This window comes from Melopsittacus undulatus, chromosome 1 (genome assembly GCF_012275295.1).
Source record: "Melopsittacus undulatus isolate bMelUnd1 chromosome 1, bMelUnd1.mat.Z, whole genome shotgun sequence".
Lineage (NCBI taxonomy): Eukaryota > Metazoa > Chordata > Aves > Psittaciformes > Psittaculidae > Melopsittacus > Melopsittacus undulatus.
Window position 1 is genome coordinate 2,022,953 of NC_047527.1, and position 124,124 is coordinate 2,147,076.

At 49.3% G+C, this 124,124-nt stretch overlaps 2 protein-coding genes across 9 annotated transcripts; one reads left to right on the forward strand and one right to left on the reverse strand.

The window, feature by feature from the left end:
• Window positions 1–31,728: 31,728 nt before the first annotated feature.
• On the reverse strand, window positions 31,729–65,783 carry RHPN1 (rhophilin Rho GTPase binding protein 1). Of its 4 annotated transcripts, none has more exons than XM_034064424.1 (16): window positions 65,752–65,783; window positions 64,673–64,837; window positions 53,738–53,856; window positions 48,013–48,141; window positions 45,210–45,285; window positions 44,760–44,837; window positions 43,193–43,317; window positions 42,734–42,900; window positions 42,044–42,231; window positions 41,756–41,912; window positions 39,734–39,853; window positions 37,067–37,261; window positions 36,748–36,824; window positions 35,398–35,544; window positions 34,024–34,182; window positions 31,729–33,883 (listed from the first exon to the last, which is right to left on the reverse strand). In XM_034064424.1, the coding sequence occupies exons 2-16, from the start codon at window positions 64,766–64,768 to the stop codon at window positions 33,689–33,691; spliced, it is 2,028 nt and encodes a 675-aa protein (XP_033920315.1). In that variant the 5' UTR covers window positions 64,769–64,837; window positions 65,752–65,783; the 3' UTR covers window positions 31,729–33,688. The 4 variants fall into 4 exon arrangements, with proteins under 4 accessions (XP_033920315.1, XP_033920312.1, XP_033920316.1 ...); XM_034064421.1 differs by having other exon boundaries at window positions 64,673–64,879; window positions 65,752–65,766; XM_034064425.1 differs by lacking the exon at window positions 65,752–65,783 and having other exon boundaries at window positions 53,738–53,853; window positions 64,673–64,991.
• Window positions 65,784–77,034: 11,251 nt separating this feature from the next.
• TOP1MT (DNA topoisomerase I mitochondrial) lies at window positions 77,035–110,037 on the forward strand. 5 transcript variants are annotated; one of them, XR_004549590.1, is made up of 15 exons: window positions 77,035–77,286; window positions 78,453–78,568; window positions 80,322–80,443; window positions 81,797–81,919; window positions 82,439–82,626; window positions 83,430–83,574; window positions 84,365–84,508; window positions 84,706–84,891; window positions 85,529–85,597; window positions 86,823–86,937; window positions 87,438–87,565; window positions 88,267–88,361; window positions 89,390–89,539; window positions 108,910–109,029; window positions 109,895–110,030. XR_004549590.1 is itself a non-coding variant. In XM_034062366.1 (14 exons), the coding sequence occupies exons 1-14, from the start codon at window positions 77,189–77,191 to the stop codon at window positions 108,935–108,937; spliced, it is 1,707 nt and encodes a 568-aa protein (XP_033918257.1). In that variant the 5' UTR covers window positions 77,035–77,188; the 3' UTR covers window positions 108,938–110,037. The 5 variants fall into 5 exon arrangements, 3 of the variants coding, with proteins under 3 accessions (XP_033918257.1, XP_033918251.1, XP_033918267.1); XR_004549591.1 differs by lacking the exon at window positions 89,390–89,539; XM_034062366.1 differs by having other exon boundaries at window positions 108,910–110,037.
• The last annotated feature ends 14,087 nt before the right edge of the window (window positions 110,038–124,124 follow it).

A 124,124-nucleotide genomic window follows, 5' to 3' on the forward strand; every position in this document is an offset into this window, starting at 1 on the left:
GGTCTCAGGGGCATGCGAGGAGCCACTTATTGAAGACCTGAGTCAAATGATAAATGAAAGGAAATACATTTATTAAAGACAGGTAGTGTCCTTCTCTCTTGAGATCTTCCTTGGATAACGGATTTTCCAGGGAAAGCAGAGTGCAGTAGGTCTCATCTGTCTGGATTTAGCAAAGCATGTGATGTGGCACCTCATGGATAATTAGAGATGAAGCTGGGGAAGATAAGATCTGTATGAGAACCGTGGGATGGATAAAGAACTTACAGACAGTGAGAGAACAGTGGCTGAGAGGGGATGTATCAGGCTGGAGGGAAGTGAACCAATAGAGATTGTTACAGATTTCTTTAGAACCACCTTTATTTCATCATTTCATGCATGACCCCATTCCAAAGAGGAAGAGTCCACCAGTGAAATCCGCTGATGGTACGAGTTTAGGAAGCAAAACCCATGTCCAAGAAAGTGCTGGATGACCTTGAGAGATTGGAATAGCAGAAATGGGATGAAATGTAGCTATGCAAAGCACAGGATGATGCATGTATGCGCTTATAACAAGATTCTTATAACAAGAAAGAGAAAAAGGGAAAGCTGGAGTTAGTAATTTGATACTGTGAGATGTCACTACATATGACCATGGAGAAAGGTGAACATGACTGTAATATATACCATGGCAAGGATATTTCTTAGAATTGGTCAATAAAGAATGCTTTTGGCTGAGATCTATGGCAGGGCTGATATAGAACTGGGACAGAAGGATGAGGCAGGGCCAGGGAAATGAGCAACACGACTGTAAGGAGTAAGCAAGAAGATTTTGGCTTGGTTGGTCAGCAAAGGGTGATGTAGCAGAAGTAATGTCTGGTTTCTATAAATGGGCCAAGGAAAAACATGAGGAAGGTTAAAGAATGGTTTGGACTGAACACTGTAAGTAACATAAAGAAATGAATATAAACTGTCCAGAGAGGTTACAAAGAAGTTGGATTCAGGTTCTTCTTGGAGTTGCACAATGACAGGATGAGAGGCAAGAGGTGGGAATTACAGTAGAGGAGATTTTAACTGGATACTGGGATAAAACTGTGCATGAGGATGATCAGACGCTATACTAGGGAGTCAGATGCGGTGTGGGATCTCCATCCTTGGAGCTATCCAAACCTCAACTGGAGAAGCTCCTGAGTATCCTCCTCTAACATTGACTTTGAATCTCCTTTCAACATTAATATAGAATCACAGAATGGTTTGGGTTGGAAAAGACCTTAAGATCATTCACTTCCAACTCCCTGCCATGGGCAGGGATACCTTCCACTAGTCACCATAGACTCCAGCCAACCTGGCTTTGAACATCCTTTAAGCAGAGATTTGGACAGGAGGTTGTCAGATGTTCCTTTCCAGCTTCCATTGTCTTTGGATTCTATGATTGCAAACAAACCCCCTGAAAACTCAAAATGATCTTTTAATTGTCACATTGATGAAGATCTTCATTACTGGCCTTTCATGGGTATACCCCAGGTTAAAACATGTTTCCCAAATGCCTGCCCACCTTGCCGTGTGATTCTGCTCATCACTTTGCACTTCCTCAGCATGCAATCACATCTTATTAATGTTAAATTGCCCCCATAGTCATTACCCCTGTAATTGTCTGCTTAGTAAATACACTGGTCCCCAAGGGCTTCTTGAGGCTTATCTATTCCTGGGTGACCTGCGTTGGGTATTGATTATTTGCTTGTTAGTTTTCATTAAGTACGGGTTTTAATAAGCAATTGGAAGATAATCAAGAAGCAAGCCGGAGCTTTTCTTGGGAAACATCACACACCTACTTCAGATGGGCCATTTGAATAAAGAATCGTGTTCATTTGCAGTTCTGTAAGGGAGAAAAACAGAACTCTATGCCTGATTCCCTGGCTTTTTTATGACCCAGGCTTATTTCTGCTCTATGGTGTCCTACAACAGTGTTCCCCAATACAGAAACATCCTCAGAAATGGTACCTGAATCACAGTTTGCAGCCTCTTAGAAAATATAACTTATTTTCAGTGTGATCCATGACCCTGCTAGGCTGGATGTGACCAGAAGTCACTGATGCCCTATGTCTAACAAGTTCTGCTCCAGGATTAAGAGGCTTTTGGTGCTAAAAAGAACCTTTGTTCCAAAGATGCTGTTATAGGCATAGCGAATATAGAAAAAGCTCTGCCCTTGGAGAACAAGTGAGATCCTCCTCTGTCCCTTGTCTTGGTCACCAGATGGTGGGATAGGACTAGCACACCCTGAGTCTGCAGGACAAAGAGGCAATGATGATGCCTGGTGTTGCTTGGGAGAGGTGAACTCAGCTCTTGGATCTTCCTTTCCTCTCCACAGCACTTCTCTTTCCTTTTCTGCCCTGGATTCTGGTGTTCTGGGCTCAGTTTAGAAACATGGGGCACCATGATCCATGACTGCCCCATCTCTGGCAGTGTTCAAGGCCAGGTCGGACAGGACTTGGATCACCCTGCTCCAGTGGAAGGTGTCCCTGCCCATGGCAGTGGGTTGGATGAGCTTTAGGGTCACTTCAACCCAAACCATTCCATGACTCTGACAGTGTTCTGCTACAAGTGGAGCTGTGCCCCCCCCATCAGAGCATTGTTGAGCAGGGGCAGTGCAGGGTTTCCTACCTAGAAGAGGCAAGGAGGGATATCTCAATCTGCTTGTAAAGACAGAATTATGGAGGGGTGGGGGAGAAAGAAAAGATTTTCCCTTTTTTTTGGGCCAAATTAATGTGAAATCAATCCAGCCTCAAAAATCCATTAATGGTGATAATGCACTGGTTACGTAGCAGGAGCGAGAGCTGCAGCAAAATCCAATAGCATGAGTTCAAGTGGGCCTCTCACACCTTCCTGCAGTCATGGTAATTTGTGGGGGATCATGAAGGGGGCAGTGGATTCAGAAGAGCACATCAGCTGCTTTGCTTCCTTCTGAGCTGTCCTGGCTCCCCAGTGTAGCCTCTGATGCCAGCTCCCTCCTTGCCCCAGAGTATGATGCTGTTGTGCACATGCATTTGATGGAGAAGAGTCCATGTGCACATCTGTGTAACACTGATGTGGGTGATGTCCTTCAGCAGAGGCAGGTCTGGGATTCCCATCCTCAGCTCCAAAAACACCCTCACTCTGCACAGCAATGGTTACTAACTCTGTCCTTGCTCCTTACTCCTCATTATGGCTGTTCCTATGCGAGCAGGGGCATCTTGATGGCTACTTAATGCTCACAAGCAGGCTGTTCTCTGCCCCATCTTCCTCCCTGATGGTGCAGAGAGGAGAGCTTTGCTTGGTTGAGTGAAGATCCCTCAGGGGTGCTTGTTCTGCAAGGCTTTGTTCCCCTAACCCAACAGCCAAGTGGTCCATGGGGCTGGTGGGAGGATGTGATTCACTTTCTAGAGAAGGCATCTTTCTGGGTGTACCAGGATAGAGACAAATTCATCCTGCCCTCACTTTGGGGCACCCTGGAATCTGCCACAGGCTGGATCCAGGCTCTCCCAGAGTCCTATGGTTTTCCAGACATCCTGAAGGGAAACAGGTCTGCTGCTTCTTCTCTGCTTGGCTGACTTCCTGGGGGTAGGATACAACCTTTGGAAGGAATAAACCTTATATGAGGGCTGCCCCTCTGCAAAGCAGTTGAAACCACACTGGGAAAAGTAATGAGTCCTTGAGCCTCAGCCATACAGGGCCTTTAACCATGATGCCCTGGGCTAAACACAATGTAGTGCCATGCACTTTGTACAGCACCTTCCACAGGGTGCAATGTCTGGGGACAACGTGGGTCACACTCACTGCTTGTTCTAGGCACATGGGGTCCCTGAGGGGGTCCCAGTACCTAGTGCATCACAGCACTGCCTTACACATGAATTATACAATCATAAAATGGTTGGGAAATAACCTTAAGATCATCCAGTTCCAACCCTCTGCTATGGGCAGGGACACCTCACACTGAACCATGGCACCCAAGGCTCTGTCCAACCTGGCATTGAACACGGCCAGGGATGGAGCATTCACCATTCATCTGGGCACCCTGTGCCAGCACCTCAGCACCCTCACAGTAAAGGATTTCTTCCTTATCTCCAACCTGAACTTCCCTTATTTTAGTGAAAACATAAGATCAAGGTTTGGGGAGACAAGGTGGGCTCTGGAGCCCACATTTGGATGACCACCATCTCCCACAACACAGCATGCCCACATCCATGTATCCCTACCCTCTATCCTCACTCCATCACTGATGGACCATCCCTATTCCACACGCAATGAAAGCTGCCTGGCAGCTCCATCCAGACCCATGGAGGTTCCCCCTTTCCCCCCTCCTTCCCCCAGCCCAGTCTGCTCCCCCACACCCCACCTCACCAGATCACTGAGATTTATGAGCCAGACTTGCATTATGAGGTGAGTGACTTATCCGTCTGTCAGGGGGAGCGTTTTAAGACAGAATTATATGGGAGAGGGAAAAGATTTTTACCAAATTAATGAAAAATCAATCCAGCCTCAAAAATCCATTAATGGTCATAATGCACTGGTTACAGATAGAGAGATACCGCAGAATCCAATAGTGCCTGTTAAATACCTCTCCTGGAATGGAGTGTCTGGGATATAACTCATTCATTAGGCTGCCTATGTTTACTTTTTAAAGTGACACCAAGCTCAGTCCCTGCAGGACTCCATGCAGCATTTATAAGCCACGTTCCCCCAGCACCCATCCTGGTGCCTGTTGAGGATTGGGCTGATTCCCTGCTTATAGCTGATGGTATCCATCCTTCCCTAAGCTCTGGCTTTCACCCCATATAGCTCTCTTGAGGTCCGACCTGCAGCTGAGTGTGTCTCCTCTTCACTTTCCAGGCCTCAGCTTAGTGCTTGACTTAATCTCTCCCTCCAGCTGTGCCAGCAGTAGCAATACTGCTTATAGAATCATACATCACAGAATGGTTTGGGTTGGAAAGGACCTTAGGGTCATCCAGTTCCAACCCCCTGCCATGGGCAGGGATGCTTCACACTAGCCTTGCTCCCAGCCCATCATCATCCAGCCATGGAGACAGGGAATGTCTCTGGAGAGATGCAGTTATCTCCTGCCTGGGTCCCCCATCTCTCAGTTTTATGGGATACATGCTCTCAGCCAGATGAGCAACTTGACATCTGGTTTGATAGGTTAACATCTCTTGGAGAGCATCCTCTACCCTTTTCCCCCTTGCTTCTGCATATGGGGATTGTTGTGTACTCTTTGCCCTGCTCTGCCCTACACCTCTATCTACCTCTATCAGACCTCTATCTACCCCAGTTAGTCCAGTCATCATGAAGCTGGTGTCTAAGAGACCTTAACAGAGAGCAGTACATGCCTTGACAGAATGGTTCATACCATTCCTCCATTACTGCATCTCCATGAATGGGCCAATGCATAGCACTGTGGTGTGCCATGGTAGCTTCAGGGTGTTGAATAGATGGAAGAGAAGGCATGTTCCTTCTGCAAAGTGCCTGAGTAGACAACTGCCTAAGGAGATCATTGCTTAGCATGAGGGGGGTTGGATGAACATCCCCCACTACACAGCATGTCCTTAAAACAGGCTGGAATGGAGTGGGAATGCTGCTTTTCCTATGAAGCTGAGCTACAGAACAGCCAAGGATCCAAGTGTTAGGCAAAATGAAGTCAGGCAAAAGGGACTCTGAATCTACAGCCTCTAAATGAAGCCATTTCCCTTGAGAGAGGTCTCAGTTGTATTTTACCTTTTGCTCATGTTGTGGGGATCCTCAGAGGTCAGTGGATTAAATGCCTCCAGCTCTAGTTGTGTGCTGACATAGAGCCAGCTCTATGCACTGGGTATGTATTGTGAGTGCATTGCTGTTCTTTATCAGGCCTGGAAAAATCTCTTCCTCCCACTGTCATGGGATGTTAAATCTTGGCTTGTCTATGAGCCAGAGGTGAGTTGTGCATCCAGCGCTGCTCTGATCTCACCTCGCTTTGCTGTAGGGATTCCTACACCTGCTCCACTGCTGCTTTACACTGGGTTGAGCAAGAGCAGGCTCAGGACACAGCATGTTCCAGTGTGATGCCTGCATAGAGTCGTATCGACCCCGTTCCATGTCATAATGCACCAGGGTTTTGTTTCCTTTAAGTCTTTCACAAAGCAATAAAAGGACCCCGAGCACTCCGAGCACCAAACATCCAGCAAAGTGACGGCTGTCAAAGCTGCCTCACCAAGAAACCCTGGGCCCAGCACATTTTAAGCAGGAAAATTTATTCCTGTGTCGCTCATCCCTCGGAGTGAAAAATGGCCAAGGCTCCTCTTTTGCATGAAGACTTGAAACCACCACAGTGCTCAAAGAAGCGGATCGGCCTGAAACAGAACCATTCATCATCTGGAACAGGCAGCCCTGACAAGCGCCACCACCACCAAAAAGGCAAAAACAAATGGATTAAGTTGTGGGTTTTAGCCAAGCTTAAATGATCCTGCTCCCATTTATATGACACAACTGGCTGCAGAGAACGCTTCCTCTTCATCAGGGACTGGAGTGACAGGACAAAGGGTGATGGGTTCAGACTGAAACAGGGGAAGTTCAGGTTAAATATAAGGGAGAAGTTCTTTACTGTGAGGGTGCTGAGGCACTGGGATGGGTTGTCCAAAGAAATGATGAATGCTCCATCCCTGGCAGTGTTCAAGGCCAGGTTGGACAGAGCCTTGGGTGACATGGTCCAGTGTGAGACATCTCTGCCCATGGCAGGGGGATGGCACTGGGTAATGTTAAGGTCCTTTCCAACCCAAACCATTCTATGACTCTGTGATCCTATCTGTTCCCTGTGCCTCCCTTCCAGTGAGCAACAATAACCTCCATAGAGTGGAGTGGTGAAGCCAGTTTGTCCTTGCTGGTGTTACCGGATGTCAGGGATCTTCTCAAGGTGAATACAGAGGTGGCCTGTTCCAGGAGATGACAGTGATGCAGCTGGGTGGTTGCAGCTGCAGCCTCAATGTCCGACCTTCATCCCGAGCTGGGTGTGATGCTCTCTCCTCCTGCCTGGCTGGGATTTTGCCAGGTCCTCACACTTGGATCCATCACATGTATCACAACCGTGCCCACTCGCAGGGCAGGTCCATGGGGTACAAGCGGATGTGGCTCAGGTTCTAATTTAGAAGTGCTGACAGGTAAGGAGCTTAGATCCAGCATCATGGGTGAGTATATGCTGTGGATCTTAATTCCCCCGGCAGCTTCCAAAGGAAAATAAAATAAAGCTAAAAAAAGAAAGACAAAACTGCCATTTCTCACTTTCTTCCCTAATTTCCCTGCTTTTAGAGCTGTATTTAAAAGGTTGGGTTAAAAACTGCTGTTAAAATCAGACTCCCCAAAGGAAGGGAGTGATAGGACAAAGGGTGATGGGTTCAAACTGAAGCAGGGGAAGTTCAGGTTGGAGATAAGGAAGAAGTTCTTTACTGTGAGGGTGCTGAGGCACTGGCACAGGGTGCCCAAAGCAGTGGCAAATGACCCATTCCTGGCAACGTTCAAGTTGGACTTGAGTGACATGGCCTTGGGTGACATGGTCTAGTGTGAGGTGTCTTTGACCATGGCAGGGGGCTGGAACTGAATGATCTTAAGATCCTTTCCAACCCAAATTATGCCATGATTCTATGATTCATTCCATTGGTCCACCCAGTGTCAGTCACACAAGATGGAAGGGTTGCCATTATTCGCTCCATTGCCTTTTCCATCTTTATCTGTGTAAGAAGCCCTCTGGAAGCATGATGGAGCTCAGTAGATGGGCATTTCTGGTCCCTCTGTGCCACCCTTACCCAGCCAATGCTGTGCAGAAGGTCAGTTGTGACTTCGGTGTGTCCTCAAAACCTATTACCCCATCAGCATTATTTCTTGCTTCATTCAAGTCCCCTGCTACAATCAGGCACCAGCTGTGCCTGATGTTGCACAAAGCCCAGGTCCTGGCCTTGCAAGCTGTCCTGTGCATGGTGACACAGACCTGAGGGGGCTGGCAGGGGTATGGTTCCTGCAGAACTACATGCAGTGGATCTGCAGTGATGTGGATCTACCTATGGCAGCTCCCCCAGCCTTGTCCCACAGCATGGTGGGTTGCCCCATGTTTGCAGCCCTGTGCAGTGGCTAATCTTTCCTTTCCTTTCCTTTCCTTTCCTTTCCTTTCCTTTCCTTTCCTTTCCTTTCCTTTCCTTTCCTTTCCTTTCCTTTCCTTTCCTTTCCTTTCCTTTCCTTTCCTTTCCTTTCCTTTCCTTTCCTTTCCTTTCCTTTCCTTTCCTTTCCTTTCCTTTCCTTTCCTTTCCTTTCCTTTCCTTTCCTTTCCTTTCCTTTCCTTTCCTTTCCTTTCCTTTCCTTTCCTTTCCTTTCCTTTCCTTTCCTCTCCTCTCCTCTCCTCTCCTCTCCTCTCCTCTCCTCTCCTCTCCTCTCCTCTCCTCTCCTCTCCTCTCCTCTCCTCTCCTCTCCTCTCCTCTCCTCTCCTCTCCTCTCCTCTCCTCTCCTCTCCTCTCCTCTCCTCTCCTCTCCTCTCCTCTCCTCTCCTCTCCTCTCCTCTCCTCTCCTTCCCTTCCCTTCCCTTCCCTTCCCTTTCCTTCTCCTTTCCCTCTCCTTTCCCTCTCCTTTCCTCTCCTTTCCTCCTCTTCCCTTCCCTTCCCTTCCCATCCCTTCCCTTCCCATCCCATCCCTTCCCTTCCCATCCCATCCCACCCCTTCCCATCTCAAACAGACATAGGATCCTCTTTATTTTACAGTCTTTCCTTCTCCTGCTCTTTATGAACCCAAGGACTCACTGATTGCCAAGTTTTGCCCATCTTGCCCTCAGCTGTGCTGGGAGAGGTGGACAGGGAGCAGCAGCACTGGGAAGAGCATCGCTGATGGGATTGCTTTACAGCACTCCTCTGCTATGTTAAGGCACACATGAAACCAAGTCCAGCCTTGTGTTTGAAACCAAAATCCCTACGTTGAGCTCTTAATTCTCCTTTAAATAACAACTTGAGCACTTGCCAAGACAAGAGGAGGAGGAGAAAAGGGGGAAAAATCAAAAGCATCTTCCTTGTGCGTTTGGGAAGCTGAGAAGTCCCCTATTACACACCCGGCCGCAGCATCACACAGCCCTTTTCCCCATGCAGATGAAATAATTCCCTAGATCTAATTTTAGACAATTTGCCATTTTGTGGGGAAGCTGAAAGAAAACCTAACTGGTGTCTCATGAAAGTCAAATGGAGTTGGGCCTTTTTCTTCCTTTTCTTCCCCTTAAAGATGATTTTCCCCTTTAGATTTTAATGCATTTTCGTGTTCTCACAAAGTGAAGCCATGAACAAAGTGCAAAGTGAGCTCCTCCTTGGCTGCTTTCATGCTGTGCTCTAATATGAGCAGGAAATACATATACATATATATATATCTATGTGCATGTGTGTGAGCAAAGGGATCCTTAAGAGGGTGCTTTTCTTTGTTCAGATATGAATATTTAAGCTGCCCCATCTTAATATTCATTTGATCCACTTTAGAGATGGGGAAACTGAGGCACATCAACCATGCCCACGTTATGAGGAGGCATCCCTGCCTATGGCAAGGGGTTGGACCTGGATGATCTTAAGGTCCTTTCCAACCTGAATCAACTTATGATTCTATGATGATGAGGGATCCTAATGGCTCAGCCCATTGCCTTGCACCTTGGCTCTGCCTTTTGGGCTGATCCTGGTCTCAAAGACAGGACAAGCATCCTCCAATGACAAAGTACACCTGGGGAACGTCAGGAGGCAGAACCATGCAATGACACCGGCCCCAGGCAGGGAGGTCCCTGTGGCTCCTGAAGCAATTTGCTGCCGACCAGTCAAGCGTTTAAACACTTTGCAGACTCAATTAAAAGGTTTGGGGGAGTTACTGCGTTTTGGGGTGGGTTTTTTGTTTCCTAAAAGCCTTTTAAATACCAATAAGAAAGTCTTTATTCATTTCCTCCAGTGTGATTGGCAGAGCGAGGATGCTGAAAGCCTGGGGTCATTCGGTGAGCCATTAATCCTGCTGGACATCAGCTTTGTTAGCAATATTTTCTGCTCCAGCTGGGTGAGATCTGGCTGTCACCGAGAGCTTGGTGGAGTCAGACCTGCCTTTGGTCTCAAGCTGGGGCAGCAAGCATTAAGGTCATCAGCACAACATCAAGTCAGGCATATCTTTATCTCTCCCTGTGAGAAGCAGCATAGAGCTGAGGCACAAGGGTGTTGCGACAGCAGTTTCTCCTTGCTGGGCATTTTGTTCTCTCTTCAAGCACAGTTTCCCTCTCTGCTTGGGAAAACAGACAGATTTGGGCAAGTCTTAGCTGTTGTTTAATGACAGAGGGGAGGTGAAAAGCCCTAAAGGTGGTCAGGGCTCTTCCAGTTGCTGAATTTGAGTCTTTCAAGTGGCTGCTTCACTTTTCCTTCCAGGCTGTTCAATCCACAGGGGATGTTTCACCTGCAGCATCATGTGTATTTCACTCTGTGCTGAACCTTTGGCTTGATGGAAACCAAAAACTGAAGAAGGTGGAAGGATGCTTTGTGTGATGGCTTGTGCTGCTGAGGTCCTCACAGCAGCCAAGAGGTTCTTGACTGTCCAGTCATCTTCTTGGTTGGATAAGAAGGGAATGTATCCCCAGATCCCTACCAGTCTGTGAGGTTACTCCATCCCCATCCTGAGATGGGTCAGTCACTAGCAACTCCCAAGAGGTGGGGTGATGCCCTGAGCTCACCTTCATTTCCTCTCCACAGCATCATACCCCACACTCGGGCTCATTTCTTGCACTTCTAGCGCTTTTGGAGCATCTTTAGGAAAAGCAAAGCTTGCTTTTTCCCCCTCTGCCACATCCACTCCATCCCAGCCAGCCCAGGATGCTGCCCATAGCAATACTCATCATTGTCAATACCGTTTTGATGGCAGGGTCAATATTGTCAGAATTCACCCCAGAATCATTTACAGTGGTTATTACAGGCAAAAATCAATCAGTCCGTGAATGACTCATTCCCAACAAGCATGAGTTGGGCCTTCTGCATCCTATGGTGATGTGAGATTGTAGGATACATTCATTCTGCCTTTTTCTTGCCTCATCTCATCCCTATCTCAATCTCCCTCAACCCCTCCCCTTCAAACACTCATATTCCCCATCCCAAACCCTGGAAGGTGCCTCTAAATGAGCCAGCTGGGCTCCATAAGCTCTTAAGCAGCTCTGGCCATGTCCACGTCACAGAAGCCACAGCTGATAGAAGAGGTGAGCAGGACAGACTTTCAGAGGAGCTCATCTTCCATTGGGATGCTCCGAGGCTTGGGCAGACGTTGGATTAGGTGCTTATTATCCTCCCCCAGTTATAGCAACACATAATCCAGGGATGATGCTTTTGACAGGCGGAGATGAGTGACTGGACCCATCCCTTCTGACACTAAGGCGCTTCCAATGGCTCCGTAGCTGTCCAGACCCCCCATTATCCATCAGGGATATAGCCATCAGCTGCTCAAACACTGCCCTGGGTTTAGCTTTCTTATGGTAAGGTCCTCAAGGGTTTTCACTCATGTAGCTGCTGGAGCATCTCCATAACGTTCAGTTGGAGATAAGGAGCCCCTTTGATACCTATGAAAGTGTCTCTATTGTGACTGGAAGTTTTCCAGCAGAGACAAGCAGGAGGGACCATATCTAGGTCTATATATGTGTATATCAGTACCTAGGCACCTGTATCCCCATCCCTGCGGACAATGGCTTTGGGACACAGCATCAGGCCAGCAGCAACTTGGATTTTTCCTCTAGTGCAGCAACTGACGTGGCACTTTCGCATCTGTGCCTTAACGAAGCAGTGATTAATTTCACCAGGCCACGCTGGGATCGTACTAAAGAGAGAGAAAGCACATCCTAAACCTGTCCCTGACTCTCCTGGAGCAGGGCTGGGCTCTCTCCTCTCCTCTTCCCCCCTCCTTCCTTTTCCACTTTGCCTTCTCTCTCCTACTAAATTAATCTCCATTGCTCCAAAGGTCTCTGGCACACACACACCGCTGACCCAAGCTCAAATTGATTTCTTTCCCTACCCCTCAGCCCCTGCTGTTTTCTGCCAGCAAAGCAAAGAAAGGATTTTTTTTACTTTTTTTTTCTTCGCTGGTATTATTTTTATTTTTTATTTTTGGAGGGACCAAATTTTGACCTCCTGAGCCCTGGAAATAATAAAAAAAATAATAATAAAAAATCATTTTGAAATGAAAACTAATTATTTCAATGCAGGAAAGTGGGGAAAAGGCCTGGAGGGTGAGAGCTCTTTTTACTCACTGTGTTAGTGTGTAAGTTATGAAGCCAGCTGCTGGGGTTTCATTCTTACTTGGTTGTTTTCTGCTTGTCCCCATTAGGCTATGAGTTAGGGCTACTTATTTCTTCTGTTTTATCATAGAATCATAGAATAGTTAGGATTGGAAAGGACCTCAAGATCATCTAGTTCCAACCCCCCTGCCATGTTTTGGAGAGATAGAGGCAGCAGCATCCTGCCCATCAGCTCTGAGATGTGGTGATGGTCCTGGTTTGGGTAAGCCCTTTAAAATCGCCCTTTTAATGGGTATAAGGTGATGGCAACTGGGTTTTGAGCAAAGGAGCTGGGCACGATGCTCTGAATCATAATGATGGTGATTGTGGAGCCCTGTCTCCCACCTTCCACCTCTCATTACCAAAGAGGACCCTTGCAATTAGGTCAATAGACTGGGAGCTGGGGATGTGCAATGTGCTGGTCTTGGAGGTACATGGGAGATGACCTGGCACCATCTGTAATGCTGATGGGTTTATCAGCTCGATTGAGCTTGTCTGTTACTGCATCTCTCCTTAGCATCCCACTTCAGATGGGGGCTTTTGGACATGGCAGAGAGAGAAATAAGGGATGCTGCCAAGCTCCCTTCAAGCAGAGATGGTCAGAAAACACCATTTAGATCCTATTGCTGACAGCTGCCCACTTTTGATGAAGGTTTTCAGATCTCCAGAAGGAACTGTCACTGGAAATGTTTCCTACTTCTAGAACCCAAAAGTTGATATGTTTTTTGTTATAAAGACATTTAAAGTTTTCTATAAGAGATCTTCATGCCAGCATGTGGCAGGATGATGGGGATGAGAGCTGGAAAAGCTCCACTTTCAATCGGTTCATCTGCAGAGATATCACTGGAACAAGCAGCAAATGCCTACATGAAGGAGGAGGAAATATAATTAGTAGGCCTGTTCAGTAAGATATGGCTAAATTAGGCAAATAGTAGGTTTATGGTGTTTAAGGAAACTCACAGGACACAGAAGAAGAACAAGGCATGGGAAGGGATGCTGCATTTGAGTGCTTTTGATGGTCTAACACGGCCACCAGCCCAAAGGGGATGGATGTGCTGATGGGATCAGGTGTAATACAGTGGATTCTGAATCCTCCTCTCTCCTTATCCCACTTTTAAGCCTAGAGATGCTACAAGAAGATGTCTCATGGAGGAGCATATGGGAGCTTTGCTTTACTTCACTGGGTAAATCCTACCACTTGCTATAAGACATCCCTTTCCCTGCTTGTGCAGCAGCCCTATATGGAGTCTGCAGGCTGCTCCTGGGCATGAATGTTCTGGAATCAGTTATATGCAGTGAGAGGACCATTCTCAGCCCTGTGTGTGAAACGATTGCCTCACCTTGGCCAAAGAAGATAGGAAAGCATTTGCCCATCTCTACCGGCCTTACACATCTTCTTGTTGGACAAGGAGATGCTCATCGCAGATGCATTGAGGGCAGCATCAGTTACACTGCATCAAGACCAAGAGGTTTTTGTACAGATGAGGCTCATTCTGCTCTTCCTTGGGACTGAAAAATAGGTGGGAAGGTTTGAAATCCTGCTCCTATCACTCCATAGACCAGAGCTCTGGGAGCAGCATCCCGGCTCTCCGCAGCATCCCTGGCAGGGACAGAACAGTCCTGTCCTCCTTCCAAGGGTCATCCTGGTGTTGGATTTCAGCTCCAGGGCCCAGGTGGGGAAGCTGGCCCCAAAGTGCCTCCGTGTGTGAGCGCAGCCAAGGCACCAAGTCAGCACCTTGGGAACTGGCTCCTCAGCAGCTTCTGGGGGACGTCTCAAGGGCGATGCTCCTGCAGAGGCCACATGGGGATAGGGCATCAGGATGCCATGTGCAGTGTGGTGTAAGCAGTGTGTGGCAGGTTACACCACAAGCAAGCAAGCAAGGATTTCAAGGTGGACTCAAACCCAAAGCAGGGGTAGGAGCACATCTGGGATAGATGGGTACTGGGTAAGCATCCCCCCTGCAAGTGTTTTGGGCTATTGATCCATCAGACCATCTGCCTTCCTGCTGAAGACCACTTTGGTCAGGGAGTGAGATGTTCAGGACACCTTTTATGACGTCTGAAGCAGGAATTCTTGGATCAGCCCTGCATGATCCAAGGCTGCATGACCCATGCATGCATGGAACCTGCAAACACATATGGGGCTGGAGCACCCCTCTTCTAAAGGCAGGCTGAGAGAGCTGGGCTGGTTCAGCCTGGAGAAGAGAAGGCTCCTTAAGGGGAGACCTTAGAGCAGCTCCAGTGCCTTAAGGGGCTATAAGAAAGGGTAGCCCATGTTTCAGAGAATCCCAGTGCTCTTGCAAAGGCAGGGAGAGATGTGACCTTCAGGATGGAGACAGAAGTAACCAACCCATCACGATGTGACTTTGAGGCATCAGCATCCCATAGGGCACAATGGAGCTGCAGGAGTGGGTATCATGGTCAGAGGCTGAGATGAATCAGGTCCTTTGGGATGTATCGGTGTAGGCAGCACCCAGCAACCCTGGACTGGTGCAAAAACAGACACAGCCCCATTGCCAGCACCTTTAGAGAGGTGGGAGATGGTAGGAAGGAAATCGCGCAAGCTTAGAGCCAGCCCAGGCACACCAGAGTGATGCTGCAATGCTGGCAGATACATCAGGGTACACATGCCCTTCGCTTGCCTGTTTGCCCCCTTCTCTGCTGTATATTGCAGCTGATTGCCCCCACAGTATATGAAGAGCAGTGGGATTTTGGGTTGGAAGTCCCAGAATGCCAAAGCAAAGCTTTCCTTAGTGGAGAGGCCCTGTTTGAGTCAATGGGATCCACTCAGGTGCCCACAGCATGTGCGGAAAGGAGAAACCAAAGATAAAACCAACTAAACAACAACCCCAAACACACCCAACAAAACGTTTACTCAGATGAAACATTTATGTGCCCATTTGATCTTGGAAATGTAATTACTGCTGCTTGCCCATTGATCGCAGCGAGGAGTATTGACCAGCCCCAGTACATGTCGAGTCCTCCTCCGACTCCACTAAGCAATGGATCGCTGAGGCCAAGCCCAGAGCCAACTCTCCCCATCACTCCAGCCCTTTACGGTAACCCCACCTCCATCTGCATCACCCCAGGGACAGAAGTTGCCTTTTTTGCTCTCAAAAAGGGCTGGTTTAGGATGTGGAGCTGCTTCTTTTCCATCACCAACCCTGAGGATGGGTTGAAACCACATCCCTTTGGGATGGGAGAGTTTGGGATGGGAGAGTTTGGGATGAGTTTTGCTGTGAAGCTGTTCAGCTGCAACCAGGTCAGGACATGGGGTGATAGAGAGCAGTTAGTAAAGGTCATGGTGTGCCAAATGGAGGAGCTTGGACCAGTAGGTGCTTGGGTTTTCTATCTGAGGACAAGATGTCCATTGCTCTGGTCACAAGGATTCAGGAAGAATCAGCCTTCCTGAGGGCTACCCATGCACCCATGGCATCTGCAAACACACATGGGGCTGGAGCTCTGCTCTGGAGCCAGGCTGAGAGAGCTGGGCTGGGGCAGCCTGGACAACAGAAGGCTCCTGAAGGGGAGACCTGAGAGCAGCTCCGGTGCCTAAAGGGGCTGCAGGAAACCTGGAGAGGGGCTTGGGACAAGGGCCTGTAGGGACAGGCCAAGGGGAATGGCTTGAACCTGTCAGAGGGGAGACTGAGCTGAGCTCTTAGGCAGAAGCTGTTCCCTGTGAGGGTGCTGAGGCGCTGGCACAGGGTGCCCAGAGAAGCTGTAGCTGCCCCATCCCTGGCAGTGTTCAAGGCCAGGTTGGACACAGGGGCTTGGAGCAAGCTGGAGACATCACTCCCTTCGTGTCCCCACTTCCTACCCATCACCAGCATCCCTGTGGGGCTTGTTCCTGTTCTGCTGAGCTGGTTGCACTTGCAGCTGTGTGTTGGCAGGGAGAGCAGCAGGCTCACATGAGCAGGAGGTGCTCACGCTGCTCTGGACATAAGGGTGCATCACTTCCCTTGGGTTTAGGCTGGAAAAACCCACATTGAATTCACTTCACTCTTTAGATACCCATCACTTCTACAGTGACCCGTATGAGCCCTCAGCTCTGTAAGGGTGAATACACCCATGCACTCACATGCACAGCGTGTCTCCCACCCTCTGTGCAATCATAAACAGGGAAAACATGTTGATTTTAACCCCATCAAAACCCAGTGTGGGTCAGATCTGCCACTTCCAGTGTATTAGTGATGTAGTTTGGTAATAAGGGCCTCAAAATGTGTGTTTTGACTGCAAGTGCTGTTTCCTCTCATCCATGGCTGGGGTTGGAACCGGATGATCTTAAGGCCCCTTCCAACCCAAACCATTCTATGATTCTATGAATCCATTCATAAGTAACAAACTCTGTCTCCCAACTCCTCCTCCTTTAGGTGGAGGTTTATTCAGGCTCTCAGGGTTGTGAATCTTGGTTTTTTCTTCCTTTTTCTCTCTTTTTTTGCTTTAAAACATATAATAATCTTTTCATTTCATATATCTGAAGGAAACCTACAGTTAATCTGTCCAAACGCCAGCGGTAAGGGCCGCTCGGAGCACGGTAACAGTCATCCACCTTCCAGCAATAATGCCACAAATGGATCCCTAAGGGGAGGTGAAAATCCTGATGTGCTATCTGCAGCGAATCCCTTTCAGTGCAGACGTAACCATTTACAGCCAGTAGGATCGTGGAGAAAAGGGGGATCGCATAAGAAAGGGATAAGAGTGTGGCTACTCCATCAGTATAGGATTGGGGCTGGTACCCAGGACCTCATGGATGTGGGGTGTTGGGGTTGCAGGAATATAGAGGTGGCAATGGCATGGTGATGTTGGGGAGCATCATCCAGTCCCTTTCTGGCTTAAATCCATGCAAATTTGGTCATGCTGTTAAAATCCTTCCTGGTTATCACTAATGAGCCCTGCTTTAATGAAGGAGAATGTAAAGACCCCATAAAGAAGGGTCAGATGGGGGATAACATGAGTGGGGCTGATGATGTAAAGAGGGCAGGATTCCAGGGTTCATTTCCCAGCAGAAAAACCCTGAAAAACACTCTTTTCTGATTATGGATGCTCTGGGAAATGGGGCTCATCCCTACCCTCTACTTTGGTTAAAGAAAGGGGTTCAGGTCACTGGTATGTGGATGCAGTGCTATAGGACACAGAACTGTTTCAGATGTGCTCTGCAGATGCTGCTTGTCTCTATAATCCTGAATTTTTCCCCATGGAAGCTGCTCCCAAAACAAGGCATCCACATGGGGTACAGGTCCCTGGGACCATTCCTGGTCATCACTACCCTATTGAGCTGAACCTCTCTGGTTTTGCTCTTTGAGTGTATGCAAGACTAATGCATAGAGTCTGTTCAAGAGCATTTTATGTTCTCAGGATACAGAGGGATGAGGAAAGGGTTAATAGAATTGAAGGCTGCTCAGGGCTCCCTGCAGTGGGGCTGGCAGCCCCTCACCGTGGTCTCAGGGTGGCGAGGAGGGCTGCGGGTTAAGGACACCCCAGGGAAGGCTGCCTCGCACGCAGCCCATTTCCAAGCCCTGCTTTATTTACCTGTTCAATATCAGAGAGCAATTCCCACCGCAGCCTTAACATTACAGCTACAAAGTGCTAACACCGCGAAACACGGCTGCTTCTTAAAGCACCACATAACAGGGCAGCCCGCACCCCACCAGTGCATGGGGCATCCCCCAAAACACCCCACCAGATGCCCACAGGAGCATCCAAAGGTGGATTTGCACAGCCAGCATCTTTCTGTGAGTAAATAGAGTGCATTTGTATGCTTGCAGATGGATGGTAGCCCCACTTGCATGCCTGAAGCATGGCATGTTGCAAGTATGTACAGTGTGTGTGTACACACATGGAGCTGCTCAGATGCTGCCTGGATGGGGGTTCCAATGTGCTCGTTCTGTGCCCATCTGGTTCTCAACATGTCCCTTGGAGGCTTCCACTAGAGCAGGGTGCTCGAAGACCTTGTGTCCAACCTGGCCTTGAACACTGCCAGGGATGGGGCAGCCACAGCTTCTCTGGGCACCCTGTGCCAGCGCCTCAGCACCCTCACAGTAAAGAACTTCTTCCTTGTATCCAACCTGAACTTCCCCTGTTTCAGTCTGAACCCATCACCCCTTGTCCTATCCCTATAGTCCCTAATGAAGAGTCCCTCTCCAGCATCCTTGTAGCCCCCTTCACACACACTGGAAGCTGCTCTGAGGTCTCCACACAGCTTCTCTTCTCCAGGCTCAACAGCCCCAATGTTCTCAGCCTGGCTCCATACAGGAGCTGCTCCAGCCCCTGAGCATCCTCGTGGCCTCCTCTGCACTTGCTCCAACAGCTCCATGTCCTTATGTTGAGGACACCAGAACTGCACCCAGTGCTGCAAGAACAGAGCAGAGAGGCAGGATCACCTCCTTCAACCTGCTGCTCACACTCCTTCTGATGCAGCCCAGGACAGAGTTGTTTTGTGAGCTCAAGCGCACACTGAAGCCGCTTCATGTTCAGCTCCTCATCCACCAACACCCCCAAGTCCTTCTTATCAGCCCCATTCCCAAACAGACCCCTCTTCCTGGGAATCGGGATAATTCCCAGGGTTTTCCTGTGCATGGGAGGGCCTGGAGTCCCCCCTGCCTGCTGGTGACAGATGTGCTCATCTGCTGGTGGCTCGTGCTGCCCGTGGCTCCTCTCCTCGTGCCGGGGTGATAAATGGGTTTATCCTGCATGAAATTGCTGGCAACAGCTCGGACGATCCATCAGCTGCTCCTTGCTCACTGCTTTGCAGTCCCTCAGGTGAGCCCGGGAGCCACAGCCTGTTCCCAATGCTCAGAAAGCCTGGGATGGGGATGGGGATAGGGGCAGGAGGAGCTGGGGCCCCAGAGAGCAGGAGCATCCTCATGGGGTTCAATCCATAAGGATCGGGATGGGATTTCAGTGCTTAAAACCATCCAGGAAGCATCTTCACATCTGTATTTTGGATTCCAGATGTTTAATGGGAAACTTAACTGGGTATCAACCTGATTGTGTGATGGGTCTTGTCCCCTTGGAGAACCTGATCTGAGTTAGGGGCAACTCAGGATGGTAAGAAGAAGAGAGACAGACTATGGGGTGGCAGAGAGGGACAATGGGGGTGGGGATCATGCTGGGGAGCTGCTCCTTGCCTTAAGCTTGTGCTTGGCAAAGCTGGATTCCAAAGATCTGGAGGATTAATGCTTGTCCTTGCATTTCTGATGGAAACCTATCTGCTCTGGAGCAGCTCCTTGCTGGTCCTTTTCTTCCTGAAACCTGGATGCTGGGATATTGAGAATCCTCCCTTGGATGATGCTGCAAGGCGATGGAGAAGGCAGTGGGGCTCCAGCCAAGCCTGGTCTTGTGTTGCCCTCAATGCATGGGGCAGCAGTTATGGATGTCAGTGCAGTGCAGGTGTTAACCTGGGTTTGGATGGGGATGGTTGTTCACAGGGATGGGGAAGGTTGGTAGCAGGCTAGAACCTGCAGGCACAGCTAAGAGCAATGTGAAATAAGTGAGGTCCTGCTAAAGTATGGATGCTCAGATCCCAGTCCAGGGCTTGAGGAGGTTGTAAATGTCTCCACCAAGGGGATCCACTGGTTCACTTCCATCAGTTTCAGCCAAACTGAAACCTTTTCCCACCTCCTTTCACCCTATACCTGTATCCAGATGCTGCCTGGGAGCTGTTTCTACCCCACCTGCAGCAGCAGAAGGAAAGGAAAAGCAAGGGCAGAACAAAAGGAAGAGTCCAGCTCATGAACCAAGGGTTGCACTAAGTCCTGTCTGTGAGCAAAGACTCTCCTGTTTCCTATGGGTGAGGTTTGAGACTGATTGAGCTGCTCTGACTGCTCACTAGGAGCATCCTAGTGCCTCATACTGGTGAGGGGACCCCCAAGGTGCTGCATCCATACCAGCATCACTCTTTCCCACCATAGTGTTGGGGCTCAATCAATAGCTGTGGATATGAAGAGCTGAAGTAGCTGCAGCATCAGTATGGGCAGGATAATGGATGGGAAAAGCCAGTTCACTGAGAGGAAAAACCAGGGGAAAAAAAGAAAGGAAAAATCGATGTTGAGGATTGAGATGACATCATATCACCATTATTATATCATCAGCCCCACGCTGTGATTTACTGCTTGGGTAATCACTCTCCTTCCTCACCCAATGGCCTCAGCTCAGTGTCTCCTGCCTCACTTACACCAGGGCTCTCAAAAAGCAGCTTTTGGCTTAAAAAGGAGAGTCTCACAGAATCATGGAATAGTTTGGGTTGGAAAGGACCTTAAGATCATCCAGTTCCAACCCCTGCCACAGGCAGGGACACCTCACACTAAACCATGGCACCCAAGGCTTTGTCTAACCTGGCCTTGAACACTGCCAGGGATGGAGCATTCACAGCTTCCCTGAGCAACCCATTCCAGTGCCTCAGCACCCTCACAGTAAAGAACTTCTCCCTTATCTCCAGCCTGAACTTCCCCTGTTTCACTCTGAACCCATCACCCCTTGTCCTATCCCTACAGTCCCTGATGAAGAGTTCCTCCCCAGCATCCTTGTAGCCCCCTTCAGACACTGGAAGCTGCTCTGAGGTTTCCACGCAGCTTCTCTTCTCCAGGCTCAATAGCCCCAATGTTCTCAGCCTGTCTTCATGTTTCAGGCCCTGTGACATCCCTTTGGCCTCCTTGTCCTCTGCAAGTGTCCCCAGAGGGGTTTGGGAACATGGTGCTGCTGGTGCTTCATTGTCCCAGGGTATCATCTGCAGCTGAGCCTTCCCTTAAAGGCTGCCTGAGGCTGCACAAATCTCTTTGCTTTAATCATATTCCATGAAGGAAAACAGAAAGAAAACCCCAATTCCCTTTGGACAGACAGATCCTCGTGGAGGGGATCAAAAACCTTCTTCCACATCTTCTGATGCATCACGTTGGGCATCAGGTTGGACAGAGCCTTGGGTAACATGGCCTAGCGTGAAGCATCCCTGCCCATAGGAGGGGGTTGGAACTGGATGATCTTAAGGTCCTTTCCAACCCAAATCCTTCTATGATTCTGTGTGTTCTATCTGTCCTGGTACCAGGATACAAACAGAGCTCATTGACTTTCCCATTCTCCTCTCCCACCCCTTGAGTTCTGATGGAGACAGCATCAGTGCATCCCAGTGCCTGCAGCCTTTCACTGTGGATATGGAACTTCCACATGTGAAGATGCCACCTCCAGCTACAGTTGTCTCTTAGATATAGAAAGAAACACATAGGCTTCAATTTGATTTAAATATAAGAACAAAAATAAAGCCAGGAGGAAGCAAACATGCCCCAAAACAGGTAACTAAGATGTTCAAATCCCTGTAGAGACATTAGCTTAGAAGCATTACACATATATGGCAGTTTTTAATGGCTGTTCAAGCACTTTAATATGCGCTTTAATATTATCTGTGTTCTCCACGATACAGGGCCTGGGCAGGGAGGCTGATTTGGGCTCAGCAAGGATTAAATGCTTTGGTTCTATCACATAAGCAGCTGAGGAAACGCCACCTCCCATCCCTCAGCCTGGTGATTAGAGAAGATAAGGGGGAGCAGCAGAGCCAGACCAACCAGCTGGCCACGTGTGCCTCAGTTTCCCCTCTCTATGGAACAGGCTGCTCCAAGGAAGGAACAGCAGGAGACATCTGGGGGCCTTGACTGAAGGATGAAGCCCATTCCACATAGGAAAAGCCATATTTTCACATAGGGATGAAGTGAATCCAAGCAAACCCCCCACCCCCAGCCCCAAGTCTTTGCAAGCCACATAATGCTCCTCCTTGTTTTTCATGGACATCAGAGGCATCCTCCCATCCCAACTGTGGGGACAGGCACTGGACCCCACAACACCCCCAATCCCACCACATCCTATTCATTCCTGGGCTTTGCCACGCAGTGATTCACAGGTTTCATTCACATCCCACTAGATCCCTGGTGCTGAGTCTGTTGCTGTCCTAACAGTAAATGTGAACCTGTGGCAAACACATTGGGATTGGCAGGATTGATTCCTTGTGGAGACCCTCGGCTTTCCCGGTTGCTGGTTCTATAGGAACACCCCCCCCACCTTGCTATTAACCCGAGTTCATTATCCCATCCCCAAAGCTCAGCCCTCTGAGGCTCCAGCAGTGCTGAGACCGCACAATCTCATTGCATTTGACTTCCTCACAGGCTGTGCAGCATCCAGATGTGCTGGGCTCAGTATCCAGATGTGCTGGGTTTGTTATCCAGCCGTGCCAGGCTATCCATGCCTACCTAAGACCCAGCACCAGACCAAACAGATGTGCAGGGCTCAGTATCCCGCTGTGCTGAACTCACTATCCAGCTGTACCAGGCTCCTCATGCCTGTGTAAGACTCAGCACCAGCCCATGCAGAGCTCAGCACCAAGCTGAGCAGCATCCAGATGTGAAGAGCTCAGCACCCAGATGTGGATTCAATATCCAGATGTGTCAGGCTTCTCATCCCTGCATGAGGCTCAGCACAAGCCCATGCAGAGCTCAGCACCAGGATGAGCAGCATGCAGATGTGAAGGGCTAAGTATCCAGATGTGCAGGGCTCAGTATCCAGATGTGCTAGACTTGCTATCTAGCTGCACCAGGCTCCTCATGCCTGTGTGAGACTCAGCATCAGCCCACACAGGGCTCAGAACCAGACTGAGCAGCAACTAGATGTGCAAGGTTCAGCACCCAGATGTGCTGGATTCACTATCCAGTTGTGCTGGATTCACTATCCAGTGGTTCCAGGCTCCTTGTGACTCAGCACCAGCCCATGCTCAGCATCAGGCCTCACAGAATCCAGATGTGCAGACCTCAGCACTCAGCTATGCCAGAGCCATATCCAGCTGTATCACCTCATCCCTGTATCACCATCCTAGCACAGCGCAGCATCCAGCTGTGCAGCATCCAGCTGTGCAGAGCATCAGGGCACTGCATGGAGCTTGCAGGATTCAGCATCAAGCTGTGCAGAGCTCAGCACCTGGGGCATCCTGGCTATGGTGGGAATGGGCTTGGACACACATTGGACATCTCCACTATAGGAGGAGTCCAGGGAGAGGCAGAGACAATTCACAGCCAGGAGATGACAGCAGGGGCTTGCTCCAGGGAAAGGGCAGGGAGTGTTTTGGCAGGACGGAGACGTTTCATCACTGAGTTATCATCAGGCTGAGGTCTTTCCATAGGGAATATTTTGCTAACAAGACTTTTCCAGTGAGCATTTCCTCATCTGAAAGTTACCTGCAGTGCTCCATCCCTGGCAGTGCTCAAGGCCAGGTTGGGCAGAGCCTTGGGTGACATGGTCGAGTGTGAGGTGTCCCTGCCCATGGCAGAGGGTTGGAAGTGGATGAACTTAAGGTCCTTTCCATCCCAAACCATTCTCTGATTCTATGCTATCAGGGCATGAGAGGTGCTACACATCAATGTATTCATTAACATTGGTTGCAGCATCTATGCTTCTCCTCTTAGTACCTTGCAGCATCACCAAGGGATGTAGGGGAGGCAGAAGGGACCTTTGAGACCCCATCAACTTGCTGCCTGGATGCTGGCAGCCTGGACCATGATCACCAGCTCTGAATGGGGCTACAAGGATGCTGGAGAGGGACTCTTCATCAGGGACTGCAGTGATAGGACAAGGGGTGATGGGTTCAGACTGAAACAGGGGAAGTTCAGGTTGGATACAAGGCAGAAGCTCTTCCCTGTGAGGGTGCTGAGGCGCTGGCACAGGGTGCCCAGAGAAGTGGTGAATGCTCCATCCCTGGCAGTGTTCAAGGCCAGGTTGGACACAGGGGCTTGGAGCAGCTGCTCCAGTGGAAGGTGTCCCTGCCCGTGGCAGGGGTTGGAACTGGATGAGCTTCAAGGTCCTTTCCCACCCGAACCATTCCATGATTCCCTGACTCCCTGGATTCCCCCAGGGCTCAGCAGCACAAGGTTATGGACTCTGTGAGTTTGAATTAATGGGATTGACTCAGTGCGTGTTGGGAAAGGGGAGGGCCGGGGACGGGAAATTGTCCCTTGGAGGGACAGAGCCTGACAACCTTGTCACCCCCAATTAGCGGGTAATTACCTCAGTGACGTACGTCTTTATTAATCCCATTAATAGAGCGGGTGGCCTGACCTCGGCAGATCTGCTGACTCAGGGTGATGCTCGCCAGGACGGACACGGGAAGGAGCCAACTCCTCCTCTCCTCACCCCTCTTCTTCATCACTGTGAGCCCACACTGAGCACACAGGGAGGGATCCCAGCCTGATCCCAACTGGTTCCTCATTCCAAGAGAGACATTGAGGGGCTGGAGCGGAGCCAGGGAAGGGCAATGGAGCTGGTGCAGGGCCTGGAGCACAAGAGAGATGGGGAACGGCTGAGGGACCTGGGGGGTTCAGATGGAGAAGAGAAGGCTCAGGGGGGACCTGATGGCTCCCTCCAAGTGCCTGAGAGGAGGATGGAGCCAGGAGGGGCTGGGCTCTGCTCCCAAGGAACAAGGGATGGGACAAGAGGAAACGGCCTCAAGCTGCACCAGGGTAGGTTTAGATGGAGCTGAGGAACAATTCCTGCCCCACAGGGTGCTCAGGCATTGGAACAGGCTGCCCAGGGCAGGGCTGCAGTCACCATCCCTGCAAGTGCTCACACCCCGTGGAGATGAGGCCTCAGTGCCATGGGTTAGTGGTGGCCTTGGCAGTGCTGGGAATGGTTGGACTGGATGAGGTTAAAGGGCTTTTCCAACCTGGCTGGTTCTATGATTCCTCCTTTCCCTATCTGCTGCCTATCCACCTGCTTGCCTGTTTGTCCCATTATCCATCCATCTTCCAACAGGCACATCTCAGGGAAGAACTGATCCTTTTCCAAGGTGTCTAACCCCAAATGGTGGTGATCCAGGAGACAGGGATGTCTCCCAGTCTGGAGCATTGAGCTTATCCCTGGTAACTTCTTTAAAGTCTCAATGTAAAAAGCTTCCTTGGCAGGAGAAAAGCTCAGTGCTGGGTGACAGGATAGATGGAGAAAGAGATGGATGGGCAGAAGGATCAATGGAAGGATAGAGGTGGCTAGATATATGGATAGATAGACTGATAGGTGGAGAGATGGATAGGTGGATAGGTAGATAGGTGGACTGGTAGATAGATGGATAGATGGATGGAGAGACAGATGGATAGGCTGCCTGATGGATAGGTAGATGGATAGAGAGATGTAAATAGGTAGATAGGTGGCTAGATAGAATGATAGAGGTAAAGGAATAGATGGATGGATGAATGGATATTGATGGGGCAAAAGGAAATAGATTGATGATACCAACATGCATGTGCATGTATATGTATGGGACCAGGTGCCTATAGGACCTATAGGAATAGAGTGAGAGGTTGGGCGGACGGGGAGTCAACCAATGAGGCCACCATGGAGCATGGGTAACCAGCGCATCCCAGTATGGACAGGGATGCTGTGGGCTCTTGCTGATGGGCTTTGTGGACCATTTAAAGGGAGCCCCCTGGCAAAGCCGGATGCATCACTTCTCACACAAGGGACACTCCTAGGGGTGTCTCCATGGAGGGAACACTGTAGGTCCCACTGGTTGGGATGGGATTTGCCGCTGGCCTCTGCAAGGCAGGAATGGGGGAAGGCAAAGGGAGCTCTTCTTCCCTTTCATAGCTCTCCTGTGGAGCGACCTCTCCTCTGCCTTTCCCCACAGATGGAGCCTCAATTAAATTCGGAAATACATTTTTTAATAGGACTTTCACCTCAGCTCCCTCCCGGGCTATTAAAGCCATTATGGCAGAGTTAAGTAAAGAACTAGCGGCCAGGCAATAAGCTTGAGAGCCTCTGTTGCTGTCATCAGATGTTTATGGCCCAGGCAATGTTTGCTTTATTAAAGATTCAGGAGCCATTTCCGAACGGCTCAGTTCTGGCCTTCCCATTAAAGACTGGACCCTGCGGAAGGAGGCTCCTCGTGACTGCAGGGGGAAAAGGGGAGGGATGCTCCAAAGACGGGGGAAAGATGGGATGGGTTTGTTGGGAGAGTCTTGGGGCATGGGAGGAGGGAAGGAGGGAAGAGGCAGGGCAGGGAGATAGATGCGCTCCACAGCACTGATTCACTTTGCATTATTGGCCATGGGTGATGCTGAGGCCTCTCCAGGGTTTATTTGCCCTTGGTCCCCAGGAGCAGGACCCGCAGATCCCATAGGGATGCTGCTGGTTTGGCTCCATGCAGGGGCAAATCCAACCAGTCAGAGTAGGTGAGACATGCTCCAAGCCATGAGGGGTTTCCATGGAGTATCAGCACCATGGAAGCCCCTTTGCCCACAGTATGACCCCCATTGCACGGCCCTGTTCCCCTGAGGCATGTCTACCTTGCTCCATAGCATGACCTTCTCACTGCATAGCTCAACCCCCTTGACCCATAGCATGGCCCTCTTGCTCCATAGCATGACCCCATTGTAATATAGCATGATGTCCTTGAATAGCATGGCCCTGTTGCTCCATACCATGTCACACTCGCCTCTTAGCATGATTCTCTTGCTCCACACCTTGTCCTTCCTCCATAGCATGATGTGATCCATCACACATCACCTCCTTGCCCTGTACCATGTCCACCTTTCTCCATAATACGACCTTCATCCCTCTATGATCTCCTTGTTCCACAGTGTGGCCCTCTTGCCCTCATTGCTTGGTATAGACCGAGACTGCTCTCCCAGTGCATATGTGGTGGTTTAACCCTATCCCAGCCAAGACCAGGACAGCATCCCAGTTCATCCCAGTGCATCCTGAAAGCTCCACGTCTCTGGTCTGCCTCAGTCTCCTGTGCCAGTGGAGGACAAGTTCTGGGGATAAATCCAGTAGAGGATCAGCATCTTCCTCATCGTCTTATGGAATACAGAGCACAGACGCTCCACAAACACTCATATCCCACACACAATAGGGTGCAAAGGACCAAAGGAGGTCCCTTCTCCACCCCTGACCATTGTCAGACCAGGTCCACCTAAGCCAGGTCTGGCTTGCTCCAATGCATGGTGGCCAAGTTGACCAATCCAGACCCACATCCGCCAGTGCAGCCTACCTGGGACCCCAGGGACCACAAAGCAATGGGGGGTGTATCCGAATCCAATGCTTATGTCCCAGGTAGGAAGCAGATGAAGGTGATAGGGTATAGGGACAGGCAAGAGCCTGGTAGAACACTGCTTATGGCAGCTTGGCCTCCATCCTCTCCTTTGCTCACTGGGCAGATGAAAGAGGACTCGCTGCTGGGCAGCATGAAGGCAGTTTCCAGAGCAGGAGCTGACTTGGTGTGAGGATGCAGATTGGTTTGTATAGAGTCATGTGCATGGAGCTAAATGAATGGGGATATGCGCCAATACAGGACTCCAGCACCATTCCACCTGGATAAGGGTGCCTGTGCTGCGGGGAGCAGGGTTCCAGAGGAGGCCATGGAGCTGCTGTGAGGGCTGGAGCAGCTCTGCTCTGGAGCCAGGCTGAGAGAGCTGGGCTGGGACAGCCTGGACAAGAGAAGGCTCCTGAAGGGGAGACCTGAGAGCAGCTCCAGTGCCTAAAGGGGCTGCAGGAAACCTGGAGAGGGGCTTGGGACAAGGGCCTGTAGGGACAGGGGAATGGCTTGAACCTGCCTGAGGGGAGACTGAGATGAGCTCTTAGGCAGAAGCTCTTCCCTGTGAGGGTGCTGAGGCGCTGGCACAGGGTGCCCAGAGAAGCTGTGGCTGCCCCATCCCTGGCAGTGTTCAAGGCCAGGTTGGACACAGGGTCTTGGAGCATCCTGCTCCAGTGGAAGGGGTCCCTGCCCGGGGCAGGGATTGGAGCTGGATGAGCTTTAAGGTCCCTTCCAACCCAAACCATTCCATAGGTCTATTATTCTGTGCTTCTCTGCTTCAGCGTGTTCTGACTCTGCCCTCTAGTGCCACGCTTCAGCTCACATCACCACCAGCTCCTCAACCTGCTCATCTCTCCCCTGTAGCCCCAGCGCCTTGATCTGAAGCCGAGCCTTGACCCACCAGGCTCCGCTGCCCTGGTGGCCTCACATCCCTCCGGCACAGCCCCTCTCTTGTGGCCTTATGGCTGATGAGCCTCCCAGTGCTGTCTGCTGCCACCCAAGGCCATGCAGAAGGGCTTTAGCACCTCCAAGCTGCTTGGAAGTCTCAGACAGCACCTTGGCAAAGCTTTTAGGACCAGCCCAGAGGAGAATTCCCCAGTTCAGCCCAAATGGAGTCAAGGGGCAGCTTGAAGGAGCAGAATGAGTGATCTCAGTAGAATTTCACCCCTTCTTTTAGAGGACGGATGGAGCTTGCCATGAGCTCAGGATGCTCTACCCCAGAGGATGCTGCTCTGCCGTGCATGGCTTCTTGCTCACTTTCCCCATAAAGACTTTGCAGAATGTATCCAAGGGCTGGAGCAGCTCTGCTCTGGAGCCAGGCTGAGAGAGCTGGGCTGGGGCAGCCTAGACAAGAGAAGGCTCCTGAATCAGAGACCTGAGAGCAGCTCCAGTGCCTAAAGGGGCTGCAGGAAACGTGGAGAGAGGCTTGGGACAAGGGCCTATAGGGGCAGGCCAAGGGGAATGGCTTGAACCTGCCCAAGAGAGGGGAGACTGAGCTGAGCTCTTAGGCAGAAGCTGTTCCCTGTGAGGGTGCTGAGGCGCTGGCACAGGGTGCCCAGAGAAGCTGTGGCTGCCCCATCCCTGGCAGTGTTCAAGGCCAGGTTGGACACAGGAGCTTGGAGCACCCTGCTCTAATGGAAAGGGTTTGGAACTGATGAGCTTTAAGGTCCCTTCCAACTCAAACCATTGCATGATTCTATGATATATGGCTTAAAAATCACTTTTTGTGCCACGTTTTTCAATGCACTGGTCTCCAAAGCATTCCAGGAACACCTCTATTCACCCTTGGGTGGAAGTCAAGGGGTGCCACTGATCTGGGCAGATGGGGGGTCCCTGTGCTGCAGGAAGTGCATTGGACAAGGTACTGCTGCCCTCCAGTGGGCTCAGGCTGGAAAGGATGTGGCAGTGGTACCCCACTGTTCCGAGCACATCGGTGCTTCACAGGGCCAAGGTGAGAGATGGGGCTGAGGATGACACTCTCCATGGGATGGAGTGAGCACCTTGGACCAAGTGGTCACAGCATCACTCCCCTTCCTGTGTACTGGACCAAACTTGCTCTGCCCCATCCTCCTGAGATGATCCCAGTGATGTGCTCCTGGCCCAGGCCTGTTTGAAAGCAGCACCCACAGCTGCTGAAGGGCCTGATCCCACTAACAGTAGTTGCTTCCCTTCTGTTGTCCCCAGGGCCAGGCAGGAGCATTAATTCAAAGCCAGTGACAGCTCCACAAGAGCCATTATGGGTTACGGGGCCAACGAGCCGTGAAGCAAGAGGCAGGCGCGAGGCCATCGCGCTGACACCACAGGTACCTTCTCCTCTGCTGTTAAGAGAGATGTTGTGCACTTAATGGAGGGGAAAATCAAACCACCTTCCCACCATGCTGATGTATGGGCTGGGAGATTCTTAGCATTGAATGTGAAGCTCTGAGAGGAGGAAAATTCAACCTCAAAGGCAGGAAACTCAGCTCAACCCTTGTGGATTTGCTGGGGTCTTTGTGATGGGGTTTTCAGGATGGTGGGAACCAATGTTCTCTGTGTCAAGGACACTAGAAATCAATAAGGGATAAGAAAGACAACCTCTTTGCATCTCCTGTCTGGTCATAGGATGCCCCTAAAAGCTTCTTTAACTGGTCATAGGATGCTCCTAAAAGCTGTTTTAACTGGTCCCAGACCAGGGGAAGCTCCAGTCAAATATAAGGAAGAAGTTCTTTATTGTAAGGATGCTGAGGCACTGGCACAGGCTGCCCAAAGAAGTGGTAAATGCTCCATCCCTGGCAGTGTTCAAGGCCAGGCTGGGTGGGACTTGGAGCAACCTGGTTTAGTAGAAGGTGTCCCTGTCCATGGCAGGAGGTTGGAACTGGATGATCTTAAGGTCCATTCCAACCCAAACCATTCTATGATGCTATGCTCAGACTGAGGAGCATTGCACACTGCCTCAGCTCCTGAGCCTACCTGGAGCTCTTCTCTACTAACCCATGGCACCCAAGGCTCTGTCCAACCTGGCCTTGAACACTGCCAGGGATGGGGCAGCCACAGCTTCCCTCGGCAACCCATTCCAGTGCCTCACCACCCTCACAGTAAAGAACTTCCTCCTTATATCCAATCTAAACCTCCCCTGTTTAAGTTTTAACCCATTACCCCTTGTCCTATCACTACAGTCCCTTGGTTAAATAAAGCTATTTCTGCAGTGGTTCTTGCTGCCCCCCCCCCCCACCATCAGGATCCTACAGGACCCCTTCACCTCCTGGTCATGATGGAAAAGAAGACAAGCATGGAATGGTCCAGTTCCATGGCCTCTTAGCATAGAGGGAGGGAGACACCAGGCTCTTGTTGATGGAGCACAGATTGCATCTGAAATACGTCACCAGAGGAGGTGATCCCAGCACTGGAGTCACGAGTTTCCCAGAGCCACTGAGCGTAGGTGGGAAAAGGATGTTCTGCAGCACAACGACTCCCTGTGGGTGGCTTTGAGGTTGGTGCTGGGTACAGGAGGGCTGGCGGAAGGGAAAATACCTTCAGTTACAAGATGATGTGATAAAAGAGGCAGATAATGCTTTAAGTTAAAGCATTGGTAGACAGGAGAAAGAGGCTCTCCCCATCCTTTTGTGTATTAGCCCAATGTTGAAAGCACTCACCCTGGTTCAATCCCATCTAAGGGGGGTTAAATCCACCTCTGTGGCTCCAAAGAGGAGTTACTCTGTTCTTTTATCCCTCAGGGGGTGCATGTTCACTGAGCCAGGGACTTGTCTGCTGCCAGGACCCATGGTCCAGCCCCATGGCCTTGGTCATCCTGCCTGGATGGTGGAGAGTTGGGCTCCATTGAAACACTGACTCCAAAGGGAAAAGAGGGGGGAGGATCCCATACCAAGGCATTGCACTTTGTCAGCTCACCATGAGCTCCTCCAGCACCATTGATGCCTTTGTTCCCATTGATGTGCTCCTCCAAAAACAAGAGGTTTGGAAACCCTTTTTGGCAACCCAAAACCAACAGAAACCCCAAACCCCACCAAGTTTGCTTCACAGAACCCTGCTGTGAGAAGCAAACATGCCTTTCTTGAACAGTTTCCTTCCTTTTATCCAAGAGAAAAGCCCCCAGTGGATCCAGCCTTCTCACCTTCCACATTACTTCCATGAAATAACTCATGGGGCAAAGCCTCAGCTCCCATTTCACCATGCTGGAGATGAAGACGATGTCTCACCAAGGGTTATGGGTGTTTAGGACGTTGGTTTGCTTTGGGTCAGGCTGTCATCCAAATGATCTCACCAAACCTCAACAGCTTCAGATTTAAGTGACCCAAATGAAAATGGGTGAAAAAATGACCCAAACCTGACCCATTTGGAAGCCCAACCTTGATCCCCACCTGTGCAGTAATTCACAACAGAGATGCACACTACAAAGTGTTTTGGAATCAGTGCTTTTTAATCCATAAAAGGTGAGAGTCCATGTACAAAATCAACCAAAACAAAACCACTGGTGTTAGGGAAATCATCCAACTCAACACAACACACAACCCCTCCACTGATGCTAATGGAGGAGTTGGGTGATGCAGGTGGAAACGCGACGCGCGGGCTTCTAAATAAATACATCCCCAGCTCCAAGATGTCCCTGTTGGCAACACATTTAGAATCAGGGGGAAGATGCTGCTGGGATGCTTTAATGGGAAGGTGGCCTTTCCTGTGAACCCACCGCCTTCCTGAGCACTCAAGCAGCTGGGAAGATGACGCAGGAAATCTGACTGCACCAGATGGTGGCAGCCGGATCTCTAATCCGGTTTGATGCTGTCTCGGTCTATAGAGAGGCTTCTTGGTTGTTAATACAGAGCTAGAAGCCCTGTGGAAGAAGTTCTTTACTGGGAGGGTGGTGAGGCACTGGAACAGGTTGCCCAAAGAAGTGGCAAAGGTTCCATCCCTGACAGTGTCAAGGCCAGGTTAGATGGCGCTTGGAGCAACCTGTTCTAGTGTAAGGCATCCCTGCCCATGGCAGGGAGGCTGGATCTAGATGATCTTAAGGTCCTTTCCAACCTAAGCCACTCCATGATTCTATTATTCAGTTCTCCTTAACTATAACCAGGGCTGAAAGCTCAGCACTCGGGCATTGTGCCACCAAGAAGTCATGACACAACCCCATGGGGATGCACTCGTGATGATATCCCTTGCACGTTCACTCCTTTAAACTAAATGTGTCACCACTTAAAAAGTACAAAAATACAATTGCATCTCTGAAGGGTATTTTATACCTACCAAGATCATCCAAGCACTGAAGAGCAGACAGCTCTTTAGCCTTCAGAAAAATAATGCACGAGGCAGAAATGGGATGGAGAAAATGGTGCCAATATATCTAAGAGCGTATTCGGAGTCTCCCAGCGTTTCCAGTACAATTACCAAGATGCATGTATCCATCAGCCCAGCTCCGGTACGAATGCTGACAGCACAGTGTTAGGGTATTAGCAACGTGTGCAAGATCCAATACTAGCACAAATTTAGTAGTTTAATAATCTGGAGGAGTTATCTTCCTGGAATTTTAATCTCATACCAAGCAAAAAACCCAGCAAGGCTCTTAGCTATTAATCTACTCACATATTTAGGGCAATCCACGTCTACTGATTAAAAGAAGCGAGACAAATGCACCTTAAGTCTTTCCCTTTTCTTCCAAAGAAGCAGCTGGGCTGCATTTGCTGCACCAACCTGGGTGGTTATTAATAAAACACAAACAAAAAGCACTAAAAATATGGTCAAAACCATCCTAATTTCAACCCATTTCACTGGGACATGCCCTGGTATCACGGCAGAGATGCGCAGCCCGGTGCTGCCTGTGCTGGACCCCACAATGGGATCACAAATCCCACACTATCCTCTCTCCTGGAAAAGGGGAGTTGAAGGTGGAACTGGATTCAGCTCTGCCAGCAGCTCCTGGTGAGCAGTGGTGCCACCTTTTACCCTGCAGAGAAAGCCTAGGAGATGCTAAAGAAGGTTACAGCTTTTGCTTTAACGGCTGGGGCTTGGTTTGGCTGCTCCTCGCACCAAGCAGAAGACACAAACCAGTCCCTGCTTTATATTGAAGCACAGCTCCCCCCAGGTCCCCCCTAAGAGCAAAATGAAAGTTAAAAATCAAGGATAAATCAGTGTTTCCCCATATTGTTTAGGCTGAGGATGGTTTAACACAGGAGCTGGGAGATGGAGGAGCTGATGCTGTGCATCACTCGCCCCTTTGGAGAGGATCCGACCAGCGGCACATCCCTGGGACAGGGGGGTTCCTTGCAGCACCGACACCAGCACAGCCTGGAGGCCACCAGTGCTTGCAAGGGTTCATAGGCAGCCAGCCCTGGAGTGGTGGGACACAAACTAACCCTGTAGCTGCTTCAGTACATGACCTCGTTGTCCCCCACCGTGGTGAAGGGGATGCCATAGGTGCTCTTCTTGCTCCGCTTGCTCTTCTTGCTCCACACCAGCAGCGTGCTGGCGCTCTTGCTGTTCATCAGGCTCTTCCGGCTATTCTCCTTGTTGCTCTTCAGCACCCCACTGCCTGAGGACATTGCTGCTGCCTTCTTGTCTGCCTGTTTGGGAAGCAGAGAGGGATATGAAGACAGGGCAGCACACGAGCTGCAGACAAGATGCCTGGCCTCAGCCCTGCACGTCCAGCAGGAGCCTGGGGAACCTCTTGTGTTTCCTACCTAAGGCTTGGGATGTGACTTACAGCTTTCGGTCCCTCCGAGCCCTGCAGGGTTATCACACCGATCTCCACTCCCTCCTCCCCAGTGCTCTTCAGCAGCTGCACCACCTCAGCATGCTTGGACCACCTGCAGTCCTTGCCATTCACTGAGATGATGTAGTCTCCCTCCTTCAACCCAGCTTCCTGTAGGGAAAAAGATGCACATGTTTGAGCTCATGGATGTCACTGCATGTGGTCTGCTTGGTGTCCACCCCATTCCATGGGTGCGAGTCCTACAGAGATACGGGCCACGAGGAGGGCTGGGGTCCATCCTCCACCTACAGCATAGAACATACAATGCCTTCATCATCCTAAGGCTTTTACATCTGCTCTGCAGCATGTGGGATGCTCTAGAGACTAAGCACCTCTTTTGCTACTGCTGGAGACAACCACAGTCAACATCCAGCCTTGCAGAAAAGCATCCAGTTCTGACTCTCATAAAGGTTAAATGCTGCAGGTCTACAGAAAAAAAAACATATATATATATATATATATATATAATATTGCTTGCAAGCCTTAATTCTTCAGAAAACAGCAGGTTCAGCAAGGTTCTGCACACCCTTCATCCATCAAGGCATCAACAAGGCTCTTGACATGGCAGCTCAGGGCTGTGGGGACAGCATCAGAGCAACAAGCAACTCAGCCAGCATGTCAGGCCAGCTGCAGTGGAGCTTTAGAAGCTTATCCACGCAGGACAACCACATTTTGGTGTCTATCTGGAGTCCAATCCCACCCCAGCTAAGTGCAATAAAGCCCATGAGACAAGATATGGACCACATATGGTCTTTGAGAAGATTTTAGTCTCCCAGAAAGGGAAATCCTGCTGCCAAGAGCATATTGTTATAGAGATGCTGGGCTCTGGATGGCAGGCTTGATGCTGAACAGTGCTGAGGGAACAGGGAGACCTTTTGCACATCCCACCAGCCTGCTCCTGGAAGCTTCTGCTGGAACACAAAGTGTCCCCTGATACATCAGAAAGCCCAGAAATAAGTTTTCACTGCAATAACACGTGTTTCAGACTTGCCATCTTGTTCCATCCACTGTCACGTCCCAAAATGGGGGAGAAGGGAGCTGGGTGCTTGCCAAAGAGAAGCTGCCAGCAGTTACAAACTGAGCTAATCTCTGTGGTTTTTTTCCCTTAGCTGTCTCCTAAGGAATTAAAAACAACTCAATTATTTCCTGACACCCACCTGCAAGCCCCAGGCTGAGATCTGACAGGGATGAGTCTCCACCTCAGCACACCAATGCAGTTATCAACTGAGTGTTAAGACCTGAAACCATCCCAATACCCCTCAAGGCATCCCTTGACATCTCAATTCCAGCATTCCCATGGGGACAAGAAGATCCTGGGGTACTCACAGAAGCACAGCCTCCTGGGATAACCCCAGCAATGAGGACAGGGGAGTCTCCTCGGAGTGTGAATCCAAACCCGTTCTCTCCTCTCATCAGATGGACTCTCCGCACTGGGTACCACTTGTTTTTGGCTGAGAAAACCGAAAGGGGCCCCTGGGATGAGGTGGAAAGATGGAAAGAACATTTTGGTGCAAGAACAACACCCTGGGGATGTGTAACCTTGCAAAACACCCACTGATGGGGAGGAGGCAGAGCAAGAAAGCACATCTTTTGCTTTTCTTTAAGGATGTGATTTGGAGCCTGGCCGGAGTTTTACTCTTCCTGCACACCCAAAAGGTGGATTTATGCACTATAAAGCTAGAGGTGCTTAAAAGCCCATGTCAGCTGTTGGCTTTACAAGCAGCAGTAGCTTTGTGCAGGTTGGGAAGGACTTTAAGAGGTTTCTCCCCAGAGATAAGGTCTGGACATCTCTCCCTGCACTGCCCCACTCCTGCAAGGCACAGCAGTGAGCTGGTACCTATCTAGACACTATAATCCTGGAGCAAAGGAAATAGAAAGCTCTGATGGGAAGAGCTGAATTCCCTGGCTCTTTAACTCCTCTGTTTAGGAACAAACAACAGTACCCAAGGAGGGATGATGGGTGGTGAGGATTTTCCCTGCTGCCTGGCTCTGGGGGATGCAGCCTAACTAGGGTGCTCCAGTAGCAGGGTATGAGGTGGTGTTCAAATCCCCCAAATCCATCCTATCTTCCTGTCTTTTCCCCACTTTTTTATTCCCACAGGAGCAGGATATACCTGCCTGTCTTGGGGGTGTTCAACCAACCTTTCCCTGGGGTGCTGCACAACCACTGGGGTGCTGCACAACCCTTGGGGTGCATGGAGCACAGGGACAGCACAATCAGGTCCCATAGCAGCTGCAAAGCTCAACCCTGCTCCCCAGGACCCTGTAAACCTAAAGAGGGGAGGGATATAAAGATCCAGTGGGATATTCCTAGTGCCTTTCAGCTGGCACCATCCTGCTCCCAGAAAGCTTCCTCTAAAGGGTCCCTTTGGTCCTTTCTCAGGCAAAACCCACCCTAAATGCCTGTGCTGCTCCACTGTGCATTGGTGGAGCTTTGTGACCCATTTAGGTGTTACAAAGACAGATCCATGCACCCTAACCCTCCTCTTGCACATGCCCCTGCCTTCTTTTCCTCCTTGGAATGCTGCCCATGGGTGCAACAGCTGCACCAGAGAGGGAGAAGAGGCAGAAGGAAAGGGGAGGAAGGAAGCCAGGCAAGCAGAGCATGCAGGGGAGGAGGAGGAGGAGGAGATGTGTGCTCCCATGGGGCACCCTCCATCCCATAGCTGTACATACCAGCCTGTGGAAGAGGTCGGTCACCTTCACCTGGGAGAAGTTGGGGGATTTGATCTCTGGCTTCTGATGTGTTTTGGCTGTCACAAGGGAGAGAAAAGCACATACACTGTGGTCAGGCAGTTGTGGCAGCCTCTGCCTCTACATTGTGCTCCTCAAAGAGGGATTTTACAACCCATAAGAGCTGCGACGTGCTCAGGCAGCTGCTAGACATGCACCCGGGAGCCCCTGCAGGTGATGACAGGGAGCTCTGGTCCCCAGCAACATGCCACTAACTCACCATGGGAGTTTGCCCACCCCATGCAACCTCAGCTGCACTTACGGTGGATATCTGGAGCATCTCCAGTTTCAAAGAAGTCCTCCTCATGGTCGATTTCGGAGTATTTGCTCAACGAACGCTTGTGGGCAAAGGAGAGGACCTCCTGCAGGATATCCATCTTCCTGAGGATCTTACACAAGCCGTGAATCCTCATGGCTTCCTCGTGCTTCATGATGGCTTTCTTCAGATGTGCTTTGCCTGCAGAGGAGCAGAGAGATCTGAGCCCAAGCGGAGCGGAGCTGTTCCCTCTCGGCTGCCTACGGATGACAGCAGCTCCCAGGGCTGTGCCACCCCGACGTGACTCAGGGACAGCCCAGTCACGTTTGCAGCCTGCCAGGCATTCAACGTGCTGCTAAATGGAGTAGGTCCCAGCCGTCAGCTCGAGCCCCCGATGTAGGGCTGGGAAGGGACCTTGAAGGGTGACCTACTTCACTCCCCCGGCGCCGGAGCTGGCAGATGTTCCCAAAAAGCAAGCAGCAAAGGAGCTGCCACCACGTTGTGCCACCCCCAAAGTCCCTCCTAATGCTTTAACCTCAATCTCCTCTGCAAATTAACTTCTCTCCAGTACCTTGCATCCCACGGGAGGGCAAATACACGAAGGACAATCAAGCCTTGTCCTCCTGGTGACAGCTTTGGGAAGATGCAACACGTCTCCCTCTTTTCTAGGCTAAGGAAAGCTTTCTCCTTGCCCCGCAGGTCCTGCTTGCCATCCTCTTCGGTATCTGCTCTTGCTTTGCTCCTCTTAAGTTGCCTTCAATGCGTTTGCTATCCTCATGGAAACGGAGCAGCCAGGAAAACAGCTATATAAGCTAAACTACCAAAAAAGCTCTGTCTACGCACTCGTATCATAGAAACCCGGGTGCCTGTTGCGTTTCCCGGTTTAGGACACACGGTGGCAATATAATCCAGGGAGATTATGGGGTTTGCCGTGGACCAAAGGCCGTGGCCTCAAGACCTTCACTTTCCTCCATAAATCGCATCCAAGGAAGTATTTTGAGGCTGGATAGAACAGAGAGAGGAAGATACCCCCTAAAACTGTATCATATCCATCAAGCCTATCTTATCAAAGCATCCACTGGCAACAAGAAAGCAACTAGGTTTTAATGACTATCTAATGACTGTCCTGTGATTTCCAAGAGATTACAGGGAATAGAGGTTGGGCATGGAAGTCCATGGCTCCACTCTATTTAAGATGGGAGAATATATTATGTTTGAGAAAACGTAATGTTATAAGACCGGGAGAAAAGGGAAGAGAGAGGGAAACATCCTTCCAGAGAGATGATTTTAATGCCACAAGCTTCTTCCTTTACTGTAAACCAAACCCAGAGCTGAGGCTAGTGTCTGCATGTTCATTTTTCACCAGCAGATGTGGGGAAATGAGCTCCATTCAACAAGAGCACAGACAGAGCTTGAAGCTGGGCTGACGTACATCATATATGAAGACAGGCTGAGAACACTGGGGCTGTTGAGCCTGAAGAGAAGCTGTGTGGAGACCTCAGAGCAGCTTCCACTGTCTGAAGGGGGCTACAAGGATGCTGCAGAGGGACTCTTCATCAGGGACTGTAGCAACAGGACAAGGGGTGATGGGTTCAAACTGAAACAGGGAAAGTTTAGGCTGGAGATAAGGCAGAAGTTCTTCCCTGTGAGGGTGCTGAAGCACTGGCACAGGGTGCCCAGAGAAGCTGTGGCTGCCTCATCCCTGGCAGTGTTCAAGGCCAGGTTGGACACAGGGGTTTGGGCGACATGGTCCTGTGTGAGGTGTCCATGACATGGGGTTGGAACTGTATGAGCTTTAAGGTCCCTTCCAACCCAAACCCCTCTATGATTCTAGACATCAGATGACAGCAGCTGAAGGTGTTGGGGTGGTGTTACCATAATACCCTGGTTTGGGGTATAAGGAGTGTGTTTCCTTCACCTCTGATCCCCAGCAGTAAATCTGGCCAAGCGGCCAGGAGAACTTTGCTGGGGTTGGTGATGTAACAAACTTCGTCCTGGTGGGACCTATCTCCTTTCACACATGTGTAATGAGTGGAAAGGGCACCAGGATGCAGGTCATGGGGGAGGCAAACAGAAGATGACACCTGAAAACCAGGGTGCTGAGCTTTGCTCTCTTTTCAGCCTCCTTGGGGAGGAGCTGCCAAACTGTGACTTGAGCTGAATAAGCAACGCTCTGGTTTTGTCCCTCAAGCTGAAAATCCACATGGGAGGAAGTTTTTGTTTCCCAAACCTTTTGATGCAGCTAAAAAAGCCACCCCCTGGCATCTGCTGTTTCTTCTTGTGATCCAGCCAAGTCAGCAGCAAGGAGCTTCCAGGATCTCTGTGTCCCTGTGGATTTCTCCACACTGCGTTTGGTGATGTTACCTTGCTTAGAACATCTTGATGCCTGAGGTTTTACTGTTAAACTTAGCTGGAAAAGTTGGTGCAAGCAATGTGAGTTGGTCCTCAGCACCCTAACCGAGATCCATGGTGCTTTCCTGCCTTCCCCGGAGAGGCTCTTCTCAAAGAAAGCCTCAAAATGATGTATTTGCATGGAGAACCCCCCCCCAACAGCTCATCACGCACCTTCGTGAAGACCATGCATCTGTGAATAGGGTTACTGTGGGGCTCACTGCTCGTACAATAAGGTTTCATTGCAAGCACTGAGGACTTTGCCCCCATCAATGGGCTTACCCAGTTTCCTCCTCTCCTCAGGGTCCTGCAGCAGGATACGGAGTGATGGTCCCTCTGGCATGGTGACATGGAACTGGATAAAAGCCTTCTCCTGCTCTGGCAGTTCAGCATCAGATGCCACTATGTGAAACAGATGGGAGGGGATGAGTTTAGAGAGGCCAGGGCAGTGCTTGACCACCCAGACCCCTGAGACAGTGGGGACAGGAGGACAATGAAGCCACATCCATGTTCACATAGCCCCAAACTTCAGCAGCAGCTTCCTCTCACTCAACCACAGACTGCAACAGCCACAACATCACTGATGGGGAGAGGGAAGAGTTATCACATTCAAGGCATAGCACAAGTATCTGGTTCTTTTGCCCCCTTCCCTTCTTTACTCCAATCTGGAAGCAGGATTGGAAATAAAGAGCCCTGGGTTTTCCTCATCTGGAGGCTAGTGACATGGAAGCAACAACTAAAGCACAACAGCAGGGTAGATCAAAGTGTAATCTGGGAGATGAGCCCTCCTTGCTGTGCCTGGGACCCCTGCATGGGCACAAAGCTTGCAGTGCAACCGAAGGGGTCCTTCAATGGAGAAACTGAGAGGGATTCAGAGCACTGAACACCATGTTGGGCTCTTGTATGTGTCCCTTTTACACCCTTATTTCCAGCCAAAGCTGTTCCTAATCCCCTTTGGCTCACAGGGAGCTCAGGGCTGGAGAGCAGCCTCCTTCCTTGGGCACAAAGTGCATTCAGAAGGCTCCCAAGGACCTTTGTGGATTTGCTGGTCCAAAAGGAAGAATACAAAGGCTAGGAACTGGTTCTCCCTGTGCAGCATCCCTGGGGGATTAAACTACAGCTTAAGGAGTTTCTTGCCAGCTGGTTATGGGAGCTAAAGATCTGTTATTCTGAACAAGGGGGTCAGGGAAAGGCAGTGAGGAAGCAGCTGAGATCTCAGCATCATTGCTCTGGATGCAGCAATAAGCAATCCCCAGGCATCTCCATCAGATTTGTGTTTCCCTCAGCATTAAGGTTACCAGGAGCCTCCAAATATTAGGGGACAGGTTTGCCCTGTCCCTGTCCCTTGTAACCCCATATCAAACCCAGCTCCATCACCATTCTCTGCCATTTCTGTCTTTAAGCTGCACCTCACTGTCTGCCAACTCTACCCCAGCAGCTCAATCGTGCTTCTGCAACACCCACATGGCACAAGCCCTGCAGCAAGATTTGGACAGGAATGGGGGAGGGTGCAGGGAAAGTCTGGCAGCAATCACTATCACTGGCAGCTCTCACCATGACTGACACAGCTCTGCTTTGGCAGCCATCCCCCAAGAACACTCCAGCCTAGCCTCAGCCACCTCACCAAGTTATGGGTCAGCTCAACAGGTCACAGTGTGCACCACCTGCTTGCCCTCAGTCTTTGCCTGACCCAAAATTGCTTCTAAGGGTGTTGGTGATGGTGCAATAGAGATCATGGGTTGGATCCTAATCCATGCTCCAGTGGGCTCCATGAAGCCACATCATCCTGGCTCTATCACAGCCACGTGTACCCCGCTGCCAGTATTCACCACCACGGGATTCCCAGAGCAACCAGCTATTAAATTCAAGGTTCTTCTGGGTTTATCTTCATTTCTGAAGCCCTCAGCTGTCCTGGCACAAGTAATGGGTGCCCCAGAGGATACCCAGCTGAGAACATGGGCACACGCATGGTCAACCGGTAGCTGACCCCCTATTTACCCACCCAGTCCCAAAGGGGACAGTAAATGACATCACTACAGCATCTCTTTTACTCACCTTATTAGGAAGACTTAGCAAGCATTGTGCGAACCAGAAGTATGGGGGAAATCTGCTTATGCATGAATCCCTGAGTCAATAAGCAAAATCAACAGCTCAGAGCATCAGAAAGCCTTTAGGTTTTGTATCCATCTACCCTGTTCATGTCTCCATCTCTTTTATCTGCAACCCCTCTTCCTAAACAAGAGGCTATCACGTGGAGCCAGCACTTGGCTGAGCAGGCAGCTGCCTCTGAGATGTAACACTCACCAGGGCAGTCACAGAGGGCAATGGCAGCAAAGTAGTGGGAGAGGGCTTTGAAATGCTCCGATTTGACATGGACCATGGTGGTCCAAGAGAAGGGAACATAATCCTTCACGTGGGCCTGGGTCATCGTCTGGTGAACCAGAGAGTAGACATCTTCTACCTGTGGAGTGTCAAGGGACAACATGGGCTGAGATGTAGGACATCCATCAAGAGACAGTGACAGCAGGACACAGAAGGAACCTCTCCAGTGGTAACATCCCCACCCAGTCCTCTCCTCCCCATGGTGCTCACCCTTGCAGCCTCCTGGGCGAGCTGGAGCTGTGTGAGGAAGTCGTGCTGGGCACGCAGCAGGGTCATCTTCTCAAAGACACACTCCTGGACCTGCGCGACCATCAGCCGCACCAGCATGTTCAGAGAGGCAGCACTCATGTCCAAGCTGGGAGCATTGGAGAAGTTCTCCTTCAAGTAGTTAAAGGCACCTACACAAAGGACACGGACCTGGTAGCCACAGGGCTTATAAGCAGGAGGGTCAGACTATTGGACCACAGAGGTTTCCTCACCAGCAGCACAGCAGAAGAGCCAGAAACCAACAAACATCTCACTATAATCAGTGGGTAAAAAGGTGGGGTGTCCCTCCCTTGCTATCTAAACCATTCTTGTGCCCATACGTTTCTTCTCCAAAGCCCTAGGTAACCACAGTTGTTGGGTCTCTTTTACTCCAAGCTGCCTGCAGACTCCTCCAGCATCTCTCCTGTTCCCAGCTGGAACACCCCTACTGCTGTGTGGCTGCCACATTGAGTAGCTCTTGGGTCATCCCAGCTTCTCTTCATCACCCACAGAAGCAGCATGATACCAACTCGTACTTGATTTGTGGTCCCTTAGAGATGCCCTGTTCCCATCCCTCTTTGCACATGTGTGGAATACTCCCAGCCCAGGGAAATGCTGCCCTCAGAGAGCCAGGGAAGGGGGGAATCCACATACCTGCTGCCTTCTGGAAGGCATCGATGGCCTGGTTGAGCCCTGGCAGGGAGGCACGGTCCTGCCGTGCTCCAATCTGGGTGTACAGAGCTCCAATGTTGAAGAGCACACTGCCCTTCTCGAAGGCCAGTGCTCGCTGGTGGGATGGGACCCCAGTCAGCGAGTCGTACCTGGGGAAGGGAAGAGTTGGATGCCCATTACTACACATGGAGAAGGATCCTGGAAGGTTTTCAGTGTTATTTATGAGCCCAAAGCCACTGTTCCCATCACAGCTCATCCCCATAGGGTGCGTTCTTTCCCCTGCATCCCCTAATCAACTCACCCACGGCAACAGCAAACCCACCTCCTCATGTCCACCAGCCCTGGCTTTGCTGCAGAGGCAGCAATCCCACCATGCAGGCTTGATCCCAGCTCCCTCCCCACTCACAGGTCCCCAAGGGAGATGAGGAAAACTGCACCAACCAGTGGAAGTAGACACCCAGGCTTTTGGTGGGAGGGAAGAAACGGCTGTCGAGGAAGTAGAGCTGGTTGTAATACTCCATCAAGAGCTCAAGCCCAGCTTCGTTGCGGCTTGGGGTGCGCATCGCCTGCAGGGATGGGAGAGGAGACATGAGGGTGGGAAGGGAAGGGGAAAAATGGGGGGGGAAATGGTAGATTTCTGGAGCTGCATATGTTGGTCAGCCCAGGGTGGGGAAAAACTCCACCTGAGTTATCAGAGCAAATGAATCAGATCAATATGATCAATAGGATTAGATCAATAGAATCAGCCAGGTGGAAACAGATCTTTAAGATCAAGTCCAATCATTCCCCAGCACTGCCAAGGCCACCACTAACCCATGGCACTGAGGGCCTCAGCTACACAGTGGTATATGAACACTTGCAGGGACAGTAACTACAGCCCTGCCCTGGGCAGCCTGTTCCAATGCCTGAGCACCCTCTGGGCAAGGAATTGGTCCTCAGCTCCATCTAAACCTGCCCTGGTGCAGCTTGAGGCTGTTTCCTCTTGTCCCATCCCTTGTTCCTTGGGAGCAGAGCCCAGCCCCCCCTGGCTCCATCCTCCTCTCAGGCACTTGGAGGGAGCCATCAGGTCCCCCCTGAGCCTTCTCTTCTCCATCTGAACCCCCCAGGTCCCTCAGCCCTTCCCCATCTCTCTTGTGCTGCAGACCCTGCACTAGCTCCATTGCCCTTCCCTGGCCCTGCTCCAGCCCCTCAATGTCTCTCTTGTAGTGCAGGGCCCAGAGCTGAACACAGGATTTGAGGTGCAGCCTCACCAGTGCCCAGCACAGGGGGAAATGCAGTGAAGATGCTGTGCAGCAGTGGGAGGCAACCCCATGGCACAGATTCAGCTGTAAGAAAGTTTGGGGAGGTACCAGTTTGGTGATGGGGTGCCCAAACCTGGAGCCAGCAGCCTGGGAGCCGTGCTGGATGTGATGCTCATCTAAACCAGTCTGAGATTATTATTGTTTTCAAGAGAAAGTCATGTAAAGTCTCATGAAATAAATGCAGTGGAAGAAATAAGACTCATGCTTTTAATAAAAGCCCTTGAGCTTTTGACCTGGCATGGGGAGGAGGGTCAGAGCTCTCCTAACAACTAATGTTAAGCATGGGCCTTTTCCCATCTGGCTTTGCAGGGTTCCCCTCCCACAGGCTGAAAAGCAGGATCAGGCCTATTCATAAGGGCTTGATCCAGTCTCTTTATTTCCATTCTCCTGAATCAAAGGCAAAACATGAAATTCCTTATGAAAGCTGCTATATAGGAGAGGAGCAAATCCACCTTTACTGGGGTGCTTTACATTTCCCCTTCTCCAGATGCTAACTGGGGAGAGAGTAGTTGTTTAGCCTTACTGGGGTGAACTAATAGTCACAAATGACAACTGGTGCTTAGTGTGGGAATCCTGTACCCTAAGATAGAAGGATAAGGATGCAGCTTGGAGAGAGGATGAGAGGACCCCTGGAACAAAATGTGACACCTTCAACAAGTGTTTCTGGACAAGTCAAAGCAAGACTTTGTAATTGAAGAGATACTAACCTGCCTCAGCTCCATGAACTCTTTGATTTCTTTCTCAAACAAGATGCCCTCCTCTCCATAGTGTTCACTGATGAAATCCTGGATGGGGAAACAAGAGAAGAGAAAACCCTGAGTCACCCTTTAAAACAGATCTTCATGATTTAAAGGCTGACTTTGGGCTATTCTGTATAAGCAACTTGCCAGCTCTCCCCACAAGTGAAAACCATCTCCTCCCTGCTTGGCTTATGGTGTTCAACATCTCTAGACCCTCACCTCCCACTTTCCCATGTTTTAAGTCCAGCTCCTCCACATACACTTGGGGTTTTGCAGCTCTTCCAAGAAAGAAACTGTTTTGGAGCTGCTGTAGCATCTCTTCTACAGCACCCAACCATCCCCATGTACTGAAACATCCCCCAAAGTGCACAGTCATTTCCTTTCATCATATCAAGTGTGTGAAACCCTGATGTTCACCTTCAGTGGTGCTAGCAAATCCAGCTCCTTCGTCTCCTTCAGGCCCAAAGGGATCATGGGGACGCTGATGGACTCACTGGAAGAAGACAGCAACATATGTAGTGGCTGGTTTAAAAGCTTTGAAGAGACCCTTTGTGTCAGGAACTAAAATAAAGCAGCTCTTTGCCCTGGGTTTGTGCTAAAACTAGAAGAGGACTCAATTCTGCACAGCACAAGGATGCTCTTCCCAATGGAAATGGCAGCACAAGAGAAGAACAGAGTATTCCTCCTCACCCTTATTCCTCCAGCTTCTCCTTTTCACTCCCTAACAAAGGTAACAGCCACAAAATCAGCTCCAGCAATGAAGCTGCTTTAATACCTCTGGAATCAGGCACAGGTCATGGACTCACCCACTCCTATGTGCTAATCTGGGCTCTGGTGCTGATAAAGCGTTGCTCAGGCTGCACACTGTGCCTGATATTGGCATGTTCTACCTCTATTAAAAGAAGGTGTCTATTAATAGCTCTTATCACCGAGCTCATTTGATATTGTAAAGCCCTGAAGATGATGATGACTTTGGGAACACCCAGCTGGGGAGTGGTTTGTATTTGAGCATGAAAACAGGGCAGTTGTGCAGCACTGAGGAAGAAGAGCTGCAGAGCCACAGCCAGAAAGGACCATCTTCCCTAGACGGGAGATTTAGCAGCTGCTTTGATTCTCTGCTGCCAACAGGTAAAGAAATGGTGTGTATAAAGAGCAGAGCCTGCAGCATGCAATTCACAGCCCTGCAAAGAATCACAGAATAGTTTCGATTGGAAAGGGCCTTAAGATCATCCAGTTCCAAACCCCTGCTACGACCAGGGATGCTTCACACTAGACCAGGTTGCTCCAAGACCCATCCAACCTTGCCTTGAATACAGCCAGGGATGCAGCACTTACTACTGCTTTGGGCAGCCTGTTCCAGTGACTCATCACCCTCACAGTAAAGAGCTTCTTCCTTATCTCCAACCTGAACTTCCCCTGTTTCAGTTTGAACCCATCACACCTTGTCCTATCACTACAAGCTGGACCCATCATCCAATTCCTGTACACAGAGACAGAGAACGCAACACCTGCAGCTCAAACTGGCTCCACAAATGCTTTCCCTCATACCCATTTATCCCTTGGGGATGCCCCCAACCCTGTCACTGAGCCATGTTACTGCATCCTTGGCCACTTGGCCTAATTTAAAGAGACAAGGAAGTCTGGCACAGAGTGAGATGGGAGCTGGGTCAGGCAGGATCAAGCCCTTCCCAGCCCAGATTTGCACTCTTTCTCCTTCCCTCCAGAAACTGCTGCTAACTTGTGGGCACATCACTCATTAATCCAGGGAGGAAAAGAGGCAAAGAAAGCTGCAGAAACCAGGGGAACAGGGCAGGGAGGCTGCACCCACATTCTCATCTCTTCCTACTGAATAAACAGCTTCAAGAGCTATAATTAGAGCAGAAAAGCCATTATTGTTTGTTCCTACTAAGATTTCCGCTTGAATCCAATGCCTGCAGCAAACAAAGGGGTGTTTGTTTGGCCTGGGCAGGGGTTTGGGGTTGCTGCTGTTGCTGGTTTCTATTTAAACCAGGGCAAACCAGAGGCAGGTAAGAAAAGCTGAGCCTTGATAAGGAAGAACTCTGAGAGGATGCATGCAATGCAGGAGAAGTTGCATCCCTGCTTCTAGTGCAGAAGAAGGATCAACATTCAGGATTCCATTCAGAGGCTGCAGACCCTCTGACTACAAACAATCAAAGGTGGCAGATGTATGGGGCTTTATTCTCCATAGGAGACCCCATGAACCTAACTCAGTTCTGCACCAAGATCATCCTGGTCCTACATTTAATGTCATTGCAGCAACCTGCAGGATGGAGTCACTGATGCTCTTGTGGTCTTTGTACCTCTTTCTATCCCCAGTACCACAACCATCCTCCCTTAAGTAGGACCAAGCATTTGGAAAAGCATGTGGATGGACATAAAGTCATAGAACCACTGAATGGTTTGGGTTGAAACGGACCTTTGAAGGTCATCTAGTCTAACCCCCTGCAATGAGCAGGGACAACTTCAACTAGATCAGGTTGCTTAGAGCCCTGTTCAAGCTCACTCAGAATGTCTCCAGGGATGGGGCATCTACAGCTTCTCTGAGCAACCTGTGCCAGTGTTCCATCATTCACAATTTCCTTTGGCAACCCATTCCAGTGCCTCACTTGGAATTTCTTCTGCTAAAAACCCTATTTCATGTGGTGGAAAAATCTCTTGCTCTGGTGGGATGCTCAGGAAAGGGGATGATGCAAGTAGAGATGGTTATGTCTAACCTATTCCTCCTGCTTTGGGACACCAGTGTGTCCTATCCCTGGCAGTGTTCAAGGACAGGTTGGACAGAGCCTTGGGTGACGTGGTCTAGTGTGAGATGCCCCTGCCCATGGCAGGGAGTTGGAACTGGATGATCTTAAGGTCCTTTCCAACCCAAACCATTCTATGATTCTATGTACAATAAATCCCTAAACATCTAAGTATCTACTAGCAAAAGAGGTTGAATTGGGTCTCCTTACAGCTCTATAAATGAAACACTGATGTTCCCAGGATAAAAAACTGCTTCCAGGCCCATGCTTGTAAGTCCACCCCTATCCTTCAGCCACCTTACTAGAGGGCCAAACCCTGTGCAGAGCAGGGAGGCACAGCAATAGGTACATGAAAGATGCTGACCTGCTCCCAGGAAAAGCAAAAGTCAGCTACTAGTAGCAGTAATAATACAATGCCAGCTGAAAAAGCTGCTCTTTCCACACCACAGGCTCTGTACCTGTCATTCTGGTACACATCCACGCTGCTGTTTAGCTCCTCCAGCTCCTCCTTCAGCAGCTGCAGGTTGGAGTTCACATAACTCAGCTCCAGGGCAACTGTCTCTTTGACCTTGTGGTTACTGGTGGCCCTGCAAGATAACACAACATGGATCAAACCTCCCCCATTTCATCAGTGCCTCTCTTTGGTTGGTGACAGCCAGCATGGCTTCACTAAGGGGAAATCCTGCCTGACCAGTTTGGTGGCCTTCTATGATGGGGCCACAGAACTGATGGGCAGGGGTAGAGCAATTGATGTCAGCTAGCTGGACTTGTGCAAAGCATTCAACACTGTCCCACACAACATCCTTGTCTCTAAATTGGAGATATCCATTTGATAGATGGACCACCCAGTGGATAAAGAACTGACTGGATGGGCACATGCAAAGAGTTGTGGTCAATGGCTCAATGTCCAGTTGGACACCAGTAATGAGTGGTGTCCCTCAGGGATTGGGGCTGGTCTTGTTCAACATCTTTGTCAGTGACATGGACAATGGGATTGAGAGTGCCCTCAGCAAGTTTGCCGATGGCACCAAGCTGTGTGGTTCGGTGGATATGCTAGAGGGAAGGAATGCCATTCAGAGGGACCTTGATGTCCTTGTGAGGTGGGCTGATGCCAACCTCATGAAGTTTAACCATGCTAAGGGCAAGGTCCTACACCTGTGTTGGAGCAATCCCAGGCACAGCTACTGGCTGGGCAGAGAAGAGATTCAGAGCAGCCCTGCAGAGAAAGTCTTGAGGGTGTTGGTCGATGAGAAACTGAACACAAGCTGGCTTCAGTGTGCACTTACAGCCCAGAAAGCAACTGTATCCTGGGCTGCATCAAAAGGAGCGTGACCAGCAGGTCAAAGGAGGTGATCCTGCCCCTCTGCTCTTGTGAGACCTCACCTGGAGCATTGTGTGCAGTTCTGGTGTCCTCAACATAAGAAGGACATGGAACTGTTGGAACAAGCCTAGAGGAGGCCACGAGGATGATCAGGGGCTGGAGCACCTCCCATAGGAAGACAGGCTGACAACATTGGGGCTGTTCAGCCTGGAGAAAGAAGGCTGCATGGAGACCTCAGAGCAGCTTCGAGTATCTGAAGAGGGTCTATAAGGATGCTGGGGAAGGACTCTTCATTAGGGACTGCAGCAATAGGACAATGGGTAACAGGTTCAAACTTAAACAGGGGAAGTTTAGGTTGGATATAAGGAGGAAGTTATTTACTGTTAGGGTGGTGGGGCACTGCAATAGGTTGCCCAGGGAAGTTGTCAATGCTCCACTCCTGGTGGTGTTCGAGGCCGAGTTGGACAGAGCCTTGGGTGCCATGGTTTAGTGTAAGGTGCTCCTGCCCATGGCAGGGGGGTTGGAACTGTATGATATTAAGGTTCTTTCCAACCCTAATTATTCTGATTCTATTTGTCAATGTTTGATTGCACTGATAAATAGAGATTAAGTTATCCAATTGTGTGATACCAAGTGAATCCATCCAAACCTACCTGAAGAACCTCTTGCTCTGCGTATGGTCATAGAATGGTTTGGGCTGGAAGGAACCTTAAAGCTCATCTAGCCCAAATCCCCTGCCATGAGCAAGGACACCTTCCACTAGAGCAGCTTGCTCCAAGCTCCTGTGTCCAACCTGGCCTTGAACACTGCCAGGGATGGGGCAGCCACAGCTTCTCTGGGCACCCTGTGCCAGTGCCTCAGCACCTCAGCATAATTTCTGAGGCCAGGCAAAACTCCTTACAGTGTTGCACTCTGCTCTGATGAATCATGGAATCAGCCAGGTTGGAAAAGCCCTTTAAGCTCATCCAGTCCAACTGCTCTCCAGCACTGCCAAGGCCACTACTAACCCATGGATGGCACCGAGGGCCTCAGCTACATGGTGTGTGAACACTTGCAGGGACAGTGACTGCAGCCCTGCCCTGGGCAGCCTGTTCCAATGCCTCAGCACCCTCTGGGGAAAGAATTGCTCCTCAGCTCCATCTAAACCTGCCCTGGTGCAGCTTGAGGCCGTTTCCTCTTGTCCCATCCCTTGTTCCTTGGGAGCAGAGCCCAGCCCCTCCTGGTTCCATCCTCCTCTCAGGCAGGCACTTGGAGGGAGCCATCAGGTCCCCCCTGAGCCTTCTCTTCTCCATCTGAACCCCCCAGGTCCCTCAGCCCTTCCCCATCCCTCTTGTGCTCCAGGCCCTGCACCAGCTCCATTGCCCTTCCCCGGCCCCACTCCAGCACCTCAATGTCTCTCTTGCAGTGAGGGGCCCAGAGCTGAACACAGGATTTGAGGTGCAGCCTCACCAGTGCCCAGCACAGGGGGAGAACCTGTTCCTTCTGCTCTAGAGCAACCTTCCCCTTGGCCATCTACACTTCCACCTCCAGTGCAGCTTCAGCTTTTGCTATGAGCACTCAAGCTGCTCATCCCCATCAAATAAAAGTGATTAATGTCAGGTTTGAGGAAAAAAAAATCAATTTGGGTGCAAAACCCCCTTCTTTATAAGAAGAGGCTTGCTGTGCTCACCCATTATCAGAGCTGGACCCTGCCTTCCCTTCCCCACTTGTGCACATTAGGAGATGTAAACAGCAAGGACTGACTTCAGCTGCCTGCTCCCAGGCTGATTACACCTTCCTTATCTGCTCCAGAGGAAAGTGGGGAGAGATAAGCCAGAGCTGACAGCTGCAGTCCTCAGCTCAAAGGGGCTCTGGCTGCTAGTGCTAAACCAGGCTCCAGGAAAAACAACATGTGCTCTGCTTTCCCCCAGCTTTTGCAGAATATGGTGCCTTTGGCATGGTATTAAGCTGGTTTTAAGATGCTGGTCCTTTAGTGTCTCCTCCCCTGACTCCTCATTGCTGGGATTTTCCCAAGATCAATGCCTTTTATTCTAAACCAAGCAAAATCATAGCAGGTCCAAATATCTCCATGGCCACTTCTATTTAAACATCCTTCAGCATTCCATAGAATGGTTTGGGTTGGAAAGGACCTTAAGATACTCCAGTTCCAACCCCTGCCATGGGCAGGGATGCGTCACACCAGACCATGTTGCCCAAGGCTCCATCTAACATAGCCTTGAACACTGTCAGGGATGGGGCAGCTACAGCTGCTCTGGGCACCCTGTACCAGCACCTCACTACCCTCACAGTAAAGAACTTCTTCTTTATATCCAACCTGAACTTCCCATGTTACATATATATATATATATATATATATATTCATTTCTTACATTACTACTAGCTGATTTGCAGCACCAGGGTAACATTTACACATATCCATGATATATTTCTGACCAATGCTTTCACCCCTATTCTGCAACAGAAAGGACACATCACCTTCCAAAGCCAAATTTTACTCTGCTGTATTCTACACGTGTATACAAGTTCTTCCAGGACTTGTCACTGGGCTTGAAAGCCCAATGTCACTTTGGAGCACTTCAGTTTGCATTCTGCAAGGGCCACATGAAGCAATAAGAGCACAGTTATCTATCAGAGAGAGAATTTAGGGGAGCACTTGATCTTTCTGTGTGCAAACCTGGGCTGATGCACCATCCAGGGCAAGCACTGAGCTCTGTATGAGCACACAGAGCCTATGTGTCTCCATCAACCTCCTCTATGAAGTTATCAGCTGTTTGCTTAACCAACATCAAAGATTCCTGATTCATTTATTTCATTATGGAAATGGTTTATTTGCCACACTTTTATCTCCCCCATTGCTTCTCTCAACTCCAGAACATGAAAAGAAAAGCTTTCTGCTGCCTCTTCCCCTTTATTTATCCAGCAAACAACCCCTCTTAACACACACTGAGCAAACACCATATGTATCTTTTAGTTCCAACACCACATCCATAGCAACCTCCCCAAGAAAGGAGTCCAATATGCTCAAGAGAACAGCTCAGGAGGTTATTTTCTTTAAAGCACTGAGATTTGGGGGTTGGTTTGGTTTTGTTTCAGCTGCAAACTCAGGCTGGGCAATCCACAGCTTTAATCTATTTCCATTTAGCATTTAGATGCAAAGGATGTTTCTCCCTGCAACTCAAGTCTATGGATTTTAAGCAATAAACCTTACAATATAATATCCCCCACCTCAGCCTTGAATTTCAGGCACAGGCTTGATCCTTACCCCTAGATTTCCTATTTTCTAAACTCTGAGCATCACATCACCCAGATATCCCCATTATCAGCTGCAAAGTGGATGTGTGGGAGGGAGGGAGAAGTGGCTGCTCCCAAAGGACATTCAAAGTGCTGATCCAGCAAAAAGAGAGCAGCCCCATCACTGCATTGCCCTGGCTGAGTAATTAAGATGTGTTTTGCATCACATTCTTGTTCACTCCCCTGCATGTAGTGATGATTCCCACTGTTTGCACCCAAACCGCAGCCAGGCACGTTTCTGCTGAGCCAGCACATTTGTCCCTATGTATTATTTGCTTTTAATAATGAAAAAGAGGCACATGAAGAGGCACATGATGAGATTTCATAGCCTTAGTTTAATTAGATGAGGCATAGCAGCATGCTTGAAGCTGTAGGGTGCAGGGGCTGTATCCTCACCTCCCCTGGAAAGCACCAGTGGTGTCAGCCACCAGTAAAGCACCATTTCTTCCTATGGTTTGGTGGAAGAACTATTATTCCCTTGTTCCAGGTTCAATATGGAATTCAATATTCCCTTCAATTCCAGGCCACTGATGTTAAATCATTCCATATAGTTATATATATTGAATAGTCATATATAGTCAATAGTTATTTCATTGGAGAAAGAATCAAGCTGGCAAAATACGCCCCAACAGGCTATTATAGGGCAGCCTTATAATATTTTCTTATATCTAAAGACATGACCATCCTGCATGTGCTCCAGTATCCTACAGGAACATGAGATATACAGAAGAGCTACAAAAAAGGTCATCCTTGGGTTAAAAAAAGGTAAAATAGCAGCAAAATTCATGTCTTTGTATCATGACCATTATACAGGGGAAGGCAGTAATGCACAGGTTCTCCTTGTGCTGGTCCAGCTGCAATCTGAAAGCCATGTAAAGGTGCCAACTGCTGCACCATCCCATAAATGCATCTTCTGACAGGGTGAAGAGGCTGTTGAAGGTGAAGACCGTGCCCATATGTAAAGACATCCCTGAATTTTCCGGTTCTGCTCTGCTGGAAGTACTGGGATGGGGTTTTCTGGAAATCAAGCTGGATGTGACTCACTCCCTGGGGTTATCAGGCAGCAGATCTACAGCTCAAGCTCAATCCCAGTTAAACTTTCATTCCCATTATTCCATCTGCTCACACCCTGCTTTGTACCAGTCTTGCAGGACATTAAAACTATACATTTTCATTAAAATTTACAGCATTAGCATTGAATCAAGCAGATGTACCTAGGATGAATGATGTAAGGCCTGGGGAACACTGAACAAACCCCAAACATAGGTATGGATGGGCCAGCATCATAGAATGGCTTGGGTTGGAAGGGACCTTAAAGCTCGTCCTGTTCCAACCCCCTGCCACAGGCATGGACACCATCTACTACATCAGGTTGCTCCAAGCTCCATCCAACTTGGCCTTGAACACTGCCAGGAAAGGGGCAGCCACACCTTCAGCATCAGTCACCTCCTACCCATCAAGGGAGGCAGCTAATGCTGAAATTACGGATTCCACCATCACTACATAACTGATTTCCACCTCCTGGCAAACCCCTGCTGGGCCAGAGGGATGCTCTGGGGACCAGCACTCACCTGAAGAGGTTTTCTGCCCCTGCTCGCATCCTCATCTCCTTGTTGATCTGCTGGTTAATCCGTGCTCGGCGATGCTGCAGTTTGCTGCGCTGGGTCTGGGCAAAGGGGTCACAGCCCTGCTGAGAGAGAAGGGCAGGGTCTCACCGGAAAACCAGCACCAGTTTAGGGTTAGAAACGGCACTTGCAGAGCTTGGGATTGCACTTGAAATAAAAGGTTTAGTCTCTAACACCATGTGTTGGGTTTTATTTCCTAAGCGACTCAGAAAATGTTTCCCAAATGCAACCATAAACAGGAACTAAGCATCTCTTTCCTAGTGTCTTACCATCCAGACATGAGACAAGGCCCAGGGGGCTGCAGATGAGCTCTATATAACCCTCAAGCTCTGTAACAGATGTGACCCCATGCCTATAAATGCTCTCATCTCTTTCCAGCTATAGGGGATCAAGTGCAGATGGCAAGTCAAGAGTTCACAGGGGTGGAGAAATGAATTGCACAAAGCAGTAAATGAATTCCATCCCTTCCTCCTTCCTTGGTTTTGGCTCTTTCTGCAGACAGGGAAACACATTTAATCTCTGACTTCAGGAAATAACAGACAGCAATATCCCTCTGTCTCACAGGAGGGAAAAAGTTATTATGGGATGCCCCAGGCAGTGTGGTTGAAACAAGGAGGGTCTCTGAATTCAACACCACAAAAGCTCTACCCAAGTGAATGATTTCCATTGTCTGAGGAGAGGTTCATATGGATAAAGTGAGGCTCCAAAAGATCCCTGGATAAACAAAGCCAAAATACACCCAAACAAACCAAAACCCCAGGAAGGCAACCTTGTCTGGGAGGGCACATAGTTGGTCAGTTGAGAGGAGAGGAGAGGAGAGGAGAGGAGAGGAGAGGAGAGGAGAGGAGAGGAGAGGAGAGGAGAGGAGAGGAGAGGATGGAGACCTCCTGCTTTTCATACATCACTGCAAAACATGGGCAGATCCCTCCAAGAACATATGAAGATCCATTGAGGCACTGAAATAAATTCCTCAAAGGCATTATTTCACAGAATCAGACTGGCTTGGGTTGGAAGGGACCTTAAGATCATTCAGTTCCAACCCCCTGCCATGGGCAGGGACACCTTGCACTAGACCAGGTTGCTGCAAGCCCCATCCAACCCAGCCTTGAACACTGCCAGGGATGGAGCATTCACAGCTTCCTTGGGCACCCTGTGCCAGCACCTCAGCACCCTCACAGTAAAGAACTTCTGCCTTATCTCCAACCTGAACTTCCCCTGTTTCAGTTGAACCCATCACCCCTTGTTCTATCACTCCAGTCCCTGATGAAGAATCCCTCTCCAGCATCCTTGTAGCCCCCTCCAGACATTGGAAGCTGCTCTGAGACCTCCACGCAACTTCTCTTCTCCAGGCTGAACAGCACCAACTGCCTTCCTTTATAAAACCTTCTATTTGCTGTGCACATCAGTCTTACACCGCTCCTCATTGCTCTGGTGGACCCCTTGTCTCCATATGAAGGGGTTTTGCCACTTAAAAGACTCTACAGAGCTCAAATAGTGCCCACTCATCCTGCCCAAAACACCTTCTCATCTAATTTCTTCCATGTAGACATGTCTCTGGGCTTCAAGTCTTATCCTCCAGGATGGGTCACAAGAGTCTCAAATCCAACAAGCCAGGTCAATGCTTGGTTATCCCTCCAAGAAACACTGTAGGCCCAAATGTTACTTTAGGAAAACTTACTTCTAAAATGATTTTCCTAAGGAAATAGGAAAGAAAAAAGAGAAATCCTTGCTCAAAAAGGTATGAGATGAGTTTTGGTGAAGTAGGGAATGGAAAACTTGGCATTTGCATGGACTTTGTGCTTCTGAACATTAGTTTCTTGTGTTTGAAGGCCATTAAGTGGTGTCCCCTTTGAAAAGGGGCTGGATTAACATGGGCATTTTCATTGAAGTGGAAAATTTGAGCTCCTAATTGGAGACTGAGGAATCAGCACCATTCCATCTGGTCCATAAACCTGCAGGCTTAGTGTTTTACAGTAATCCATTGAAATTACTGATGGAACAAGCTGGAAGCAGGGGAGTAGGATTACTCTGCAAAAGTAATTAAGTGGGATGTTAATGAAAACACCCCTATAGCTGTACAAATATTGGGTCTGAGAGAACCAGGAGCAAATAACATGAAAGGCTGATCCCAAAGTGTCCTGGGGGTATTCACGCACCCTGCACACACTGTTGGCTCCCTAGGGAAAAATCCCTAAATTGGACAGCAAAGGATGAGGAATTAGACACCATGAAGACCAAGAATGGACAATACCATGTTCTCTCCAGCAAGAAGGAGCTAGGTCATTGCTGAACATAGCCCTTGAAAACTAGAAGCCAACCACACAGGGACTACTCAAAGCTGAGCACCCTAGAGGCCCTCAAAGCAAAGGAGACATCAAACTCTTCTCTAGAAAGAAGCTTCTCATACAGACGTAGGCCTGGATGTCACACAAGTATTCCTTCTATTAAAGGCTGATTACAAGCATTGTGCCTTCAATGATGTTTCTTCACAGACATTAACCTAGATATGAAAGTTAAAGCTTAAGGGGAAGGAAAAGGAGAAAGAAACAGCCCCTCAGGTTTACAAGGGGGGTGCTTGTCATTCCCAGAGCCACAGATGTAGATGCAAATATACACAAATATATGGAATTGAGCAGGATCCAGGCCTCTCCCTGCCTCCAGAGCCAGAATACCTCATCCAAAACTCAACAGCCCCAGTAGCAATGGTTGGAGGTGGGAAGCATCTCTTTGCCTTCAGCAATACCTACAGGAGCTTTCATTCACCTTTGAGGCATCTCCACTTCTTGCAAAGCTTTGCTCTGAAGTGGTCAATTTTAAAGGGTTTTTAAGGGAGGAGCAAAGACCTCCTGAATACATGGGCAGGAGGCCAGAGGAACTGCAGGCGAGACATGATGGAAAAGGTACAAGTGGAAGGACTATCTGAAACCACAGAGAAGGTCCATGAACAGCTCCTTGTCTGGAGGCAAGGAAAGAAGAAAATAAGTAACAAAAGTGGCATCAGAAGATACATGGATAGCTCTACAAGCTGTGCAATGACAGTATTAAAACCTCTTCACTACAAAAGCATTAAGGGGTTTAACTAAATGACTAGGCAGCTCCCCAGTTCTCCCATGCCCAGCTTGAGACAACACCAAGAGGCAAAATTCAAGTCCAAGTGTCAAAGCTGATGAACAAGAACCCTCTCAAGCATGATCAGAGCTGATGACCATGAATGCCTTCATCTTTCCACAAGAACACAAAGAAGCTGCCCTCCAGGAACACTTGTAAGCCCTGATGCAGTCTGGGACCAAACAGTTCAATAACATCCAGGACATCCCAAGATTTCATTCTATGATTTACCTAGACCTCTTCTGAGAGACACTAAGCCATCTATAGAGCTGCAAAGTCCCATCCTCCTCAGTCCCATCCAAATTATGTTTTCTCAAATGGATTTCCTAAGATGATTATCCAGGCTTCCAAGCCAACAGCAAAACCATACTGGAAAGTCAGGTATTATTGGAGCACCTGATGTAACACCAAAGCCTTGTGAAGATGTTGAGTCAGGATCTTGAGACTTGCTGCCCTTAGGGACTTTGTGTGATCTCCCCACATGCTGTTTTCCTCCTCACTCTTCATGAGGTTGAGTAAGAGCAGTAACCCATGGGATTACAGCACATCTCACCTCCAGAGGATCTTCTGCTGGTCCCAAAGCATCACTCCTGACTGGCAGGGACTAATATAAGCATTATGCCAAGGCCACCATGGGGAACAATCAAGCCCAGTCTGCAGCTGCTCCTGGAGCATGGCAGAAGTAGTGCTATTTCACATATACAGGAGCAAGAAGGAAACAGCTCCAGAACATGATGTTTAGGCCAGGTTACCATATATATATATGAAAGGAAATACCATCATGAGCAAAAAAGGCCATATTTAAATCAAAAGGTAGATAGGGGAGATGGAAATTCATGGTAGTCCTGCGGAGAAGGACTTGGGGGTGTTAGTCAATAAGAAAATGAACACAAGCCAGCAGTGTGCAGTCACAGCCCAGAAAGCCAACCGTATCCTGGGCTGCATCAAAAGGAGCGTGACCAGCAGGTCGAAGGAGGTGATCCTGCCCCTCTACTCTGCTCTTGTGAGACCTCACTTGCAGTATTGTGTTCAGTTCTGGTGTCCTCAACACAAAAAGGACATGGAACTGTTAGAACAAGTCCAGAGGAGGGCCATGAGGATGATCAGGGGACTGGAGCACCTCCCATAGGAAGACAGGCTGACAACATTGGGGCTGTTCAGTCTGGAGAAGAGAAGGCTGCGTGGAGACCTCAGAGCAGCGTTCCAGTATCTGAAGGGGGCCTACAGGGATGCTGGGGAGGGACTATTCATTAGGGACTGTAGTGATAGGACAAGGGGTAACGGGTTGAAACTTAAACAGCAGAGATTTAGACTGGATATAAGGAAGAAATTCTTTACTGTTAGGGTGGTGAGGCACTGGAATGGGTTGCCCAGGGAGGCAGCAAATGCTCCATCCCTGGCAGTGTTCAAGACCAGGTTGGATGAAGCCTTGGGTGATATGGTTTAGTGTGAGGTGTCCCTGCCCATGGCAGGGGGGGTGGAACTAGATGATCTTGAGGTCCTTTCCAATCCTAACTATTTTATGATTCTATGAGACACAAGAGAAAGGCCCATCCTCCAACAGCTTGTGTTCAAAGGAACCCAAAGCTTTGCCTGTGCCCATACTCTCCAAGCTAAAAATTACAGCAGAGCTCCTAAAGAAAGCAGTGATGGATTTGATCATGCCTCACATAAGGGAAAACCAAACCAAAAACCACCACCAAAATGTGCTATTTGGTTATAAAAGGGATTTGTCCTTGCTAAATTATTTTCTGAGGTCAACCCTTTAAGGTTCAACCAGCTTCGTGGGCTTTAGGTTGCAGCTAGGGACATGAATAGAAAGGTAAAGTTGGGTGCTTAAGAAACAGCCAGGTTGAATATGAGATTTCTCAGCCTTCCTGGTTTAAAGCTCTCACAAAGGAGAAGCAAGGACATAACTTGTACTGGAAGAGGCCATAGACTGTACAGGAGCCATAGAACATCACAGCTTGTATGTACACAGAGAACAGTGTATGTTAAGAGAGCCATGAAATGAATGTGGGTCATTAAATTATACGAGTCGTGTGCAGCTCTGAGGTTTACTGCCTCTGACAAAGCAGGATTAGAGGCAGTATAATTGTAGAAAGGCCAATTTGATGCTCAGGAGACATCTGCCAAGTGACACTGTTCAACCCTCAGCACAGGAAGATGTCAGTGTTAAAGAAAGCACCCAACCAACACCTTCACATGAGGAAGAAAAGGCAAGAAAGAGGCCAAAAGACCTTTTTTCTAGAGGAGGCCAAGACAAACAGGTCCCCTTTGAGGGATGTCAAGGCTGCAGCCAACTCAAACCCTATATTTGCAGGAAGCACACAATGATATAATGGTGTTGTTCACTCCCCAACACCTCTTCCAGCTCAAAAGCACCCATCTGGGGTGTTAAATAGGGCAATTACGTGGTTAGGTTTCCTTCTATAAGCAAGTCCTTAGGCAATGTTTGTTTAGAGATGATCACCTTTGCACTTCACAACTCCAGTAAACACAAGGAGATGGAGACTGAATGTCCTGAGTGATGAGGCACACCTACAGCACTTACTTGTGACCCTGGTTCCAAAACAAGGCCACTGCCTCAGAGCTTTCCCAGCACTAATAACAGATAAAACTAATCACCTGGAGGAAGAGGTGGATGCCAGCAAGTCCAAAGGGCAAAGCTGTGCACAAAGGGACTCATTTCTGCTCTTTATTTTCTGATAGAAAAACAGGAGCTCAATCGCTGGAAGCAAAGGAGTAAAAGCAAAACTGAAAACAGCATGTGATGTGATCAAAGGATAACTATGATCAAAGGACAACCACAAGCCGTTACTGTGACACCTGTGAGAACCTAAAACACAAAGCCTAGGACATGCTGTTAAAGCTATAAACAAGAGTAGGTGCATAAATCCATGGGACCTGAACATGATGCACTCCCAGCCCAGAAAAACAACTGTATCCTGGGCTGCACCACCAGAAGGTCAAGGGAGGCGATTCTCCCCCTCTGCTACACTCAGACTCCACCTGGAATAATGCATCCAGCTCTGGGTCTCCAAACATAAGGACATGGAGCTGTAGGAGCAAGACCAGAGGAGGCCACAGAGATGATGTGGGGGCTGGAGCAGCTCTGCTCTGGAGCCAAACTGAGAGAGCTGGGCTGGGTCAGCCTGGACAAGAGAAGGCTCCTGAAGGGGAGACATGAGAGCAGCTCCAGGGCCTAAAGGGGCTACAAGGAACCTGGAGGGGGGCTTTGGACAAGGAATGTAGGGACAGGATAAGGGGGAATGGCTTTAACCTGCCAGAGGGGAGATTTAGATGAGCTCACCTGTGAGGGTGCTGAGGCACTGGCACAGGGTGCCCAGAGAAGCTGTGGCTGCCCCATCCCTGGCAGTGTTCAAGGCCAGTTTGGACACAGGGACTTGGAGCAAGCTGCTCCAGTGGAAGGTGTCCCTGCCCGTGGCAGGGGTTGGAGCTGGGTGAGCCTTAAGGTCCCTTCCAACCCAACCCAGTCTGGGATTCTATGATCTCCAAGACCAGCTTTAGTCACAAAAGTCACCACCAAGACTTATAATAACTGGAGCAGCTGAAGAGCACCCACAGAATAGGAGGAGAAGCTCAAGTTTAATTTGCATATAGTCTGGTGACATCCATAATATGTCAGTGGCAAGACATGAGTCGTTACCTTGTGCTGACACGGGCTCTACAGACACCTCCACCTTGACAACCTTCACACCCCCAAAGACAGGGAAGTTCAAGAAAAAACTGCAAGGGGAGCAGAGTACCATCCAACTCCTTATGCTTGCATACCCACATGGCAGTGGTAAAGTGAACCCTGGTGCCAGGCAATGCAATATGTAAGTGATGAGGTGCTGCTTCAGAGTCAGGCATTTTTGCCTGTTTTGTTCAATATGGCATGGAAACATTTGATGGAAGTCAAATTATCTGCACTGGGATTTGTCATTAAAATCATGCACTGCATATGGGTACATCTGCGCTGCAGGCTGGGTACCCCATGGCCAACAACATGTGCTCACCCCTAGTCTCACAATGCAAAGTTGGTGTGTTTGATATCAGACAACTACAGCTTAGGGATATAGCTGAGGTCTAAAGGCAGAACGAGGTCCATCTCAGCTTCTGCTGTTCAGATCAACTCAGGAGATTGTGGTTACCATGAGGATGTTAAGCATAACCCAGCTGCATTTGAGAAAAGTACCAGTGAAGCTCAACTGGCTTCAGCATTTCCATTATCCCAAAGTGCTGCATATGTTCCCTAAAACCTTGAGGATTACTCTGGATTAACTGTATAAATTATCCCTTCCAGGGAAGAGACAGCTTATTGCTTTAAGGGAAGGGAGTCAAAAGGCGGGGGAGTTGGAACTAGATGATCTTAAGGTCTTTTCCAACCCTAACTATTCTATGATTCTCCAAGTGTTACTATTCAACCCTTCCCCATTGAAGGAAGAGGACATAGTTGATCTTTCCTGTTGGACAATCCATTGGGATTTCACTCTTTCAACCTCTTCAGTGCTCCCTTGCTCCCTCTTCACTAAGAGATAGGTGAGGTTGGTTGCTCAGGGCACAAATACACCCCTCAGATGAAATGGCAGCAGCTCTGCTGGAGCCTGGCTCCACATCTCAGCTCCTCCAGCATCCATCACCACCAAGTGAGTGACCAACCAATCTTTCCAGCACTACTAGTCTGCACTCACAATGGAATTAGAACAGCACAGAGGTACTAAAGAACAAGGAAATCACATGGCTTGCACCCAGGAAGCCTTCAACCCGAGCAGGAATGATTACTGAAGAGCCAAAGATCAGTGCATGGCAGGTCAAGCAACAATCACCAAGTGTAATTAGTGCAGTGATGACCAACTCTATGACATTGGATCACCTCTAAGCTGTGTTTGCTCTCCAATTCACAAAGCTTGCATCAAGGCAAACTCCAGAATATCAACATTTGCTCTGTAGTTAAAACTAGAGCAAAACATCTGTGCAGAGACAAGGTACAGTCAAAGATGACAGCCTAAGAAAGTTGGGTCTGTTCAGCCTGGAGAAGAGAACTGCATGGAGACCTCAGAGCAGCTTCCAGTATCTGAAGGGGGCTACAAGGATGCTGGAGAAGGACTCTTCATCAGGGACTATAGCGATAGAACAAGGGGTGATAGATTCAGACTGAAACAGGGGAAGCTTAGGTTATATACAAGAAAAGTTCTTCGCTGTGAGGGTGATGAGGCACTAGGACAGGGTGCCTAGAGAAGCTGTGGTTACCCATCCCTGGCAGTGTTCAAGGCCAGGTTGGATGGGGCTTGCAGCACCCTGCTCTAGTGGAAGGTGTCCCTGCCCGTGACAGGGGTTGGAAATGGATGAGCTTTAAGGTCCTTTCCAACCCAAAGTCATGAGCACATGGTGTCTAAGAACAAGCCCAACCCTGCAGGTTTTACCAACTAAATGCTTACAGCACCCCCCACTCAATATAAAACATGCAGTTACTTAATTCTCCTCTCTCAGGAGCAATAATATTCCCCAACACTCAGTTTTGATCCCCAAAAAGCGATGTTTCCAAGCACACAGATGATCCAGCAGCTGGAAAACACACAGTAGAAACAGGGTAACTAGATCATCAGGCTCTCAGCACCTCTTTATTTCCAGAACTATGATGGTTTGTAAGCTGTTTTGATAGAGTCAGAGCTGTCAACTGGGATCACTATTCCTTTTTGCAAACCACAAGTTTATGGCAGGCCTGCACAGGACAAGTGGCCAAGTGACCCTGGTTTAGCTTTGTTAGCCCATGGGCTAGAGAGCAAAACAAAAGCCACACTCCACATACAAAAGCAGGCTTTAAAATCTTACATTTTAAAAGATTATCAATGATTTCCTTCTCCCATTTCAGAGAAGAATATGAGCTATTAATATAAGTAAAAGTCACAACAAGTAGTTTTTGCTCCCTGAACATGTATTTATATATAAAAGTCCCTATCACTACCCTAATCTCATGAAGCACTCTGGCTACAAGCTGGGTTTCTGTGGGAGACATTACCAGCTAAAACCTCTAAAACCTTTTATTGAGAATATGGTTACATCACCACAGCCTTTTAACAAATGAGGGGAGGATTAAGGTTTTACATTTCCCAACAAAGTGCCTCGCTCTTGGCTAATGCACTCAGAAGAGGAAGGAAAAATAAAGTGGCAAAGAGAGAAAAACAAAGATATGGGAGAACTGGGGGGTTTTAAACAGCAAAACCTGCATTCAGCTTCAGTTTAGGAGAGTGAAACTGCTTTAGAGAGCTGGGGGAGGCTCAGGGCATCGTGAGAGCTGAGGCAGGGCGCCAGCAGGAAACAGATGTATTAAATCTTCAGCCTCAGTACATGAACCCTAGCAGAGAAAGCAAATAATCACCAGCACAGCAGTGGGCAGGATCCCCTGCAAGTGAGCAAATGTGCGGGGGCCCCATAACAACCAAACAACTACAAGAGGTTGTATTGATCATTTCTTTGAAATAAAAAGTTGGTATCTCTAACAGGAAATCTAATCAGGTGCTTTGTTTTTTTAATGAGAAAAGCAATTGTGTTATGACAGATGCTGTAGATTCCCTGCCAGTTCCCCCCCACAAAGAGCTGTAATAGTTTCCTATGTTATTCTCTGTCCAAACAGGGTAAACCAATTGCTCATATAAAGGAAACTCTGTCCATACACAGAATAAACTGGTAAAACAAAGTCCTCTTAATCTCCCCTTACCTATTTAGACAAGCCCTGTATAAACTCCAACCTGGTTTAAGGTTGCAACCTCTTTAGCCACAGTCAGAGAGGCCAGGCTCAAGTGACTGGAGATCAGATTGATCCTTGTTCAGCCCTGGCTGCAATCTCAACCCTCACTCAGGAAAGAGGCACAGAATAAACCACCTCTAGAGAGCCTGGTTGTAGTTTTGCTTATTTGGTTGTTAGGTTCTGTTCTTTGCCAAAGGGCTGCAGAAGTGCAGGTCTCTGCTGAAGAACGGGTTCTGAAAATTACAGACTTGGATGAAGAGATCAGATTACAGGGAAAATTCAGTGCAGGTTTATAAAGCTGGCTCCCAGGGGACAGACCTAACGGGAGAACTGCTTAAACAACCCCAAGAGAGAGCATTTACCCATCTTCTCTTGCAAGAAACACACTCTAATGCATCCACGACCCCAGGAACGTGCATTGACACCCGAGGGACAGCAGGGAAGTCAAGCAGTGGGGTTGGTGGCAGCCTGAGGACAGCACTTCTTGGCTTCACCATGCTGTTACTGATTAAACAAGTGACGGCAACAGGCTATCAGCCCCATCTCATATATATAGCAAATTTCCCTTGCAGGCAGTTGCCAAGGGATAAGTTTGTCCACGAGCAATACACTGCCCCATACACCTCCAACAGCAAGAGGGACAGGCAGCACTGGACCATCTTTCTATGGGCAAGAAGGAGAAAAAGCCATACTAAAGGACAATTTGGTTAAAAATAGTCAGTAGGAAGCTCAGAGTTAGTGGAAGAGAAGGTGAAGGAGTGGAGTTTAAGAGATGATGAGCTAAGAGATAGTTGTGTAAATCTGCTTATGGATGAGCACATGGCCACATTTATATCACCTATCAGACTGTACCCTGACCCTCCCAGCATGGTTTGATAGCCAGGATGGACCTGAACTCCAACCCATGAGGACCTCCACCCCATAGACCAACACAGGGATAGCCAGCCCCATAGAGCATCAGTTGGGTGCTTTGCCATCCTGCCACCCCCCCCCCATGGCACCCCACTACTGTGCCTCACCTTCCGGGTGCTGCCACTCTTCAGACCCTGCAGGAGGACGAGGGCATTGTCCCTGTCCCCTTCCCCATCAGGGCTCTCCTCTTCAGGTGGCATCATCTCCAGGAGCACAGCATCCACAGGCTGAATGAGGGGGCTCCTGCCTGGTCTCACTGGGTGGCTCTAGGGCTTGGGGCCCTTTCCTTGGTTAGCCTCACACTCTGCTAACCCCTTGGGGGGGGTCAAAGCCCAGCCCTGTCCTATATGAGGGGCTTAAACCCCCACTGGCCCCTGCTCACTTAAGCTGCAAGTCCCCATACATATAACAGTTACTTAGATCTAAGCACACTTAGAACTTGTGCTCTCCCTTGAAGATACACCCAATATGAAGGGGGGAACCACCAAAACCCCTCTGTAAGGGGGGTGGCAAATTCCACAGACCCCCTTGCAGAGCTACACGAGCTGGGGGTGGGGGTAAAGGAGAGCAAACCCAACAGACCCCTCTTATCGTTAACCCAGATGGGGGTCAAACCCCACAGACCTCCCTTACAGAGTTACTATAGAGGAGAAGAACCTCCACAGACACCCCCCAAGTTACACAGGCACCCAAATGGGGTGGGGGTAACAGAGAAGCAAAAGCCTACAGACCCCTTAACAAAGATATGGGGGGAAAAACCCCACAGACCCTCCCGGCAGAACTAAAATGGGGGGGGGGGGGGAAGCTTACAGACACCCCCGCCGCTTACAACACCCCAAATGGGGCGGCCCACAGACCCTCCTCTTACAGAGCTACCCCAGCTAACGAGGAAACCCCTATAGAACCCCCTTATAGAGCTACCCCAGCTAGAGAATAGGGGCAAACACCTCAGAACTCCCTTATGGAGTTGCCCCACAAGGGTAAATGTGGTAAATCCCCTCAGATACCCCCCCCCCCCCCCCCCCCTTGCAGCGCTACCTCAGCCGAGGGGACGAGCAAACCCTACAATCCCCCCCTCACAGAGCTACCCCAGACGGAGACAAGCACCACAGCCCCACACCCGCACCCCTTACGGGAGTCTTAACCCCACAACACGGCTGCCCTGAGCCCCGTCGGCCCCGCTCACCCCTCGGTGCCCCTCACGGCTCCGCCGCTGGGCGCTGCCGACTGGGAACGAAGGGGACGCCGGCCCCGGGGCCGCGCGGGGCATAAGCAGGGTAGTGGGGCGGGGTTAAGAACAGCGTTAGCCAATAGAGAAGGGGAACGGTGTTGAGTGACGGCTGTGCTGACCAATGGAGAGAGATTAGAGGGATGGGGAGTAACGGGGAGGGGAGGGGTGGAGGGTTCGTCGCCCGTGGCAACGGTGGGAATTAGAACGCCGGTGACGTCACGGGGGGGGGCGGGGCTTCGCCTCGTCCCTCGGGGGGCCCGCCCCACATCGGGGTGCGCGACCTCTCCCACCCCATCCACATCTGGATGATCCCACTTCCAACCGGGCACCCCCCCCCCCCATCCTGGACACATCTGGATGCCCTCCCCCTTAATCCCCTCTTTCCCCTCTGCGGCTTCTTCCACCCCCCCCTCCCGCAACATCTGGATTGCTGTGGTGGAGGTGCAATAAGGGAGCACCCATAGGCGCCCCATTCAGCCTTCTGGCCCAATGCTATGCCCCAGGTGCTCTCCTCTGAGTGGTCCCCTGGTGCATCACTTTCCCCCCTCCCAAATAAACCCCAAAACATCTGGATGGGGACACTGCAGCTTGCACAGCTGCTGGAGCAACACCTGGACTGCTGTGCCTTTGCCCTGCTATAGCAATAAGGTGCTGCTCCACTGAAAAATACAAAATAATACAAAATATAACATTAAAATATATGATGAAATGAAGTAAACCCCAATTTCTTGCTTTTTCCAGGCAGATATAAGCAAACCATACCCCATTTTCCTCCTCTGAGCCATGTGGTTGAACCATAGAAGTGTTTTACTCTTAACTGGGATCTTAAAATAAGAGTCAGACTAAGCAACAGTATTAAATCTGGTAAAACATTATGCAAAAATATCCAAGAGTTGGGAAAATCCCATTCCCAAGGTGCATGTAGGGTTGTAACGGGTACAGCGCCCAGCATGGGGATGCTGAGCTGGTTGTCACCTGTGTGTGTCAACACCAGAAGGTCCCTTAAGTCGTTATCATGATCTAGTATCATTTCCATAAAGAAGTCAATGAGACCATGCTTGTGTGTGATGAATCTTATTCCTGTCAACAGGATACAGGGAACTCTGTGCTGTTTAACAAGGGGAAACAAATGATCCCAACATACATGAAACCATTTATAGTGAATAAATCTCTAGCTGCCTAAATATATGAAGCCATTTCCACCTTTTCCAGCCAGCTTTTCCTTGTTGGGGCTTCAAGGATTGTGTGATTCCACAGAAGGGAGTGTGTTAGGAAGGGTTTCTCTCTCCCTTCTGGATTTCCCAATCCTAAAGAAGCTGCTGGACCAACAAAGTGGAATTACTGATCAATCTGGAATAGCAGCAATGCTTTTCTAGATGAATATTGCAGTGGTTTGCAAAGAAAAGTGCTTTAATTGTGTGACTGCAACTGTCTACACAGCAGAGGGTGTGCAGGAAGAGGTATTTATTCCTCTATTAAAGCTAATGAAGGAGCTGCCTGTGGCCCCACTGTGATTGACAGCTCATGGGATATTGTCACCTATACATCCCTCAACTGTGGTATCACTGAACCATGCAGAGACCCCATTTGCAGCCTGCTTTTCCCCCAAGGATGAGCCACATTCCTTTTGTGGTCCACATTTCCCCATTGCAGAGCCCTGGATGGAGCCATCCCACTTCCATCTCCCCCATCCTGAAGACCATCTGCAAAGGGAAATGATATAAAACTCAGTTATTAAGAGGTTTAACCCAGGCTGTGCTTGGTTAGGATGTATAACTGGAGCTGGTCTGAGTTAGGAGTGGTTTATCCCAGCTTACCCACTCTGCAAACCCTATTGCTTCCCATTATAAACATCCCAAATGGCATGGAGAGCTTGGGATAAACCTCCACCATAAATCTAGATGGGATCCATGGGGGAAAAGGGAAGAAAACGAAACACACACCAGTCCCTGGCTTGGCAGAAAGCGGCCAAGAGGGAGCAAGCCCCAGCACGAAGTCATCCTCTCCTGCTCCCTACCCCGGGGCTGGCTCCCATCCCTTGACAACTTTTACTCATCCAGCAAGAAAGGTGGCTTGGATGCTTTTTCCTGGGATGGTGCAATGGAGATCAAAGAGGCTTTCCCTGAGCCAGCCCTGCCTCTGGGCTTTTCCGCTCCCAGCCACGAACTGGGAGCATCATTGGGAAGAATAAGGTGGCTTCTTCCCAGGGGAACGTGTGGCCCCGCTACATGTCCTGGTTAGGGATTTCAGTATGGAGCAATGCCTTTTTTGCCCTCAAAATCCAGCATTTTGGGTAAGCTTTGCTATGAAATGTCCCTTTACATCATTCCCTTCCCTGTTTGCACCAGATTGGGAATAGCTGACACCAATTGAAGCTCAGCTGCGATGAGTTGCTTGATGGCAAAGCAGGCAGGTGAAAGCAATGGACTCCCCTGCATGAATAGGGTTGGAGAAGGGGAGGATGGGTGAGTGAGTGCTTCAAGATGAGGGTTATGAGCACCAGTTTATGGTACACTGCAGGACTGCATCCCTGCACCCAAAGTTTGGGCTCGAAGATCTCTTTAAATCCAGCCATGGGGCTCTGATGGGTAAGAGACAGCTGAGAAAGGCTGGATTTGGGGGCTTCTTTACTAATTGAAGAGGGATTTATGCCATGGAAGGTGTTTTTCTTTAAGCTGTTCTAAAGCAAAGCATTTGGCCCAATCCCACACCTAACTGGTGCAATGCATTTTCCTCCACGCAGGTCTCCTTGTTGAGCAGATGTTAGTTAGGGGATTCCCCTCAATTCCAGCTTTTGGGCTAAAACTCCATTTCCCAGGGTGCATTTTGAGCTGGGAGCCTCCAATCAGGGCTGAGAGAGGCTTTAAATAAGCTGCTTGTAGGGGGTTATTCCTCTTGGGAAGCAGTTGGGTAAGGTCTTCTTTCATGCTTTGTAGGAGCAATGCCTTGTCCTGAGTGAGTGTGGTTCTACCAGGAGATGCAAGTACTCACAGCTTGGTATTGGTGATAAAGCATAGAGGGTTTCAATGTGTTTTCTACTCCTTGTGAAGTTTGCAGCATGTCTTGTGGTGCTTTGTAGCTTGTTCTCTCTTTGAGAAGTCCTTTTTCCTCCTCAGTATTGGGAAATCTCTATGAATAAGGATCAATTCGGTGTTGTTTGAGTTTCCTTTGTGTCTTTTTGAGGCCTTGAGTTTCTAGGGGAGCAGTGATTTGAGGAGGACTGGCTGCTATAGCCATGAGGCTGGGAGAGGTGGTAGCTGCCTGCTTTGGTAGGGGACTCAATATCTCACCTTTTCTCTTGTCTTTTAGCTGTGTTTCATTATAGATCCATTGTGGTTGCTTTCTGGGTGTAATTAAGGCCTGGGTAATACTTGCTGAGTACCCTGGGCTGTTCTGAGGGTGCAAATCCACCTCTATCTACCTGGATATGTGAGTCTGGGGGGATTTCCTTTCTATTTTAACAGCAATTTTGCTTCTACCACCTCCAACAGCAGCTCAGAGACAGAACTCGAGGCTTTTCCTTTTGAAGAATGCTGTAGGGATGATGCAAAAGGAATTTTACACAGCAAAATGTGCCCCAAAATGTTGGATCTGGGGGGCAAAATAAGGCATTGCTCCATGCTGAGATGCCCAAATCCTTGTTAAAATGATCTTGATCCCATACTTACAAACTGAGCTGTGGAGTGAGCATCTGTTGGGGTTTACTTCAAGAGCAGGACCGGGGTGCTACCAGCCATGAGTTGTCTCCTGTCGTTGCAGTGACCATCCTTGAGATGCTGCTTTAACCCCATAACACATCTTGAAGAGCTGGTGGATGACAGAGCCATGGGGGTCTCAAGGAGCAGTGGGGCAAAGAACAGCAGCAGGTGAGTTCTATGGGGCATGAAAGAGGATTTTGGGATGGCCAGCATAATGTTATCACACTTGGTGGTGGTGGTGGCTCTGTTGGGCAGCTCAGCCCTGAAGTGATAAGTAGGGAAATCCCTTTAACTTCCATTTGGGAGCCCATTTTGGTGCTGCTGGACATAAGGTGGCATCACACCACGGTTTATCCTCACCACCAAGGGGTTTGCTGAAGGCATAGCCTGTTTGGCCTCAGTGGGATATATTTGCCCTTGTCCATAGGAAACGAAAGAGAGAGTCAGGGAATAAGGAGGGGGAGTTGAAGGCACCCAGGAGGAAGGTGATGAAGAAGGAATCAGAGGAGATACCATGTACAGTGGAGGTACCAGCCAACCCTTTCCATGCTCTAGCATTGGGGTGACCCTTGTGTCTGTCCTCAGTGTTATGTGGGCACCAAACCCACTGCATGAGCTTCCTTCTCTTTTGTATTATCCTGGTGCACAGCCCCCTGTGGTAAAAGGGAAGAAGAAGAAGAAGAAGAAGTCACCAGAGATCAAGGTGAAGCCAGTGCAGGAAAACATCATCAGCAGGTAACTCCTTGGTTGGATGGGGATAAGATGGTGGGAATCAAGGAGGAAGTGGGAGCTGCAGGGATTTGCCTCTTCCATACTGGGGTTCCCCATCTGGGTTCATGCCAGAGCTATCCATGGGAATGCAGTGTCCATCTCTGCTCTCCTTGGTCTGCTTTGAGCATCAAAAAGGTGGGTTTTAATTGGGGAAAACCTTGTGTTCTTCATCTCCTTTCTGGCCAAGAAGCTCCCTAAAGCAAGAGGCTGAAGAAGGACTCGGTTTGAGCCTACAGGATGGGATCCAAGCAGAGGAGGGAGCTGCTCCTGGGTTGGTACGTGGTGGTCTCTGTGCCTAAGAATGAAGGAGTACTCGTGGTTTTCTCTCAAGGGGGCTGTGGGGATGATGTTGTGGATCTAAAAGGGATCCTTTGGGAGAAGAGAAGCTGCATGGAGACCTCATAGCAGCCTTCCAGTATCTGAAGGGGGCCTACAGGGATGCTGGGGAGGGACTATTCATTAGAGACTGTAGTGATAGGACAAGGGGTAATGGGTTAAAACAAACAGCAGAGGTTTAGATTGGATATAAGGAAGAAATTCTTTACTGTGAGGGTGGTGAGGTACTGGAATGGGTTGCCCAGGGAGGTTGTGAATGCTCCATCCCTGGCAGTGTTCAAGGCCAGGTTGGACAGAGCCTTGGGTGATATGGTTTAGTGTGAGGTGTCCCTGCCCATGGCAGGGGGATTGGAACTGGATGATGTGAAGGTCCTTTCCAACCCTAACTACTCTATGATTCTATGTTGGATTAAGTTAAACAGTAAAGCTCAGATTCAGGTGGTTTTGGGGTTGAAACAGTCATTAGAGTCTTGGAACAAGAGCATGAACTGGCATTAATAGGGAACACCTGGGTGTCTATATCACTTCCCAAGCATGAAGCTGTGACCAGACTCATCCTGATAGCATCCCTTTCTGAGGCATTTGGTCTTCACTGCTGTTCTTGGATGATGCTAGGAACACAAATTCCTTCTCCGTTGTGCTTTGCCCATTTTATGTTACACTTATACAACAAAGCCCAACAGAGATGCTTTTTCCTCCTGCCCATGATGAGCCTCCATTCCTCTTGCAAACAGGGTCTGTAACGTCAGCAAACACTCCTGCATGGATACTCTTAATGCTGTAGCATTGAAACCCCTCAAGGGTGCCTGTGGTCAATGTCCTGCTGTTCCCAGTGCAAGCTCCAGGCATTTGCATGCAGGATATGTTTTGGAAGACGGTGACTGTCTGCTCCTGAACTTCCCAACCCGATTGCTGACAGCACTGAAGGATTGTGAAGTCAAGAGCAGGCGTATTCCCAGGGAACAGAAGGTTATGTTGTTGTAACCAACCTGTAATTAAGTCAGGTTTTTTTCCCCCTTTAATGAGTTTTAACTCAGCAGCAGCTTTCAAACAAATCCCTGTGTGGTTTTGGCCTCCCTTGAAAGCCTTCAGAAGAGAAACTTGGGGAAGTTGGGGTTTAAAACAAGAGCCTTGATGTACTGGGTGAAGCTGGGATGGGTTTCAGGGTGCTGCATGGCCAGATGCAGGACAGCCTGGCTTCAGCTTTGAAAATGAGTGTGCAAACACTTCTGGTTATTCCCTGGGCTCTGTTGGAGTCCCCTCCGAGCTCATTTTCCTCTGGTCCTGTCCCATTTTCCCTATGTTTTCCTTTTCCCTTCCACTTTACCTTCTTTTCCTTACCCTCTGGTCACCCTTGTTGTATTTCCCACCTTGTGGCTTTGCCCCCATCTCTCCTTCCCTCTTGCCATCTGCTATAAGGGTCATTAAATCTTCTAAGGATCAAGCTGGTGTGGATGCACATAAGCTGCTATTTGATGCACCTTTGTTTTGGAGCCCTCCCATCCCTTCTGTCCCCTATAGCAGCAACACATCCAGTGAGCAGGCGTTTGAAGAGCAGTGAGACTTCACATGTATTTGCTCTATAAAACACCTATTCAGTGCTATTGGAAGTCAGAAGGGATTTCCTAAGTCCATAAAGCATTGAAATTCTCCCTGTGCTTGGAAAAACACCTGGAAAAACGTGTTCTGGGCTCCTGGTTTCTCCTCAAGATGGATGAGGAAGGGGGATGTCAATGGGACATGGGTATAGTAGCCTTGCTGATTATCACAGGGGATGGGTGGTTGCTTGGGGGTGATGCTGCTGTTGGGGTACCCATGCCAGCTAACCTCTTCCATATCAACACTGTTAATACCTTTCAGGAGGAGACTGAATCAACCCTGCACCAAGGGCCATCAGTGGGGCCAGAAGACTCTTCAAGGTAGGTTGGGCCACTTCCTGAATGCTTTTTGGCCAGAGAACTTCAAATTTGTCCTTTCTCTTTTTTCCATGGGGTTGTACATCCCTGTTTTTTCCTTCCTGTACTGCTGAGTTGATGCATCCCTCCTGTATCCCTGCTGCTGATGCCTTCGCTGGGCAGCTTGGCTATGTCCTGGTGTCTTCAGTCACTTTAAAGCCTGCCAAAACCCATCACAAGTGGAATTTGGGGCCCCAAATTGTGCTTTGTGCTTACCTGGAGAGCCATTCCCATCCTCTTTGGGAGAAGAAACCCAGTTTCCCAGCATCAGGCTGGGTAGCATCAGGCCATGCTTCCCAACTGCCCCCATTGAGGGATGCCAGGAAAGGTGAAGGATGGACAATGGTTCTGGTGCAATGAGGTGTGGTAATGGAGGCTCCTGTCCCCATCCAACCTCCCCAAGGCTGCTGGAGTCAGCAGGCTGTGATTGCTCAGGTGCACATACCTACATAAATACAGAGGTAGGCGGTGGGGAAAGGCTGGTGGGGACAACCAGCCTCCCAAAACCTGGGAAAAGGGTGTTTCTTCCCTTTGCTCCATGCTAGATCTGGCCAGAGATAGGAAGCTGAGCTCATAAAGCTGGTCCTTAGCAGGCTAATCCTCTTTGCCTCTTAGAGACAGGGGCTTTCATGTCCAGTGAGAGGCCTCTAATAAGACCTTGTGGGGAAGGAGCCGATCCCAAGTGGTGGCAGGACCTTCTGAGTCATGGATGTGCTTGACTATTAATGAGATTGGAGGGGCTGAGCGTGTTTTGCTGGGACATTCACCCTAATGAGTTCAGTGGGGGTTGTCTAAGGTGTGTTCTGGCTGCAAGGAGACATCCAGCACCTGGTTTGGTTCTGAGGACTTGTTGCCTCCATCCTAAGCAGTCTCAAAGGCTTTCCTGAGCCCTGTGTTGCTCTGATGTCCTACAGGCTGGTAACTTAGCATCATTCTAAATGGATTCTTATCAAGGAGCCCAAAATCTCACTTGATATTGTAGAGCCATGTGTATGGGATGGTTTGTCTAAAAGAAGAAACTGTGAGTCTTTGTAGTCACTTGGATGTGAAGGAGAACCATTGACATCCTCTTTGGGAGAGGAAAACTGGCTTCCCACCTCATTCCTGGGTAGCACCAGGCCATGCTTCCAAACTGGCCCTGCTAAAGGATGCTAGAAGGGGTGAAAGATGGACAATAGGTCTGGCCAGTCCATTATGGACTGATGTAAGGGCCTGAGCTTAGCTCTGAGCTTGCCTGTCATGGACTGGAGGAATGTGGCTGTGGTTGGTCTGGATAAGTTGGCTTGTTGGGCTTCTACTTTGATGGTAGTGCTGATCACAAGCTGGGGATGGGATGCTCAGAAGCCTGGTAAGCATCTTGCTCTGTTGGGAGGTGGCAATGACCCAGCAGGGACACCGCAAGGGGACATTGTCCCCTCAGCCCTGTGGAGATGTAGGCTCAGCCTGGAGGACATAAGCTTGGTTTAGGCTGTGTTTGCTGCTTTCTCATTCATGTCTTGCTTTGCTTTTTGGAACGAGTGACTCAAAGATAGGTTTCCCACCTCCCTTTTTGACAGAGGGGAGACTGAGCTGAGCTCTTAGGCAGAAGCTGTTCCCTGTGAGGGTGCTGAGGCGCTGGCACAGGGTGCCCAGAGGAGCTGTGGCTGCCCCATCCCTGGCAGTGTTCAAGGCCAGGTTGGACACAGGGGCTTGGAGCACCCTGCTCCAGTGGAAGAGGTCCCTGCCTATGGCAAGGGGTTGGAGCTGGAGGAGCTTTAAGGTCCCTTCCAACACAAACCATTCCATGATAAGCTGGAACCTGGGGCCAGTTGCTGCTGCTTTGGGATATCTCCATCTGCTGCGACACCCATGGTAGTGCTGTGCCTGAAGGGAAATGAAGACTTTCTTGGGAGCATCCCCTAATTTTGTATGGAAAAGGTGGATGCTGCTGCTCAGCAATGCAGTGAGAAATGTCTGTGCTTCTGTTGTAGATCCCTGTGCAAGCCCTGGAGAACGGGATCTGCAGCAGGACAACAGCTCTTGGAGACCAAGGCTGGAGTTGGGGTAAGGAAACTGGGGCAGGGGCATTTTCACCCCTTAAACCCAGTTCTGGATGGGGCACATCCCTTGGCACCTCCTCCTTTCACCAGGGCTTTAGGATAATCTTTCTCCATTCCCACTGTGAAGGGAGGGGATTCTCCCCCTCTGTTTTGTTCTGGAGCCAGGCTGAGAGAGCTGGGCTGGGGCAGCCTGGACAAGAGAAGGCTCCTGAAGGGGAGACCTGAGAGCAGCTCCAGTGCCTAAAGGGGCTGCAGGAAACCTGGAGAGGGGCTTGGGACAAGGGCCTGTAAGGACAGGCCAAGGGGAATGGCTTGAACCTGCCTGAGGGGAGACTGAGCTGAGCTCTTAGGCAGAAGCTGTTCCCTGTGAGGGTGCTGAGGCGCTGGCACAGAGTGCCCAGAGAAGCTGTGGCTGCCCCATCCCTGGCAGTGCTCAAGGCCAGGTTGGACACAGGGGTTTGGATCATCCTGCTCCAGTGGAAGGGGTCCCTGTCCGTGGCAGGGGTTGGAGCTGCAGGAGCTTTAAGGTCCTTTCCCACCCAAACCATTCCATGATTTGTTTTTCTTCCCTTATCAGATCCCGAAGGCAAGTGATGGTGTTGCTGGAGAGGCTCCATCCCTCTCTGAAGAGCCTTTGGAGGTGGATGTGGGGCTCACTGCTATGACAGAAGATGAGGAGAAGGAGCTGGACCTCCCTGTCCTACAGCAACAAGAGGATGCCCAAAGCCTGACAAGCAAAAAGAAGCAAGAGCAAAGGAAGCAGAAGGAAAAGGGATTGCTGGGAGAAAGAGGGAGGAGGAAGCATAAAGGGAAGGAAAGAAAAAGAGGGAAGAAGGAGGATAAACTGGATGAAAGTCCTGGGAATGTGATGGAAAGCATCAAGGAGGAAAGTGCTGATGGGGGCAGCAATAAGACAAGGGGACAGGGAAGAGCCAAGCAAGGGAGCAGCAACAACACCTGGAAACAGGGTGGCACGAAGAAAAAGCAGAAGGGACAAATAGGGAAGTGCAAGGAGGTTAAAATGGCAAAGGTGGGGAAAATGGGGAAGAAGACAATAAAGAAGGACAAGCTGGAAGAGGAGCAAGAGCTGGAGAAGGCACATGAAGGGGAAGGAGAAAAAGGAGTGGGAGATGAACTGGAGGAGAAAGATGTGGTGGGAAAGGGAAGTGAAGATAGGGAAGGGGTGAAGGAGGAGGATGAGAAAGGGGATGAAGGATGGGGTGAGACCCACAGTGCAGGTGTCAAAGAGGAGGTGAAGGATGAGGAGGGTGAGGAAGGGAAGGGAGATGTGCCACGGAAAAGGAAGGTGAAAAAGCCAGAGGAGGAAATGGAGAAAAGGGAGAAAAGTGAAGAGGAGACACCGAGGAAGAAGCCAAAGAGGAAATCTAAGGAAGGAGGAGGGGAAAAGAGCAATCAAAAGGCTAAAAAGAAGAAAGAGGAAGAAAAAGAGGACACCGAAAACAAGTGGAAATGGTAAGTGTTGTATGTGCCTTGGACCTGGGGGCAGGTCTAACCCTAATGCAATTGGGGGTTTAGCTTTATTTCTTAGGGTAAAATTTCAACTTTTTATCGCTATAACTTAATAATTATATAATTATATAAATAAAGAAAATATTTATATTTATATTACTATATTTTAACTTCTCCGCTCTATTTTAAGCCTCTATCTAACTTGGCGCTTTCAGCAGGAGGAAAAGAGAACACAAGGGTTTGCATCCTCAATAATACCTGTATAATAGTCTGGTTTAGCCTTATAGCAGTACATACTGCTATACACACAGTACATACATACAGTATGTTTTCCTCTTGGAGTGGTTTTGCTGATGCCCACCCAGGGAAAGGAGATGCTCATGGCTGGTGGAAGAGATGATTTACACACCCCCCTCTAATAAACCCACTTCTAAGACAGTGGGACCTGTAACAGGGAGGTGTAGAGAGGCTTCATTTACCTTTTTGCCTGTTTTTGCAGCAGTTTTTGGATGATCCAGGCAAGCTTTTTTGATAGGAGAGCACTGGGAAGGGTTGGATGAGTGTGGCAGATGGATGCTGTATTTGCCTTTGTAGGTGGCTGGGAGCAGTGGCTTTAGCCACATGGTGTCACTGTCTCCCAGAGCACCCCAATACCTAAAGGTAAAGGAGCATTTAGGGAGCTAGATGCTTTAGAACCGGTTGCAAACCCGACCTGTGGGGAGCTTTTAGGTTGTTATCCCACTCAGGGGTGTCCGTGATGCCTGGACCTATGGGATGGCTCTTGGGGAGCACAGGGTGGCATGAAAAATGAGACTAAGCATCTTCTTTCCCTATATAATGCCTTGTTTGGAGGGGCTGGCACAGAGGCAAGAGGCTGGTACATGGCATGAGCCCAATTTGGGGCAGTTTTACCCCAAAACACATGCAGGACTACACTTCCCATAATGCACTGCCCCGGCACATGGGAAGTACCACAACCTGCACCGCTCGGACACGTTGGTGCCCTCTCATAGCGATACCTGCGGTGGTCCCACTGCCACCATGCCCGGGTGGGTAGCAGGATGCTTGGGATGACCTGAGCATCCATCCACCCGCATCGGATGCTCTGTGGGTGACTGGTGCCATGTACCGGCATCTCACCTCCCTGCTGCTTGGCCGCAGGGTCCATCAGCCCCAGTTCACCCCAGTTTGCCTGCGGTTCGGCTCTGGGGGCTGCGGTAGGTGAGTGGGGGTGATGCTCTGATGGGATGGGGGTTTGAATAGGTTTGGGAGGAGAAACGAAGCCATTCTGTGTCCTGCAATCGCTGCTGCTGTGTCCTGCAGTCCTGTGCATCCCTTTTATGGCTGCCTGCCTCCAGGATGCTTTTAGCCAAGTTTTCTGTAGCTTGTTGGGTTTTCTTGTCGCTTTTCCTATGCTTTCCTGGCCCATTTCATTGTTTAATGCAATCGGTGTATTCCACCGCGTTTCCTGTTGGGGAGGAGAACGGTCAGAAACGCTTCCGGGGCGCTGCTGAGCGAGAAACGCAATCTCAGCATTAAATACGTTGGGAAAGACCTTTAATGTCATCAAGTCCAGCCACCAGCAGGGAGTGTTGCCTTCCCTGGGGTGAAATCCCGACGGATTTGCCCAGAAATCCTTGTGTTTTCCCAGGGATGTTGGGGTTAAGGGGCTGGTGCGGAGCCGCAGGGTGCGGGTTCAGTGCGCTGATGTCAGCAGAGCTTTAACCTCTGGTTCTCTCTTTTAATGCTATTCTGATCTTCAGGGTGGGTGTTATATACTATATATCTTACATATATATATGTTACATGTATATACTATATATTTGTCATTTAAAATGCCCTTTAAAGCTTAATCTCACTGCTGATGTTTGCAGTGACATTAAAATCCTGCTTGTTCTGGATGGGGAAGATGCATGAGCATCTTACTTGTATTAAGAGCATGGGTGTAATGTTTGTGTGTGGCCCGTCTCTGGCCTATGCACATGAACCTCTGAACCTTGTTTTTATCTGGGTTTGGGTGCTCTTTAATAAGCAAAGTACATTTTAGTGCTTGCAGCCCCTTCTATGCAAACTGAGCAGCCTTTGTGGCTCAGCAATGGGGTCTCTGCCTATGCCCAGGTGTTTGGTTGACCCATCCATCCCTTCATTCTCCCTATATATCCCTTTATGTCACCATACTAAGTGTGTTCCCTTCTTCAAGACCCCTTCCCCTAGGTTCTATTGCAGTATTCCTTGTTTGAAAGAATGGGGAAACTGAGGCAGGAGCAGAGACAACAGCATTTTACCTGGGTTTTATGGCAACCATCACTTCTCAGAGCATCTTTTGGGAGAAGATCCCAGACCCCATGATTGGGATGCTCTCATGGGTCCCTGTGCACTTGTCCCAGGTGGGAAGAGGAGAAGAAAGAAGATGGGATAAAATGGATCCAGCTGGAGCACCGAGGACCCTACTTTGCCCCTCTCTATGAGCCGCTGCCTGAGGATGTGCAGTTCTATTATAATGGTATGTTCACCTTCTGATGGGACCTTGTCATGTGGAGTTGTCTTCTACCTGGCCAAAGAGCCACTGTCTCCTCTTGTATAAGGAGGGGGGAAGTATTGCAGACCACACACTATTATCCAATGGGATATTTAGGCCCTTTAAAGCCAGAGCCCTGGGTTAAAGCTGGAGGGGTTTGCACAGGGTAGGAGTTATGGGGTTACTGTGGAGCTAATGAACCCTGATGGCTACAGGGTGCCTCATCCATCCCATTCCCTGCAGAGCACCCCAAGCAGTGTGAGGGCTCCTATGCAGCTGTTTGCAGCTGGTTCTAGGATACTGTAATGCAGCCATGTGTGGATCTGGGACTTGCACCTCTGTTCCCATCCTCTCCTTGCTGCAGGCCATGCAATGGGGTGTCTAGACCCCAAGCTGCCTAAGGAGAAGCAATGCATCTTGATGCTATTTGAAATCCTTGTGTACCTGCTGTGAAGATGTTTATTTCCTCCACACCACATTTATTTCCTCATTAAGATGCCTTTTGGGTTTGAGCTTTAAGGCAGCTCCTGATGCTTCCCCCAGAAGGCAGGAAAATGGGATTTAACTTTTGATATGCACTTTGCCTGTCCCATGGCCTCAGTGATCACTTGGCCACCAGGATCCTGCAGGGCCTGACTGGGTTGCTCCAAGCTCCTGGTCATGGTTCCTGATGGCCCCATGCATCACATTGCAGTGGAGGGGCTGAGATCAACAGGACAGGTGCTTGGCTGTTCTCTCCTTCCCTCTCTCAGCTTCATCCCTCAATCAAGGGGAAAAACACATAAAGTCCTTTAGGACTTGACCAAGGGATGCCAGAGATAGGAGAGAACCCCAGTCCCATGGAATCTTGGTCCCCCTGAGCCCCTTCAATGGGCTACTTGTGCCTTGTGGACTTTGTAGAGCAGAAAAAGGAGGAAAAAGGCCAATTTGGGTAAATTGCCTCCTAAAGCTGTCACCAGAGGGCACTGCTGGGACATCGATGGGGTTGTCAGCTCTGTGAAGAGGAGCCCTGGCAGCTCTGTGTGCTCCTGCATAGGGTTTGGACTTTGTGCTTCCGAGCTGTCGGAGACCCATCTGTGTGTTGTGTGCATCCAGGCTGGTGGCTTTGGCCTGGGATACTGGGTGGTGCTGGGTCATTTGCTGAAAGGTGGCAGCATTCCTGGATGGAAAAGGCTGGTTGAGGACAGGCAACAACCTGAAGCAAGAAGGCACCATGGCTGGGCTGGTGTATGTAGGTTGTTGTGAGGTTCCTCTAAGGCTGTGACCCAGTGTGCACTGCAGTTCAGGTGGAGGTCAGGAACCCCAAAACCCCCAGTGTCTGGTGCAGGGGAACAAATGGGATGCCCCATCCCTGGCAGTGTTCAAGGCCAGGATGGACACAGGGGCTTGGAGCACCCTGCTCCAGTGGAAGGTGTCCCTGCCCATGGCAGGGGTTGGAACTGGATAAGCTTTAAGATCCCTTCCAGCCCAAACCATTCCAGGATTCTATTCTATGATTTCCATTCCTCTGGAGAAGATGAAGTGTGTGTATGCAGATGGGCTGCTCTGGGTGTTGGTCCATAGGCAAGGCTGAAGTCTTCAGCATCCAATAGGGGATGCTGAAGTCCTGCCAGTGTCTTTTCTCACCCCTCATCCCTGTTTGTGCACTGCTTAACATGAGGGTTCATCAACCAATTGCTTGGAGTTGTGGGGTTGAGCTGTCCCCATCACTGATGCTAAAGGTCCTCTCCCTTCCTAGGCAAACCCATGAAGCTGAGCCTGGCCACGGAGGAAATTGCCACGTTCTATGCCAAAATGCTTGATCATGAATATACAACCAAGGAGATCTTCCAGAACAACTTCTTCAATGACTGGAGGAAGGTACCTTCCCTCCTTAGTGTCCATCCTCTGCACTGAACACTCAGCATTAAACCTGTTGTCCCCAGGTAGATCCTAAGCTACAGTGTGGGATGGAGGGGATGAGCTTTGTGTCTTATAATGTTAAGATTCTAAATGATACGGTTTCTTTCGTTATGGGTTTAGACTGGGGCTTTCTGTCTGCAGCATCCTTGAGGACCTCACATAGTGCTCCCTGTGAGGTTTAGTGATGCTACATAAGAAAGATGTTGCTGGGACTTGCAGACAGCATCACAAATAATAGAATCATAGAATAGTTAGGGTTGGAAAGGACCTTAAGATCATCCATTTCCACCCCTCTGCCATGGGCAGGGACACCTCACACTAAACCCTATCACCCAAGGCTTCATCCAACCTGGCCTTGAACACTGCCAGGGATGGATACCTTTGGTGCTGCTTGCTGTCATGCTTAGGGGGACCACTTGTATCCACAGCACAGGTTAGAGGTTGCTCCACTCCAGACCTGGCTGTGTTCTGCTGCTCTGGGTGCAAGCTCAAGTGTCCACATGCAGCCTGCCCTCCTGCCATGGCAGTTCTGTGTGTCCTTGGGTGGATGTGGTCGGATAGATGGGGTAGCTGCTTCCTGATGGACTTCCTGAGGAATGGCACATTCTAACAGCCCAGAGATAACCCATGTCCTGGGTTTCATCAAAAGCAGGTCGAAGGAGGTGATACTGTCCCTGTGCTCTGCTCTCATGAGACCCCACTTGCAGCACTGGCTGCAGTTCTGGTGTCCTCAACATCAGAAGGACATGGAACTGTTGGAGCAAGTCCAGAGGAAGCCATGAGTATGAGCAGGGGCTGCAGCACCTCCTGTATGGAGACAGGCTGAGAACATTGGGGCTGTTGAGCCTGGAGAAGAGAAGCTGTGTGGAGATCTCACGGCAGCTTCCAGTGTCTGAAGTTGGGCTACAAGGATGCTGGAGAGAGACTCTTCATCAGGGACTGCAGTGATGGGACAAGGGGTGATGGGTTCAGACTGAAACAGGGGAAGTTCAGGTTGGAGATAAGGAAGAAGTTCTTTACTGTGAGGGTGCTGAGGTGCTGGCACAGGGTGCCCAGAGAAGCTGTAGCTGCCACATCCCTGGCAGTGTTCAAGGCCAGGTTGGACACAGGGGCTTGGAGCAAGCTGCTCCAGTGGCAGGTGTCCCTGCCTGTGGCAGGGGTTGGAACTGGGTCATCTTAAGGTCCTTTCCAACCCAAACCATTCCATGTAGGTCTCCTTCCTTGCCTGTGAAGGAGGCTCATAGGCAGCAGCTCTGTGTGGAGTCCGTTTTGCCTCCTGGCTTTACCCATCCCCTCTTACCTCTTGCTCAGGAGATGACCTCAGCAGAGCGGAATATAATCAAGGACCTGGACAAATGTGACTTCACTGAGATCCACAAGTACTTTGTGGACAAAAATGAGGCTCGGAAAGCACTCCCCAAAGAGGAGAAGCAGGTGAGGACTGTTTCCTATGGCATCCGGGACTGGCTGATAAGGTTTGGGACCAGTTTGGGGTATTTTGGCTCCTGCTTCTCTCCCTTCTTTGTGTTATGCCTTGTCCTGTTTGCCCTTTGGACTCTCTCTGTCCCCATGACCATCACCCTTCTCTTCATTAAGCTGCATCTGTAGGTCCTGCATGTTCCATAGTTTTGCAGGGTACCCATCATTCTTGGACCATTGTTTGGGGTCCTGCTTGGTCTAGAGATGGTGGAACTTCGCAAGGGGGTGGTGGCATGTAGGCCTTTTCCTTGACATATTGCACTGGGCACATTTGCACTGGGAAAGCATCATTGGGAGGGTTTGCAAAGTGGGTGAAGATGAGCCATGCTTGGGGATTGGATTTGGACCCACGTTTCCTGTAACCCTTTGAGCTCTGTATCCTTTGAGTATCTCTAGGGATGCTGATAGGTAGTTGCAAGTTATGGGATTTTGGCATCATCCCATGGGGTGATTGTGGCATGATGCTCATTCCAGAAACTGAAGGAGGAGGCGGATAAGATCCAGGAGGAATATGGGTACTGCATCCTCGATGGGCACCGGGAGAAGATAGGCAACTTCAAAACAGAGCCACCGGGGCTCTTCCGTGGCCGTGGTGACCACCCCAAGATGGGCATGCTGAAGAAGAGGATCATGCCAGAAGATGTTATCATCAACTGCAGCAAGTGAGTTGCTATGGAAAGAGCTGTGGGGCTGCTTTTGGGACTGGGGTGAGCACCACACCTTTATGTACAGCTGTGGGGTTTTGCTGTATCCTACAATCACTCCTTTGCACACCCTGAGGTTTGGACTCGTCGCTCTATGTCGCTCTATTATCACCCCCATAGGTGTGCTTTGCAATTAGGTCTGACTTTTGGCTTCTTGATCAGTGTACAGTGGGCAGGAAGCTGCTCAGCAGCTCCCATCTCACTGGTGCCCACACTGTTCACCCAGCATTAACTGCAAGCACTGCAGTGCTCCTTTGGTCTCTGAAGAAGGGACAACACAAAGCCCAGCATGAAGCACATTAGGAATGGCTTTCCTCCTAAATTCCTTTCCTCCTAAATTCCATTCCTCCTAAACAAGAGTTACTTTTGGTGGCTGGAAGCATCACAATGCTCACTGGAGGGAGGAGAACCAGTGACTGGGTTAAGAGGGTTTGCCTTATAAGTTACATGAGTTGGACTGGTCCTAAACCACCCATATGAAGGCATTGTGAACTTGGTTTAAAACACCTCCTCACCAGTCCAGCAAGTCCTCCTGTTTTCCTCAGCATCCAAATGATTAAGACCTGATCATAGAATGGTTTGGGTTGGAAAGGATCTTAAGATCATCCCGTTCGTGTTGTGGAGCAGTTCTTGTTGGGCTGTGTGCTTACTGTAAGCAGTACTACAATGTATTGATCATCTTTGTCTGACTATGAAGAAAGGGTTGAGCTGATGGCCTGTTTCTTCATGGTCTGAGGGCTGTAACCTGGCTCTGCCCACAGGGACTCCAAGATCCCTGAGCCACCACAAGGACACAAGTGGAAGGAGGTGCGCTGTGATAACACTGTTACCTGGCTGGCCTCGTGGACAGAGAACATCCAGCACACATTGAAGTACATCATGCTGAACCCCAGCTCCAAGCTGAAGGTGGGAGGGATGCTGCTGTTCAGGCAGAGCTGGTGCCTTGTGGACCACTGGCTCTTAGTCAGGTGGAGAGATCAGGGGAAAGCAGAGATGTGGCTGCCACATCACCAAAAATGTGCTTTTCAACCCCAAAAAGGGCTAAGCTAAACTGGTGTGCCATTGGGTGATGAGGTGAAAAGGGCAGAGATGACTGTTTAGCATCAATCCTATTCAATGCTAGCGGCAGAGCCATCCCTGTGCCATGCTGCTTATGTGTCCAGGGAAGGATATTGAAGGCCAGACAAGGGCTGAGAGGATCATGGGGTTGAATTCATTTATGCTATTAAATGGATGGTAGGCGAGGTGGGATCAATCTGTAGTGCCATGGAAGTGAGTGAATGCTTTTTGGGGAGGGAAAAGTGATTTAAAGCTATTTCCAATCCTCAAAGCAAGGACACTGCATGGAAGTTGGGCACAACTGAAGTGCATTGTGTCAGTCCATGTTGGTATCCAAGCAGCAGCGGTCATGGCCAAGCAGTGCTTGACCACTTGGCTCTGGGCTAGCTGATGGAGGACACCTCCAGACTACAAGCAGCCCAGACTTGTCCAGGATCCCAAACCAAACCAGTCAGCAGAGGGCACAGAAACCCAATGGGAGCTGTTTCTGCTCTGATTTCACCACTTCATGGGTCTAAGAATGCAATGGGGTTTGGGCAGTGTTAAGGTGCTGGAGGTGTTCCCAGAACAGGATTTGAGTGATTGGGATGGAAGGAAGATGGGGCACTGGTGAAGAAGTCTCTGCCTGTGTTTCCAGGGGCAGAAGGATTGGGAGAAGTACGAGGTAGCTCGGCGCTTAAAGGATGTTGTCCACAAGATCCGTGCTCAGTACCGGATGGATTGGAAGTCCAAGGAGATGAAGGAGAGGCAAAGAGCAGTGGCCCTCTACTTCATTGATAAGGTATCCATGGTCTCACCTGGCTTCCAGGTCCCCATTGCTACAGTCCCTGATGAAGAGTCCCTCTGCAGCATCCTTGTAGCCCCTTTCAAACACTGGAAGCTGCTCTGAGGTCTCCATGCAGCTTCTCTTCTCCAGCCATAACCTCAGAAAGGGGAATTGGGGTGGGCTGGGATGGGTAACTTGTGGTCTCCTTCCAGTTGGCCCTGCGAGCTGGCAATGAGAAGGAGGAAGGTGAGACTGCAGACACAGTTGGTTGCTGCTCCCTGCGTGTGGAGCACATCAGGCTGCACCCCGAGCTGGATGGACAGAAGCACGTGGTGGAGTTCGACTTCCTTGGGAAAGACTCCATCCGTTACTACAACAAAGTGTCCGTGGAAGAGCCGGTGAGTGGTGCAGAAGTGGAGGCAGTGACCAGCATCACAACTTAGTGCAGTGTTAGATGGGGTGGCTCTGTTCATTCAGTGGTCATCAGTCCCAAATCTGCGTTGAAACCTGTTGTGGAGATGCCTCCTGGCCTTTAACACTGTGGTGGCAGCACATGCATGAGATGCAACAGGGCTGGATGATGCCACACAGTTGCTAACCCTGATGAGGACACTTGTTAACCCTTTCCTGGACAAACTTTGGGGTAGGGCTTGCAAGGTGCCTAAGGTTTCTAGCCCACAAACCATCAGAGAAGTCCTGTCTCCTGCTAGAGCATCCCCAGTTGACTGGTGGGCATTAGGACTTGAACTGTCCTCATTGGTATCTTACTCTTTTGCTTTGCCCATGGGGTAGGTGACTTTAATGGTGTTTGTGGGGAAACTGGAGTGCCAAGGATAGCAGAGATGGAGGAAAACAGCCTGTGAAACCAGTGACTTTGGGGGTCCTTGAAGTTGGGAAGGTTGGAAGTGTGGTAGGATGTGTATTATGAGTCTGAATCAGGGACTGTCTGGATGAGGACACTGATGGAGATGAGGAGATGTCTGGGAGTGGTTTGCTCTTGTCCTTGACCAGAGCCATCCTTTCCTCTTCTTTTAGGTGTTCAAGAACCTGAAGCGGTTTATGAAGAACAAGGACCCTGCAGATGAACTCTTTGACAGGCTCAAAGTGAGTTGCTGTATCTAAGCTTTTAAAGCAGCAGTGATGGCCCAGAGAGAGTGGAAACAAACCCATGACACCCTTGTCCATCCTGCAGGCTTCCAGGCTGTGGTATTGCATCACTGGCATCCCTTACCCTGGTTTTAACTATCTCCCCTCCAGAGGCATCACTGTAACTGTTGGAACAAGCCGTTAGGATGCTGTGATACCTTTCTCCATCCTCTTTCTGCATTGGTAGCATCTCTGGTTCTCTGAATGCCGTCTCGGCTGCTCCCTGCACCCACGAGTTACCTGTGTCCCTGCTGAGGAGGTGGCTTCCTGCTCCTTCCCTCCTCTAACTCATCTGCTCGGGCTCTATTTTTAGCCTGGGAACACTTGCCCACGCACACATTGCTTGGGGCATTGCTGGAGGTGTCAAACCTCAGCTCTTTGCTTTCACACCTCGCTGGGGCTCAGCAGAAGTGTGAGGCTGCAGGAGCACAGGGATGCTGGGGAGAGGTGCTGAAGTCTTCCTGCCCAAGCTGCTCCGCTCCAAAACCCTCCTCCCTCCTCTTCCTCAGTATGGGAAATAGGAAGCTGCCACCTATCTCTCTGCCTGCATCACCTACAAAGCCACTTGCTCATCTCGCCAATGAAGAGCTTGCTCTTGTCTGGTTATGTAGCAGTTATCTGGGACCGGCTTTCTTAGTGCAAATATGGTATAATCCAAACCACAGATAACTTCTTAGCATCTCCTGTTTCTAGTCCTAATGCAGCCCCGTGTGCTCCATAGAACAGCCTTGGTTAATATGGTTTAGTGTGAGGTGTCCCTGCCCATGGCAGGGGGGTTGGAACTGGATGATCTTAAGGTCCTTTCCAACCCTAACTATTCTATGATTCTATGATATATGTGAGATGTGTCCCTTTGGACATGGATGAGCAGAAATTGTTGACTCTCTACTCTGGTGAGACCTCGCTTGCAGCACAGTGTGCAGTTCTGGTGTTCTCAACATAACAAGGACGTGGAGCTGTTAGAACAAGTCCAGAGGGGGCCACGAGGATGCTCAGGGGCTGGAGCATCTCTTGTATGGAGCCAGGCTGAGAACATTTGGGCTATTGAGCCTGGAGAAGAGAAGCTGTGTGGAGACCTCAGAGCAGCTTCCAGTGTCTGAAGGGGTCTGAAGGTTTTACTGTCAGAACTTCTTGTTCCCTTCCTTCCTTTCCCCCACATTCTGTCTTCTTTTCCTCCCTCCAGACATCCATCCTGAACAAACACCTCCAGAATCTGATGGATGGTTTGACTGCCAAAGTGTTCAGGACCTACAACGCCTCCATCACCCTGCAGGAGCAGCTCAAGGCCCTTACTAACTGTGAGTTACTAACAGTGTGTGTGCTATCACCAGCTGCTTTATGTGACCAACGGGCTCAGCCATGTCTATCCATCCCTTTGGGTCCCTAAGTCCTCTCCTTGATAGGTGATGCACCACATTGTAGGGTGCATTGTAAGTTATGTACACATAACTTAAGGGAGCATACAGAAGGTTGGAAACTGTGCTAAGTGAGAAATAGCTACTTTCTCTGACTAATAATCGTGATGGGGTCACGATAGTCATGGTGGGAGTCATGGAGTGTCACGATAGTCATGATCCTTCCCCCTTTCCTTGCATTGCTGGTTGGTGGCATTATCTTTGCCTGCCTTGGATACTGTGCTTCATCACTCATGCATCACTCAGTGATACTCAAGTGTCCTTTTCCCCAGCCAGTATTGTTCTCCCCTGGGAAAGGCAAACTTGCTGTTGGTTTGTTCCCTGCCTTCCCCAACTTCCCAGCTATATCCCAGAGACATAGGGATGCTTCCATTTCTTTCCAGCCGAAGACAGTGTTGCAGAAAAGCTCCTGTCCTACAACCGAGCTAACCGAGCAGTGGCCATCCTGTGCAACCATCAGAGGTCTACACCAAAAACCCATGAGAAATCAATGCAAAATCTCCAGGCCAAGGTGAGACAAAACAAGAGCCAAACAAGAGACCCAGACTTGATCTTGCCTCTGATGTGTTCTTTTGGGGGGGTTAGAGGAGGTAGGGGATGGAGAGAGGGAGGGGGAATAAATGATGCCTAAAGAGATCCCATTGATCAAGCATGACAGAGGATGAACCAGGAATAGAGGCCTTTTTAATCAGTGCAGAGACAGCAGCAGCTCAGGGTAGAGAGGGGTAACTTAAGCTCAAGTGCTGGATGAAGCAACCTGGGACAGGGTTTGTGTGGTTTTCCATAGGATTGTGGGATGGTTTGGGTTGGAAGGGACCTTAAAGCTCATCCAGTTCCAACCCCTGCCACAGGCAGGGACCCCTTCCATTAGAGCAGGTTGCTCCAAGCCCCTGTGTCCAACCTGGCCTTGAGCACTGACAGGGATGGGGCAGCCACAGCTTCTCTGGGCACCCTGTGCCAGCGCCTCAGCACCCTCACAGTAAAGAACTTTTGCCTTATATCCAACCTGAACTTGCCCTGTTTCAGTTTAAACCCATCACCTCTTTTCCTGTCCCTATTTTGCACAATGCTAGGAAATGCTTGAGCTCCAGCTAATGCTGCAGGGTTGAGTTGTTGGGGATAGAGTAGGGCTCATAAGTGAGGAGTTGTGTGTCAAATGAAAGGAGAAGAGGGGGAGAAAACCATGAGCTGACTTTGTGTTTACCTGCACAGATCAATGCCAAGAAACAACAAGTGGAGGAAGCCCAAGAAGAGCTGAAGAAAGCTGAAGATGAGTTCAATGATACAAAAGATGCCAAAGCAGGAGCGTGAGTGACTTTTCCTTACAACTCTCTTGTGTGGAGGGATCTCAGTTCAGATGGAGATGGTGTGGTCATAAACCCAATGTGCAGCTCATAACAGAAGTACCCATATTGGGTACCTCTTGTCCTATGGCAGCCTGGTAGATGGGTCAAGGTCTTGTGGATGGTTCCTTCCAACAGTAGCATTGTAAAGAGCTTCCTCAAGGAGAATTCCTTTGTGGTAGGGAAACCTTAGTGAATACTGTGACTTCAGCCCAAGCTAGAGGCTTGGGGTTATCCTACAGATGCCATGGTGCATGAGATTGGAGCTAGGGATATGCAAACTGGCCTTGATGCATGTTTTCTTGAGGGATGCTTGAGTGCTGGATTGTAGCCTGAGCTCTGCAGTAGTCATAGAATCATAGAACATAGAATGGTTTGGGTTGGAAGGGACCTTAAGATCATGCATGGGCAGGGACACCTCACACTAGACCATGTCACCCAATGCTCTGTCCAGCTGGCCTTGAACACTGCCAGGGATGGAGCATTCACCACTTCCTTGGGTCCTTGAATGGCATCTGTCCAGGTTTGCCTTCCAAAACCCAACTGTGACTTGATTCCTAAAGACAGGAGGAGGCTGGAAGAGAGAAACAAGGCTTGTACGTTAATTTCTGCTATTGGGGTTTCTTGTTTCCCTGTGTTAGTGAGGTGCAGAGCAGGTTATCAGAGGCAACTCTTGCTCATGGAGCCTGGATTTGAGGGAGATGGTCTTTGCATGCTGGGCTTTGTGCTTGCCCAGCCTTGATTGTGATAACCTTTACTAAAGTGTCTTATCAAGTCAAAGTACTCAAGAAATAGATTAATGTTGAATGGCATCTTCAGCTGCCATTGTGGAGTATTTGTAGGTTCAGACCTTACAGGACAGAGACTAAACTGAAGCTCATTGGCATCCCATCATGTGTTCACACAGCACCAGACCAGGAGAACCCTGTATTTCACCTCTGTTTCTTTTCCCCTTTACTACCCTGTCTGTGGTGTTCTTCCTTTGCCCTCAGCAATGTGGAGAAGAAGAAGAAGAAGTTGAAGCAGCTGGAAGAGCAGCTCTCCAAGTTGAATGTCCAGGCCACAGATAAAGAGGAGAACAAGCAGATAGCCCTGGGCACGTCCAAGCTGAATTACCTGGACCCCAGGATTACCGTAGCTTGGTAAGCGTTGGGCATCCCATGGGGTAAATGTTCCTTCAGGGATGTGCAGATAGACTCATGGAATGATTTGGGTTGGAAAGGACCTTAAGACCATCCAGTTCCAACCCCCTGCTGTGGGCAGGGATGCCTCACACTAGATTGTATCACCCAAGGCTGTGTCCAACCTGGCCTTGAACACTGCCAGGGATAGGACATTCCAAAGCTAAGGCTTCCGTTGCTGCAGATAACTGGTTGCAGGATGTTCCTTCTGGGTTTAGGGCACGAAGAGGTCCCTTTGCATGTCTTCATTGCCAGTGACACAAAGCAAATTCCTTGAGGAGCTTGGGGCTGGAGGAGCTTGGGTGAAAGATGCTGCACCCTGAGCTGAGGACCACTGTGATGGGAGCAGGGTGGGATGGGGGCAGCACATTCCAACTGATGCGTTTGGGTTCAAATTGAAACAGGGGAAGTTCAGCTTGGAGCTAAGGCAGGAGTTCTTTACTGTGAGGGTGCTGAAGCACTGGAATGGGTTGCCCAGGGAGGTTGTGAATGCTCCATCCCTGCCAGTGCTCAAGGCCAGGTTGGACAGAGTCTTGGGAGACATTGTCTAGGGTGAGGTGTCCCTGCCCATGGCAGAGGTTGGAACTGGATGATCTTCAGGTCCTTTCCAACCCAAACCAGTCTGGGATTCCATGTTTTGTATAGGTGTAAGAAGTTTGGTGTCCCCATTGAGAAGATCTACAACAAGACGCAGAGGGCAAAGTTTGCCTGGGCAATCGACATGACCACTGAGGACTTTGAATTCTGAGATGATGCCCTCCCTGTTACCTCGTGCTCCTTTGGTGCTATTGGAAAACTGGTTCTGTATGTTCTGCACTGTCATTGTAGGCAATGGGGCTGGGGTTTGCCTAATGAAGGAGTCTGATATGGGTATTTTGTGCCTTTCTTTGGATATAAAAGCAAACACCGGGTTTCTGGTTGAACCAGGTATTGCTGCATTGTGACGCTCATCCCGCCTGCAGTGACTTTAATGTGAACTTTTAATCCCTCTTCAGAGTTGCCAAATGCTTTGGATCTTTTCTTTCCCTCCTCCAGAGTATGGGAAGAAGATTGAATGAGAGGCTTAATTGTGCTGATAAACAAGATTAGATCTAATCCTGCCTCCTTGATGTAGTGGAGCTGTGCTGCCCTTTTCAGACTCTGAATCAGTTCAATGGGGAAACACAAGGCAACGACAGCACCAAGTACAAGACCTGGGCTTGGGTCAGGGATGCAATGGGAGAAAGGGAAGAAGGGTTTTACATGTGAGGGTGGTTTGTGCCTTTTCTAGTCCAGGAGAAAATGGTCCCATTGCACAAACAGAATTAAAAGGGAAAAATGCTGTGGGAGGGGGTGAATGTCATGGGAGGAGGAGGAAGAGGGAGGGGAAGATGCTGGATTAAGAAACAGGTTTCACGCTGGAGGGATGAAATGCACCTTGGTGCAAGCTAAGTGCACTTTAACCACCTCTGTGTAGTTCAACCTTGGTCTGGGAGAGGATACTGCTTTTGGGGCTGTTCTTTCCCCTGTTTGCTTCAGGATGCTGTGGTTCAGCTCATTGTATCCATAGCAGAAACTAGATTGTCCTTTCACAATGAGGGAAAGATGATGCTGGTTGTGAGGCTGGACCAGGCTCTGATGGGATGTGTTTGGGGGGTGGTACCGATGTGCTGGCGATAAAAGCTTTGTCATCAGGCTGCATCCTCCCCATGAGCATGGAACAGGCAGGGTCTGATACACAAACTACTGGTTCTTGCTGCCTAATTGGCTGCTTTTCAAGGGGAAAGCAATAAGGGATATCAGCATGTACCTGGCAGCAGTGAGCCTGCACACCAGTGAATCCCAGGTTAAGCAAGCTGTTCCATTGGCAGCACAGCCTTCTTTGGCGTCTCAGGGCTGATGCTCAGGTCACGCTAATCCAAAGCTCTTGGTGCTTCCCATGTGCTCATTTACAGGCTCTTGTTCTTGTGTTTCATCTCCTGCTGGTTTGGTTGGAAGTCAGGTCCTGGAAATGCATTTCATTAAAACTGGAAGTGTTGCTTTCCCTGGGTATCAGTGAGTGGAGGCTTTGTGCAGCTCAGCCAAGATGTGGTTTGCTCTGAGCTGATGTGCAGAGATCCGAGCCAGCCTCTCTATTGGGGTCTGTGTGTGCTCAGGTGTCTACAGGGGATGAGACTTGATAGGAAATCCTTTGTCCTCAAGCAAAGAGCTTGCTTGCAGGTCTCAAACCCCAGTTGTGCTTGGTCCTGAAGGACCCATGCATGGCACTGAGCCACCAGAATTGAGCTGCTGCATGATAGTAGAGTGACAAACACAAGGGGAAATGCAGGGGTGAAGCCACTGCTGTTCTCACATCTGCACTGGGGTATGTTCCTCTGCTTGGCTGAGGGGTGACAGCTTGTGACACTCTTAACTGGGCTTAACATGGGTCTATGACTCCAAGCCTCAAGAGCTTATGCAGGCAATGGACTTCTGAATCAGGGATCTAAATCAATCTGAATGGTGGCAAGATTTGTTTCTGGCAAAGGTAGGCTAGTTACCAGCTGCACAAGCAACAGGCAGGAGCTGCCAAGGATGCCATGACCCATGTTGGATGTAACAGAGGTAACCGGTGTGGTCTGAATGGATGGAGATGGTTTTCTGCCCAGACTGTTTAAATGCTTTCTGGCCTTCAAAAAGAGGTTATTTGCCACAAACTGTGGTAGGAAGTTTGTTGCATCCTAAGTAAGGGAGGAATTGTAGCCAAGCCCCTAATAAAACAGTGCTTCTCTTTACTACTATCAGGGAAAAGGAGATGGATGCAGTTGGATGAGCACTGTAGGTGTTTCTGTTGAACCATAGGAAAGGGATATGAATAACTTGGTCCTTGGGCTCTCCTCCAGCAGGTTCCCATCAGTGCTGTGATCCTCGGCTGAGTTAATGGGATGGAAAAGCTGGGTAATTGCCATATTACATAGCCCTGTTCCTCCTCACCCTGTTGCTGATTGGGCAGTGGATCCACAAAAGGGGGTGCATGCAGTGCTTCATGCTTGTGGTGTCCTCGGTATAAGGACATGGAGCTGTTGGAGCAAGTCCACAGGAGGCCATGAGGATGCTCAGGGGCTGGAGCAGCTCCTGTATGGAGCCAGGCTGAGAACATTGGAGCTGTTCAGCCTGGAGAAGAGAAGCTGTGTGGAGACCTCAGAGCATCTTCCAGTGTCTGAAGGGGGCTACAAGGATGCTGGAGAGGGACTCTTCATCAGGGACTGCAGTGATAGGACAAGGAGTGATGGGTTCAGAGTGAAACAGGGGAAGTTCAGGATGGATATGAGGAAGAAGCTGTTCCCTGTGAGGGTGCTGAGGCACTGGCACAGGGTGCCCAGAGAAGCTGTGGCTGCCCCATCCCTGGCAGTGTTCAAGGCCAGGTTGGACGCAGGGGCTTGGAGCACCCTGCTCCAGTGGAGGGGGTCCCTCGCCATGGCAGGGGGTTGGAACTGGGTAATCTTAAGTCTCTTTCCAATGTGAACTGTTTTATGACTCTAGATGGCTGTGCTTTCCTCCACATCTCCCTTGTCTACCAAAACATCCTGCTTCCCTCCAAAAGGCCATGCTTGGAGCAAAACTGAGATGGTTCAAATCCAATGAGAGCTCAGCTAAGGAACCTTGTGTTTGCCTCTTGTCCTGCAGCAAACAAGGAGGTCCAGGCTGGCAGATGGGCTCTGTGCAGTACTTGTAGGGCTGCTTGGCGATGCTCTGGATGTCAGGGCTGCAAGGATCTGCTGGTGTCAGCAGAACAGTAATTGTTGGCTGTTCATTAGGAGCTTAAACAGAGTGTCTTTTCCCTGGAAGGGTGTCACCCTGGCTTGTATTTCCCTATGGGGCTTGATCACTTCTGTCAGAGAGCTCAGTGGCATCAAGATTGGAAGCCTAAATGCATGGAAGTTATGAAGTAAAACAAGGTGGAGAGTTTGTGTGTGTGCAGGTATCAAAGAGCTCATACTGGGGTGAGTAAGACAATGTGCTTGGGACAACTAAGATTTAAAGGTGTTGATAAGCCTGAGGAGCATCCTTCTGGCCCTTTGCCATAGGCAAATGAGATACAGGTTGGAGAAGTTGAGCACATCCTTGATGTCACAGTGGCACGAAGCAGCAGTAGCCTGGTGCCATGTCTGACAGGGGTTCTGCACTGCTCAAGGCCCTAAAGAGCAGCATCACCCCCCCCATCAGACACCTCTGAGGGTAGGATCCCTCTCCCAGCCCAACAGTTTGGGGTTATTCACTGACTCCAAGCAACTGATAATAACTGAAGGGGGCTACAAGGATGCTGGAGAGGGACTCTTCATCAGGGACTGCAGTGATAGGACAAGGGGTGATGGGTTCAGACTGAAACAGGGCAAGTTCATGTTTGAGGTAAGGAAGAAGTTCTTTACTGTGAGTGTGCTGAGGCACTGGAATGGGTTGCCCAGAGAAGCAGTGAATGCTCCATCCTTGGTAGGGTTCATGGCCAGCTTGGACAGAGCCTTGGGTGCCATGGTTTTAGTGTGAGGTGTCCCTGCCCATGGCAGGAGGTTTTAACTGGATGATCTTCAGGTCCTTTCCAACCCAAACCATTCCATGATTCTGATGAGCCCTGTCTGCCTTGGCTCCTCCAGCACTGTTTTTAGCTTGGCTTCTGTAAAGAAGTGCCTTCTGTAGGCATAGACAAGCCTCTGCTTTGATGCTTTTAAGACACTTGGTAGCCCAAAGTCAAGATACTAGAGATTCTGCCAGTATTTGATGAAATAAGTCAAAAATTGAGCTTTTTCTGGTTTGTTTTTTGTTTTGCTTTTTTTTTCCCTTTGCAATTGCTTCCTTCTCTTTTCAGTTTAAAACAGTCCAAAAAGGGAACATCTGGTTTCAGGCAAAACCAGAAGTGGGACCTTTCCCTGGAACTCCTTGATTTACTAACATGCTTTTCATAGATGCCTGTTGTTCATATTGGTTGGGAGGAGCCCTCAGGATGAATTTACCACAAACAGAGCTGACTGCTCATGCTGGGATGGGCTTAGGGCTGCTCTAGTTACACAACAATGCTTTATAAGAGCCTTCTGGGAGATGGGGTTTGTCTCCTTGCCTATGTGCTGGGGCCATCCTGTGCTATATGATGGCACCTCTGGGTGGTAGGAGGTGGTGAAGTTCCTCTTGCCTTGCTTTGGCATCTGCTGCCTGTGTTCAGTCTCTTCCAAGGAATATTGATGTTGGGAAGGTCTGAGGAGGGTTTGAAGGCAACCTCCTGCTGAAAGAAAGGCCAACTTTGGTTGCTCTAGGGCTTCTCCAGCCAAGTTTCAGTATCTCCTTGGAGGGAGATTCCTTCACCAGATCTCAAGGTCCTTCTTTTGGCAATTCATTACTGCTCTGGGAAACTTCTCTTCCTTGCTTATATCTGGTTTGAATTCCCCTTGATGTGTCTCATAACCAGCTGCTTGTCTTCCCCCTGTGTGCCTTTGAGCTGTGGTGTATCTATAGCTGCTTCCTCCATCAAATAGCTGAAGGCAGCAACTTCGCCTCACCTTAGTGTGCTCTCCTGTAGCCTGCTGTGTTGCATGGGGTTATTTAGCCTCACATATGGGACTTCACTGGACTTCATGAGCTTGTAGGGATGTGGCAGAAGGAGGTAGGACCATCTCAATCTACAGCTTGAGGATGTACAAGCAATACCTCTTCTTGCATAAGAAGTGAGAGGCTCCAACAGAGCCTTGTCCCTGCCTGTTGCTTCTGCACCAGCATCCTAAAGTGATGGAAACATAAAGCTGGCACAATGGCACTGAACTGGATGAGCTTAAGGTCCTTTCCAACCCGAACTATTCTATGATTCTAAAGTCCTTGGACCAAGCTATGCTCATCAGAAACCTTCCCACATGCTTTGTCCTGGGAATGAGTCAAGCTTGGGATGAGTGTCCACTCTGATGATGGGGATCCTCTTGATCCTTGAAATTGCATCAACCTTCTGTTTCCCAAAGCTGCTTTCCATAGCAGTTGGGGTTGGCAGCCCATGGGATGCATGGGGTGGACTGAGGGTCCTGGCACATTGTTTGAATCCTAGGATACTTTAGGTTGGGAAAGCACTTTAAGCTCATAGAGTCCAACACTAAAGCATGTCCCTAAGCACTACATCTCCATGTCTTCTAAACACCTTCAGGGATGGTGACTCAACCACTCTGAGGATGAGCAGATACAGGAAGCTGCTTTAGTTGTTCTTTCATCTGCTTAACGATGGTGCCTTTGCTCACATATATATGGTTGGAGAGATGGGCTTTGGGCTGATTCATCTTAATCAGTGCAAAGAGGAAGGTGGGTGTGATGAAAACCCTTCAGCAGGGAGCACGTGCTGTTGAGCTGCTGCTTGTACTCTGCATCTTCTCCCTGGTGAGTGATCGGATTAAGGAGAAAACAGAAGAGCTGTAGTTTGACAGATAGGTGGGAAACCCCTATGGGGATGTAAGATGAGAAGGGTTTCCAGAGGGTTTTTCCTCCTTTTCCTTCTTCCCTTGAGGCCTGATGTTGTAAAATGGGGGGGGAAATGGTGGAAAATGGAATGGAAACTTCAAAGGGGAATGGTTTTGTCAGTATAAGGGGAAAGGGGTAGAGCAATATTTAACTTGAGGCTGTTGCTGCTGTGCTTCAGCCCCTCTGTCTCTGAATGCAATGGGTGGAGGCATTTCCCTTTCCAACATAGGAGTGAAGATCACATCTGTGGTTTGGCATGAATAAACCATGCTCGAGGAGCTCCCTGGGTTTACAGTTGTAGTCTGTGTTCATCAGCAGTCAGTCAAGCTCAGGCTGCTGTAAAATAAGCTCAAATAGGACTGAAATTAACCTCTGCCACGTGTTTGTAATGTGGCACTGCTGATGCCAAGGAAAGCAAACCATTGCCCTGTGAGAAATGGGATGCCTATGATAAAATGAAGGGCAGTTTAATAAAAGGCAGAGGAAAGGCTTCAAAAGCAAGGGTGAAACTCCAGGATATCAGGTTTATGTCCTGGTGAAGAAGAACTGGCACTTACTCTATGCAGCTGCAGAAGGGGATGGCTGCCCACTGTGGATGTCCCACAGGGAATAAATGGATAATACATAGACTGGTTCTTCCTATGCATTCTTCTTAGCTATAGTAGTGATGTTTTCAGCCAGATGGGTTATTCCAAAGGGAAATAAAGAATCAGGAAGAGCTCATTTCAGCTGAGGTTGTCCCAAGCTTTAAGAACAGCTTCTCTAGCCCTTCATCCTGAGCCCCAGGAGCTGGGGCATGAGGAATTCCAACAAATTGCTTTATTAATATTCTTCATTCGAGCCTGGATTATGCTGCAATTATAAGTGATTGTCTTGAGTCAGAAATAAGCCTTTAAATAACTGCTTTCACAGCTAACCGAGTGCTCCTAAGTTCCTTCTGTTGCAAGCCAGAGAATGGCTTGATGTGAGCTTTCTGCAGCCTAAGGTAGCTTCCAGAAGTTCCCTTGTATTGCCCTGTGTTGCAGGAGGGATGGTGAGGCACAGAGCTGATGCCTTATAAAAGAATGCTGTGATTCGGGCTTGGTGGGTTGCATACAGACTGCCCTTTCCCTTGTAAACAGGACAGATTAGTTACCTGCCAAGGTGGGACAGACAAGGAAGTCTCTAATCCTTTCCTAGAGCTTATCTATACTTGGATGAGCAATTTGGCTTTGGTTTTTTCTTGTTCTAAAGCCGTTCTGTGTAATCTCTTCCATCTATTTCTCAAGCTCTAATGGGACTCTTTGACTCCTGAAGGCTTAGTTTGCCCAAGTGGAAGACAATGGGGTGACAATTATCACAACTGCTTTTAATTAGGGTCTCATGTTTCATTCTTAGTAGTCCCCCAAGGCAGAAACAGATCCCAAAGTTCTTTCTTGATGCTGCAAACACCACCTCTATGAGAGGGAAGATACAGAGGGGCTAAATGTCCATTTCTCCTGGGCATTCTTGCAGCCAGCACTGTCCCCATTCCTTTATGCAGGAAGGGATAATCAGGGGCTGAAGCACCTCCTATACAGAACATTGGGGCTGTTGTGCCTGGAGAAGAGAAGCTGTGTGGAGACCTCAGAGCAGCTTCCAGTGTCTGAAGGAACTACAGGGATGCTGGAGAGGGACTCTTCATCAGGGACTGCAGTGATAGGACAAGGGGTGATGGGTTCAGGCTGAAACAGGGGAAGTTCAGGCTGGAGATAAGTTCTTTAATGTGAGGGTGCTGAGGCACTGGAATGGGTTGCCCAAGGAAGTGATGAATGCTCCATCCCTGGCAGTGTTCAAAGCCAGGTTATACAGAGCATTGGGTGGCATGGTTCAGTGTGATGTGTCCCTGCCCTTAGTGGGGGGTTGGAACTGGATGATCTTCAGGTCCTTTCCAACTCAAACAGTTCTATGATTCCCAAGGAAATTAGGCTTGGGATGAATCCAAGTGCCTGCAAAAGTGAATTCTGCTGCTGCCTTCCTGGGGATGACATCTGGAGCTGGTGAGGGGAGATGAACAGCTGGACCCTACACATCTGGTGGCTCTTCCTGGCCAAGGAACATGGCACAATCCCTTTATCTTTGTATTGTGCTTCTCTTCCTTCTCCTGTGGGATCCTGTATTGGATAGCTGCAGCCTCCTGTGTCATCCAGCTTTCTGCTTCATCCCCATCTCTTCCAAGGGGGGGTCACGAACTGCAGCTTTGTCCTGATGGTACATGAGCACACAATGGGGTCTTGGCCATGCTGAGCATCTCTACCATTGGCATGCAGTCTGTGCTGTGGCAGGCTGTGGTTCCTTCCATGATGGCCTTTACTGCTCTTGGTGGTGTTGGACTTAGTTCCACTTTCCCTACAGCCAGTTGGGCAGGCTTGGCAGTGTGGGCCTTTAAGCAAGCAGAGTGGCTTTGTGACTGCAGAAGCCCTAAGTTACCTTTCCCTTTTCTTCCCTTTCCCCCTTTCTTCTTCTGCTTTGCCCATTCCCCCACCTTTTTTCCCCCTTTCCTCTCCTTTTTCCCCCCTTTCCCCACCTTTTTTCCCCTTTCCCTTCCCCCCGTTTCCCCCCCTTTCCTTTCCCTTTTCCCCCCTTTCCTTTCCCTTTTCCCCCCTTTCCCCTTCCCTTTTCCCCCTTTCCCTATATTGTAACCTTTGAAAGACCTTCTCCAAGGGACTGAGCTGGGTTATTCCCATAGTTCCTTCCTGTATGTTGGGAAGAAGACAACCACCACCCCCTCCAAAACCCCAAACCCAGGAGATGTGATCCTATAAACAAACCAGAGAGCAACTCACTCCAGTTTGTCCCCTTTGAGATTCCAAGACAACATGGTTTGTTATCCATCAGCACTTCAATTTGGCATTGCTGTTGCTAGTATAGGGCCAGGAGCTTTGTACTGAGGTTGCAAGACCTCTGTGTTGAGGCTTGTGAGGTTGGCTCTGCCTGAGCTTGTCTTGCCCTGCCTGAGGCTTTTCTTTATTAACTCTGCTAAGTGATAAGAGCAATTTTTCTCCATAACCAAGTGACTACAACTAATTTGTTTTATTTTCCTGTGTTATTTTGTGCAGTGCAGCTGTAGGTTTCTGCAGACAGCAGCAATAAGCCATTATTCTGGGCAGAATGAGGTATTTATGACTCTGACCTAAGGGCACAGTGTAGAGAAATGCAGGCTTGGTACGACAGCAGAGATCTTGGGAAGTGGAGGTGTGGGATGTGCTGCAGAGGAGTGCAGGTGATGAAGCATGGAATCAGCCAGGTTGGAAAAACCCTTTAAGATCATCCAGTCCAACCATTCCCAGCATTGCCAAGGCCACCACTAACCCATGGCACTGAGGCCTCATCTCCATGGTGTGTGAACACTTGCAGGGATGGTGACTGCAGCCCTGCCCTGGGCAGCCTGTTCCAATGCCTGAGCACCCTGTGGGGCAGGAATTGTTCCTCAGCTCCATCTAAACCTGCCCTGGTGCAGCTTGAGGCCGTTTCCTCTTGTCCCATCCCTTGTTCCTTGGGAGCAGAGCCCAGCCCCTCCTGGCTCCATCCTCCTCTCAGGCACTTGCAGGGAGCCATCAGGTCCCCCCTGAGCCTTCTCTTCTCCATCTGAACCCCCCCGGTCCCTCAGCCCTTCCCCATCCCATTGGTGCTCCAGGCCTTTCACTGCCTGTAGTAAATTGGGATGTAGCAAGTGGCTGCAGGCCAAGGAATAAAGGCAGGTAAAAAGAAAGTTACCAAACATTGAAATGAGTGAGTGGAACCTGGGGAGAGAAAGAAGGAGCCATCAAACATAACATGTTTTTTCCTGGTGCAGAGCTCCAGATGCTGCAGACTCAATGTCACCAGCATGAAACCCTCAGGAGTGGGAAGGGAGAGCATAACACCGAGGAAAGATGCAGAAACCTCTAAGTGTGTGCAATAGTAATATCAATAATGATATAATTATATATACATATAAATATACCTATATTCTATGTATAGGATTATTCTTTGATTTCTTATAGTGGTTAAATCTAGACCAACAATGATTCCTGGATCAGACTGTTAAGACTACAGTGATGCTAACTATATATATACATGAGGTGCTTTTTCTTTACCCATAATATGAGCTTTTCAGGTTGTAGCAGTTGCACTGCATCTTTATCCCAGTCTTCCTCTGGGTCTCTTAATCTCCTGATCTGTCTGGTACCACACCAAGCTTAGAGTTGGAATAACAAAGGTGGTAAAGCAGCACTAAAGCCAAGTAATGGGATAAATATTTATCAGGTAAGGAGAAGCCCCCCCAGTGCTAATCCAAAGCTCCAGGCTTGATCCTGAATGGGCAACTGAAGATGGGGGTCCAGGTTATAGAATCATAGAATGGTCTGGGTTAGAAAGGACCTTAGTATTATCCAGTTCCAACCCCCTGCCATGGGCAGGGACACCTCACACTAGACCATGGCATCCAAGGCTCTGTCCAACCTGGCCCTGAACACTGCCCGGGATGGAGCGTTCACCACTTCTTTGGACATCCTGTTCCAGTGTCTCAGCACCCTCAAAGCAAAGAACTTCTTCCTTATCTCCAACCTGAACTTCCCCTGTTCTCAAAGAGTGTCTCCTCCTTGCTGCATCCAGCATGTGTATCCCCTTTACTCTAGCACCAATGCAGTGTGTGCAAGTCTGACTCCTCATCCCCCTTATCTGGCCCTGCTTCCTCCTGAGCTGGTCACCACATCCTACCCACCTTTCATCTCCTGCCCTCCTTCAAAGAGGAACCGCTGCTTGTCTTGCTCTGCAAGTCCATGTCAGCCCCCTGGTCTGGCTTGTGCAACACAAGTTGACCTGTATGAGCCTTTGCATTGACCACCCTCCCAGCTAGGACACTACAGAGGGCTGGGAGCTGCTTCCCCTGAGGACTGTTTGGGCAGAGAAAGCAGGAACAAGGGCTCTCCTGATGGCATGTCTGGCTGCTGTCCTCTGTATGGATGTAGTGAGTTACTCTGAGTATGGCAAGGCTTGGGATGGGATGGAAAAGAGATGGTGTTTTGGTCTTAAAGACCAACTCCAGTGGTCTGTAAGAAGGCAGAAGATAGCGATAGATAAGATTTCCCTTTCCCTGTCTGTATGGTCAGCTTTGCTTCTCCTTTGTGCTGCCAAAGCACTTGTGCTGCAGGCATCCTGCCCACAGAGCGAGCCAGACTCCATCACCTTCCCCTATTCTCACGATGTGCCATCAGAAAGGGCCATTTGGGTTTACTCTGCAGACCCACCTGCATCTTGAGATCTGCAGATGATGCCATGTTCTTAGGATGGGTGTGAAATTCAGCTTTGAGCTGAAAATTGAGTGCTTTTATGGCTCTGTGACCAGCTGCTAAGTGCAGTAATGGGGTAGTGGAACCTCAAGATCTGCATGAAGTTTCTGCTTCCCCCCCAGCTGGAAAGAGGGGTTTTCTATAGGGAAGTGTGTGCTCAGCAACTCTGGGTGTGGGATAGTAGAAGGGTAGAACTATCTCAGCCAAATCCTCTATGTCTTATACTGTGGCCTGCATGAGGATGGGAACAAGTCCATCTGGGAAGGGGATTCTTCCTTTGAGCTCATGAAAATCACTTATGTTCCTCCTCTATAGCTAACTCACTGTTGTGCTGCACCTGCACCAGCCAGACCAGTGATGAGCAGTGCCTGATGACTTCCCCATGTGTCAAGAATGAGACAGCCTGTGAGACTGTAGTGAGGAAGATAGGTGCTGGTGAGCCCCACTGCCATGAACTGTATGGGATAGTGAACCTTCTCCTTCTATGGGACTTTGGGAGAACTTGAATAGTGTTAGGTTACAGGTTAAGCCTGATGATTTCTTTGCTTGAACATCCGGTAAGGCAAGGGGTAGTTAAATGAACTCCTATATTGCAGTGTGGTTCCACCCCCAGGGCAGCTGGAAGGGTGATGACCTCCTCTGGAGCTTGATATACCTGGACACCAGTGCTGGATACCCCTATTAACACCCCCATGTACAGGTAGGATCCTCTATGTAACAACCAAGACCAAGCTGGCACTTGGGCAATAGAGGAGTCCCAGAGATGCCATAAAACCAGGTAATAGTGGTAATTAGATTTAGGATGCCCCTGGGGCATCATTTCCCTGCCTTGCTTGAAAGCAAGGAAGCCAAGGGGCAGGTTCTCATAAGGATTTCAACACCTCCATGTAACCTAGCCCCAGGCTGCCTGTGCTGTGCTCTTGAACCTGAGTATTCCTGTTCCACAGCAGGACTTCCATGATGAGTTCCTGGCCACTGCATGGGAAGTTGGGTAGGAGAAACCACAGGGTTTAAGGCTGTGTTACTTTGCAGTATTCCTAAGGGTAGGGTTAGATCCAAGCTCCCCTTTTGCCTGAGAGTTAAGGACTGGGACATCTGTGAAGGTCTGAGATAGGGACAGATCTGAGTCAGGGGGAGGATGGTGTCAACCCACCTTGTCCTGCTTTTGAGGAGGTCACAACCATACAAAAGAGGGAGCTTTGCTAGACCAAGCACAAGTAAATCCCCAAGGAAGGAGGAGAAAGATGGAGAGAGAGAGTCAGAAGGAAGTCACTATTCAGCCACTGTCACTGGACTCAAGGATGGGAAAAGCTGGATCTTGCCTTCATTGGGGGTTGTTCATCACACAGAGCTGCCTCTTCTCCTCCCAGGGCAATGCATGCTTCAAACTGTTGTCTTCCCTGCCAAAATCAAGTGCTATCTTGTTAACCTGGCATCTTCCTGCTCCCCAACATGAAGGATGTGGAACAAGACAGGATTTCATTCTGCAATTGCTTCAATAGGTTTTACTTAAGGCTGGAAAAGCCCTGATGGTACAATCTTGCATGGTACTGAGGACCAGTTCTCCCCTGCAGCCCCTGGCGTGGTAGGAGTTGAGTGGGAAATGGGAATACCTACAGGTTGGGATGCTAGTGGGATAAATGTCAGTATTTGGGAACCCTCTGAGATGCCACTTAAGAAGTAATGAGGCAGACATCATGCTCTGCCCACAGGAAGCTGAACAGTTAAAAGCGGTAGGGCCTATAGAATCATAGAATAGTTTGGGTTGTAAAGGACCTTAAGATCATCCAGTTCCAACCCCCCTGCCATGGGCAGGGACACCTCACACTAAACCATATCACCCAAGGCTTCATCCAACCTGGTCTTGAACACTGCCAGGGATGGAGCATTCACAGCCTCCCTGGGCAACCCATTCCAGTGCCTCAGCACCCTCACAGTAAAGAGTTTCTTCCTTACATCCAATCTAAACCCCTGTTGTTTAAGTTTCAACCCATTACCCCTTGTCCTATAAAAGGAAGAGATCCCATGAGAGCCAGTCATGGTGCTTCTGTCCCTCTTTGCTGCTGTGGTTCCATATGTGGTCACTTGTCCTGTAAGAAGAGCTCAGTATGAGGCTCTCAGAAGATGAGCAGATCCTTAGCTTACTCCTGTTCATTGACTTCTGATCTGTTCTACATCCAGGAAGGCTCAATGGCCATAACACTGCAGAGGGCAACCAAATAAAGCTGTGTTTACTGTCCAGCTCCAACACAGTTGTGTAGTACACTATGTGTGTATGTATATGCAGTATGTATGGCACAGCCAAGAGTAGAATCAGGGACCAAGCTCTCATCCTGAAGGATGTGATTCACGTTCCTCCAAGGCTCTGATTGCCAAGGCTGAAGCTAACCTAGGGAAATAAACAGTTCCTGGGAACATTCCTGATCTGGAATGTTGACATCCACATTTCATTAATCATTGTTAGCATGTTACCTGGGAAGGCTTTAACATGCAGCAATCACCATTGCCCCATGCAATGTCTGGAGGAAAAATAGAGGAGATAGCACAATGGAAGGAGTCACAACAGGCACTGTTGATGTCCACCTCCTGGCCTCCATGCTGGACATGGTCCTGGACACAGTACTGGACACACTTAGTACACTGCTATGGATGTAGCTTCATTTCTACTCTGTAATGCTGGATATGGAACTCCTTTATTGCCATTTGGTGCCTTGCCCTACCCAAGCACTGCTTTCTGTGCTGCAGTCATGTTGCTTCCATCTGTTGGCCATCCAGGGTGACCCCACCACCCTCAGTCTCCCATCTATGCCTCTGAGGAAATGCCAGCCATGGCAGTCCTACATCTCACACATCTGCATCAGCCATACCTGAGGCCAGGATGGTAACTTCCCAACTATCTGCCTCAATGGGCCACCAGCAGCCCTCTAAATGCCAAGCAGTCCATTGTGCACCCTTATTCATCATCACACTTGTCCATCAAACCATCCCTGCCAGTGGTGGACCACATCCTGTGGCCTTGCAGGTCATCTTCCTGCTGTCAGTGAGGAGATGTGGATCCCTGGACCAGGTGACTTCAGCTCTGTGTCAGAGAGATGTTCACACTATCAGTCCTTGGAAGTGAGGAGATAAAGTGAGTCAGGCACATTTCTTTGTTTAAACAGTAAAGAATGAAGTCAAAAACACACCTTGATAATCACACTGAAGAGTAACACAATTGTTTTCCCCTTCTTTTTACAAGGGCAGGTAGGGACAGGCCAAGGGGAATGGCTTTAACCTGCCTGAGGGGAGACTGAGCTGAGCTCTTAGGCAGAAGCTGTTCCCTGTGAGGGTGCTGAGGCACTGGCACAGGGTGCCCAGAGAAGCTGTGGCTGCCCCATCCCTGGCAGTGTTCAAGGCCAGGTTGGACACAGGGGCTTGGAGCACCTTGCTCCCGTGGAAGGTGTCCCTGCCAATGGCAGGGGATGGAGCTGGATGAGCTTTAAGGTCCCTTCCAGGCCAAACCATTCCATGATTCTATGATTCTTCCTCAAAAAGCAATCAGATCTGCTTAAAGCCAAACGTCTTCATCAGCACAATCTTTGCCAGGTTGCTCCTGGACACTGAGCCTTGGTTTCCCAGGCTGATTCCCAAAGTGTCACCCCTACAGGAGAGCACCATGCAGTGAATCACGCTGGGCAATCCTTATTCTCCAGAATAGATCTATCTCTTCATTCCCTGCCTTGTGATTTCTGGGAGCACTGACACACCTTCTCTGCCATCCCCAGTGGCATGCAGTCAGTCCCTGGGTCTGGCAGGATTTCATCTCTTGGGCAAGAGATGTGGCTTCTCCTCTCCACACCCTGAAGTTGTATGTCTGTTGGAGAGGAATGGCGAGTGCTCGTGGGGTTATCAAGGCTCGACTTCACTGTCCGGTTGATCCTGCTCTGTGTCACCTGTATTGGGAGACCTATTCTGGTGTCAGAAACCTCAAAAATAGCTGCAAATCAGCCAAAAAAGCTCACTTAAATAATCCCCCCTTTCTTTTTATCTTGAAAAGGAAGATGCTTTGGGTTTCGGTGTCCCTTTGAACTTCTTGTTTCTGGCTATGCTATCATTGTGATGCGTAATGATGAGTCCCATCACATGCTTTGAATGTGTTTTATGAGCATGACTCCTGCTTCAGGGTTGTTTACTCATCTGACTGATCTGCTCCCAGTCATTTTAGTCCTTCCCTCATCCATCTAATCTCTTTATTTCACATGTTTTCTGAGCTTCAGCTTCTTCTTCTGCTTCTCCATCATCCCAAGCAGTGTAGCTATAGTTGGGTCTCTCTTCCAGTAGACCAAGTCTTATAGGGTGGAGAAGGAAGGGGCAAGCAGTTGATTGCCCAAGTGGCTTTATTCAAAGGAGCTGATCCTACTTCATCCTCTCCACTCCTTGGTGGCTTGTTGAGTGGTGACTCATGGAGATGTCTGCTGATATCCAGCACCAAACCTCCTCCTAACTCTTTCCTTGGAAGGTGAAGCAGGACAGGCACTTAAACAGGAACCCCAGAAGGGGATGAAATTACCAGCTCCATCTCCACCTAAACTATAAGCATGCAGAGAAATCACACAGGCTGAGAACATTATATCTGATTGGCCTTGGAATCGGATGATCCATGCAGAAAGGCATATCTATCCTTTCCTCGGATAGAGCAAAGAAAAGCTGTTATAAAGCTAGAAACCAACCTCCAGTATCCCAACCTCTGCTTTTGAACACTAAAACCATTGATCTCTTGCAGCAGCACCTCTGAAAACCAGGACATGGAGCATTTAGGACTTTGTAGGTAACCAGCAGATTTTATAGGCTATCAGGAATTTCTAAGGCATTTCCTGTTTATCTTACCAGCCACGAACATACAACAAGATCTAACCTGACTGTAGATATTGGGACTTCTCCAGGTCTAAACCTGGAGAAACACTTGGCAATAAACCACATAGATGAAGCCATTAATTCACTCGGTACCATTTTGCTTTGAGTAGCTGCCTTCACTGAACTACCTGGCCACAGATGGGATGATCAGATTGGAGCTGAACAGTACAAAAACCCCACTCAGACATCAGGAGCACTGCTAGCCTGACCATAGGTAAATTAAAGTATTAAAAGCAATACATGGAATGAATCGCTTTAGTGCTTTCACTCCTCTTTGGACCCATCAGAGCAGCCTGAAGGCAATACCATGGTGAGAAAACAACCCATGTGCATTCCTCACCTCTCAATAATGCGTGATCCCTGCCCACTGTTTCCAAATCATTGTCTTCATCATCACCCCATCCAAAGGCAGGGAAGATAAATATCCTGTCCTGAGGTGAGGGTGCTTTTCCTGAGCTCTGGAGACTACTCAGAGAAGATGAAGGCCTCCCTCCTTGCTGTGCTGGCTTTGATCCTATGTGCAGGTCAAGGTGAGGTATCATGGTTTACTATTAGACAAAGAATAATTGTGTGGTTTAGAGTCAGGGAGGCTTTGGAGATAGGGAATGAAGCATGGGAGAGGCTGTCTTAGCTCTTGCAATGGTGGAGATGAAGGACACTGTGCTCCTTTTTGGGTTTCTTGGCTGTCTTCTCAGCCTGGATGCGTAAAAGGTTTATTTTATGCAGGGAAATTTCCCTATGGACACACATATTACTGGGTTTTGTGAAAACAAGGCATAAAAAAGGAGGAAGTTGCCACCATTCGGCCTTTGTTAAGAGGCTTCCCAGTGCTTTTGTCTGTTGAGATGATGCAAGACTGTGGCTGTTTCTACATCTTGATGCAGAAGTGCTTCAGCCTATGAAAGCACAAGGCATCAGCAACTCTATGCATCTGCTTCCTACCACAGTCCATTTCTAGCAGCAGCCATAGGACAGACCTACAACATCTGCCCTTGTGCAGCTCCCTACTGATTGTCCCTGATTTCTGCCCGACTCGAAGTCCTGACTTCCTGATTTCAGAGATTCTGGGACAAAGTTGGGGAATTTGGGATAATTTGGGTTGTGGGCTGAATGGGTTAAGCAGCCTTATGATGGGAGATTGGGTGAAGATGTATATTTGCGTCTTATTTGCATTATAGATTATGTCTTTTATTTCACAGAGAGAACGTAAATGAAATCAGAGCTCCCTTAAAGTATATGATCATAGAGTCTCTGTAGGAAAAGCAGTTTATAACCAGAGAGAATGAATGTTATCCTCATTTTGGAAAGAGGAACAGGGTTTGCCAGCACTTGGAGATCTGCCACATTGTCTGGTGCAGGAAAATGATTTCTTGGAATAGTTATTTCTGCCTCATTGTGGCCTAAGAAAACCTTGCTGTTCCTTGGCTTTGCTCACCAGCATAGCGATTCCCAAGTGTTAACATGGCCCAGGGGACAGAGGGGTTGTCTTCAGTGCCAAGATGAGGATTGCCCTAATTTGCATTAGGTAACCTAGCAGTAAAAGTGAAGGGTTAGACTCCTTGTGTCTTAGGGCTGAATTCACACCCTAAAAGCCCTTCTCCTCACCTTTTTGGTCTTTTAGCCCAGGTAATGAATATATATAATTGATGGCATTGAAGTCCCACCCAAAGATGTGGGCATGGGAGACTGACTTCTTTAGGCTGTAGAGGTCCCAGTTAACCCTATTCAACTGCCAATTCTTACTTCTCAATTAGGCAAGAGTTTAATAGTCTCTGATAGCTAGAAAGGGGACATCTTGCCTTGGGACATCTTTATAGGCTCCTATGGAAGACCCTGCTCTTCCCCACTCCCTGCATCACATCAAACCAGCTGCCCTTGGCCCATTGTGTTGAAGGAGGTGATCCTGCCCCTCTGCTCTCTGGTGAGACCCCACCTGCAGCACTGTGCACTTCTGGTGTCCTCAACATAAGAAGGACATGGAGTTGTCGGAGCAAGGCCAGAGGAGGCCACGAGGATGAGCAGGGGCTGGAGCAGCTCCTGTATGGAGCCAGAGCTGAGAACATTGGGGCTGTTGAGCCTGGAGAAGAGAAGCTGTGTGGAGACCTCAGAGCAGCTTCCAGTGTCTGAAGGGGGCTACAAGGATGCTGGAGAGGGACTCTTCATCAGGGACTGCAGTGATAGGACAAGGGGTGATGGGTTCAAACTGAAAGAGGGGAAGTTCAGGCTGGAGCTAAGACAGGAGTTCTTTACTGTGAGGGTGTTGAGGCACTGGCACAGGGTGCCCAGAGAAGTGGTGAATGCTCCATCCCTGGCAGTGTTCAAGGCCAGGTTGGACAGAGCCTTGGGTAAGATGGTCTGGAGTGAGGCATCCCTGCCCATGGCAGGAGGTTGGAACTGAATGATCTTCAGGTCAGTTCCAACCCAAACCATTCCATGATTCCATGATTGTGCTATTATTTTGAGTGCAGGGCAAGAAGGACAGACTTGCATCATCAGTGCGTGTCTGTACAGATATGTGTGCTTGAATGCATGTGTTGGGTGTAAAATTCAAGTATGTGGATAGAGGAGTGGCTCTTGCAGTCCCATCACCTTCAGCAAACCTGCACCTCATGCATTTGAGTCAACAGAAAGAAGGAGGTAACTTTTGCTGCCAGGACTGGTTGCATTTTGTCTCCATCTTCCATATCTTGTCTCCTCCTGCAGCAAATGCCCTGTATTGTTACACCTGTGAGTGGGAGCAAACCAACTGGAGGTGTCTGAAGGCCAATAAATGCTCGGACAAGGATAAGTACTGTGTGACCAATGTTGCCTCTGTGGGAATTGGTATGTGCTGGGCATGTATCCTCTGATGGGGTCTCAGGAATGGGATGTGGGGCATTGACTGGGTTTGTGGTGATTGCCTTTTGTTGATGGATGGGATGAGGAGTCATGGGGAAGCACATGTGGGAGGTGGAACCTTTGCTAGCCCAGCCTTACAGTGATGAAGTTTGGACTGTTTGAAGTCTTCCTCCCAATCACATCTTCTCTTTAGCCTTGGTTTCATGCCTGTATGGAAAGGCAGAGGACATTGAGAAAAGAGGAAGGGCTAAGAGAGGATCCTCCAGAGGAAGAATGAATGAAATTGAATCTTGATTAGACAAGGAGATGAAAAGAAGCAGGAAGCCAGGATAAGAAGGTCTATCTAGAGAGATGTAAAGGGGAATTAAATTAGTTCTTTCAAGCAGAGGAGCCTCGAGGTATGCTTTCAGTCCAGGCATAGGATACCATCATAAGACTAGAAAAGCCTTGACATGAGGGTCCATGCTGTGATGTGAAAGATGCCCAACAGAGCTACTGAATGGAGCAGGGATATTTAGTGGTGAATGCCCCATCCCTGGCAGTGTTCAAGGCCAGGGCTTGGAGTAACTTGGTCTAGTAGAAGGTATCCCTGCCTATGGCAGGGGATTGGAAATGAATGATCATAAGATCCTTTCCAACCCAAACCATTCTATGATTCTATGCCTTGCATAGCTGGTCACCAGCAATTACTGGGCTGTGGTGGGATTGGGGTGGGTCTCACCAGCCATGCTGGTCCTTGGGGCTGTGGGAGGACAGTGGGATTCATCTCCCCCTCTCCCTCCTGTACAAGATTGAGGAGCACTCAACAAACCCTCATTGCTAAGACTGCTCTCTCCTTTCTTTGGACAAGGCTTTTTGTCTTTATGGAAGAGGATCACCAAGAAGTGCTCCGAGACCTGCCCACACCACAACTTCCAGCTGGGCCTGGCTACCTACACCTCCTATTGCTGCCAATCCTTCCTGTGCAACCTGAGTGCATGCCCAGGACCCAGGCTAGCTAAGGACTGAGTGGTTTGGAGTCCCATGCTGGTGTCCTTCATCTGCTCAATGGTGGTGGAACAAAGCAGCTCCTGAAGGCTTGAAGAGCATGGTCAGATCCCCCCAGGAGGGTATGGACATCAAACACACTGCAGAATAGATAAAGTATAATGGTCACCACCTCCTCCCCTGTGTTGCTTCCCAACTTGTAGCTTCTCACTTGCTTCTCATGCTTGAGCTCTGTTGCCCTGGCAGCTTGATGGAGAAGTGACCATGCTATGTCCTGCAGCCTGGGGGAGAGAGATGCTGCTTCTGCTTGTCCTGCAGATCTCTATAGGGGTTTCTCCTGCAATCTTCCTTATCTTGGGTGCATGTGGGAGTCACACAGAGGGGTGGGCGAAAATGACAACCCCGCTGCACCAGCTCAGAAGGGAAACTGCAAGCTCACAGGGTTGCTGCTGGGGAAGAGGAAAAGGCTGTCCTGTATATAGAAACTTGAGCTTTTACACATCCACATCTATATCTATGTCTATGTCTATATCTATCTATATCTATATCATCTATATCTGTGTCATCTATATCTGTATCATCTATATATGTATCTATATCTGTATCTATCTATATATCTCACCTATAGCGAGTGCTAACCACAACTCTCCTCCATTGCACCCCTCAACCCTCCATCTATCCCTTTTCCCAGCCCTAACTAGGGACAATGACATCCCCTTGTGCCCCACTAAGAGTCAGACACATCAGCCATGTACCTCTTGGTGCTCATCTGCACATCTGCACACATCTGCAGTCTTTCTCCCCACCTTCACTTCCAGCAGCTGGCCTTCATCACCCTTTGCTTGCCTGTGGCTCTTTCCAAGCCAAGTGACCTTACCCAGGGCTAGAACTTGCCCTGGACCTACCACTTGGAACCATGTCTTCCAGCCAACCCTCCATTTACCTGTTCCTCCAGCATCTCCCAAAGCAACCGCAGGGTAATGAGAAGCATTTGTAGCATTTGGGTCGAGCTGCTGAGGAACAGTGAAGGTGTTTATAAGAGAGGAATACAGATTTCAGAGAGGCCGAATATTTCATGTCCATGTTTCTAGAGGCTGCGGAGAAATCAGGGTAAAAGGAAGCTGAAAAACATGAACAGTGATGAGAATGCAGAGAATTCTCATTGCTGGATGCTTCTCCCTCCTCCCAAGCAGCACTTTGTCCCTGGAAAAAGCATGGAAAAGCTTAAACTGGGGTCACCCTGAGTTCCCAGATCTGCTTAGCCAAGGGATGACGCTCTATGCTGTGCTTCAACCCCAACCCTGGTAAACAACGAGGGGGGACAAAAGGGGCTTTGAGCTGCGCTGAGCGTGTCTGCCTTGGGCTGGTGCCCGGGGCTGTGCTGGATGAATGCTTCCTTCTGAAGTGCTGCATAACGGGGCTCTTCAGAGATGTGTGTGCTCTCTTATTAATCGACTTCTACTCTTCTTTACCTTCCTTCCCACAGTTACACCACGTCGCGAGGGCACATCTCTGTGCTGAAGGCACCACAATGGGTGATGCACCTCCCTTTACCTCTTCATTCGAGCATCTCTTCCATACCCTATTCTTCACCCCGGAGCCATCCAAGCCCCCTCTTTTCCTTCAGCTCTCATTTACTCCTCGTACAATATTTCCTAATATAAAGAACCAAGGGGACTCGTGTGGTTTGGTTCCTGTGTGCCAGAATTATTCAGCTCATGAAAGCACTGAGGAATCCCAGTTGGATAGACTCTAATAATTAATATTTCATTGTGTTGGATTTACACGTCCTGCTGTAGCAGAGACATAAACCCCCACGGTCTGCAGGAAAACACAGTTGGGAATGGGGATATTTTTCCCACTTTAAAGCAAAAAAATGGCTTTATTTTAGCTTGGTTTGGTTTGCTGCAGAAAAGTATTCTTGTCATAGCTAATGTAAGGGGAAATAAGTCATCATGGGTATAGTTGAAGAGCAAAGGGCTATTCCCTTTGCACTGCAGCTCAAGGGCATTAAAATCTGCCATCCTCCCCTACTCTGGTGGCCATTCCTCCTCTCCAACATATCCTAGATGCTCAGGGAGGAAGAAGAGGTGGATGTGATTCTTAACTACTGATTTTGACCAGAAATTAGGGCAAACTGGGACCATGGAGAGATGAAATCCTTTAACACATGGATGAGGCTGTCCAGAGGCTGCATTGTTGTGCCAAGCAGAATCCACCCCTTGGGTTTGAAAGCTGCTTGGAGGACCCTAAACAGAAAGGGGTTGTGCACTGTGTGGAGAGGCAATAGTTGTTTCAATCACCATAGACTGCACTGAGCTTCTCTGACCCTCTTCAAAGACATGATGGTGATGGGAGAGGTAGGAGAGAGAGATGAAGGAACCCTTCTGCTTTCCCCAGCACAAGTGGAACATTCCCTCAGGTGCAATATCCAAGTGGTTTGGGGCATCCCACGCTGCAAAAGCAGAGCTGGAGATGGTCCAGGGTGTGGGAGGAATACACTACAGAGACTTGGCACAGTGTTATCACAGGCATCAGGGGAGGGGATACCCAACCAGGCAGATACGGAGACAGAGAGGGCTGTTGTCCTCCAAAGGGGCTAATGGACCCGAGTGCAAGGCATGGAGAAAGGTCCTCGGAGAGAGAAGTACCCAAATGTGGCACTTGGAAGGGCAGCACAAAGCAAACACAGAGTCCTTTCAGTGGCTGGAGCTGGCACAAGCAGCATTGAAATGAAGCAACAAACACAAACGTCATCATAAATGCCTGGTTGCAGATAATAACCAGCAGATTAAATACCTAAGGGCCTCATGGGATGGTTGTCAGGGGAACTTGTGGTGTGGTTCCTTCAGGTCCAGCCTCTAAGACAGTTGGACTCACTGTGTGTGGTTGTCACCCTTCCCCTCTGCTACTGGAGCTCCAGCTTACAGCCTGCAACAGCCAAACCCATGCGTTAAATATAGCCCTGCACCAAGCTGTGTGTGTGGGCAAGGCTGGAGCAGTGCTGGAAGCAGGATGGAGCTATAAAGCCTTGCAAAAAGGGGAGCAGTGGTACCCCCGGCAGGGGACATCAGATGAGGGCATCCAAGCTTTGCTATGGCCAGCAGCCACCCCATATGTCCCACTTCCACTCATGCCATTGAGATGAGCATCGCACCAGGCAGGAAAACACCAAACCACCTTCCTGAAGCACGGAAGCCTCTGATGTGTTGCCAACTCAGAGCAAGGGCATGAGGTCCTCATTTGGTCTGTGGGGTGCCCAGCATCATCAGGGTGCTGGTGGGATCTGATGGATCACTCAACCCAGGGAGGAGGGAGGGGGAAGAAGTGACCTGACTGTCCCCAGCAGGTATCAGGATGTGCTGCAGGATGGATGAAGCTCTCTCTGGGCTCTTAACACTGAGCATTGGGTGGAAATGCTGCAGGAAATGCAGTTTTGGGGGAAATTCCATCTCTTTGGGGTAAACAGTTTTCCAACCAAAGGTAAAAGCTGAGATGACAGCATTTCCCAGGCAGTTTTTTTGAGGTTAAACCTATTTTTGTGGTATGAATCAAAAAAAGTTGTTTTAATCTTGTTTTAATCTTTTATTTTCCTTTCCTTGCTTGACTTTGACTTAATGAAACTCGATTTCAAGCCCTGCAAACTGAAATGGCCTCTGGAGAGTTGTGCCATGGCTTTCATTGACTTATCTAAGTCATGGATGCCTCAGTTGCACCTCTGGGGTGATCCCCCCTTAGTAGGACAGGCATCAAAGATGATGCTTGAAGGGCTCAGTGGAGACCCCCAACTTTCTTCAGAGGCCTCAAGCAAGTGAATCATAGAGACCAACCACTTACATGCCTAAATCAGTTGCTTTGAATCCCAGCCTCAGTGAGAAAGGGAAGAGAAAAAGGTGTCAAAGCTATAAAAAACCTGCCTCCGAGAGGAATCTTGTCGGAATTTGGCACCTTTCCATGAAACTTCCATGTCTATGCACTGAGGAATGTTCTGAAGTGGGGGAATAGCCACAAAAGGGGAATTCTGGATGGTTTCCAGTGCAGAGAGCCAGGCTAAGCCCACGAGAGGGAGCTGGTGCCTCTGTACAGCACTGGACAGGCCACAAAGTGATGTTTGCCTGCGGGAAGCCTATTTCCTGGAGCAATATCCAGGGGGAAAAGCAGCAATTGTGCATGGGATGAGAGGGAAGCAGCACAGGGAAGGATGGATGTGGGTCCCTGACACCAAAGCCAGCAGGTTCTGGCTACCCTCCAGTGTCTGCCTGCTCCCACAGTGATGGCAATGAGGGATATGCCTTGGTTTGGCTGTGCAGGGTAATTCTGTCCGTCTAATATCAGCTCAAGGAGGGATTGCATCCGAACCCCAAGGCTGGTACCAAGCTTGTGTCCATGGGATGCTTGGAAGTGGGATGCAACCCTCTGCTATGGCTGTGTGGTCTATAGGCTGGGCCTGGGCAGCACAAAGGGAACCTGATTTTCTTGGTACCTATGAATAAAGAGGGGATCAAATCAGGTGGAGATGTGCATTTCTGTCCCATTATGGGTCATTCTGTCCCCTCTTTCTGATTCTCCTCTTTGCAATGACTCCTTGAACATCTTACTGCCCCTTTAATACTAAGATATCTCTATAATACTAAGCCATCACTATCTGCCTGCATGCCTTTCATAAATGGTCACAGCCAAAACACAACAATAGCACCTGCAACCCATCATGCGTGAGCACAGTGGGAATTCCACATTCTTCCTCCTCATCCATGGGTTTTAACCCTGTCTTCAACTCACTGCCTGATGCCTCCAGCAATTGTATGGAAGTAGAGAGGAGAAGAAGCCCATGAAGGACTGTGGGAAGAAGGTGGTCTAGGTGACCAAGCTCTACCACTGCTTCCCCATTGACCTTGGGAGAGGCATTCAGTGTGTCTGATTCATGTGCATAAGATGGAGATAACAATACACCTGACCTAGAGGGCTCTTTGGATGTCAGCATCCAGCACTTTGATGATGCTTCACCTATGGATGACCTTACATTGGGACCACCCATCACAGATGCCTGCATTCAGAGCTTGCCCCTGCAGCACTGCACTCCTCTAACCAGTGTGAACACTCATCCTCTCCATAATGCAATGCAGAAACCTGTCATGGCAAAGCTGGGGCTGCTCCCACGTTGCTCACTCCTCCAGAAATGCTGTTCCTTGACTCATTGTGGTGCCAAGGAGCTTTTGTTAGGAGCTTTCTTAGGAGCTGGGTATGCAAACAGCACAGAAAGGCATTGCTCCCCAGCATCCCCATCACACAGGAGCTTTTCCAGTGGATGGATGGAGGCACAGAGGGGAAGGCAAGGGTGTGTGCATAGTTTGGGGCATAGATTGCTTGGTCACTGCATGATAGGGTGTTGAGGCACAGGCAAAGGCTGCCCAAAGAAGTGGTGAATGCTCCATCCCTGTGCTCAAGGTCAGGTTGGACAGAGCCTTGGAGCAACCTGCTCTAGTGTGAGGTGTCCCTGTCCATGGCAGGGGGTTGGAACTGGATGACCTTAAGTTCCTTTTCAACCCAAACCATTCTGTGATTCTATGATTTACTGTCTGCATAATGACAGGTCTCACGATGGGCTGCGGCTCCCCAGGTCCTTGTTCAGCTGACAGCACCAAAAGAGGAGCTCCAGGGCCAGAACTTGGACCTTGTAAATGAGCCCAATGCCAGGATAAGATGCAGAGCCCTGAGTCCTCAGGAAGCCTTGAAAGGCTTAGGGATGAGCCTCACCCTGCAAAAGCTGGGAGACTGGCTTGTCTGTTCATCACCCAGCTCCTAGCTGGATGTCAGCAGTGTTGAGAGGCAGGTGATGCTTTGCCTGCTCCAGAACAACATCCCCAGCCTGCTCTGTGTCCCTTTGCCTCATGATTAGTGTCACAAAGCTTTCCCTGGGAATATGGACCTTCCTGATGGGGAGGATGTATCTGGACACAGATGCTCTCCCTATAGTTTGCTGCCTGCTGTGGTGTGAAGGGTTCAGAGGAAGCAGAGTTTGATGAATTTTTAGGTCTGACCGTATTTCATATCCCAGAATACCCACAGTCACTAAGGTTTGGTGACAGAAACCCAGCGCTTCCCATGGATGCATTCCTGCTTCCAAGGAAAACAGCAGGAGCGATGTTCAGTATCTCCCAGGCAATGAAATGACCATTACTGATATGGTCCTGCCTCCATGGGTCCTTCCTCTTACTTGGAGCAAGAGGGATCTGGATCAGAGGCTGTCACAGCAGCATCCCCACTGATAACCTCACCTCCCACTGCAGGCCCTCCATGCTGAATGCTGCTCTGGATGCACTGGGGAGTGGCAAGAAGAAAGTGGGTGAAACCAAGCTCCTGAGGTTAAATGCTGCAGGTCCATCCTTCCATGCAACCATCCATCCATCCATCCACCCACCCATCCATCCACCCATCCATCCATCCATCCACCCATCCATCCATCCATCCACCCATCCATCCATCCATCCATCCATCCATCCATCCTTCCATCCATGCATCCATCCATCCATCCATCCATCCTTCCATCCATCCATCCATCCATCCATCCATCCATCCATCCATCCACCCACCCACCCATCCATCCACCCATCCATCCATCCAGGTAAACTGCACAAGGCAGGGTCTTCCAGTCATGAAGCCACATGTTATGGCAAGCTTGTGGCACCCTTTCCATCCCCAAAACAGGGTAGTCACATCCAAAGGGCCCATTGGCCCTGTGCTGTCTCCTTGACATGGTCTGGAAGGTGTTTCTTGGCATGGGTCAGTGTTTATAGTGGGCAAATGTGCCTGTCCTTGACTTATTTCCTACTGTAGAAGTAGGCTCACAGCTCTTTCTTGTTATCAGAGCACTTCATTGTCCTGACCAGGTCCCCACCACAAGTGGGATGAGAAACCCAAAGGAAGCAATGCCTGACTCCATGCAAGGACTGCAGACTCAGGATGGTGAGTTGCATCCTCCCCTTCCCTGGGGAAATGAGGTGGGATTGGAGTGGGTGGGCAGGATGCATCCCACCATCAGGACCATGGGGTCCGTGCCAATGAGGGCACTGGAAATGAAGTGACACCAGAAGCATTGCCTGGAGCTGTGGATATGTCAGAGGAGAGGACATACCCAGTGTATCTGCTGTGCTTGGAGGACAGGGGTGAGTTTTTGGCTGCAGAACAGGTCTCCTGGTGCTAAACCCACCTCAGATTTGTTTCTCATGGTGCTTGCTTCATCCTATTTCCCTTTCAGCATGAACAAAACTGGGTTTTCCTCCACGCAGGGAGGCAGCTGTCAGCAAAACCAGGGCCTGATGCCAAGTAATGTGTTTATAGCCCACAAATGGGAAGGCACATCCCTGGGCTTTGCTTTCAGAGGAAGGAAAGCTTCATGGGCCTCTTTTCCCAGAGGAGATCCTGTTTCCTTGCCCTGCTGCTGCAGAGGTTATCAGTTTGTAAAGCAAAGCAGCTGGAGCAGTGATTGCAGCTGCATCAGGCTGAGGAGCAAAAGCCACTGCTCTCCATGCCTTTGGGAGATGGCTTTGGGCATGGTTCTCCTTGCTCAGGCTCAGTTTTGAGGCTCTGGAAGTCTTTGTAAAGTTCCTTCAAGATGTAGTTATCCTTTTCCTGACATTATAACAAGGTGGGAATGGGTCAAAGCCTGGTACCCAGCGTGTGAAACCAAATGGGACATATTGTTCTTACCGTGCCCTTTCCTTGGCTCTTCCACCCTGGTATTGCTCCCTGGATCAGCGTGGGTGGCTTTTGGTTCCCATGCCCCTCCCAGGCTGTCATCCATGAGGTTTACAAGCCCTTGTTTGCTCTGAGTTGCTGGTGAGCTGCTCCGAGGTGGATGGGATCGATCACGGTGTGTGAACTGCACTCACCGTATCCCACTAGTGATGGGGATGGGGTGGGAGAAGCCAAAGCCGAGCTGTAGCGTGCAGGGATGCTATTGATGAGGATCAATGCCCTTCCCTCCTTCTGCCCCACCACCAAATGCACCTAGCAAAGCCATGCCTATCTTTTCCAAATAGAGAACCATATATATATAGATAGATATATATATATGTGATTCTATATAGAATCATATATAATCAACTAGATTGATAAAGACCTTTAAGACCATCAAGTCCAACCATTACCCCAGCACTGCCAAGACCACCACTAAACCATATCACTGAGGGCCTCATCTATATGGCTTTTGAACACTTTTGAAATAATAATAATAACAACAATAATAATAATATGGGGTATGGAACTCGGTGATCTTAAGGTCCTTTCCAACCCTAATTCTCCTATGATTCTATGATTCTAATACTAATAAACCCCAAACAACACAACAGCCTTGACTTTTTTTACTAACCCTCCTGGGAAAATACCCTCCTGCTCACCCAGTGAGGAATACGATGATATCTGCATCATCCTGTTTGTGTCTCTGCCCTGCTGAACACACCCATGGGGCTGGGATGGTTTCATCCAGGATATTGCCTTGATCTATAGCTCCTCCACCTCCAATGGGATCTCCTTCAGGACAGCCCTGCTCTCCTTGCCTGCCTTGGCCACAGTTGTGGTGGTTTCAGCATGGCTATTACCTGAGGTGTGACGAGTTTCTAGGTGTAATGAGGGATGGCCCAAGCTCTCGTTCTCAATGTGCAACTGGGGTTTTGATGCTGTACCTGGATGGGTCAGCAGCAGTGGGTCAGGAGGGAAACCAGAGCAGCTTCCAGTGTCTGAAGGGGGCTAAAAGGATGCTGGAGAGGGACTCTGCATAAGGGATTGTAGTGATAGGACAAGGGGTGATGGGTTCAGACTGAAACAGGGGAAGTTCAGGTTGGAGATAAGGAAGAAGTTCTTTACTGTGAGGGTGCTGAGGTACTGGAATGGGTTGCCCAGGGAAGCTGTGAATGCTCCATCCCTGTCAGTGTTCAAGGCCAACTTGGACAGAGCCTTGGGTGACATGGTCTAGTGAGAGGTGTCCCTGCCCATGGCAGGGGTTGGAACTGGATGATCATAAGGTTCTTTCCAACCCAAACCATTCTATGTTTCTATAATCCTGATCTTCCCGTGAATGTGCTCAGTTTTTCCACTCTCAGTTGGGACCCTCTTGTAAAACATCAGACCCAGAGCCCCTAAAATAAATGAAGAGTAGATAGATTGTCTATGGGGCTCATCACATCTTCTCCACACACAAAGAAAGGTACTGTCCTCATTTCACCCTCAGCTTTCACCCCACCTATTGGATTTCAGCACAGAGAATCACTTCCAGGCCTGAAATACAAAAGATGAGTCACGAACCTAAACCAAATTAAAACCAAAAAGAGCAACATGGAATATCATGACTGTTGCTTCTCAGGGCAGGGTGTGCATGTTCACCTATTACAATGGGTAGATATGGAACATGTTATTTTTTAGTGAAGCACTAGACTAAGGCTTCCTTGATGTCCCTGCAGATAGATGTGGAGGCTCCCACAAGACCAGCTCCTCCCAGTGCTGTGTTGTGGATGAGTTTCTCCCACATATCCCTGGCCTGGCAGGTTCGGATGATTGCTCTCTGTGTCCAACACTGTGTAACTCCAGGATCTTAAAGCTCAATTTAAAGACCCCCCCCCCCCCCAAAGCAAACACAACAACCCCACAGTGGTCACAGATGCAGTTGTGAAGACAGATGTGGGAGCTGTCACCTGCTTTTCCTGGAGAGCCTGACTAAGATCTTCCATGGAAAAGCTTTCCATTGTTCTTTCATAAGTGATTGTATTGGCACAGTTCAAATGCTGATTGCAGCCCGAGGTTTCCAAAGGAAGACCAGGACCAGTGTAAACATGTGGCAGAGTGTCCCGTTTTAGTGCCTGCACATTGACTGCTCATACAGTGAAAGAGGATCAGGAGGGTTGGACCATGGACAAAAATGGGAATTGTCAACTGAGCTGTGTTGTAAGTGCACATTTCAGTCATAGAATCATGGAATGGTTTGGGTTGAAGGAACCTTGAAGCTCATCCAGTTCCAGTACCCTGGGACCCCTTCCACTGGAGCAGCTTGCTCCAAGCCCCTGTGTCCAACCTGCCCTTGAACACTGCCATGGATGGCGCAGCCACAGCTTCTCTGGGCACCCTGTGCCAGCGCCTCAGCACCCTCACAGGGAACAGCTTCTGCCTAAGAGCTCAGCTCAGTCTCCCCTCGGGCAGGTTCAAGCCATTCCCCTTGGCCTGTCCCTACAGGCCCTTGTCCAAGCCCCTCTCCAGGTTTCTTTCAACCCCTTTAGGCACTGGAATAAACCTGTGAGGATCTTTCTCCCCAAACACAGTTGTGGCCAGTGGTGTCCTCCTTGAAGAGGAGTAGAATCAACCCATTAGCTCATTTGGGGAGATCCTGAGAGGGTTCTGGGTTTTCTCTCTCACCTCTTCTTCCTCCTCCGAACCATCATAGAATCATAGAATAGTTAGGGTTGGAAAAGACCTTAAGATCATCCAGTTCCAACCCCCTGCTATAGGCAGGGACACCTCACACTAAACCATGTCACCCAAGGCTTCATCCAACCTGGCCTTGAACACTGCCAGGGATATTAACACCCTTCTCCAACCCTTTTTTCCTTCAGACCCTGCAGGTTCCCAATATCCCCCTTCCTGGCTGCAGAGATGCCACCATAGAGTAATAAACCTTGGCCCTGGATCCAAGAAGGATGATTCACATCCATTACTCCAACCTCTTTCCTCTACAAACAAGTTGGTTACCTCCAAATTGCTTGCAAGGAGCAGCCCCATGTCAAGGCACTGTCTGGGACAATGATGGTCGGGGTGTGCCCAAGCCATGTTGATGGTCCAGTGGCATGGATGGTGCTGGGGCTTGGCTTGTGCCCTGTTTGCTGAGCCCGTCTGGATGTAGCCCTTCAGGCAGGGCATTGGCAAGGATGTGAATCACAGTAGTTGGCTCCATACATGATGGTGCTGTTTGTTAAATCCCCATGAGCCTCCAAGTTGATGGGGCTGAATTATCTCTTAAGACCTTAGAGGTTAAAGGAATGTGACAAAATAGCTTTGGTTCCTTGGTGGCTGGTAGCAGGGGCCCCAGAGGACTCAGGTTTCTCACCCATTTGGATAGTGAAGTTCCTGGTGACACACTGAGATTGAAGTCTGCCCAAATGACCTTATATTTCAGCCAGACATGGTGGGTTTGGAGCATACCAGGTCAGCTGCAGACCCAGATGTGCTTTGGGAAGAGTAGAGCAGGCTGCCTGTAGTAGTAAGACCTTAGGTGGGACAGGCAAAATATCACACACGGGTCTTCCTTTTCTCCTGTGGTTCTGGATTCCCAACTTCCAGTCTTTTACCCAACCCTGTTGCCATTGCACAGGCAGATGAAGCAACCCATCCTTCCCTGACCTGTCAAGGAAGGAGGAGAGGATTTGACCAGATAAGCCTGATGCTGTCTGGGACTGGGCTGGACTGCTTGCCCTGCATGCACCATCTGCGTGACTCAGGGACATTGGGAGCACTACCCATGGCTTTTACCTTCTTATCTTGGCCCATGGCCTCTCCTTTCCCTATGGAGGCATCAACCCTGAGCTGAAACAGAGCGTTTCCTCCCCACACCATAGAGGAGAGCTGTAACTGGAGCCACTCTCCAGAAGGAAGAAGGGGGAAAGTGGGGAGAGTTGACATTAAACTCACCCTGGACCTGGCAACTTGCTCCACTTCAACCCATCATGGGTTCAAAACACGCTTTGTCTGGCTCCAGTTACACAAAAGGAACAGGCCTTGCACAACATGCTCCGGAGCTCTGGCACAAGCACACGCTGTCCACTGCCAAGCTGGAAGTGGGTTAAGGTTTCTGTCTTAAAACATGCTCTGTTAACTGTTTAATACCCTTTGTGACACACATGGGGTTAACACGCAGCTAGCCCAGGTCCTGTAGCAAGATTCACCATGCTGCTCTCCCCTCTCTTTTATTCTAGGTCCCTGGTAATGCAGTTTTAACCCCTCCACACTGTTCTCCTGACACCACCTGCACTTCCCACTACCCTGGCTGCCTTTGCCCTGGCTTTTCTTCCAGCTCTTTTTATCCCTGCTTAAAGAAAACCTGAGTTTCACTCTGCTTCAAAGGACATGCATCCATCACCATGCTGTGGTGCTGGTTGGAGCCCAGAGCCCTTGCAGTGGCCCTGGCCGTGATTGCAATAGCAACAGCGTGATTGCAGTACCAACAGTGCACGAGGATAGTGTGGGATTGGGACTTGGCCAGACCCCAGTCTGCTTCCCAAAGCTTTTCCAGCCTTCTCTTTCAAGGACACAAGGATAGGGGTCAGGCAATGCCTCAGATGTATTACACAGGAGACCCTGCAGTGGAGTGACTGCTTAAACTGGGATATAGGGAGCTGTAGAAAATGCTCTGTGATTACTACCTGAGTAGTGTCTGCACATCATGTGTATTTTGCACTTAGTAATGCCACCATAGCAGAAACAGTGAAACATCGATACTTCCCTCCCATCCCATCCTGTTTCTTACCCTTACTTTGTGGGTCTTTAATTATTTCCCCCTAAGCTTTATGGGTTTTCTTTGATTTATGTTGCTTTGCACCCATATTTCTCAGCTCGCTCCTTCCCTCTTCCCAGTGCTGGGTGAAATATTTGTCTTATTTGTTATTATTAACCCTCCCTCCCTCTAATCTATTTAAATGCTTTCTCACATTTCTACTTCCTACTGCCCATTTCTCACTTGTGGATTTTCTATTCAGCTGCACTTTGCTTTAAACAGTGTCATTTATTTACTGCTTCTTTATTTGTTTGAATTTCCAAGCCTTTCTTCCTCCTTGTGGGCTGCGTTCATGAGTTGCTCCTTTTCTTCCTGCTGAGGAGCTGCATTTTGCTGCTCGGTTGGCTCCAAGGTGAGCTGAATCCAGGGCGATAATTCAGTTTCCTGTCTGGATTTCTGATGTGGATACAAGGGAAGGAAGATTTGTTTTCCATTTCTCCAGCTGGCTGAGAGAAGCCTGGCTATTATACCTCAAACAAACACACAGGCTAATACCTACTATATCCCTGCATGCTCCAGCAGATTGTGTTTCCTGCCTGATGCCATTCATGCATGTATTTATGCAATGTCTTATTTGGAGAGCGTGACTTTTCCACAGATTATTTCCCAAGTATAGATGCTACATCAGTTCTCACATGGGTCTTCCCTTGCTAAAAGAGGAGATAAATTAAAGATCCACACTCAAGATTAGGGCAAATCTGAGAACAGAAAAGGCCTTGAAAGCTGGATGCTCATCCCCTTCATCCTGCTCTAGGCACAGCCACAGAGAGAAACCATTGGGGGATGAAGCTGCTGTAGAAAAGGAGGAACTGGGCAAAGGAAGAATGACTGGAAGCAAAGGACTCATCACATGGGTTGAGCACGGGGCCATTTGCTCAGCATCTTGCAGACAAGTGGTCAAAGGAAGGGCCTATGAACCAACTCCTTTGGGAAACCAAAGCACAACTGGATGTTCCTTATGCTCTTTCCACATCATTTGTGACCTTACAGGCATTGACTTTAAGCACCCCTTGGTCATTGCTCTCTTTAAAGAAGAGTTCTGGTCTGCTGAGATGTCTTCTTGACTTGTTTTATTTCTCAGTGATCTTTGCTCCCATTCATAGTGTAACTCCTGCAGCCATTCCCATGTGAATACTGCTGTATCCTCAATCATTTGGCAAGAGGTGGTTGTGGGAGCAGAAGGAGGAATCCCAGAAGGACTGGAAATGTCACGAGGGACTGGAAAAACCTGACAGAGTCCAGTGTTGGTCTACAGGTAACAACAAACACCGTCGCTTGGAAACGCTGGATACTTCTGGAGGATAGAGGAACAGAGCAAAACAAGAGCATCAGGCCCTATCCCTGCCTGGACCATGGGACCCTCTGAATGACAGTCTCCAGGCATTAAATGTCATTGCAGGAACAATACCATTTGGTTTCCTACTTAAAGCACTTTCCTTAGTACAAGTGAGATAATCGTAGAATCATAAAATCACAGACTGGTTTGGGTTGGAAAGGACCTTAAGATCATCCAGTCCCAAACCCATTGCCATAGGCAGAGACACCATACACTAAACCAGTG

Coding starts and splice junctions, on each gene's coding strand:
- TOP1MT (XM_034062360.1), top strand. CDS start 77,189: ATGTACCGGCATCTCACCTCCCTGCTGCTTGGCCGCAGGGTCCATCAG. Junction 83,575..84,364: donor ACCCCAGCTCCAAGCTGAAG/GTGGGAGGGATG, acceptor CTGTGTTTCCAG/GGGCAGAAGGATTGGGAGAA. Junction 86,938..87,437: donor GCTCAAGGCCCTTACTAACT/GTGAGTTACTAA, acceptor ATTTCTTTCCAG/CCGAAGACAGTGTTGCAGAA.
- RHPN1 (XM_034064424.1), bottom strand. CDS start 64,768: ATGATGCCACCTGAAGAGGAGAGCCCTGATGGGGAAGGGGACAGGGAC. Junction 39,854..41,755: donor TGCCCTCTGTGACTGCCCTG/GTGAGTGTTACA, acceptor TGTTTCACATAG/TGGCATCTGATGCTGAACTG. Junction 33,884..34,023: donor GCTCGGAGGGACCGAAAGCT/GTAAGTCACATC, acceptor CTTCCCAAACAG/GCAGACAAGAAGGCAGCAGC.